The following is a 144179-nucleotide window of genomic DNA, read 5'->3' as shown; positions in this document are numbered from 1 at the left end:
ACTGTCAATTCACGGTCCACATGACCATCTCATTTTCACAACACTTCTTAGCCCGCGTTATAGTACCGCCTCAGGCTATGCATCTTGCCCGCGTAATGGTACCGCCTCAGGCTCAACATCCACCACCTACAGCACAACCCGCGTTGGAGTACACGCCTCAGGTTGGCAGTCTTCCGGTAATATCGGGCAACGTCCCGCGTAAAAGTACCACCTCAGGACGGCACAATTCCCCGCGTTAAAGTACACGCCTCACGGATTCTCGTGACCACACGCGCGACACATCACGCAATTTCTCATGCTCAATTAACACCCAAACATGGCTAATTTCCAGCCAATTCAATTCAGCCCATGCGCACATATAACGGTCCACATTTCAATCAATTAATTCACAAACCAACGAGCATACAAGGCCGCCAATGGACCCGCAATCACAGCCACGATCATGGGCATAAATTCAATATTTCCATGTCTCTATTCAAGCCACAATAGCCACACAAATCAGCCAACCCAATTAAATTCGCACGTGCACAAATAACCCGAATTTCTGCATTTTAGACCAAATTCCACCATTCACGGGTGTCGTACTCCTATCGAAAATCCCCAAACCAACACGCACTATATTTTAATCACCAATATGCACTAATTCAGCCACAGCATGAACAGTAATTCGACCACCACAGAAAATTACCATAGCGGCACATTTTGGCTCGTTTTTCGCATAATCAGCCACAATAATCACTCGGAATCATTCCGATCACATAACCAATCAATTCTAACCTCAATTCCACCTCAAAAATCATCACAATTTCACCCAAAGCACTGAGCCAAATCAGTCCAACCATTGTCCCACGATTAACCCCTAAAACTCGCTAAAACGGCCCCGAACTAACCCGAAAATACCCGTTATCCTAGGCGAGGGTTAGGATATCACTTACTTGTGATTCCTACGCAAAATTGAGGCCTCTACAGCGGCTGGACAGAGGGCAAACAGCAGCGGCAGCGGTGTCTCACGAAAAGGGATACCGGCGACTCACCGGAGTCCACGTGCGGCGGCGATCGGCGGCGATTGGCTACTGGTTTTCTTGGCTGAGCTGGGGGCTGAGATGGGGCTGGTGGTGTTTCGGTGGGGACAAAACAGGGGAGAGAGAGCGCGTGAGGCGGTGGTGGTGGCGGCGACGACGAGCGGCCATGGCGGTGGCGGTGGCGGTGGCTCCGGCTCGGCGGTGGAAGCGACGGCGATGGGACTGGCCGGCTGGCGACTTCACGGTGGGGAGGAGGAGGCTCGGCCGAGAGAGGGGTGAGGGAGAGAGATTGGCGTGAATGAGAGAGAGAATGAGGGGGAGAGAGAGAAAATGAGAGAAATAAGCTAAATTGGCCAATTATTGGTGTCTAATACACATACCAAATGACCATCCTACCCCTCTCTCTAATTTCCAATCAACGGCCAAGATTCGATCTTATCCTAAGATCGACGGTCCAGATTAATCCTTGCCAAAAGTATCTAGGGGCAAAATTGGAATTTCACAAAATTCCCAATGGCAAAATTATCCAAAAATTTATATTTCTAAAGTGGGTGTGAAATGACCAAAATGCCTATTTCACATAATACTTGGCCTTTACAAAGTCTCAGGGGTAAAACGGTCATTTTCCATTTCTCGCCAGAATTCGAATTTTCTGAAGAATCCGAACGATTCTGAGGCTAACTAAGCCAATAACAACGTCGTCCAATTATCCTGTCGTGACATTCATAATTTCCGAGGTCCAATCTTGGTCTTTAATTAATGACCAAATTTAATTAACGTAACTTGAGCATATCTCGAACTAACGAGTGGCTTTTGGGGAAATTCGCACATTTGACCCGTGGCCGATACTGAATCAAGCCACGTTCAAGTTCACTCGGATCGTGACGACCTCGGTTGTCACTTAATTGTGAGGATCGATCGCTAGTTCCGACGGGCGTGATCGTTTGGTATAGGTTTAGGGTCATTCGTCAGTTCATCTCGTGGTCAAGCGGAATCACTCGCGATCCACTAATATGACAACAGCGAATTGATCCCTAACTATCCTTGGATCGGCCTACATTGGCTTAAAATGTCACCTCGACAATTTTTATGGTCGAAAGTCGATTCACGATTGAGTTTCTTTGGTCGCGCGAATTTAAATCCCTAATTAACCTTTCCCTAACGGTTAGTATCTCAAGAGTGATCAATTCTGAGCGAGATCTAACTACAAGCACGTCCATAAATCATCCATTTCATAAATCCCAAGTGAGTCGAATTTCAGAATGTCACAACTCTTCCCCCTTTATAAAAATTTCGTCCTCAAAATTTACAATTCAACTTAGCTACTCAAACAAGTGGGGGTATTGACGTTGCATTAGCTCTTCACTTTCCCACGTCGTGTCTTCTGTTCCGTGATGTTCCCAAACAACCTTGACCATCGGGATCGTCTTGTTCCTTAAAACTCGTTCTTTCCGATCTTCGATCCTTATTGGCCTTTTGATATACGACACCCTGTCGTCCACCTTTATCTCTTCGTAGTTCAACACATGAGTTGGGTCCGGTTCATACTTTCTCAACATCGATATGTGGAAGACATTATGCACTTGCAACAAATTTGGTGGCAATGCAAGGCGATAAGCTAAATCTCCAATCCTTTCTAAAACCTCAAAAGGTCCCACGTACCTCGGACTCAACTTCCCTTTCTTACTAAATCGGGATAATCCTCTCATGGTCGATACCTTAAGGAATACGTGATCCCCTACTTGAAACTCCAAAAGTCTTCGCCTTCTATTTGCATAACTCTTTTGACGGCTTTGAACTATTTTCAGCCTTTTACGAATTACCTTAACCGCCTCAACTGACTGTTGAACTAATTCTGATCCGGTTATACTCCTTTCTCCAACTTCGTCCCAACACACGGGCGTTCTACATGCTCTGCCATATAGCGCTTTAAATGGTGCCATTCCGATACTCTGCCGGAAACTATTATTGTACGCGAATTCTGCTAAAGGCAATTGCTCTTCCCACTTGCCCTGAAAATCCAATATACATGCCCGAAGCATATCCTCTAGAGTCTGAATCATCCTCTCAGACTGGCCATCCGTTTGCGGATGGTAAGCTGTACTAAACTGCAGCTTTGATCCTAATGCCGTCTGCAGACTTTTCCAAAAATTGGTGGTAAACTTAGGATCACGATCCGAAGTGATCGTCACTGGTACCCCATGCAAACGAACTATCTGTTGTACGTACAACTCAGCATACCGATCCAATGCGAAATCCTTTCGCACAGCCAAGAAGTGCGCTGACTTCGTTAATCTATCGACAATCACCCAAATGGAATCATGGCCTCTTTGGCTCCTTGGTAATCCCATTACAAAATCCATGGTAATATGTTCCTATTTCCATTCTGGGATTTCCAAAGGTCGCAACAATCCTCCGGGCTTACAATGTTGCGCTTTCACTTGCTGGCACGTCAGGCACTTAGCCACGTGCTTAGCTATGTCTACCTTCGTACCATTCCACCAATAGTACTGTCTTAAATTCTGATACATTTTCGTACTCCAGGGATGGTTGCAATAATTACTACGATGCGCTTCCGACAAAATTTCTTCCTTAAATTCCGCATCGTCAGGCACGCACAATCGTCCACGGAACTTCAATATCCCCTTCTTTGGATATCTGGAAGTCTGGCTTTCTCTTGGTAGCATCCATTTTCAGAATCTTTTGAATTTCTTGATCCGTAGACTGTAAAGCCTTAATCTTGGTCTGGATTTCTAGTTCAATTCTTAAAGTGGCAAACAAGCTCGAGACTTGACTTACTTCGAACCTAAACTCCGAGTCTCGCACTCCTTCCAATAAAGTCCATTCCTTGACCATCATCAAGTGTGTGATGCTTGACTTTCGACTCAATGCATCGGTTACCCGATTGGCCTTCCCGGGGTGATATAAAATATCACAATCATAATCTTTCAGCAATTTCATCCAACGACGCTGCCTCATATTTAACTCCTTTTGAGAAAATAGATATTTCAGACTCTGATGGTCCGTATATATCTGAAATTTCTCTCCGCATAAATAATGTCGCCAAATCTTAAGGGCGAATATGATCGCGGCTAATTCCAAATCATGCATCGGGTAGTTCAACTCATGCGGTCTCAACTATCTTGATGCGTAGGCTACTACTTGCCCATATTGCATCAGCACACATCCTAATCCTTTCAACGGCGCATCACTATAGATTTCGAAACCTCTAGATCCTGACGGAATAGTCAACACCGGTGCCGTCGTCAATCTATGCTTTAATTCCTGGAAACTCCTTTCACACTTGTCAGTCCACTCAAACTTCATTTTTTTCTTTAACAGACGTGTTAACGGCATTGCTATAGCCGAAAATCCTTCCACAAACGTCTATAGTATCTTGCCAAACCCAAGAAGCTTCGAACCTCGATTACCGTCATCGGCCTCGGCCACTTTATCACGACTTCAATTGTTGCCGAATCTACTGAAATTCCATCCCCCGAGATCACATGTCCAAGAAAGGCTACTCGATTGAGCCAGAACTCACACTTACTAAACTTGGCATACAGTGCGTGTTCCCTTAAGGTCTGTAAAACTTTACTCAAATGGTACTCGTGCTCTTCCGAGCTCTTCGAGTATACCAATATATAGTCTTTGAAAACGATCACAAATTGATCTAAGAACTCCTTAAACACCCGATTCATTAAGTCTATAAAGGCAGCAGGGGCGTTAGTCAATCCGAACAGCATTGCCGTAAATTCGTAGTGTTCATATCTCATCCTAAATGCCGTTTTCGGTATGTCTTCCTTCCTAATCCTCAATTGATGATATCTCGTTCTCAAATCAATCTTAGAAAATACTGAAGCCCCTTGTAACTGATCAAACAAATTATCAATCCTTGGCAGGGGATATTTATTCTTAATCGTCACTTGATTTAACTACCGATAATCAATACATAATCTTAATGACCCATCATTCTTCCTCACAAACAAGACTGGCGCTCCCCATGGAGACGCACTTGGACGAATGAAACTTTTGTCCAATAATTCTTACATTTGCACATTTAACTCTTTTAACTCTGATAACGACATTCTATAAGGTGCCTTCGAGATTGGCTCAGTCCCAGGGGCCAACTCGATTACAAACTCCACTTCTCTTTCTGGTGGCAATCCCGGCAATTCCTGAGGAAAGACATTGGGATAATCGCGCACCACGGCTATGTCCTCTAGCCTCGGCTCCTCAGCCGTCGAATCAATCACAGCCGTTAGAAATCCTTAACACCCTTCATTCAACAACTTAGTCATTTCTAGCGACAAAATCCAAGGGATCGAAGTTCCTCCTCAATTTCCCACAAATTCAAATTTCGAATGTCCAATCGAATTAAATTGGATCACCCTGCTACTAAAATCCATAACAGCCCTCTACTTAGTCAATCAATCCATACCCACTATCACATCAAAGTCATACATCGCTAAAACCGCTAGATCTACCCTTTCTTCTCTATCACCAATTACGATCTTACAATCCGGGCACCCTAACAAGACTAGCACCTGATCATTCAATGGGGTGGTGACACACAACACAACATCAAGCAATTGCGGTTCTATGCCAGTCAATTTAACAAACTGCTCTGATATAAATGAGTATGACGCCCCAGGGTCAAACAAAGCATACGCAGCATGATCGCATAGAGAAATTGTACCTGTGACTACCCCTGGCGCGTTCTCAATCTCTCTTCTGGCCATGGCATACACCCATCCTTGGGCCGGTGGCCTATTCTGATTAGCCAGCAGAGTAGCTCCAATTTGGTTACCGTTCTAGGGTGGCAGCAATGTAGGCGATCCATTCTGCCTGATGTTGGGGCAAAACCTTATCTGATGATCAAACCCGCCACATCCAAAAAAGGCTCCACCCCTATTTGGACAAGGTCCACTTCAATGTCTTTCTCCACATATCCGACATGGACCATTCTGAAAACGGGTCAGTTTCGTGATATTCCTTCTAGCAGGAGGGACAAAACGTCGATTACCGTCATTAGCCTCTTCCCTAAGTGACGGTTGTCTCTACCCTGGGCAAATCTTGACCTAGAAGCGGCAGCCCTATCCGCCAAGTCACGCTCAATCGCTTGAGCCCTATCATAGATCTCATTATAATCCCTCAAATTCAACGAAATCATTTGGCTGCGAAAGTCCGGCTTCAAACCGTCTCGGAACCTCCGAGCCCTATCCAACGAGTCCTCTACTATCCTTGGGGCGAACTTAGATAATTGAGCGAATTCAGCCTCATACTGATCCACTGTCCTTTGCCCCTGACGAAGTCTCATAAACTCGACTAACTTCTGTTCCCGAGCACTCTCAGAAAAATATTTATTATTAAAGACTTCCACAAACATCGCCAAGTCTGGGCGGTACTAGCCGGGAACACCCTCCCTCTGGTGGCTTTCCACCAATCATTTGCATTTCCTTGGAGTTGGTACACCGCCAAGGTCACTTTCTCTTGCTCGGTGCATCCTAGTACATCAAAGGCCTTTTCTAACTCCTCTACCCATAGTGATGCAACCTTAAGGTCGCCCTTACCATTAAACTTATGGGGCTTTAACTTCAAAAACTGCTCAACTTGCTGATGCATTTGCCTATTCACATTCACTTGCCCTGGCCCTTGATTCCCATTGTTATTATTGGCGGCGGAGGCCACAACGGCCTCAGCAGCTTGGGCAATAGTGGCAGCTCGTTCCTGAGTCTGCCGTCCTATCACATTGCCAATTTCCTCTAGGGTCCTCATGACCGCATCCATTTTTGAATCTACTGCAGGTCGGCCTCATGAACTGGATGGACCCCCGGTTCCTCTACCTCTCGAACTCATCCTCACGATTTCTATCACCCACTTACCTGTTATAATTCCACTCATGAATTAGATACCTACGCCAACTACACCAGTCTAGTCATAGGTAGTGAATTAACATAATAATTCACTCAGCAGGTAATTATTCACAACAGCACAAGGCCACAATCAATAAGGTCTGTGCACTTACCTCAGATCGAGACGCACATGCATTCCAATCGTTATAACACTCAATTCACTTAGCAATTACAACAAACAGTCTGGAGGCACGCGTAGCTCATTCCACCCTATGGCTCACTAAAGTCTCCCTATATGACTACCCCAGGGTCTCCGCTCCTTATCACTCCAGGCTTTGACCAATTTAGATCGAGCTGTCCTTGCTCTGATACCAAATCAAACCGGGATGTCATGCCCCGATCCCCATCAAGCTCGTGGTATCCCTCTTTGGTTAAATATCGCGACGTCCCAGGAAGTCGCCGACCCCACACATCAGATATAAAGCACCAGCGAAAGCCACAAACACCCGGACAATATTAACTATGGGTAAAAGAGAGAATAAACATCCATTACTGATTCAGACTTATACAATATCCACCATATACAATCCACATAATATACATGCACACCAAACTTCTAAACTATACACCACCGATATCAAAAAGATCAGTAGCCTGGGTATACCCAACTCCAAAAATGGGACACTTCAAAATCCTTTATTCAACCCCTAAACTAGCCCCTACGCCCTCTAGATGGCGTCCACTCCGGGTCCGACTCTTCAGAACTCGAGTCTGAATCCCTCTTAGCCACCTGCTCCTCTGAGAACTCCGAATCAGCCTCGATCTCAATCGGGTACTCTACAATATTATGGTCAGCGTGCATCGGAATACCAAAACGCTAAGGCGGCGGAGGTGATAGATTCATGGCTCAGGCCGGGGTTCTGAAATTGTTTGGTTGAAACAACCATGAGACACGTCTCAGCAAGTAACACCCTAAACCCCACCTAGGCTAACACGTATCTCCAGACAAGTTGAAACACCATAACACTCAATAAGCACATCACAGGCACACAATTGCACTTACCTGGGCTTTTCATACGTGCAACCTGCACGTTAGCCACAATAACACAAATTCCAACCACATGCACATTTCAAATTAATTCTCATGCCCACAGACAAAGTTGAACATGTGTCATTTCCACACTCGGCATTTAATTTCCACATTTCACACACTCGTTCATGCCTCATCACACTATTTTCATTCCACTTGCCAGCGAACCGCGTAACAGTACCGTCTCGGGTCCACTGTCAATTCACGGTCCACATGACCATTTCATTTTCACAACACTTCTTAGCCCGCATTATGGTACCACCTCAAGCTATGTATCTTGCCCGCGTAATGGTACCACCTCGGGCTCAACATTCACCACCTACGGCACAACCCGCGTTGAAGTACACGCCTCAAATTGGCAGTCTTCTGGTAATACCGGGTATCGTCCCGCGTAAAAGTACCACCTCAGGACTGCACAATTCCCCACGTTAAAGTACACGCCTCAGAGATTCTCGTGACCACACGCACGACACATCACACAATTTCTCATGCTCAATTAACACCCAAACATGGCTGATTTCCAGCCAATTCAATTCAGCCCATGCGCACATATAACGGTCCACATTTCAATCAATTAATTCACAAACCAACGAGCATACAAGGTTGCCAATGGACCCGCAATTACAGCCACGATCATGGGCATAAATTCAATATTTCCATGTCTATTTCAAGCCACAATAGCCACACAAATCAGCCAACCCAATTAAATTCGCACGTACACAAATAACCCAAATTTCTGCATTTTAGGCCAAATTCCGCCATTCAAGGGTGTCGTACTCCTACCGACAACCCCAAACCAACACGCACTATATTTTAATCACCAATATACACTAATTCGGCCATAGCATGAACAGTAATTCGACCACCACAGAAAATCATCATAACGGCACATTTAGGCCCGTTTTTCGCGTAATAAGCCACAATAATCACTCGGAATCATTCCGATCACCTAACCAATCAATTCTAACCTCAATTCCACCTCAAAAATGATCACAATTTCACCCAAAGCACTGAGCCAAAACAGTCCAACCATTGTCCAACGATTAACCCCTAAAACTCGCTAAAACGGCCCCGAACTAACCCGAAAATACCCGTTATCCTAGGCGAGGGTTAGGATATCACTTACTTGTGATTCCTATGCAAAATTGAGGCCTCTACAGCGGCTGGACAGAGGGCAAACAGCAGCGGCAGCGGTGTCTCACGAAAAGGGATACCGGCGTCCACGTGCGGCGGCGATCGGCGGCGATTGGCTGCTGGTTTTCTTGGCTGAGCTGGGGGCTGAGATGGGGCTGGTGGTGTTTCGGTGGGCACAAAAACAGGGGAGAGAGAGGCGTGAGGCGGTGGCGGTGGCGACGGTGAGCTGCCACGGCGGCGGCGGTGAGCTGCCACGGCGGTGGCTCCGGCTCGGTGGTGGAAGCGACGGCGATGGGACTGGCCGGCTGGCCACTTCACGGTGGGGAGGAGGAGGCTCGGCCGAGAGAGGGGTGAGGGAGAGAGATTGGCGTGAATGAGAGAGAGAATGAGGGGGAGAGAGAGAAAATGAGAGAAATAAGCTAAATTGGCCAATTATTGGTGTCTAATACACATACCAAATGACCATCCTACCCCTCTCTCTAATTTCCAATCAACGACCAAGATTCGATCATATCCTAAGATCGACGGTCCAGATTAACCCTTCCAAAAATATCCAGGGGCAAAAATTTCACAAAATTCCCAAGGGCAAAATTGTCCAAAAATTTCTATTTCTAAAGTGGGTGTGAAATGACCAAAATGCCCCTCTCACATAATACTTGGCCTTCACAAAATCTCAGGGGTAAAACGGTCATTTTTCATTTCTCACCAGAATTCGAATTTTCTGAAGAATCCGGACGATTCTGAGGCTGACTAAGCCAATAACAACGTCGTCCAATTATCCTGTCGTGACATTCATAATTTCCGAGGTCCAATCTTGATCTTTAATTAATGACCAAATTTAATTAACGTAACTTGAGCATGTCTCGAACTAACATGTGGCTTTTGGGGAAATTCGCACATTTAACCCGTGGCCGATACTGAATCAAGCCACGTTCAAGTTCACTCGGGTCGTGACGACCTCGGTTGTCACTTAATTGTGAGGATCGATCGCTAGTTCCGACGGGCGCGATCGTTTGGTATAGGTTTAGGGTCATTCGTCAGTTCATCTCGTGGTCAAGGGGAATCACCCGCGATCCACTAATATGACAGTGGCGAATTGATCTCTAACTATCCTTAGATCGGCCTACATTGGCTCAAAATGTCACCTCGACAATTTTTATGGTCGAAAGTCGATTCACAATCGAATTTCTTTGATCGCGCGAATTTAAATCCCTAATTAGCCTTTCCCTAACGGTTAGTATCCCAAGAGTGATCAATTCCGGGCGAGATCTAACTACAAGCACGTCCATAAATCATCCATTTCATAAATCCCAAGTTGGTCGGATTTCAGAATGTCACACCTTTCCTTACTTCTCTTTTATGTTTTGATGGTAGGACTGGTTGTGGGAAATGACACAGAATCCCAACCTATATATAAGCAATACGAGAGCCAACATAACAGCAATCCTACATTTATGAAAATTGATGCATGAATCTCTAGAGTCCATTTTTGTATGGATATCAATCACTGTATACGAATCTCTCGATTCCATTTTTTATGGCAAAATGTATATACAATATCCTAAAAGAGAATTCTTGGAGGCCATATAATTATTTGAATAAATTGCGTCCGTTTGGCTAATTTTTTATGCCATTTGGAATGTTTTTGAAATTAATATGCGAAGATAGCATTCCTTTACTAGCCTATTCAATGTGGTCACGGAACAGAATTCGATAGGAAGACATATCTCTCAGATGACAGACTTCTCAACCTCGCTTTCCTTCATCAATAATGAAGCCTTTGACCTTTGTAGCAAACAGCGATCTACTTATTGAGATACCAAGGTTTCACCAACCAGATGGGGAATCGCCCACACAAGGACCCTAAGAGGCATTATGAACCAAGCCACGATCTCGCTGTTTGAGACAACATACAGATTTAGGAATTGAATAATGAGTTGATACAGGCTATGATTCAACAAAAGGTTACAGTCCTCAAACCATATAATTTTTATGGGATATTGCATTTTATACACATTCACAGAATCCTTCATTTTCTTGTTTGGTGAAATCCATTGATAAGATCTCGTGAGAATAAGCCTTTACCAAAGAAATAAGGGAAGCTTGTTTTGGAAATGCATCTACATTCTAAAAATATACTATTAGAACCTCCGACAAGTAAGTTTTCAAGTTTGGTTTGTTCTCAAATCGCTCGTGTTTGTGATGCCTAAGTTGAAAACAGCCTTGCTTTTGCTCCAATATATGGGTAGACTTGCAATTTGGCTTTCGGTGCGGATTACTCGTCTCATGTCGCACCATTTTGAAAAAGTTTGACTATGGTTACAAAGTATTTATCATTCAAAATGCCTGAAGCTGTATTCAATTCATGTCAGTTTCAAGTAAAAATCGTACTATATTACTCTTGGGTTCCTCTCAATAAAGTGATGTAGTGTTCGAGTCATGTTATCATGTCATGTCAAGACTTCCTATGAGTTTTGATGTGGAATAGATGAGAAATTATTATATGACTGTGGTGTACTTATGGCCTATTTGGTAATGTTTCTGTTCCCATAAATAATTTCTGTAAAAAAATAATTTTTTCTATTTCTATTCCATGGACGAGTTTCTGAGCAGAAGCACGCGTCTGGTAACTGCACAAAATTTATATTCTGGGAATAGAAAAAGAATAAAAATACGTTTGGTACAACCCTAAAATTTCTACTCCTTATTTTTTTCATTTAATTATAATAACGTCAATAGAGACTTAACAATTCATGTTTTGATAAAACTGGACTAGAAATAGAATCAAAATATATTATGATATAAAATTGGATGACCTTAATACAATCATAAAGGAACATACTTTTTATAGATAAAGCAAATACCGGGTGGTAGTCAAGAAAATTGTAGTTTAGGGTTTAGGAGTTTAGGAGTTTAAGATTTGGGGTTTGGGTTTTAAGGTTTAGGGTTTGGGTTTAGGGTTTGGGGTTTTAGGGTTTGGGTTTTGGGGTTTAAGGTTTGAGTTTTGAGTTTATGGTTTAGGATTTAAGGTTTAGGGATTTGGGTTTTGGGATTTGCGGTTTGGGGTTTAGAAATTTGGGTTTTAGGATTTAGGGTTTGGGGTTTTAGAGATTTAGGTTTTGGAGTTTGAGGTTTTAGGGTTTAGGGTTTGGGGTTTGGAGTTTAGAGTTTTAAGGTTGAGGTTTAGGGTTTTAGGGTCTGGAGTTTAGGTTAAGGGTTTTAATGCTTTAGGTTTTGGGATTTTGGGTTTAGTATGAGAATATCTTGTGAAATAGAGAGAGCTGTATTTTGTTTTTCTTTTTGTTTCCAGGAACAAGAAGTAGATTTTTTTTACTTCTTATTTCTGTTCAAAATCTATTCCCTAGCTACTTTTCTGTTCCAGGGAACAAAAAAATTAATTGACATTACCAAATGAATTTTTGTTCTTTTTCTGCTATGGGGAACAAAAGAATAAAATAATGGAGAACAAAAACATTACTAAACATGCCCTTATTAAGCTGAATCCAAACCATCAAAGATGATGGTCCTAGTGGATCCTACGAATGTTTTAAAAGCTATCCCTTAAGAGTTAAAGTTATATAATATCTGGTGTATATAATAAAATGCACACAAATTGTAAGTGTGTGCCTCAACAAACTAATACGAGCTTTTAAAGTCCATCTAGAAGACTCGAGTTCGAGTCTCATGGCTTTAACTTCACAAATCTTCTTCATACTGAGAAATAAGCTGACTTTTATATTTATGCACCAGCTCGAAACTCTGGTCCACTCAATATTTTCATATCCAATTTTAAACGAAACGGCATGACTAACTTGTATGGTTTCGGCTGATTTAACCGATTTTCACGACAATCGCCATAGGATCTGAATCGAACTACAGGACAAGCCAGTACTCGGTTGAGCCGGCCTGCCTAGTCTGATTTTTAACCCACAGTGGTGAGTGGCGGCCAAAGTGTAAGTACACTTGGATAGATCAAGTAGAAACATGAATTCTTTTCTTTCATTACGGATGGGTAGACCAAATCCATGTCCCATCAGCAGTTTAACAAAACTTGATTCATTATTATTATTTGACATCCGATCAGCTTTGGTTTTGGTTTGTACAGTAGAAAAACAAAAGCTAGACTGAGCTAGTTTTAATTGATCATGTACTCATAGGGTATTTTATCCTTAAATAATAATTGATCTATTCCAATTACTTGTGGTTCTTTCATTTGCAATCTAAGAAGGGCCTTATCAACAATTGCTCAAGCATACATATGAGGATGACTTCAAATTTTCAGAGCACTGTTGTAAAAATGGTCAGTGTAAGAAAAATTGTAATATTTTCTTAATTAATTTTCTAACAAGTAATGAAATATTCATTAACGACTTCCATATCCCCAATAGCCTTTTGGAAATGCTTTCTCGGATGGTAGCAGCGTTGGAGCTAGTTAACGCAATACATTGTGAAGGGGGAAGAGTTACAGATTTTATGCTTAAGAGTTTAGTCATAGATAAGTAGTAGAACCCATAGAAGTAGACCAAGTATTTCTTTTAGTTTTTACATATTTTTAAGAAATTTAAAAAAAAAACCGATCCAATCTAGATGGTCTAGGTGGGTGGTTTCACATATGGAACCGGGAACTGGACAAAAAATCACAAGTTCCAAAAAATTGGAACTAGAAATCGTATCGGTGCCCCTGGAAACCACCCAAAACTGGCCGGTTCAATTCGGTTCGGGCATTTCCTTTTACTCATCCCTATTTAGGTGTGGTTTTGTTTTGGACTTGTTTGCAAATCAACTACTTTTTCACTTTTTTACTATCCACGTATATTAGTTAATAAAAAATTCCCGTACAACCATATCCTCATGATCTAGTCTAAGATATTTACTACTTGATTAGATATAGTGAGAATAAGCCTTTTACAAAAGAAATCAGTAAAATTATTTGGAAATGGAATTACGTTTGAATTATATACTTTAGAAGCTCCCAGAAGTAAATTTTCAAGTTTGGTTTGTTCTCAACTCCCTAGTGCTTGTTATGCCTAAGTTGACATGAACGTTTGCTTTTGCTGTAATAAATTAGTAGGGTGTGCATGCATGGACCGTCAATTAGACTTCCCATGTTATGCTATCGTTGATTATTCATGTCATCTCGTACCATTATGAAAACGTTTCAATGTGATTACATAGTGTCGCGACCTAAAATTTCTCAGGCTAATAGATTGTTAAGACTAAGCCTAACTCGGGCCTCCCAAGCCCTACCAATTCGCAACTTAGGGTTTAAGTTTTTAACATGCAAAAGTTTTCATGCTTGGGGTCGCTACTAATCTATTTATGTTAGGTCGATTAGAAACCTAAATAAAACATAGGGAGATATGTTTTATTCCTAAGAACCAGAGATTCTAAGCTCAGGGACTTGGTTACGCTAGATCTAGTCTAACGCCCTTTCGGTACCTTGTCTTTTCAAAAAATGTTTTGGCAGACAGTTTGGATTCATTTTAACTTAGTCACTAGCATGTGAGGTGATATACGGGTGCGCAAACCACCAAAGTAACACCCAATAATCAAAACATTAAATAAATTGCAAGATTGAGAGAATTACTTACCTCGAAGCAACGTAAGCATCTGCATTGTTAGCTAGAAAATCACATCAACAATCCTAATATGATTTCTAATTAACAAGCAGTTCACTCAATATTTTTTACGATTTTCACTTATTTAAATGAAAGCTAACTTATATGTAATGACGTGCAAAAATTAACATGCGATTAATGCAGCCTAACATGCAAACTATATGCCATACGACGACGTGACCTAATTCTAATGACGGACAAATGATTTATTTTTGGTATTTTCAAATGAAATTCGGAATTAAAAATTACTCAAATTAACATGCAATCTATCCTAGAGAAAATGATTTGATCTATCCTAAAGTGATTATTTTTTTTGGGATTTTTATTAAAATTCGAAATTATTAAATATCCTAAATAATCCACTAAGATTAAAACAATCTCTAATTTAAACTAGGAAATATGCTACCCTAAATCCCAATTTAAATCAAATAATTTCTTATTCTTTTGGATATATTTAAGATTCCCTAAGCATGCAAAATTTCTAATTTAAATCCTAACTAACATATTTTTTTGATTTTCTTTATTTAAAAGGAAAACAATCAAACGAAGATAACAATCACATTCAAACAATCCACGCAATCCGCAAGATTCATCAAATTCAGATAAGGCAAAGAAATCAAACTAACGGTCATATCTATAGGGTTATAGATATCGACAGAAAGTTGATTGTTTAAATTTGGAAAGCAAATAAAATCTATTATCGTATCCAAGTGATTATGGATAAGATAAAGATTTTCCGTATAGCCGCGTATCGTACCTTAGGGATAAGGTCGGATAGTCGTCCAAATACGTTGCCAAATTAGGAATGATTCCTAATTTTGGGTATTTTCGAATATTGCGGATATAGCACACATCATCCTAAGATATCTAGCAATCCACGCACTATTTACGAAATATTCAAACACCCGAGAGATTAGGAAATTGAATATTCTGAAAATATTGGATAACATCCTTACCTAATTTCGAGATATTTCCAAATTTGGACTCGCGGATCGGGATTGCGGATCGGGACGAGCGGCGACGGGCGGATCAAGGGTCGTGATGAGCAAGCACCGTCGCTGATGCTCAGTGATAGCCACTTAGTCACGGAAGGACCAGCTGGTGTTGCTCTCGGTGGCGATTCTGCTCGTGGTGTGGGGCTGGCTTCTCGGCAAGGAAGCGTTGGCTATTTTCTTTTCTGAAATATGCACTTCGCTACAGACCCAAACTCTTCACGTTCTCCTTGCCAGGAAGCTTGCATGAAATAAACTCACAAAAGGCCACACGTTATCATCACTTCTGGACAACACCCAAAAGAAGACAAATCCACCGCTTAGAATTATTTCACTGAAATCCTGATAACTCTTTCTGACTGTGGACTTCGGGGCACTTGTGGCAGCGTAGTCGAGGAAAGTAGCAGTAGCAGGGGCAGTAGTGATCGTCGTGGGTTGGCTTCGTGGCTGGTCGTTTATGCGGCAGCTGCTCGGCAAAGACTTCTCGAATTAGGTGCAACAGCTTCGTAGGAGGGGCCCGTCCAGCAACGGCGGTGGTCAACGGGATCAGCAGAGATCGGAGCGAGGAGAGTCGTGACTCACGGCCACAGGTCTGGCCGTGAGAGAAGCAGCGACGGGCGGCGGCTCGGCAATCAGCAACGGCAACGTCATGGAACAATAGCGGCAGCAGTCCGCGCAGTGCGGATGACAGCGTCGGTGCGGATGCTAGACGGCACGGGCGCAAGGTGGCATGGGCGCGAGGTAGCACGGTGTTGGGGCAGGCACGCGCGACCAATTCTCCCTTTGTTTTCGCTCTGGCTCTCACCTTTTCACTCGCGTATCTCTCTGTATTTTTTGTGTGTGATCAGGTCCAAAAGAAAAAGCCCCCCAGCTTCTGTCCACGAACATCCTTTTATAGGTGAGGGGACGAAGGCTATCTAGGAAAGAGGCCAGATCTTATTTCCTATTGTGTGCACTTTTGGAATCTCTGTTTTATTCTTTCCTCCCTTTTCGTGCACAATCCTTTTATCCTCCTCTTCCCTGCAATATTTTATTGCTTATTTTAATGTAGATGAATATATCATTGCTTTGAATATGGCTCAAAATAAGCTTTTATCACCCCACTGCAGATATTTTCGCGATATATGGCCCCAATCACTTTGCAAAGTGTCCTGTCTTATAGAAGAGAATAGAATCAAATATATCAAATTTCCTTCTCTCCTGATCTTCTATTTGGCTGAAAATAGATGTACGAGACATTGCTTTGTGACAGAAAATCTTCGCTTGAATTATCACATGTACAAAACATGTGAATTTTGGTCATGGGCTTGGTTCAATTAATTTCATTTAAGCTCGGAACCATTCGCTCGGGTCCATTTGCCGTTAATCCGATAAATATGCAAACTATATGGGCCTAATTAACTATTATTGGAATGCTCCTAATATCTATATGCAATGCCATCTAATTATATTTTTTGTTTAGGGGTTAAAAAATCAATCCCTAATTTTCTATGCAATTGTTCCTAAATGACTAGTTAAAATTTAGGTGTCAACAGCTGCCCCTCTTTGAAGGTGAGCTCAAAGAGGTTGCATTCAAAGACTAAATGATACCTAAATTTTGACCATGCAATGAATGTTATTTTTGGTGGGAATATGAGTCCCATTTTGAAATGCAATAAGAAATGATGCGTGCGAATAAAAACGTACCTGAAGTTACTTACCTTGTAGGAGTGGTTAAGTAGATTGAAAGGTACATGACAATCCTGATGAAGCCGTCAATCATTTGGATTTTACCTCACAGACTTGATAGGATCGAAGACTTCCGATAGGACTCCGGTTACTTGGATTTCACCTCGGGAGTTCTGAAAAGGGACATTGTGAGATACCCGGATTTCGCCTCGGTTACTCGGATGAGACACCTGGATTTCTCCTCAGGCACTCGGATGAGAGATGTGGTGAGATATCTGGATTTCTCCTCGGATACTCGGATGAGATACTTGGATTTCTCCTTAGGCACTCGGGTGAAAAATATGATGAGATATCCGGAATTCTCCTCGGATACTCGAATGAGATACCTGGATTTCTCCTCAGGCACTCGGGTGAGATATCCGGATTTCGGATACTCGGATGAGACACCTGGATTTCTCCTCAGGCACTCGGATGAAAAATATGATGAGATATCCGGAATTCTCCTCGGATACTCGAATGAGATACCTGGATTTCTCCTCAGGCACTCGGGTGAGATATCCGGATTTCTCCTCGGATACTCGGATGAGATACCTAGATTTCTCCTCAGGCACTCGAATGAGATACCTGAATTTCTCCTCAAGCACTCGCGTGAGATATCCGGATTTCTCCTCGGATACTCGGATGAGACACCTGGATTTCTCCTCAGGCACTCGGATGAGAAATATGTAGACGTCTGGACGTTGTCGAAGACGCCGAGTGACTGCAACAAAACTGATTAGATATGGAGCCTGTCGATTGCTCGAACAGGTGAAGGAATACCTGGATAAGCATAGGCATCTGAAGGGGTAGAGACATACTTACTTATTGATATCTCTAACTCTTGGCAACATGTCTCCTGCTAGATGCAATTATAGGCAACATGTAATATGCATTCATAGGCAATCAAGAACACATATATTCATGCACTATAAATTCAACCGATTTTCATGCATGACAATTTTGTCAAATCAGCATCACTAAATTTCACTGGGAAAACAATGACAAGACAACCTGAACTCACAAGTGGGTGTCTTGAAAATGTTAAATGAGGGACCTCCGGTCTGAAAAGGGCTTTTACTCATTCTCATTGAAAAAGGATGATTTATGAGAATCGCTCTATCTCACCATCATCATGTCGACAAGGGTTCGAGTATTCTCGCAAACAGTACGACCTTACCAATTCGAGAGGTCTTTGCTAGGACCGTAACGTGGGCTTGGTCAATGACTTAGCAAAAGAGGACTCTTCGAGTCGAGGCTATTGAAAGAGAATACTCCGCAATCATCTCCAGGTTTACAAGTCAAGAACCCTGCAAAATGAGATAGAAATGAACTTGCTCGCACTTCTTCGAGCTAAGCTTATAAACATCCGAATCCTACGTTAGTTCAAGTGCCATAATCTGAAGAGACTTTGTAAGGGATGTAACATAGGCTGGGCTCATGAGCTGAGAAATGAATAGATCATTAGGCTCAAAATGTGTATAATTGGGGTGAATAAGTCGGTGATCATCTCAGCATTGTCATCAGTCTTCTTCTTCATCCTCAGGCATTATCATTTCAGTAAATGCTTCATTGGGCTTGAATTCATCACTTCTCTAAATTTGTAGGACTATAACTATCCCACTGGAGATGATTTTGACACACCTATTTTTTCATTGGGCATCGGCCTTGCTTTTACCAGGCACACTGCTTTTTCATGCCCACCCCTTTTTTTTTTTTGACATACACTGTTTGCAATGCATATGTTGGCCAACTATACTCCGACTGAATGACTCAACATTAGACTTTCAGGGGTAACTGCCTTCGATCGACATTTTGAATATGCTGCTCGGCGGTGACAACTTTTACCTTGCCCAAATGTGGGGGATGATCACCAACTGGGTTTAAGAAATGAATTTGCAGGCTCAATTGGGCTTAGCAAAGGATAAAGTGTGTGTAGGATAAAGAAAGAAATGATCTTCGTCATCCTAAGACACCTGAGCTTCGTAGACATTCATCTGAGAAAGCAACACTCGAAGATTGATGCAAGTGAGAGCAAGATAATCTCTATTCATTTTTCACCTTATAATGCTGACTTACCTCCAGTTAGCCCCGATGTGGGGTGGTTCTTGACAGGGATAATTTGAAAGAATTTCTCCAAGTGTTTAGGCTCAAAGTGGCAAAACAGTGGATAACCTGTAGTGTTTGGGATAGAGAAATGAACCGCCTCTCGTCATTTCAGTTGCCGTACCCTTTGCAAGATAACCCTTTACCTTGCAGACATAGAATTTTTCCACTCAATTCACTGGAGATTAGTGCATGGGACTGTGTATAGGATATGGCTTACCTTTCATCATCCCGATGTACCTCATTCAACACATTCAATTCATTCCACATGAGTTATCAGATTGTCCAAATAGATTCCCCTTTTGAAATCGATGATGCAGACTGACAAAATGATCAAGCAGAATTTAACGCCAATGCACACATTCCATCTTCAAATTGATTGAAACCATTTATTCATAAGTGAAATGTTTGTGACTCGGAGTATAAAAAACCAAACACTTGAAAATTTTTGCAGCAAAAATGTTAGATCTTATCAGGGATAATACATCTTCACAGCATCAGAATTAACAGGCTTGGAAAACTCACGACCATCCACTTCTGCGAGAACCAGGGCACCTCCAGGAAGCACCTTTTTGACCACGTATGGGCCGATGTAATTTGGGGCAAATTTACCCCCAGGAACAAGAAAGACTGACAGTACCTTCCTTAGGACTAGATCATTTACCTCGAAGTGTCTTTGACGCACTTTTTGGTTGAAAGACTTACCTACTCATGCAGCAACTGGATCGAGCGTTCCGTCTCACTCTCAGGGGGATTTGCCCCTCTCTTCACTTCTTTGGTTTCCTCCGCATCACCCAAGTTAATAATGACAGTTTGGTCTGACGTTAGGACTTTAGGTCTTTCATGACGCTCTAGATCGCGCTGAAGATCCGAGGAATCTTCGAGTTCGTCGGTGTCATCGAGATCAGGCTCGGCGGCACATAATTCATTATATTGGACCGTTCCCATACCCTCGCGTGTCACAAGATTGCCCCTGAAACATAAAGTAGGGGGTTCAGAAGGACAAACAGGGCTAAACAGTGTATTTTTATTTCTTTTGATTTGATTTTTTTTTGTGACTTTTTTTTTTCGAAATTCTTTTTAAAAAAAGTTTTAACACGATGAAACATGAAGAAGCCCAGGCCTCAGAATTCTCCTTGGACTATATTTTTCTTTTATTGGTTGGATATCATCACCGGGCTGGTTTGATGTACCTCAACATGCCCTCAAAAATGAAAATAATTTGTAATTTCATTGATTATCACCAAATGAATTACATTTATTGAATGAAAATTGCGACAATTGAGTCCTGGAAACGAAAAATCCTAAAAAGCAGTTCCCGAGACGGGGCAAGTCCTAAAAAGCAATAAAAATTCCCACACAGGGGGAGTGTATGAAAAAGTAAAGATGTCACTCTTGAGGGCCAGTGCCCATTCCCTCCAACGGTCCTTCCTCGATAGCTCCAATGAGCATGTTATTGAACAGGGCAGTGATTCCCTCCATCGCATCATCAAGATCTTCTGTCACTGGAGATGTTGGATCATCCATACCTCCCCATCCATCAGGGACAATATCACGCGGGTCAATATAGAAGCTCGGGGGAGCCGAGTATTTCACGTAGTAGCCGAACTTGCCGCTCGGTTGCCCCAGGGTGTCGATCACCTCCTTCTCTTCATGTATCATTCTTGCAGGACTCGGGGGTGTGGTCCGGATGTTTGAAACTATGAGAAGATCATCTCGGCCTTGGCAGAGCCACGAAGCACGGAATGTGAATGCCCCAGTATCTAAGAAGTCCTGAACCTTGTGCTTTAGAACATAGCAGTCATCAGTGGAGTGACCGACTTCTCCCAGGTGATAGTCACACTTTTTGGATGGGTCGTAGTTGGAGAACCGCTTAGGATTAGGCCGCTTCGGCTCAGTGGAAAGCAAGCCCTTTTCCTGAAGGATCGTCAATACATGGGATAGAGACCCGGGGAGAGAAGTGAATTGTCTTCTAGCGCCTTGTCGTCAATTAGAGAACGGGTGTCTCGGTGGGCTGTCTTGACATCTAGGGAGTAGTCGTGCTTTGCTTTGCTGGGGCCGCGATGTTGGAACGAGTGGATCCCGATCACCTTGTTCGTGCTTTACGAACTTTGGACGCAAGGTGCTCAACTCCCTAGGATCAGAGGACTCAATAGTACTGCCAGGTACGACTGCTTTGTCATTCGAGTCGGTGCTGAAGGACTTCGTTTGAATCATCACCCTTGGCCCTTGAGGAAAAGGACGGGTCATGGTGAGTTGTTTCAAGCAGTCCGACAGATGCGCTGTTTGCCTCGAGAGTTGTTGGAGGATGACAGAGGCCTGCTTCAGGTCCTTCTCGATATTAACAAGGCGGTTCAGCACTTCACTCTGATTACTTGTTTTCTCTCGTGGCCAGGCGGGAACGGCCGGTGGTCGACGATCCATGATCACTTAGCTCGAGTATCAACTTCCTTGCGGTGGTGGCTCACAGCTAGGGGCGTCTCTGCTTGGCGGCTAGCAAACGTATGAGGCTCCGAGAAACAAAGACACGGACGGCGTTTATGTAGAGAAGCCGCAGTCGCCGCGAGAACGGCAAGTGGTAGACGGAGCTGCGGTTTGCTCCGGGCAGTGAGCTCACGGTGGTGAAGGAGCAACAACGAAGGAACTCGGCAAGGTTGCCCCTTGGCGAGGCTCGAGCGACGGATCGATAACTGTGGATGATCCGTAGTCACCTAATTTAAGAGAAATGAACCAAATAAGCACATGGTCAAGACAAGGTTGGTCCATGACACGCTTTCTAGTCTTTTTCATTCTTCGTTTATTCATAAAAATACTCGTATATGAACGAGACTTTATGGAAAAGTGCTCTAAGCAAAGAAATATAAATAACACTCTAGACACAACCTAGGAAATAAACGCATCGAAATCCCTAATCATAAAACTAGGAAAACCAAAAATTAAGACTCCCTAGAAACTATGAACTAAAAACAAATTCTCTGAAGGTTTTTTTTCGCCATTTTTTGTTATAAAAACGATGACAACCTCTTGTGAAAATAATTACCTATGACACACCCAGGAAATAAATTCTCTAACAAAAAAGCTTTCTTTCTTTCTTTCTTTTTTCTTTTCAAAGGACTCAATGATTATGGCTTTCAAATTAAAACCTACCTAGACCTGTCATGGACCACCCAAAAAAATATGAGAAAATAAGTAAACTGCAAGATAAAGGTTCAGAAGAGATGCGCATGATAACCATTCTGTTCCGGAATGAGTTCCTGAACCAGAAATAGATTTTTCTATTTCTGGTTCCTGGATGAGTTTCTGAGAAAAAAAACCCGTTTGATAACGACCAACAATTTCTATTTCTAGAACAGAAACCCGTTTGATAACAGCACAAAATTTCTATTTCCTGAAATAAAAACCCGTTTGATAAACAATAGAAAATTCTATTTCCAGGAACAAAAATCAATTTTTTTAGAAATGGAATAAAAATAATAAAAAATCCGAAAAATTCATAAAAATCTTTAAAAAAATTCAGAAAATCCCAAAAAATTGAAAAATTCCAGAAAAAATCATCAAAATGTCGAGAAAATAAAAAAAATTTAGATTTCGGGAAAATAGGAAATTTGTTGAATTTTTAAAAAAAAATCAAGAAATCAAAAATTTCAAAACTTCACAGAATTGCTTAGAATACCTGTGGCCACCCACTTTTAGTGAAATTTAAATTTTTTTAGGTGCCCAAAAAAAATCAAAAAATCAAAAATTTCAAAACTTCACAGAATAGTTTAGAATACATATGGCCACCCACTTTGAGTGAAATTTAAATTTTTTAAGGTGCCTAAAAAAATTCAAAAACTCAAAAATTTCAAAACTTTACAGAACGACTTAGAATACCTGTGGCCACCCACTTTGAGTGAAATTTTAATTTTTGGAGGTGAAAAAAAAGCAAAAAATCAAAAATTTCAAAACTTCACAGAATGACTTACAATACCTCTAGCCACCCACTTTGAGTAAAATTTAATTTTTTTTAGATGCCCAAATGGTATTTTTTATTTTTTTTTATTTTTTTTGGTTCCTAAAGAAAATTAAATTTCACTCAAAGTGGATGGCCACATATATTCTAAGCCACTCTGTGAAGTTTTGAAAATTTTTCTTTTTTGCTTATTTTTATTTTTTTCGACACCTAAAAAAAATTAAATTTCACTCAAAGTGGGTGGCCACAAGTATTCTAAGCAATTATGTGAAATTTTTTATTTTTTATTTTTTTATTTTTTTCGGCACCTAAAAAAATTTAAATTTCGCTTAAAGTGGATGGCCACAGGTATTCTAAGCCATTTTGTGAAGTTTTGAAATTTTTTATTTATTTATTTATTTTTATTTTTTTTGGCAACTAAAAAAATAAAATTTCGCTCGAAGTGGGTGGCCACATGTATTTTAAGCCATTCTGTAAAGTTTTGAAATTTTTACTTTTTTGCTTATTTTTATTTTTTTGGCATATAAAAAAATTTAAATTTCACTCAAAGTGGGTGGCCACAGATATTTTAAGCTATTCTGTGAAGTTTTGAAATTTTTTATTTTTTTTATTTTTTTCGGCACCTAAAAAAATTTAAATTTCACTCAAAGTGGATGGCCACAAGTGTTCTAAAGACATTCTATGAAATTTTGAAATTTTTGATTTTTTGCTTTTTTTATTTTTTTCGGCACCTAAAAAAATAAAATTTCGCTCAAATTGGGTGGCCACATGTATTCTAAGATATTCTGTGAAGTTTTTAAATTTTAGAATTTTTTATTATTTATTATTTTGTTTTTTGGCAATTAAAAAAATTAAATTTTGCTCAAAGTGGGTGGCCATAGGTTTTCTAACCATTTTGTGAAATTTTGAAATTTTTTATTTTTATTTATTTTTATTTATTTTTTTCGGTACCTAAAAAAATTTAAATTTCACTGAAAGTGGGTAGCCACAGATTCTAAACCATTCTGTTAAGTTTTGAAATTTTTGATTTTCTGCTTTTTTTTCTCACCTCAAAGATCGTGACTTCCATATGAATATATGTGTTGAAGAAAATGAATTCCTCAGAAATGGTTCTCACTTTTGCTCCAGAAATGAAAAACCAACTTTTTTTTGGTTCTCATTTCTGGTTTTAGAATCAGTTTTGGAAGCAAACTTGTCCCGGAAATAGAAAAATGAAATTGCGTTACCAAACGGGTTTCTGGTCCAAAACTGATTCTGGGAACAAAAAACCAGTTCTGGATAGAACCAGAATGGTTTTCATGCAGCACCTTACTTCACCTGGTAGGACCATGGCAACCACATAGACATGCGCATGAAATGTGAGGTTCGATTTCTATCTAGACTCTGGCTTGCAAAGTGGAGACGCGAGGATTACCGAGCTAAACCAATCATGGTGGTGGTTAGGCTAGGATTCCCCTGACTCCAGCTTAGTCAAGGAGTCGACCCGGGTTGCAAAGGGTGCAACCGTGGTGGGAACTCAATGACACCGTGAAAGAACTTTCGGGACTGAGGAGGGCGACCCGTACCACACGGGTGTGGTCGGGGTGTCCGCTATCTCAGTACCATCCTAAACCTGTGCTGCCCAGGTCCGGCAGCGGGTAGTGTGTGCGGTGTAGTGTAAATGCAAGGCATGCACAGCAGGTTATATCATACAGCGCTTCATGCATAAAATAAACCATACATCCAAACACCTCCCTGCAAAACAAGGGTTAACAATCACGCCTCCCCTTATACCTCCCATTCTGCAAAAACATTTAACACCTAAAATGTTAGGGACGTACCTGGGATCCTCGCTGCCAAACAAAAATATTTTTTGAAAAAAAAAATTGGCCTAAGTCCAGTAAGAGTTTTAACTCAAGTCCCCAGTGGAGTCGCCAAGCTGTCGCGACCTAAAATTTCTCAAGCTAATAGATTGTTAAGACTAAGCCTAACTCGGGCCCTCCCAAGCCCTACCAATTCGCAACTTAGGGTTTAAGTTTTTAACATGCAAAAGTTTTCATGCTTGGAGTCGCTACTAATCTATTTATGGCAGGTCGATTAGAAACCTAAATAAAACATAGGAAGATATGTTTTATTCCTACGAACCAGAGATTCTAAGCTCGGGGACTTGGTTACGCTAGATCTAGTCTAACGCCCTTTCGGTACCTTTTCTTTTCAAAAAATGTTTTGGCAGACAGTTCGGATTCATTTTAACTTAGTCACTAGCATGTGAGGTAATCATACGGGTGCGCAAACCACCAAAGTAACACCCAATAATCAAAACATTAAATAAATTGCAAGATTGGGAGAATTACTTACCTCGTAGCAACGTAAGCATCTGCATTGTTAGCTAGAAAATCACATCAACAATCCTAATATGATTTCTAATTAACAAGCAGTTCACTCAATATTTTTTACGATTTTCACTTATTTAAATGAAAGCTCACCTATATGTAATGACGTGCAAAAATTAACATGCGATTAATGCAGCCTAACATGCAAACTATATGTCATACGACGACGTGACCTAATTCTAATGACGGACAAATGATTTATTTTTTGTATTTTCAAATGAAATTCGGAATTAAAAATTACTCAAATTAACATGCAATCTATCCTAGAGAAAATGATTTGATCTATCCTAAAGTGATTATTTTTTTTGGGATTTTTATTAAAATTCGAAATTATTAAATATCCTAAATAATCCACTAAGATTAAAACAATCTCTAATTTAAACTAGGAAATATGCTACCCTAAATCCCAATTTAAATCAAATAATTATCTTATTCTTTTGGATATATTTAAGATTCCCTAAGCATGCAAAATTTCTAATTTAAATCCTAACTAACATATTTTTTTGATTTTCTTTATTTAAAAGGAAAACAATCAAACGAAGATAACAATCACATTCAAACAATCCACGCAATCCGCAAGATTCTTCAAATTCAGATAAGGCAAAGAAATCAAACTAACGGTCATATCTATAGGGTTATAGATATCGACAGAAAGTTGATTGTTTAAATTTGAAAAGCAAATAAAATCTATTATCGTATCCAAGTGATTATGGATAAGATAACGATTTTCCGTATCGCCGCGTATCGTACCTTAGGGATAAGGTCGGATAGTCGTCCAGATACGTTGCCAAATTAGGAATGATTCCTAATTTTGGGTATTTTCGAATATTGCGGATATAGCACACATCATCCTAAGATATCTAGCAATCCACGCACTATTTACGAAATATTCAAACACCCGAGAGATTAGGAAATTGAATATTCTGAAAATATTGGATAACATCCTTACCTAATTTCGAGATATTTCCAAATTTGGACTCGCGGATCGGGATTGCGGATCGGGACGAGCGGCGACGGGCGGATCAAGGGTCGTGATGAGCAAGCACCGTCGCTGATGCTCAGTGATAGCCACTTAGTCACGGAAGGACCAGCTGGTGTTGTAACAGCCCGAATTTCGATGTAATTCCGGGATCAATAAAATTGACAATATTTCGCATTTCATTTTGGTAAGTCTCGCCCGGAGCTGATCACTCTTGGGATACTAACCAATGTGGTATGGCTAACTAGGAAACGGTACGTGGACCAGGGACTCGATAGTGAACGGGACACCGATCTCGAGATATGATGAGGGAATATTTTGGGCCAACGTGGGCCGATCTTAGGAAAGGTGATGGATTTGGTTTGGCCATGGCCAACGATGTGCAATCGGATCGCAGGTGATTCTGCAAGACCGAAAGTGCACGTGACCAACCAGCCCTGAACCTGAACCGAAAGATCGCGACCTCTGGAACTAGTGATGATTTCTCATTCTCTCAATGATTGGGACCGTTGTAAGTCGAATAACCCTAGGTCGATACGCGTAGATCCTAAACAGCCGCCCGTTAGTGAGAGACCCTGAAATTGAAAGTTTAGCGAGTTTTGTTCACGGAATTGGGCCCGGATTTCGATGCCGATTTTCGAAGGCTTAAGAGACTATTTTTGGGAATCTGACGTCGTATTACGCTGGCGACACACGTTTGGAGTTAGTACGAGTAAAAATTGGAATTTCGCCCCGGGACCGGAAAAATGACGGTTTTGCCCCTGGGCCGTTTTCGGGTCCGAATTTTTGGGAAATTTTTGGGGATAAGTAACTGTAGTTATCAGCTGCATTATTGGCACCAAAGACCCAATTGCCCCTCAATTATTTAAGCCTATCTCTTTAGAACCGTTAGATTAGGGGCGTTTTGGTCATTTTTCACGGATCGGCGACACGTGGCACTTTGGGCTGCTTTATTTGACCAAGTTGGACTGTTTTCTCTCTCTTTCTCTCTCTTTTTCTCTTTCCCGTCCGGCAAAAAGGGTCGCCGGAGCTTCGCCGGAGCTCGGATCGCTGTTCCGTCGCCACCCAGCCGTCCAGCCTCGCCGTACGACGCCGACCGTCACCGTCCGTACGGAGTCCGTACGATCGGTACTGTAGCGTCCATACGCCGCCGTCCGTACGGCCCGCCGTGCCGTCACCGCCACTTCGCCGGCCACCGTTTTCCGCCGTCCGTACAAGTCCTTACCGGCTGTGAACGATGCAGCAGTTGTGAACGATGCAGCGTGAAGCGGTGGCGAGTGAACGATGCGCGTGAACGGTCGCGCCCGGGAATTCCGCCGCCGGTTTCACTGTTCACCAGTGATCGGCCGCCGTTCCTCGTCGTCGTGATCTTGGATTAAGTGAGTAAAATTCCTAAACCCGGATTAGGACTGATAGTGCATTTTTCCTGGACTGGTTTAGGTATTATCGGTGCATGTTGGACTGGCTTAGGTAATATCGGTGTGTATTTCAGACTGGGTTGAGAATTGATTGGTAGAAATTATTATCGGAAAAATTTAGTGGATTAATGAGAATTATTGGAAAGGATAATGGGGTTTATTGACCAATTTAGGAGTTCGTTGGTGAAATTGCCGGGTATGCCCGGGTTGACTGATTGTTCGTCAATTGTGCTTAATTGTGGTTGATTTCGTACTGTTATGTCGTATGTGGTGTGGCTAATTTTGTGGAGTGCGATTGGCCATTGTTTGGTTTACAATGAATTGCTGATTTGTGAATCGCACATTAGGCCACACGGTATTAATTGGGCCAATTAAGCACGTGTTGTGACATTGGGTGTCTGAATTATGTTGGTGCTCGTGGTGCATTGCATTGCATAACATGGACACGCATTGCGTATGCCAAGAGTGAGGCATGTGATGAAATTGTGCGAGAATGCGTGTCTGTCACGAGCATGTGATCACCTAAAATACCCTGAAGCGTTATACGCTGGGTTCAAATAATAATGAGTTGTGTGATCACCTACGGACCTTCGGGTCGATACCGTCCTCATGCACTTTGAAGCAGGACGATGCCCGGTACGTCCGGAAGGCGACCATCCTCATGCACTTTGAAGCGAGGCTCGGTTCGCAAGGAGAACAGTGTTGCGCCTCATGCACTTTGAAGCGAGGCTAGAGACACGGGCCGGACGGTTGCTGCGCCTCATGCACTTTGAAGCGAGGCTAGACGCACGGGCCGTGAAAAATTGATGACTCGAGTCGTAATAATAATTAATTGGGCAAGTGTGCCGGTGTGGGCCGAGTGGGCCAAAGAAATGTGCATGACATGTCAATGACATTTGCATGCATAAACATGCATTGAATAGCATGCGAGTGTGTGAGACTCGGTGTATGAGCATGTGATTGGCGTACGTGTGATAATGTGTGCCACGTGTGTCTCGTGATTATTACATATTGAACTGTCTAACCTGCAGGGTCAGAGAATTGTATGATTATGGTTGTGTTATGATTTTAAATGTTTGTTTCCGGTCAGGAGATTGCATGCTAGCCTAGCCTAGGTTTAGGGGTTGAACTCATTGAGATTCGTCTCACGGTTGTGTAAACCGAAACATTTCAGACCCCCAGCAGTAGAATGTCGAGGGCATCACCTCTTTTTGGGATACCGCACAATATTCAGCGGTCGTCAAGCGTGCACCCCTGTGGTGATGGAGCAGCCTATGTGAGATATTATGCTGTTTTGTTTGTAAATGTGGGAGAGGCGCACTACCACACCTAAGAATATGTGGCTTGGTGCTATCGAGGAGCCGACGGAGCAATCGGACCCCCGCTCAGGACCTTTGATGTCCCGGTAGACGTGAATAATGTCATGATCCCACAGATGGTAAGTGGTGAGATTTCCGATCCTCCAACTACGCCTGATTGGAGCAGCCAGGGCGAGACCGTGGACGGACCTGCTGCTATGGTCGAGGAGGCTGAGGAACCTGAAGTGTTGTATGCTGATCCGGAACCCTTGGACCACCAGAATGAAGAAGAGCCGGTAGCCATGGAAGTAGATCACGAACAGGATGGAGAGGTTGAGGAACTGGGATCCGATCAAGAAATAGGAGCCGAGGACGAGCTGGGATTATACTTAGACCCTGAGTTAGAACCGGATTCGGTGGACGAGAGTGATGCAGCAGAGGACATGGATTCCGAGGAGTCCGAGTCCCAGGAGAGCTCGATAGAGGAGTCCTCAGGGTCCGACCCGGACTGGGGTCCCTAGGTTAGCAATACTCCTAAGTAAAGCGAGTACACCTTTTTGACTGAAGCCTGTCTTAGTCCCATCCAGTACCCCTAACCACTGACCCTTTTGACCTAGAGGCTGCTATTATGAGTGTTGACTGCTGTTGTTGTATAAACGAATATTGTAAAAAGGTTTTTATAGCAATGTAAGTATGTACCTATTTTCTACTGCGATCGTGTTTATTGTTTGGCTATCCTTGGCTCGTATTTTATAATTGTCAGGGTTGTTTATTTAATCGCTTCCGCTTGTGCTTGTTCTCTGTTGGGCGTTGGGTCGGCGACGCTTCCTGGGACGTCGCACTGCAATCGACCAAGGTAGGGATGTTAGCGCTTCGTAGGGTACGGGGCGTGACAGGTGTTGCTCTCGGTGGCGATTCTGCTCGTCGTGTGGGGCCGGCTTCTCGGCAAGGAAGCGTTGGCTATTTTCTTTTCTGAAATATGCACTTCGCTACAGACCCAAACTCTTCACGTTCTCCTTGCCAGGAAGCTTGCATGAAATAAACTCACAAAAGGCCACACGTTATCATCACTTCTGGACAACACCCAAAAGAAGACAAATCCACCGCTTAGAATTATTTCACTGAAATCCTAGTAACTCTTTTCGATTGTGGACTTCGGGGCACTTGTGGCGGCGTAGTCGAGGAAAGTAGCGATGCGAGGCGCGTAGTGATCGTCGTGGGTTGGCTTCGTGGCTGGTCGTTTATGCGGCTTGCTCGACAAAGACTTCTCGAATTAGGTGCAACGGCCTTCGTAGGAGGGGCCCGTCCGGAACGGCGGTGGTCAACGGGATCAGCAGAGATCGGAGCGAGGAGAGTCGTGACTCACGGCCACAGGTTTGGCCGTGAGAGAAGCAGTGACGAGCGGCGGCTCGGCAATCAGCAGTGGGACAGCGACATCATGGAACAATAGCGGCAGCAGTCCGCGCGGTGCGGATGACAGCGTCGGTGCGGATGCTAGACGGCACGGGCGCAAGGTGGCATGGGCGCGAGGCAGCACGGCGTTGGGGCAGGCACGCGCGACCAATTCTCCCTTTGTTTTCGCTCTGGCTCTCACCTTTTCACTCGCGTATCTCTCTGTGTTTTTTGTGTGTGATCAGGTCCAAAAGAAAAAGCCCCCCAGCTTCTGTCCACGAACACCCTTTTATAGGTGAGGGGACGAAGGCTATCTAGGAAAGAGGCCAGATCTTATTTCCTATTGTGTGCACTTTTGGAATCTCTGTTTTATTCTTTCCTCCCTTTTCGTGCACAATCCTTGTATCCTCCTCTTCCCTGCAATATTTTATTGCTTATTTTAATGTAGATGAATATATCATTGCTTTGAATATGGCTCAAAATAAGCTTTTATCACCCCACTGCAGATATCTTCGCGATATATGGCCCCAATCACTTTGCAAAGTGTCCTGTCTTATAGAAGAGAATAGAATCAAATATATCAAATTTCCTTCTCTCCTGATCTTCTATTTGGCTGAAAATATATGTACGAGACATTGCTTTGTGACAGAAAATCTTCGCTTGAATTATCACATGTACAAAACATGTGAATTTTGGTCATGGGCTTGGTTCAATTAATTTCATTTAAGCTCGGAACCATTCGCTCGGGTCCATTTGCCGTCGATCCAATAAATATGCAAACTATATGGGCCTAATTAACTATTAATGGAATGTTCCTAATATCTATATGCAATGCCATCTAATTATATTTTTTGTTTAGGGGTTAAAAAATTAATCCCTAATTTTCTATGTAATTGTTCCTAAATGACTAGTTAAAATTTAGGTGTCAACACATAGTATTGGCAATTCAAAATGGCTGAAGATGTATTCAATACGTTTCAAGTTAACGGGTTTTTCTTAATAAATTGATGTAGTGTTCAAGTCCCATTTTCATGTCGAGTCAGGACTTGCCATGAGTATGGATATGGAATAGATGAGAAATTATTGTATGAATGTGGCATATTTTTAAGCTGAACGCAGGCCATTGAAGTTAATGGTCCTAGTGGATCCTAGCAATGTTTTAAAAACAGTAATATGTGAGTTAAAGTTATACAATAGCCGGTATATAAAATAAGATGCACATAAATTGTAAGTGTGTGCCTCGGCAAGCTAATATGAGTGCATCAAGAAGACTCGAGTTCAAATCTCATGGCCTTTAACTTCGTAAATTTTTTCATAATAAGAAAATGGCTGACTTTCATATGTATGATTGCCCAACTGCCATCCATTCGAACACGAGCTCGAAACTTCAATCAACTCAATCTCTTCTTTATTTTACAAAGTCAGATCCACTCAATCTCGGCTAGCTCAACCGGTTTTCACCACAACAGGCGTACGATCTGAATCGAACTAAAGGACAGGCTAGTACTCGATTGAGCCGACCAGTCTGGTCTGGTTTTTAATCCATAGTGGCAAGAGACAGCTAAAGAATGTTTGAAATGACATGGCTAGACTGTGCTAGTTTTAATTGATTCAATGTATTCGTAGGGTATTTTATCCTTTAAAAAATAGTTGACTAAAGTTCCAATTATTTGTGGTTCTTTCATTTGCAGTATAAGAAGGGTCTTATCAACAATTATTCAGGCATACATATGAAGATGACTTCAAATTTCAAAACACTGTTCTACAAATTGATTAATGTAATAAAAATCATAATATTTTCTTAATTAATTTTCTTGCAAGTACTCTTGAAGTATTTATTAACGTTCCATATCCTAGTAGCCTTCTGAAAAATGCTTTCCGGAACAGTAGCCGCCATTAATATGAACCACAAGGCCCATATTGACCCAACGAATTGGCATCAAATTACGTATAGAGAAAAGAGATGATTGCAATTAAAGCGCTCTCTCTCTCATTAAAGCACCAATCAAACATTAAAAAAAAAAGGACAAAAAGAGAAGAAAAGAAAAATAAAAAATTCAAAAAATTCAAAAAAGTTTTAAAGAAATTCAAAAAGGTTTACATCAGTACTGGCCGTGTCACTTGTGACAGCCGCGCTAATTGCACCGCCATGTCATCGCTTTCCAGACAAAATTAATCAGAACTAACACAATTGAAAGGTTTGAGATTGAGTTGGTGGCGTAAGAATTAGGACATTTTGGACAATTTTCCCCGGATTTTTGTGATGTATGAATAACTAATCAATATAATTTGTTATTTTTAAATTAACAATATAGTTAGAGGTTGATTTATGAAATCTCTCATGCTTTCCATAACCAAATCTTCCCAATTAGTAGAATTTGAATTCATAATTTGAAAATAGATCAAATACTCATATCTTACTTCTCCTACTCTACGTGTTTATATATTCATTTCACTATTTTTCTCACGCCAAACACGCGAAACATTTTCCTTTTCGTCGGTGGAAGAAAAGGTTAACAACAACTGTGTAGAACCGGAAGACATCAATATGCTTGATATTTTGAAGGCGAAATAGCCCATTCCAGCGTGAAGCATGAAAGGACTTGTACTGGTTCATTGAACATCCGCTATTGCAAATAATTGTAATTCGATATCACGCTAGTGTCGAAATGGAAACAACGGATCACAATATTTACTTTTTCAAAGCTCACAAATCTTAAGAAACTCCCAATTTTGAAATTGATCTTGGAAAGATTGAACTAAAAAAGTTTGCCTCCAATGAATTTCATTTTTCTTGTGGTCAATGATGAAAATAGCCAAAAATTGTGGGAGAGAGAGCTGATAGGATCCCAAAAGTTAACTTTTACAACTATAGATCAGATATTAGCAATATCATGTACATATTTTAAACTCGTGAAGTTTGTAATTTCTACCATTCTAAAGAAGATGAAAAAAAGAAGGGATACCACGAAAATCCCTAAACTGGTACACATGTGACAATTTTATCCCAAACTAATTTTTTATTACAAAAAATCCCAAACTGGTACACCTGTGACAGATTTCCCCAAACTAATTTTTTGACCACTAAAAACCCCAAACTGGTATATTTATGACAAATTTACCCTCCATTTGTTTATGTTAAATTAGACAAATACAAAAAAAAAATCAAAAATTGGCACCCATGGCAAACGAAGGGTAAAACATAAAACTGGCAATCAATCAACTGTCACGTGTCATTTAACAAAGTAATTGACAATAAAATTTAATGGAAACAAACTGCAGGTGTACCAGTTTGGGATTTTTTTGGTTAAAAAATTAATTTGGGATAAAATTGTTACATGTGTACTAGTTTGGAGTTTTTAACCCAAAAGAGAAATCTAAACAGAGGGTGGGCTTGAGGAGGTCCAGCCGCCGGGACGCAAAACAATGTGTAGGAGGGAGCTTGAAATGGTTTTACCCTCCACTTGTCAAGGCAATGATCCCTAGAATTAAGGGTAACCTACACCCTGGAGATGAGTGAACTTGCATCAAATACCCACCATTCTTTGAGAAAAGTTGTGCGGAAGATGGAATTTTATTCATAACAATCAAAACCATGATAACAAACAGTTTGACATGGCTCAAAATTATGTAATTGCATCTAATTAAATGTGCAAAAACAATGAAAATCATTGGGTCCTTTGGCCTTGCAAGCCCCTGTCACGTGTGTACCGAATTTCATGCAAGCCTTGTTGCAGTCCGGGAAGATTGAACACGAACCTATGTCCAATCGAACAGATAAATGCATCCTTTCGAACTTTCGAGTCGGATATGGGTCTCAAGTGTGGTCTAAACCGAAACAGAAACGAACTCAATAGAGATTAAACGAAAGCTAACAACACCTGCGAAGCAAAGAGAGATGAGGCAAAGAAGGCCGATGAACAAACGCACTCTTCCTGGAGCCATTTTGATGACCTTCTTTCCTCACTTCTCTTTAGGTTTTGATGGTATGATTGGTTGTGGAAAATTACACAGAATCCCCATCTACATATAAGCAATTCGAGCGCCATTGTAACAGCAACCCTACATATATGGAAATTGATGCGTGAATCTCTAGGAGTCCATTTTATGGCAAAACGTATCTACATTAAAAGCCAGACGGAAAATTTTTTTGGGGCAATAGAATTATCTCCATATAAATTGCGTCCGTTTGGATAAGTTTTAAATGTCATACATTGCATTTTGTACACATTCCCAGAATTCTTCATTTCTTGTATGGTAATAAACTAATTTCACTTTTTTATTGTGATCAAAAGCAGGCTATCCACATTTGATTTGTAACTAAGGAATTCGCCTAACAACCATATCCTTGCGATCTAGTCTAAGAGATTCACAGTCCATTGATAAGATCTCGTGAGGATAAGCCTTTTGCAAACGAGATAATGAAAGACTGTTCTGAAAATGCATCTACATTCTAAAGATATACTATTGGAAGCTCCGAGAAGTAAGTTTTCAAGTTTGGTTTGTTCTCAAGTCGCTCATGTTTATTATGCCTAATATGCCAAGCAGTTTTGCTTCTGCTCCAATATATTTGTAGGGCGTATATGGGTGGATTGACAATTTGGCTTTCCCTGTGGATTACTTAGTGTCATGTCACACCATTTTGAAAATGTTTCAATGTAATTACAAAGTATTTATCATTCAAAATGGCTGAAGCCCAGTTCAATTCATGTTGGTTTCAAGTCAAAGTTGGGTCGTGTTGATTGCGGGTTTCTCTCAATAAATTTATTAAGTGTTCGAGTGCTGTTCTCATGTCATGTCAGGACTTGCCATGAGTTTTAATGTGTCATAGAGGAGATAGTACATGAGTTTTGTATACTTATTAAGCTGAATCCGAACCACTGAAGATGATGGTCCTAGTGGATCCTACCAATGTTTTAAAAGCCATATCATGAGAGTTAAAGTTATATAATATTTGGTATACAAAATATGATGCACATAAATTGTAAGTGTGTGCCTCAGCAAGCTAATATGAACTTTTAAAGTGCATCGAGAAGACTCGAGTTCGAGTCTATTGGCTTTAACTTTGTTATTCATAATGAAAAATAAGCCAAAGTTTATCTGTATAATTGCCCAACCTTCCATCCGTGCACTAGCTCAAAACTCTGGTCCACTCAATATCTTCATATCCAATTTTAAAGGGAAAATTTCAATTAAGGGTCCCAAGTGGGGTCAAATTCTCAAAAGAGGGCCCAAAGTGAACATAATGTTAAATAAGGGTCTGAAGTGCCCAATCAGTCTCAAATAAGGACCCGAAGTGCCCAAAAAGTCTCAAATAAGGGCTTGGGTCGCCGGCCGGCCAAAATGCCCACCGGCCGGCGAGAATGTTACTGTTCCGGCACCGGAACAGTAACTTTTTAATTTTTTTATTATTTTTTCCTTTCTGTTTTTTTTCTTTTCCTTTTCCTTTTCTTTTTTTTTTCTTCTCTTCCTCCGCCGGCCATAGCCGGGGCCGGCGGAGGTCGCCGGCGTCGGGCGAGGGCCGCCCTCACCTGGGCTGGGCAAGGTCGGCCTCTCCAGTTGCCGGCGAGGTCGAGCCTCGCCAAATCTGGCGAGGGCTCGGCCCCGCCGGCCGCCGGGCGAGGCTCGACCTCGCCGGCATCGGGGCGAGGCCGGTCTCGCACGCAACGGCAAGGCCGGCCTCGCCCAATGCGGCGAGGTCGAGCCCTCGCTAGATCCGGCGAGTCTCGACCTCGCCGGCCGCTGGCGAGGCCCAACCTCGCCGGCATCGAGCGAGGCCGGTCTCGCCTCGCAACGGCAAGGCCGTCCTCGCCCGACGCCGGCGAGGTCGAGCCCTCGCCATCGGCGAGGCCCGACCTCACCGACGTCGGCGAGGCTGGTCTCGCCTGCAAGGGCAAGGCCGGCCTCGCCCGCGCCGCGAGGTCGAGCCCTCGCGGCAACCGGCGAGGCCGACCTCGCCCGACCCGAGGCGAGGCGGCCCTCGCCCGACGCCGGCGACCTCCGCCGGCCCCGGCTATGGCCGGCGGAGGAAGAGAAGAAAAGAAAAAAGAAAAGGAAAAGGAAAAGAAAAAAAAAACATAAAGGAAAAAATAATAAAAAAATTAAAAAGTTACTGTTCCGGTGCCGGAACAGTAACTTTCTTGCCGACCGGCAGGCATTTTGGCCGGCCAGCCACCCAGGCCCTTATTTGAGACTTTTTGGGCACTTCGGGTCTTTATTTGAGACTAATTGGGCACTTCAGGCTCTTATTTGACACTATGTTCACTTTGGGCCCTCTTTTGAGAATTTGACCCCACTTGGGGTCCTTAATTGAAATTTTCCCAATTTTAAATGAAACAGCACGACTGACCCGTGTGGTTTCGGCTGGCTTAACCGGCTTTCACCACAACCGACAGAGGATCTGAATTGAACCAAAGGGCAAGCCGATACTTGGTTGAGTCGGCCGATCTAGTCTGATTTTTAACACATAGTGGTAAGAGGCAGCTAAAGCGCAAGTACACTTGAAAAGACAAAAGCTTGGCTGAGCTAGTTTTAATTGATCATGTACTTATAGGGCATTCTATCCTTATAAAATAATTGACCTATTCCAATTACTTGTGGTTCTTTCATTTGCAATATAAGAAGGGCCATTTTAACAATTGCTCAAGCATACATATGAGGATGACTTCAAATTTTCAAAACACTATTGACAGAAATGGTTAGTGTAAGAAAAATTATGATATTTTCTTAGTCAATTTTCTAACAAGAACGCTTGAAATATTTATTAACGACTTCCATATCCCAATAGCCTTTTGGAAAATGTTTTCCGGGATGGCAGCAGCCTTGGAGCTGCTATCATTATGAACCACAAGGCCCATATTGGTCCAACACAATGGCATTAAACCATGTATAGGAACATTTATGGAGATAGGTGAACAAACGTGGGATTGTTAAGGCTTGGATGGGTCAAGAATCCAGAAGGTGAATTGTCATTCCAACATGAAGCATGGAAAGATTGGAGGGACCACATGCAAAAGCAGCTCCTATTATTATAAATCGATTAGCCTAAACAATATTAGGCTTTCTGATTCATCAAACTTTCAATTTCAACTTGAGCTACTTCACCACCACATTAACAGTTACAAACAATGGTAATTTGATGTCATGCTGGCGTCAAAATAGACAACAACTTAACATTCTATAGTTCAAATTTTGAAATTGATCATCGAAAGATCGAACTAAAAACTTTGCCTTAGATAAATTTCATTTTTTTCGAAGTCAATCAAGAGAATATTCAAGTATTGTGGGAAGGAGAGCTTAAAGGATCCCAAAAGTTAACTTTTACGGCTATAGATCACATATTAGCAAATTCAGATGCACATCTTATGCTTGCTAAGTATGTAATGTCCATCAATCTATTGAAGGGAAAAAAAAGAGATACGAATAGAGGAGGATAGATTTGAGAGGCGATGAGTGAACTTGCACCAACTACCCATCATTCATTGAGAAAAGTTGTACAGAAGATGAAAGTTTATTCATAATAATCAATACCATGATAACAAACACTTTGACATGGCTCAAAGTCATGTACTTTTATCTAAACTACACAATAACAACGCTTGAGTCCGGCTGCATTTATCTGGCAAAACCCTTTCGTGCTAAGCCCCAACTGTTCGATGCAAGCCTTGTTGCAGTCCGGGAACTTTGAACACGGCCCTATGTCCAGAAACCTGACTCCATCATCGTCGATCTCTCTCGCAACTGATGTTTCTGGGATGCACGAGAGTTCAAGAAATTTCATCAATCAACGTACGTAAGACATAATATAAATTATATGGACATCATGTTTCCTCAAATTGACCGAAACAGATAAATGCGTCCTTCCAGCTTTCCAGTCTCAAGCATGGTCTAAACCGAAACAGAAATGAACTCGATAGAGAGGAAACAGGAGCTAAACAATACCTGCGAAGCAAAGAGAGATGAGGCAAAGAACGCTGATGAACAAACAAACTCTTCCCGAAGCCATTTTGATGACCTTCTTTTCTCACTTCTCCTTAGGCTTTGAAGGTATGATTGGTTGAAAATTACACAGAATTTCAACCTATATATAAGCAATTCGAGCGCCACTATCACAGCAATCTTACATATCTGAAAATTGATGCATGAATCTCTAGGAGTCCATTTTTGTATGGATATCAATCACATATATGAATCTCTAGAGTCCATAAATATACCTACAATATAAGCCTGACAGAGAATTCTTTTTGGGGAATATGATTATTTCCATATAAATTGTGTCCGTTCGGACCAGTTTTCATGTCATTTGGATAGTTTTTGAATTAAATTCTAACGAATATGTATTTTATGGGGAAAATTGTGCAAAAAATCTTACACTTATTACACTATTGCCAATAAACCTTTGACAATTTGCTAATTGAGTCCATCCGGCTAATGCTAGCTAGAAATCACTGACGTAAACACTGGTTTTCCTACGTGGCACCGCCAGTGCTGACATAGACAATTTTTGTAATTTAACAAAATATATTTTTTCCTAATTTTTTTAAAAAAATTTCATTTTTCTTTTTCTTTTCCTTTTTTTCTTTGCCATTTTTTGATGTTCCGGCGAGGGACGCCTCGACCTCTGTCGGCATTTCTGAGAAAGCCCTATGCGAGGCCTTCGCGGCCTTGCCAGCTGCTAGTGAGGCCTTCGCAACCGGCAAGGGTTGCCAGTGACCCTCGCCGGCATAGAAAAAACAAGAAAAGAAATTTAAAATTTGAAAAGAATCAAAAACAGTTACAAAAATGGCCCACATCAACGCCAGTTGTCCACGAAGGACAATCGACATCCACGTTAGCGATTTCCGGCTTTGATGGAATATTGCATTTTGTACACATTCCTAGAAATTCTTAATTTTTATTTTGGGCTTTAGGTGTAGCTTTTTTTTTGGACTTGTTTGGAAATCAACTAATTTCATTTTTATGTTCTGATCAGAGGCAGGTTATCCAGCTTTATTAGTTACCGAGGAATTTGCTTAATGACCCGTAATAATCGACTGCTTAAGAACCATACTTGGCACCGAAAGATTGGAATCACACCTCTCGAGATCGCACCACTTGACGCGACCACACAAAATCCTAGAAAAACCACACCGGTCACGCCCCTCGTCCTGCTCGGCTTTTCCAAGCAAGAGTGGCCGCAGTGCTACGCACTTACTCTGTCTTCCTTCTCTAGCTTTTATACCTCGAGGAACTTATAGCCAAAAATCCCCCGTCCTACTCTCTCGATCACTTTTGGAAGAAAACTCGAGCCTGTTGTGTCCGAAAATCTGCTACATATGTGTTGAGTTTGCAGCGGGGTTGATGATTCGAGTTCCCAGTAATGTTAGTCATACTAATTGAACCGTTGCCTAAATTTCGTGCATAAATGATCCAACTGATTCGCCCACCACTTATTTGATGAAACGCATGAACTGAATCCGTGCCGATTCATCTCCCGGTTGTTGATTATCTTGAGCGCGTTTTACTCGATAGGCACCATTTTGGTGGTTCTTGAGGGGAATGATCTCTGCTATATCTCATCGATGTTGAGAGCATTGCTGTCTCCATCTTTCCTCTGTTTTGCATTGTGCGTTTCATGTAATGATGGCCTTCCGGTGAGGAAAAATGACCTAGAGATCATCCTCAGTGAAGTTCGTGTCATTCCCTCCGTTTACCATCCTATTTTCCTGCCCGCATGTTTCATTTTCTTGCGAATCGATGAGCGTAAGAATCGGACGATCGATTGATAGTTGGTGGCCAGCCGGGGAAATAGTCAAGTGATGAATGAGGATGGGCAATGGTGACATGGAGTATATTCAGCATAATATCCGGCGGTTTCTGTTCATTGAAATAGTCCCCAGATGTTTAAAGCTTGTCGATGAGGAGCAGAGGTTGGAGCTCTGAGAATAGGAAGCGTTGCAAGCCTTGAAATTGACATTGAAGTGGCAGTTACAAGGGCACGAGACTTGCAGCAAACGACCCGCCGACTTCTAAACCTCCGGGTCGCTGGAGGGCACGAAACAGTCAGGACTCGAACCGAAAATTTCCTGACGGATGTGATGTGAATGAACATTCAAAGTATTATCCTGCTAAGAAAGATGGTATGTACAAGAAGGAATGTTCTTGCACGTTCCAATATATACGACGTCTGGTCCCTATTCTAGCTGGCCAATAAAATAGCTGCGTCCACACCCAACTTACGCGAGAAAGGAATGAGATTTTCTAAGGTCCAATCGGGTTTTAGACTAATCTCATTCTTGTTTATCCTCAAACAGACAAGGGAGAGCTTGTTGTCTCCGGTCACTCGGTGCTTAATGCAATTTTTTGCCAATATAAACTATTGCTATTGACAATGAAATTAATCTCATGACCCAAACTTTTTATCTCATTTAAATACAATCTCCCATCGAATTGGGAGATTTATAGCTTCTTCTTTTTTATAATCTCGCCAACCTGACTTAGGTTTTGTATGATGGACTTTGGGCTTGATGAGCTTAGGTTTAATTTTGCTTGATAAACTTGAACTCGTCTTGGTTATTAGGTTTGTTTTGGGCTCTACTTGCTGTAATTATTAGGCTTGGGCTAAATCTGGTCTATTAAGGTTGGGTTTGATTTTATTTTATTTTTTGTCATAAGGTTGGGTTTGATTTACTTCTAGAGATTGGTCTTAATTCTATGAGTTGAACTCAATTCGTGTCTCTAATTGAAACATCCTAATAATATGGAGAGCCCAATAGTCTTTGTGTTCTTGGCCCAGACCCATATTTGGACTGGGCCCAAGGGCCCAGCCCGAGTCCCATTTAGGAATAAAAAAAATATTATTAATAAAAAAAATATAATAGTAAAAAAAATTAAAATAAAAAATGGTTAGAATTAAAGACTTTGATTGGGTTGTTAAGTTTTAGAGTTAGAATTAGCCTGCTTCAGTTGGATAATGTCCTTTTAGTTTAGGGGTCTTGGTGAGCCCCTTTTATAAGTTTAGTCTTAGCAAATTCATCTTTTAGGTATAAAATTGAACTTAGATTCGAATTTAGCTCGTGGGGATCATGTCCCAGTGCTTAACATAGTCATGTATTTTCTGTACCCGACGAGTATCCGGTTTTCATTTCCACACTTTTATTTAGAAGCTTTCATATACTTGGGTATGTAGCTTTTCACACTTGTAATACATTGGTTGTTCTTTTCCTTTCTAGAGTGATTAGGACTAGCTTAGGATCATAATGAACCCCTCAAGAACATTTGCATGATCACTTAGCAATGTTAATACTTTTAGGATCATAATTGGTAAAAACAATGCATGACAAATTTAGATGGCAACTTTCCAAATTAGAGGTACCGAAAGGGCGTTAATAAAAATATTAGTGTAATGAAGTCTCCAGATATAGAATCTCTAGTTGCATAGAAAATGAGACAAACCTCCCGTGTCTCATTTGGTTTCTAGCTAGCCCCAAATGATTAGTGGCAACTCCTTGAAAATACTTAGGTTGTTAAGAAAAATGAAATCCAACATCGCCCGAGATGTGGGTTTAGAAGAGCCTGCACCTAATCGAGAGCCGTTGGCTCATCAGTAGGCAATACCCCTAAACTCGTGTATTTTCCTCTTTCGGGCAGAAAAGAGAGGTCGCAACATCGTGCTCTCTCAATAAATTGATGTGTGTTTGAGTCGAGTTCCCATATCACGTCAGGGCTTGCCTCGAGTATGGGTGTGGAATAGAGGAGAAATCAGTATATTAGTGTGGCACAATTATTAAAATGAATCCAAAGCACTGAAGATGACGATCCCATGTGAATTCTACTGATGTTCTAAAATTTGTACGAGAGGCAAAATCGGAGAGCCGACTAGTCTAAATAGAGGTGAGTTAAAGTTATGTAATAGCGAATATACAATTTGCAAGTAAATTGTATTTATGCGGCTCAGCACAGCTAATATGAGCTTTTAATGTGTATCGAGAAGACTCGAGTTTGAGTCTCATGGCCTTTTAACTTCGAAAATCTTTTTCAAAATGAGACATAAACTGACTTTATGCGTGCATGATTGCCAAATTGCCTTCCATCCGTGCACGAGCTCGAAACTTCAATCCGCTCAATCTCTTCTTGGTTTTTCAAATCAAGGACCCGGTTTTAAACAAAACGGCACCATCGGCCCGATTGGTTTCGGCTGGTTTCACCGGCTTTCATTACAGCCGACATAGTATCTGAATTGAGCCAGCCGGTCTGATTCGATTTTGAAAATTTTGGACCTTACATGGATCTGACCATATCTGATGGTCTAGATCAAATTTAGTGTATGTACCGGGTTCACAGAATACCATCTTTGAAACCGAGAGTGAGCGCGTTTTATGATGTTTTATCTTCATACTGCGTTTAGTTCCAAGGAGAATGGTATGAGAGGCAGGTGTAAATGCTTTCATCAGTCAAACCTAGTTCAAACTATTATTGGTTTGCAAATTTTTGATTATCGATCAGATTGTCTAGGGGATAAATGACACAAACAGTATCCGAATTTTGGCCAAATATGTAATGTGGTCCATGAACTTTTAATTTGTTTAATGTAATCCATGAACTTTAGCCTAATGTTCAATGTGGTCCCTAGACTTTTAGTACATATTCAATATAGTCTCAGAACTATATAAAAATATTTAATGTTGTCCTTACCTATATAAAAATGTTAAATGTAGTCCTTCCATTAATTCAAGTTTAGGAAGTACATTGAACAAATTAAAAGTTAAGGGACCCTAATACATATTGACCCAAAATTCAGGACCATTTGTGTTATTTTCCCATTGTCTAGCTATGTCGCATAAGCAAAGGTGGGGAGAGGCAGTTCAACAGAAGTTGTTTGCATTCGAGGATGCCCTGAAAATACGCGGATGAGAAACACTTTATAATAAGGGGAAAAAACCAAAACGAGCATGAAAATTGCGACCAAACTTTAATATTTAAAAATCCTGGTTTCACATGATCTAGTTTCTCTTTCGCCCCCCGACATTCCAATAATTATTTCACAATCCGTCAGCTCTTGTCTTGATTAATGCAGGAGAAAGAACAAAGTACGTTTGGAATGACGTGGCTATACTGAGCTAGTTGATTTCACTTGATTACAGGGGATTTTATCTTTATAAAATAATTAACGCCAAGGGTACATTTGTTTCGCAAAAAATTTTATGATAAAAAAAATATGTTCCGTAAAAATTACTTTTCAAATAAAATGGTTAGTTTTTATTTTTTTGGAAATGTGATGAAAAGCACATAAAAACTCTATTTTAAGATAGAAGATACAGAAACTACCGAGTATTTATGATAAGAGACTTATTATGCTTCCTCCATTCATAGTCAGTCTCTCTTTTCCCCCACCCTCCCTCCCTTTCACCTCAGTAGAGCCACCTCTCTCTCTCTCTCTTCCTCTCCACCGCCTCACAGCCGATGCCCTAATCCATGAGCCCCGTCATCGTCGATAAACCCTCTCTCTCTCTCTCTCTAAAGCTCGTGGCTCATGGCCATGTGACTAGATTACAGTTCAAAAGACATTGTCCAATAGTGCTTCTAACCATATTGGCTACATTCCTCCATCCTTAAATTACTCACCAATTATAGCTTGAGGAAGAACTCATTTTTGCCAAGAAAGGTATGTTGCTCCAAGAGCACTGAGTGATGTGCATACCGTCTCGGGTCATGCGCTCATGTCAACACCAGAACGAAAGGTGATAGTCCTCGACACTCAGATTATTGACCTGGTTGCGTTTCCAACGACCTGTGCACCACATCACTCTCTCCTCCACACGATCCACAAAGTGTCGAATGCTCGTGAAGATTTCCTTTGTTCCTTTAAAGGAAGATGAGGACATCGCCAAAAGGGTCAGGAGGAAAAGAAAAGGTTGAAAAAGAGAGAAGATGCCAAATCATGACTTGGGAAAAAGATGGTGCCAAGATTAAAAAGATGGTGTCAAGATCAAAGAGAAGGGATGTCCCCGGATGTTGCCCCAAGGCCCGGCCGCACTGACCCTACTTTTGACTGCATCAACCTTCTCAAATCATGGATAATATGCAACTGAGCCTGTCCTCCCACATTCGTCTAGACAAAATTTTGGACTTTCACACGTTTAGTTTGCTGAAAACGATCGGTTAATGGAAAATCATTTACGGTTAAAGAAAATATGTATGTTTAAAGTTCGGAAAATGAATTCCCTAACCTGAAAAGGAGAAAACATATTCATGGAAAATAATTTCCCAGAAAGCATTTTCCTTTGTCATAAAATTTTCCGCGAACAAACACACTCTTAAATATGAAATTTTCAATCTAACTATCTTTATAGTATGAAAAAAAAATTGAAAGAGAATTTTAATCTCGAATTTTCTTTCAAAAGATTTCATTATAATCCATATATATTTGTCAGATTATTCTTTATGATTTACGCCCAACTAATCAGTAAAATCGTCGCTTCAAAGTTAATAAAATAGTTAGAAGCTGATGTACAAAACGTCTCATGCTTTTTATAACCTAATCTTCCCAATTTTATGGAATTTGAGTTCATAATTTTCGAATAGATCAATCATTAATATTTTTAAAATTAGCAATAACATATGTGGTTTACTAGGTGGGTACCTTACAATTATATTCCCAATGACCTCCTTTTGCGGATTAGATGAAGGAACCAATTCCCCAAATACTAGAATGTCGTTGACCAAGTTGGTGTGGACTTTAGGTAACAACCGATCCTACTTCTAGATGTCTGATGATGTTGTCATCGTTCTTCTCTTATATCGATTTCTAGAAATAATCACTTGATGTTATTAGGTGACGCTCGACCATGGCGATGACGCATTATGCAGGGATGATATGATTCATGAATTATAAAGTACCAACCAATGGTCAAGCAAGCTGGCTCATCAGTTCCATGTCAATTGTCAAAAATTAAGAAATTTATTTTCTTTTTTACAACTCGTGCACCAAATAAAAGTCCTTTCAAATCATAAAATAAAATAAAATAAAAAGAGTGGGATTCGGTGATAATCTGTGGTCCTTCACAGAAGGGACAAGTAGGTTTTGACATTATTAAAGGTAATGTTGATGCATGTATGCCTACAATCTGGTTGGCTGTTCAATGATTCTTTTGCCCTCACATAACTTTATACCGGAAAATGCGAACATAAGTTTTGAAAGCAAACACACAGAAAATCCAGGACGAGCTTATAAGTTTAATAGGAACTTTACCCAATTATAGAGAACTTAATATTCGATTTGATTTGGACCTACTGCTTCTACCCACTGAGCATTCAAGATCAAGAGGTCCTCCTCATTTTCTTTCCCAACTTAGTGTAATAAATTAATCCTATATTTCGATTATGGTGGGGTTAGAGGACAATTAGGAGGTGCGCATCTTGAATACATGCGTATAGCACCTTGTATTTCCATTAGGATGACTATGTTGACCCTACTATATTTTGCCGAACCATCAAGAACTACATAATGATAAGAGATAAGTGTACTGGAAGTCCTAAAACTTGTCACGAAAGTGTAATCAAATCCTAAAACTTATCACGAAAGTGCAATCGAGTCTTAAAACTTTAAAAAAGTGCAATCGAATGAAGGACCTGATTAGATCAATTTGACAAGTATTAGTACTTGATTGCACTTTTGTGACAAGTTTTAAGACTTGATTACACTTTTTGAAAGTTTTAGGACTTAATTGCACTTTCATGACAGGTTTTAGGACTTCCAATGCATTTATCCCAAATATAAATAAAACCCAGTTTATGAGAAAAATAAAAGTGCACTGCTAATTTTTCGTTGGACATGGATCCTCACAATTTAGAATTACAAATCAATTGTGTTTACCTTACCTCAAGAACGACGAATATCGTTATTTGTCAGTATAGTAACATGATTTAATGCTAGGGAATATAAAGTTTATAAAGATAGATATTAGAAAAAACTTATGCGACCTACATCATTTGCATGTCATGATTCATGCTAAAACAACAAATTATGTATCATGACATAGAACCTTGTATGCCAATCTTGTTCAGTCTTTTTAACCTACCATTACTCTTCCCTTGAAAAATTCAAAAGTCATCAGCCGCTGGATCAAAAGAAAAAGTAAAATACTATGACGTCTGGTGGGTCAGATATCAATTGCTGTCATCATACCCTTGTCCCTTTGTTCACGAAGAACAATACTCTTTGGCGACGACCGTCGTTTAAAAAGGAAGACCAAGTAATATAAATAGACCACAAGATAACGACTATGTGAGAAAATAATCTTTTTATAAGTATATGCTTAACAGTATAATAATAATAATAATAATCCTTTTGTCATCTGTGTTGCCCTGCTTTGATGAAATGAAAATGCGCAACTTACCTATAAAAAAAAGTCGGGCTAATTCCAAAAGAAGGTACCAATTCTTCCTTAAGTGACAATTCTGGCCCGAAATTTTTTTTTTGTCTCGATAAAAATCACTAACTTTTACTCGAATTCCAAATCTGATTCCCGTGATGTGAAATTTTCAAACTTTTTAGGCTGGATTTGAGATTTAAGTGAAAGTTTGTGATTTTTTATAAGATAAAAAATAGTTTGGGCTAGAATTGTCATTCAAGGTAAATTTGGTGCTTTATTTTTTGTTTAAAATTAGCCTAAAAAAGTACAATAATAGAAAAAAAAAATAAATAGGAAATTCCATCCAAAATGCCTGTTCTTTCTCATTTGTCCGATCGTCCCTTGAAATGTCAACCGGGTTCAGCGTTTCAGCTCCTGGTTATATAAATTCCACCCCCAGTTGTACTCAGGAAAAGACCGCCATCTTTTCAAGACCATTACAAGAAGATATAGACCAAAAGAAGGCAACAACAGGCAGACATTCTTGAACTCAAATCCGTTTTGTTTCGATCCGTCAGCGATGTCGGAAGATTTCGAGATGGGGATACCCGGCGAGAACTGGTGGAATCCGCCAAGAGATTATGTGCTCCTCTCATCGTCCCCGTGTTCAACGAGAGGGCCAAATGGTATCAAGGGCAGAAGTTTCAGGGATTGTTCAGCGGATATGGGGGAGATCATCAAGATCGGAAGGTCTAGCAAGGAAGTGAATGATGATGATGATGATGATGAAAGATCCATAGCTTTCCAAGATGATTTCATGCAAAGAGCTCATCAAATAGATTGTATGATGGACTCCACAAGCTTGCATATGATGGGGTTTGATCTTTTCTCTGCATCGTCTGATTGGAACCTTGCTGTACTGTGAGTATGAACTTCCTGATACTTCTAGCTTTATCACTTATTTTTAATTTTCTTTTACGGAGGAACCGAACTTTACAACCTGTAGAGTTCTCGAAAAAGATTGGATCACAACTAGGTTGATCTCGTAAACACCTGCTCGTGGGGACAACTATAGACATCGATTCACGCCAACTATTGAAAAGTTATAGCTAAGTGATGTTTATCCACAAAATTAAGAAGACACTTGTTTAAATGGAAAGTTTTTTTATGAGTTCAAGGTACTCCTTTCCTCATGACATTTAAAGCGCGAAAAAGAATAAAGGGAGAAAAAGGGGCCATATATAGATGCTGAATTTCGGGAATTATGAATAATTATCAAGCATGTTACAACTGAACTTATATTATATATTTTGATGCTTGTGCAGGCAATCCAGTGGATTTGATGAAAGCAGTTGCACTAATTCCAAGCTGCAAGAAGAAGACATGGCGAGTTCAAAACTCAACTATTACAACAATCAAGAAAAGGAGGTGATGATTGATGATTCTTCACGTCAAATTCAGACTGATTACTGGAGGAGTCATTCTGCACCAACTTGTCATGGTATGTCTACCAATGGGTCATGCGCTTCTTATGTTTACCCTTCAAATTCAATCCAGAGTTCTTTAGAACCAGAACATCACCAGCATCAACCATCACCTTTCAACAACCAGGTAATTGTTATTTTCTCACCAACTTCAGCAGATTAACTAGGCAAAACTATTACCATGATGATGGAATGCTGCTCACTTATAATTCCTTTTTAGCAGCAATTTAGTGGCTTGCACGTCAACAACTTTCACAGGAATGAATCTAGCTTCATCAATGCATCATCGCGTGCACAATTTGTCCAATCTACACTGGAAGAGAAACAGCCCAGTTGCCCAAAGGTGAGATGAACTCTTTGTGATTGGTGAAATTGGGGGGTATTAGCTAGGGTTTTGAGACTGAATATGTAGCTGCTTTTCTTTTGGGAAGTGTAGACCAGCTGTGAAGATGTTGGAGACTTGGGTTCCATGGCGAAGAATATTGGCATTGAACCTGCGTTTAAAAGGCCTCGATTCGAAACACCATCACAGTTACCGACATTCAAGGTAAGTACATTGTGTAAATAGTTTGATAAAGATCAATGCAACATCAAACCGGTTAAAATCTATGTCACTTTAAGATATCAAGAGCTTGAATTTTAAACACAAGAATCTGTTAACAGATGCGAAAAGAGAAGCTAGGGGACCGAGTGACCGCGCTCCAGCAACTAGTTTCGCCTTTTGGAAAGGTTCGCTTAAGCATTATTCACTTCTCCTTTTTGATATAGGACTACAAAAAGGGACATACTTTACTTTATGGAGATGAATAATTCTAAGCTCCAGCCACTTTATTTACCTCAAATTGATTTGCTTCTATCGCTTTATTCTCTTCTCCAGACCGACACGGCATCGGTTCTCCATGAAGCCGTCGAGTATATCAAATTTTTACACGATCAAGTCAATGTACGTTTTGTTATTCATTTTGTTAAATCCATGCTGTTATGAAGAAAATATTTGTTTTCCCTAGCTAACAGCAAATGCTGGAGCATGTCCAGCACTTGCATCATTCTGATGATGTGTTTTATGTTCACAAATTTCAGGTTTTGTGTTCTCCATACATGGGAAATGAAACGCCAGTTAAGGTACAATGTTCTACTTATAAATTATTTCGCATAACATCTTTGCAACACTAAAAATTAGTGCGGTGTGCATTACATATTACCATCTAATAATGTATTCATGTGCTTCATATAACAGGTTAATGACTATATGGTACTCTAAGTAGAGAATGTAATGTCGTGTTATTGCCAAGCAGATATTCAATACGGTTGGTTACCTCAAACATGTCGCAAGATATAAGTATAGCATAAAATACTTTTTTCATTCAATAGGCTTCTGCAATCATTTCATAAATTAACCTACTTGCCTATATGGTCTGGATACTTACATCGAGTATATATGTTCATCTAAACCCGGTTAGGTATTTAGATATCTTCTAACAATTTCAATCGATGAATTGCAAAACTTAAAATTTTGGAGGATCTAAAGTTTGCAAAAAAAAGAGATATTTGTACTGTGATTAGTGATTTCCGTCACGTATCAGTAGTAAAATGATCCAAACTATTATTTATGTTTTTTTGGCAGGCTCCAGGAAAACGAAAAGATGATCAGCAAGGGCTTTCTAAACTAGACCTAAGAAGCAGAGGCCTATGTCTGATGCCGATTTCCAGCACATTCCCAGTCGCAAACAGCACAACGCCGCAGTTTTGGGAGCCGACTCTCGAACAGGATTTCACTTAGAGAAGGATGACTCAGCCAGGAAAAATGAAGTTAGCGCAACATTAAGACAATTAACTACAACAGCCGATCACTTCTTCAACAGGTATTACTTTGGAGACACATTGACTTCAGTTCAGTTCAATTCAGAAAGGAGAGAAGGAAGACACAAAAGCTGAGAGACCCTCTAGCTTGGCTGTCGTGAGGGGGAAAGGGAAAGCAAAGCAAAAGGAGCAGGAGAGAGAGAAAAGATGGAGACAAGTAAAGGGCCAAGTACAGAGAAGATGATAGTGATTAGGTTAGGAAAAATACTTTTTAGTAACTGCTGATCAAGGTGTACGCAGGCGGTCAACCGGAAGCATTCCTCTAGTTTGTATGTGGAAGTGGGTTTGGAACGAGGAATACAAGGTGCTTTTTCTGGTGGAATTGTTAGCATTAGTTTCATGATTTGTGAAATTTATATATATATATATATATATATATATATATATATATATAGATGCATGCTCATTTTATGAAGATGTGTATAAGGTGCTATACATTAGGAACTGGGATTAAATAAAGGTGCTATACATTCGTGACGTATTTGAATTTAAATTGTTAGTCCGTTGCAAGATATTGAACACGCTCATTCTATTATCGATTAATTAATGCGGTAGCTGAAAATAACCACATGTGTTTGTTATCTTTTTCGTTATTTTCTTTTCGGGTATGATGTGATTAATCCGGTCTGAAACAAGCTCCCAGTCTAAAACAAGCTCCCGCAAATTTCTCGTCACCCATATATATCGCTAATCAAGATATGGTCCTCCTATGCGCAATTAAAATCTAATCATTTCAATACCGGCATATGTTGTCAAATCTTAACACTGCCTTCGAAATAAGATTCTTCCCTTATGTTCAATTTTTGTAATTCAGGAGCACGAACATAGAGATTCAGCGGTGATGTTTATAATTAATCCAATAAAAAGTCACGTGGTGCCGAATAAGTTTGGGAAAGAAATTAATCCTTAACTGAAGGACATCGACAACTATTAATTTGTGCACTCTCAATTGATTATTGCCCACCAGTTGGCATGGCATTGGCTAGGAATTGACAGTTAATAGGTTGATGGGGGCATAAATAAATTACCAGAAATGATAACAAACATGGTCGAACTTTCAACATCTTAATGAAAAACAGCTATTGATAATCACACTTTAGAAGGAGAAGGCTTTAGTTATGCTCTTGCTTTGCCAAAGCAATGGCCACACCTTCATTTGGGCCCTCCAAGAATACATGTGGTGCTACCGGACCAATATAAAAGAAATCAGAAGACAGTAAGGAAATAATATTTTAAAAAAAACGAATATTCAAATGTTTTTTTTTTTTGTGTCAAAGTAAATTTAATTTTTATAAAGTGCTCTGATTTTTGTTAAATATTTTCTAAAGGGTAAAAAAATAAGAAATTCAGCGCTTGACTTATAAGTTTCTAGCTACCTCATAGAGCACCCGTGCTTTGATTTTTGTTCTCTGTTCTATGTTAACATCTATATTACCCTTACCACATAAAAAATCGAGATTTGTAGTACAGGTTCAGGGATATCGTCACGTGCTTATTCTTCACCGAGCGAAGTAATTGGACAAATACTATGTAACTTGTAACTTGTAAAACGCGAATGGAATTAGCATTTTTTTTGTTTAAAAATTCTATTAGAAGGAAGAAATTGACAAAAGGACTCCGATTATTTTATGCTTATTGCGAAAATGAGAGCTTAATTGAAAAATTGTGTGCAAAATAAGGAAGCCACTTTTTCCCTTCACAAAATTGCCACCGAATGTAGGAAAGGAGGGAGAACAAGGTCCAATGAAATAGACGGTAAAAATAGGATATGAAATAAACTATAGGCCAAAAAATGCAATACTCAAAATATTTCATTATCTCAAAAACTCTTATTACAATGTGAAAGTTGCAAGCTAAGGCAATTTGAAGAGAAGAGTTTCACTGAGTTTCATATCATCAGAGCAGAAATTCAAGCAGAGCCCTTGAGCTTCTTTGCGACGTCGGCGAAGTACTTGCCCTGGTGGAATGCGAGCCCGAGCTCGAGCTCCGAAGGAAGCCTGGAGCCGTCGCCGGCATAAGTTCCCGCGCCGTACGGGCTCCCTCCCTTCACCTGCTCCATCTCGAACATGCCGGCCCCAAAAGTGTACCCGACGGGGACGAAGATCATGCCATGGTGGGTCAGCTGAGTGATTGCGGTCAATCTGATCGAACCAAGAAAGATTAATGATGTGCAAGTGCGCAAAATAGACATTGCAAGGAATTTTAAGTCACTTCGAAATTGAATGATGTTCGCGAACTCGATCGGCGAATCTGCAACTTACGGGGTGGTCTCCTGTCCACCTCCTTGAGAACCGGTGCTGTAGAAGATCCCCGCAGGCTTGCCCGCCAGCTTCTGTGAGCCCCAGAGGCCGCCGGTCGCGTCCATGAAGGCCTTGAATTGCGCAGCCATCATCCCGAACCGGGTCGGGAAGCCGAAGATGATGCCATCGGCCTCCACGAGCTCATTCGGAGTGATTATCGGCACATCGCTCTTAGGCGGGGCACCCATCTTACCCAGAACCTCCTCAGGCAATGTCTCTGGAACCTGCACATTTTCGCCAACGCCATTCAATCAGGCAAAAACGGCAGTTGAAAGTGCTTTTTTAAGATCACAGAAAAGTTGTGCACATGGTCAAACTCAGGACACTGTTCATATTCCAATCAATCGCACGCAGGGTCAAACACTAGAAGTTGGAAGGCATTGTTCTATTACAGATTTACACACCTTGAAGGTGCTAATTGTAGTACTTCAATCGCATTAGACTACAATAACTACAGTAAAAGATGTGAACTTAACATGGAATTCAAACCTGCCATAATTTTGCTTCTACTCCTTCCACTGAATCGGCGCCTTTCTTGATTTCTTCGGCGAGCTTCTCGACATGACCGTACATCGAATAGTAACTGCATCAGGAGGCCGAAATCCGGCAGATATCATTAAACAAAATTAAAGAAACTCAATGGAAACTAGAACTTGGTCACTACTAGTCACATTCAAATCATGGCTTAAGAATACCATATCCTTTGCAATGCGACATTTTCTTGAGAAAAACAAAATCCAGATCCACTATTTTTGGCCAGACTAAGATTGGTGATCAATATACGTTAAATCAGCCATCTGAACACATCATTCTGTGCATACAGTGAGCATAGAAGAGACAGAGAAAAGTTGCAGAAACTGTTGAAAACGAAAAGAAAGAAAAGCAATTGCTGAAATTAGTGCCACATTACAATATTGCAGTGCAAGCTAATCAAGAGAATGATGAATTGCAGGGGACCACGCGGGCTCAAAGGGCAAAAGGGAAAGCACGGGCAGGGTCTTGCATTTTCTTCCTCCAATCATGATTCAAAAGTTTGGTCAGACTTCACTATCACTTTTCAGTTTGGCTTCTTGCAAATTAAAAAATTTGATTCCCACAACGATTCGAATATCGCTCTATAGTGATCCAGGAGAGATCACGAACTTGCAGCCTTCAAAGAGAAGAAATCTTGCTCTAGTTCATCTCCAATTTAATGCCGTTAGTCAGTGCTCCATCAGAAGTAAAGAAGGCTTTTCCATATCCTCCAAAAGAACAGAAAACAGAGTGAACCAGAAACACATCAAGGACCAGAAACCCAGAAATAGTTCATCTCCAATTTAATACCGTTAGTCAGTGCTTCATTAGAAGTAAAGAAGATCCTCCAAAAGAACAGTAAAACAGAGAGTGAACCAGAACCCAGAATTTTCTTGAGATTTACAAGAGAAAATTGTCAAAACAACTCCCATCAACGAACAATGGGCTGAAACTACATACACAACCCGACCACCAAGAAACAAGAACGAGCAAGAGAGAGAGCTACACAAAGAAATTCACAGCTAAACAGAGCAAAACCAGAGCATGCGAAAACAGAGCAGCGCAAACAACAAAACCCAACCCCCCACGAAAGCCACAAAGCAGTGACAAAGGAGGCAATTCGCCAGAAACGGTACTCACACAATGTAGACTTTGGTGGCCATTGATGAGAGAGCTTCTTGTTTCGCGTCCCTTCTGAAAGCGCAACGAGAAGAAGGAAGATGGGTGCGACTCGATCTGTGCAATGGACTTGCCAAGGGGATTTGACGGAGGGAGAAAGAAAGTGGTGCTCCCTATTTATAGTGCCGTCCAAGCAAAGGGGTTAAACTCATTACGTTAAACTGCTCGAATCTTGTCGTCATTAAAGCGTTGATTTCCATCATGGGTGAGCTGTGTTCTCGTCCTCTGTCCATTTGTGTTCACGTCGTTTGATGTCATCCCAACATCACGTTCTATGTAATAAGAATCCCTTTTTTTTGGTCCTGAGGAATAGTCATCGTTGCCTTGCAAATTTCATATTTTTTGGGGTCGATTTTATTTTCCTTTTTATGTAATTTTCACTTGTTATCTTCCTCTTGGAAAAGATAATTCTTTTCTTGGTGGCCGGGTTTAACTATCCTCCGCTTACCCATTTATGAATTTTATTTATGGAAAAATGTATCGGCGTTGTTCGACCATGACTTTTTTCGGCATAATCCCGTTGAGTACCTAGGAATTTTCTTTCCGAGCCCGTTGCCTTATGGTATGTTTGTTTCATGGGAAATTCAAGATTTGGAAAACATTTTTTTCCAAAAAATGATTGGTTATATCGCTAATTAGTCGACGGAAAATGTTTTCATTATCGATAAATATTTTTGCCTAACTATTTTCGTGAGTGATGAAAATATTTTGCATTCATTTGGTTCTTTTTTTAAGCGATATAAGCGAACAATTTTTGGAAAATGTTTCTAAATCTTAATCTTTCCGTGAAACAAACGCACTTCGTTATATTTGTTTTGTAATGTTAATATTCCTACCATTTTGTTCGTCACATAGATGTTTTTCCGGGGACATATTTTTTAAAGAAATAATCCTGCATTGAAATACTTGTATTTCTAGACAATATCAATTGATTTTTTTAATTATTGACATGTTCAACCTCTTCCCCCCCAAACGATAGGTACGTATGTAGACATTGCCGATGTCATCCCAGCGTCATTTTTACGTAATAATTCCTAATAATCTGTGCATTATGACATCATTATTTCTTCATGAGTTCATTTTGTATTTCTCTTCTTGCTTGCATTGAATTTGATTATTTTACCATATTTGTAGACGTTTCGGATGTCAACGGTCACATTCTCACTCTTCTTTTATTATTACCTTATCTATATGTATACGCATAATACGCTCATGGCGTCATGCCTGCGTCATACTTTAGTCCCATTTTCCTTTAAACAAACCAAAGAAAAGGTATATTAGCCATGGTTAGTAGTAGTCTCGTTTAAGGTCCTTCACCTAATATCATACTATTTTTATGATGACCCGATTCGATGAGAGCAGAGAGTGGTCATCGGGGCCAAAGGGCCAGAACAAGGAGCAACTCCTAACAGACTTATAGGATGGCGAAAAAGGCATGACCGAACTGAATTGTGCACTAAACAGAGAGAGAGCGATTATGGGATATATATATATATATATTTGTGTGTGTGTGTGTGTGGAAACTGGAATTAACTACGAATGCGTTTTTTGACGTAACAACAATGCTTTGTTTTAGAATTCTAAAGTCAAGTATGCTCAGGTGGGAGCACTCTTAGAATGGCTGACTTCATAGGAAAATGCTCACATGTATGCCAAAGAACAAAACCGTGAGGTTTAGTATGGGGACGAGTCAAAACGAACAATACCTTGGTGAGTTAATCAAAGACGTCACCATATGGTATCTTAGCGGGACCCCTCTAGTAGGTGTGTGGTTCGGGAACGAACCATGCAGAAGCTGGTGAGTCTGTAACAACTCGGTCCGACAAGGGCAGGGAGTGGTTGCCAGGGCTAGAAGGCCTGGACAATGAGCAGCTCCTAGCATGTTTCTAAGATGACAAATGGAGCAGGAATGAACTGAACTTTGCATTGAACATGGGAGATCGATTTTGGGATATATATATATATATATATATATATATATATATATATATATATATATATATATATATGTGTGTGTGTGTGTGTGTGAAAACTGGAATTCACTCACGGAGACGCATTTTGACATAAAGGTCATGCTTAGCTTAAGCGTGCTTAGGTGGTCGTGCTTAACTATCTTCCACTTACCCATTTATGAATTTTATTTATGGAAAAATGTATTAGCGTTATTCGACCATGACTGTTTTCGACATAATCCCATTGAGTACCCAAGAATTTTCCTTTTGAGCCCCGTTGTCATGTGGTACGTTTGTTTCACGGAAAACTCAGGATTTGAAAAACGTTTTCCAAAAAATGATTAGTTATATCGCTTAGAAAAATTAATCGATAACAATTTGTGCCTAACTATTTTCATGACTATTTTCATGAGTGAGGAAAATATTTTGTATTTATTTGTTTTTTTAAGCGATACAAACGACCATTTTTTGGAAAATGTTTCTAAATCGTAAGCTTTCCGTGAAACAAACGCACTTCATTATATTTGTATTTGTAATGTTAATATTCCTACATTTTATTCATCACATCGATGTTTTTTCGGGGCCATATGTTTTAAAGAAATAATCCTTGCATTAAAATACTTGTATTTCTAGACAATGCCTATTGATTTTTATAATTATTGACATGTTCAACCTCTTCCCCACCCGCCCCCCAACGATAGATACGTATGTAGACATTGCCGATGTCATCCCATCGTCATTTTTACGTAATAATTCCTAATAATTTGTGCATTATGATATCATTATTTTTTGATGAGTTCATTTTGTATTTCTCTTCTTGCTTGCATTGAATTTGATTATTTTACCATATTTGTAGACGTTTCGGATGTCAACAGTCACATTCTCACTCTTCTTTTATTATTACCTTATCTATATGTATACGCATAATACGCTCATGGCGTCATGCCTGCGTCATACTTTAGTCCCATTTTCCTTTAAACAAACCAAAGAAAAGGCATATTAGCGATGGTTATTTGTAGTCTCGTTTAAGGTCCTTCACCTAATATTATACTATTGTTATAATGACCCGGTCCGACGAAGGCTGAGAGTGGTCGTCGGGGGCCAGAGGGCCTGAACAAAAAACTGCTCCTGGCAGACTTTTAGGATAATGAAAGGGATAGAAATGAACCGAACTGTACACCGAACATGGAGAGAGCCATTTTATGATGTATATGTGAAAACTTAAATTAACTCGAGGAGGCGCATTTTTATGTAATGGTCATGCTTAGCTTTGGAACTCCAAAATTAAGCGTGCTCAGGTGGGAGTACTCTTAAGATAGATGACCTCTTGGGAAGGTGCTCAAGACCAAAAATATAATCTAGGACGAGCCAAGAGACTTGATATGGGACGAGCCAAAGCAAACAGTGGCTCGGTAAGTTAATCTAGGACGTCACAATTGTTATCCACAATCTTTCCTTGTGAGTTGTAGCTATAATGAGACAATATTTTGTTAATAATATTAATGTTAATTACAGTTGGCATTGTATGTACTAGTAATAGTGCACATACGTTGCGCGTATGTAAAAAATTGACATTTAAAACATTTTGCGAAATTGCCATTTACAAAATATTCACATTTTTAATTAATAAAAAGAGATTATTTATAAAATATGAAGAAATTGCATACATATGAAAAGAGAAAAATATTTTAAGATTCGAACTTTTTCTTTAAAAATGTCTGTAAAATTGAAAAGATTCAAATTTTAGATTTTAAACAAATGGCAAATAAAAATGGAATTATTAATTTATGGACTTTCGTGTTTCTTTTTCATCAAAAAAAGATAATTCTTTCTTGGGTGACCAGGTTTAATTATCTTCCACTTACCTATGAATTTTATTTATGAAAAAAATATAATTGCTCTTTTTGACCGTAACTTTTTCATCATGATTCCGTCGATCATCCGAGAATTTTCCTTTTGAGCCCCTTTGCCCTAGATTTGTCATATTTGTATTTTGTAATGTTAATATTTGTACACGTTATTCATCAAATCGACATTTTTCCTATTTTTTAAAGAAATAATCCTTGCTTTTGAAGTACATGTATTTCTGACAATTTCGGTTGATTTTTATAAAGATTGACATGTTCAACCTCTTTCCCACCAACGATACATAAGCATGCAGACGTTGCCGATGTCACCCCAGCGTCATTTTTGCGTAATAATTCCTAATATCATGATTTCTTGATAAGTTCATTTTGTATTTCCTTCTTTACTTGCATTGAATTTCATTCTTTTACCATATGAGCAGACTTTTCGGAGGTCAAAAATCACTCTCTCGCACTTCATTGCCTTACCTATATTTAGACATAAACCCTATCGACGTCATGCCTGCATCGTTCTTTAGTCACATTTCAATCTCTGTCATATATCTCTAAACTTCTCTCTTTGACCCACCAAAAGAAAGGCATATCGGCCATGGTTATTAATCTCATTTTAAGGTTCATTGAATGTGTGTGTGTGTGTGTGTGAACATTGACACTTATAACCTTATGGCTAGAATTCTTTCATTACAAAACATTTAAAGTATCAATTCACGATATAAAAAAAATTGAACACATACATCGAAAGAGAAAAATACTTATAAGATGCCTCTTACCTGTTTCCAATCCGGTTACCGATTTATAGGATTATCGAGAAGAGAAGGAAGTCAGGACCGGCTGAAAGAAGGACAGCAGGGAAAGTTTTCTAACTTAAGGTAAAAAACCTTCAAATCCATCTTTTTTGGAAGGAAAGGGTGAATAGAACTGGCGCGAAAACTAAACCGCCACAGTCGAGGGAAGATTTCCAATCTTTGGAAAATAGTTTCGTTTTTTGCGTCTCCTGAGAAATTAGGAATTTGAATTGTCCATCAATAGAATACTCTTTATGAGATAACTACAGAGCGATATTTGGGAAAAGAAAATAAGAATTGCGATCCCCGTCGGAGGTCATCTTTGCTCTATAGAATAAAACAGATATATCTATGTAATATAGGGGTAAGAAAAGAATATTCAACATCAAATTCCAAATTCGGCGGGCAACCCAATAATTTTCTCATGCCCTACATCTTTGCATATTTGGATAAATTTTCTATTTTCATAGTGGTCCAACCTTACATGGGAATAGAAAAAAGCAACCTTTAGTGTATACCAAACGGTAGAATCTACAATAGGTAAAATTTGCAGTCCCTAGTCACTGGCCAAAAATAACAAATTCGTTCCATACGTCACTGTTGCATCTTTCTATCGTCACCTAAATCTTTCCCCCGGTTGCCGTATACATTGGGATTGCGATGGCAGACTTAACATTCAATCCCAATCAATGGCGACTTGAATTCAGAAATCCGAGATGAACTTTCAAATGGGGTGTCCAAAAACCACCCCAGTTAAGTAAGCCGGATTCAAAATACACTTACAAACGCACTATCGAGTCGGGTTACATAATGACTTAATGATGTTCGAGTGATATCGAGTTGGGTTGCATAACGAGTCACTCCCGGTTTCCAACCCTATATTTATTTCCAACACTCCTCCCAAAAAAAAAAACTATGTCTACTGTAACACATTTACCTTTAATTTTTTTTTACATCAAAAACCTCAAAACCATGCCCATTGTGATATATTTACCATAAACTTTTTTCTTGTGACATGAAAAACCTCAAACTTGTTCTTATGTGACAAATTTACCCTTTGTCAAAGTTCCGTTAAATGATTTTTTAACTAAAACAACGTCGTTTTTTTTATTTTACTCAAGCCATGTGAGCGTTGTGCCAACACTATATATTTTATGGCGTTCATTTATGCAAGAATTTTAATGGTTATTGACAAAACTTTGATTGAGGATAAATTTGCTACATAGGTATGAGTTTGGTGGCGTCACAGGAAAAAAATTCATGATAAGTATGTCACAGTGGGTATAATTTAGGATTTTTTATGGCCTTTGTCCTTTTTACGAATCACACCCAGCTTAAATCGATCTTGAAACTCGTTTAACACCATGTAATTGTGGTGTTTGGGACCCGGTCCAACACTTCAAGGCTAACCTAATCCATCCCACCATTAAATTTGTGCATATTTCAAATTCAGCTCATATTTAAAATTTCATGAAAGCCTCTACATGACGTGGGTATCCACGCCTCATGCGTGACCAATCCACAATATATGATATCTAATTTCATTTGAAATCAAACTAAAGCCACGGGAATTGAAATTAGTTGGTATGTCAGCACGCGAGCCGGCTCTTTTGAATTTTGTTTTAATTTATATCGTAACATTTGTAATAATTCATTAATTTGTCATATCAAGGTCCGATGCTTGTGGACGGGGCCATCGTCTCGATACTACAAACCACATGTTTTGTTCAGGCGTCGAGATCATTGACTTCCACAAAATAGTGGGAGAGTCGTGGGGAAGCAACTTAATTAAAAATAATAATATATATTAATAGAATGAATAATAATTCCAAAAGCTACGTCTTCTGAATGGCTCGCCGTCTACAGGTCACCAAGCTCACGTGACACATACAAATCGATTCCAAACTATCAAATAATCAAGAAGACCACTGTCCAAATTCGCACTCGGTTTTGCTTTTTCCTTCTCCTAATAAATGAATTTCATGTCTAATTATTTTTTTTTTATTTTTTTTTTGGTGACCCAGGGAACCCCCGCACGGCCGACAGCCGGGAGGTAAACCCTGGGGGCGACACGTGCTAGCCACCACACACGTGCACCGGTTAAGTCACCCTGCGGCACCCGAAATTATTTTATTTCCGGTATTACAAAAAAAAAATTTATGTGCACGGGCCTGAAAATGTCGTATGAACTTGCAACGTGCCAACTAATATTATCAAATCAGGCATGACTTGTCACGACAAAACTTTAGCAGGGTCAAGGGAAAAAAAAAGGCATTGATTCCAAATATTCCGAGTTCACAGTCATTCAAGACTTCAGCTGTGGCTGAGTCCACCACAACCAACTATCAACATATTGGGCATTTTGGGCGTGTCTCGATTGAGTTTTACTTCTTATTTTTTAATGCGATTCGAATTTCTATAGCCCGCCCGAAAAATTCTCAAAGTTTAGATGTTGGTACATTGATTTACATGTAATTTTTTCATAAAATAATATCTTAAAATTTGGGCGAGAATTTTCTACTCTCACTTAATCATAAATAAGCAGGCCTTTAATTCATGTCATTTGAAGCTGTTGGAGTATCGAAATATTAAAATCACGCCTTCATTTATAGCTTTTTTGGAGTGTTTAAATAACATATCAAGGTTTCTTCTAATAGTTTAATAATTTTTTAGAACAGTTAACGAGAAAAGTTTAGAAAAGTTGTATTATATATTATTATTGTTTGTTGTTTGCATTAACTTCTGTTGTCAGTGTATTAGGGCTTGTTTTTTACACTTGAAAATAGGCCAAAGGTATGTTTTGATTTCTTTCACGGTCAAAATGTTATACATTATCAAATATTGAAAAATATGAAAAAAATTATATGTAAATCTTAGTATCATCATTCGAGATTTATGAAAGTTTCAGACTTTAGAAAAGTCAAAGTACATGGGTTATGTAAGGTTCAAACTAAGCAAAAAGAAAAAAAAAGTAAAGATCAATGTCCAAACATGTATTTAGACTTCTGTATGATATTTAACATATTAAATTCTTGAAAGAAATCTATGAAATAATTAGCACTTGTCCCTGTTTATAAAGGATAAAGATAAAATTTCTAACATAATATCAAAGTCAATATTTTCCGTTTTGCGTATGTCTGTTCATTTCTCACTAGTCAAATTCCACATGCCTCTTCTAATTCGGCTTGAACATGATAGGAAGTGTTAAAATATTATCCGACATCGCATGACAACAGGTCATATATATTATTTCTATTCATGTGGTCTTATTTTAACCATAAGTTTAGATTTTTTGGTTGTACTTTCTAACATAAAAATATTGTCACTAAACTTTAGGAATATTTTCATTCTTCAATCAAATTCGTAACCGACTAGTTATTGGTCTACCTATCTGACAAATTGATTATATTTGTTTACACATGCGGAGCTGATGAACCATCCCAAACGTGCTAAAAAGAAAGGATGTCACATCATCCCCAAACTCAGAAGAGACAAAACGAACATAGTAGTGAGGGACGTAGACCTTTCCAGAGTAGGGGTTGTGCATTGTCCAAGCTTTTATGAGATAACTTTGGCAACCCTAATCGGTCATTTGTTGTGTGTCCATTCGAAAGAAAATTCTTAGCAATTAACACGTCGTTATTGACTTTGATGTCCAGAAATATCGTAGCCCGAAAGAATCTTGCGGTCGCTCGGCATTTGTAATCAGGTATAATAAAGCTCCATTGGTATTCCTTTTTGTCCTTCTTGAGGTTGCGGTTCGCCGAGCCACCCATAGCACGGCCTCGCCCAATAGGCACAAGATTGACCGGCCTAGGCACTACCCAATTGGTAGCTTATCAATGGCTAAGTTCGAGTTTAATTCTAGCCGAAAATTATAATGTCAATGGAGACATTAAGAATCGAAGGTGAAGCCCAAGTCAAAGATGATGAGTGATTCACAATAGAAAAGAAAAGTATATGGATACGATAGGAGCTGGCATGTAGATGACAAAAGCGATAACACGGGCATGATCACGAATCGACACGATCTATTAATGCTTGGGCTACATGCCATGACACAGACCAGCGAGGCATGACTCTCCACATAACCGGGTCGGTCCAAGCACAACACTACAGTAGGTTAGACCGATATCTAACAAAGTTTAATCTCCTTTGAAAAAAGTGAACTGCAGGTCGAACAAGAGCTATAACTACACTTCCGGGGAGGAACAATGATCGACCCAATCTCGACAAGTGTAGCATTCAAGAAAGGTCTTGGGGTCGACCCCTCCTACCCAAGATCCAACTCGGGCACCATACGCAGGAGCTACCTAGGTACAACAAGCATGGTCATGACTTGTTAGGTCCAAAGAGCAGACTGTACCCCAGTTATGGTGGGTCACCGATTGACTCCACCGCTCGTAGTCATTATAGCCTAAACGGTTCGTTAGATTCTATGAACTACTCATGCATAATTACGATTCCCATTTCTTTTACCATCTTCCGCCTGCATAATCATGCTTTGAGTTGGCTTTTTGGAGGTTCATGCTGGCTTTTTCGGGAGGATACAATCATGAAAAAGGCTCGTGTTCCTGCGTGCGTGGTAACATCACATGATTCATCTCAACCCACATCACTTTCCTGCTCTCTTTTCTCTTTGTTTTGAGGGAAAAAATGGGAAAACCGAAGTTGGCCGACCGCTAACGCACGAGTTCCTCCACAGTCAAAGGTTCAATGTCGGGATCCACCACTTCGTCTCGACAGGTCGGAGTCCGATTGCAAGATTCTCCATATGGGTTTTTTTCCAGGCGAGTTGAGGAGGGTTGTGCATTTTGAGAGCTTGCTAAGGATTTGCCCATTTTGGACACGACACATGAGCTCGATTCGAACACGATACGCTTGATAAGATCAGCCGGCAATTCTAACGGGGTCTTTACGTGATGTAATTGGAAATGAACCTGTGTCATCAACTTAACTAACGACGCATGCTAAATGTAGGAATGTTACGTGGTATATGCAATTCGCTACTTTTTGAACAAGATCTTTGGAAATTAGTTCGCCATCAAATGTAAAAATTCAGCAAAATGATCGCTAGAGGGGAAAAGAAAAAGGAGTAAGAGTTGACTCCTTTCTGGAAATTTATATTTTTGTCTCGAATATAATCTCTAGCACGCGCAGGAGCTCAGTGGAGGTAGGGTTTGTCAAAGAGTTTTGAATGTATCATTTTTTTAAATTTCAATGTATTTGAACTAATGTTTATTCATAGCAGCAAGCGTTATCATCCCTAAAATGTTGAAACTTGTTAATTTCCTGAGGTTGCCAAACCACCCGAATGAATATATGGATGAATGGAAAAGCTAGGTGGATCAGAATTCTGAAAAGTAGGAAGTCCTCTTCACATTGTATACTTTGATAGATACTTCTATGGTGGATTGTGCTCGGAATTACAATGATCCACTTCACCTATATATCGAGCCGTTCATATCCTTACCACGTCCGTACTACCGATTAGCAAGCTGGTTATGTTATGTTAGAGGCGAAGGTCTGGCATGCATGATTAATTGAATGATATACTTATAATAAAGTTGAATGGCCTTGTCGGGATCGAGTTATCTAACATTATGCTCCAAATTGACACGACACGAACACGATCCGCGACTACAATAGTGTTGCTGGGAAGAAGCAATCTTGACCATTTGCTAGGCTCAATTGGGCTTCTCGGCAAATTGCAATTCACCTTCGACAATTGAAAGGTAAATTGGGCCGGCCCAAATGCTGGGATGGCAGGCCAGCATGTAAGCCTATCGTCACAATTGATTAACGAAATTGCTGCTTTTTTCCATCTTTCTTTTGCATAATTGATTGGGGCGTCAGAGATTTCATCATTCAAATACTACCATCACGTGAAAAATCTCTAATTTAGAGCGACATGCAACATGTAAAAAGGCTTAAAATTAATCGATTTATGAGGCTTGTAAAGTGTTCCTTGATCCTCCTATCCAGATAGGCTAATCTCTATGCATGCACCTCTGCGTCCTGAAGAAATAAATAACAATGTTCGCTTTTTATCATTTGACCTGATGTGCAATGTTTTAATGGAAAACTGAAGGCATAAATATATTGGCTTGCAATGGCACGATTGGCAAGACTAGCAAAGAATCACTTCTTCGTAAATGGCCTCAAGAGCTTACCATAGGTCGAGTGAAAATCACGCCTAAAACTTCATGCTACGAGAAGTCCCATTTTTTTTTATCAACCAGCTATTTAACCTATTTGAATTATCATTCGCTAACAGCCCATTTGGTTGCAGTAATGAGATAAGTACGTGAATTACGCCGTAATGTAATAGAGTTGTAATACCTATTGAACTCTTTTCTTTAAGTATTGTAATACTTTCACTGTTTAGTTTTATGATTGACATACGCAAAAGCGAGATTAGCATGAGAATTCTCAAAATTCCCCTGAAATCAAGATTGATATGGTTCGCGAGTCTAATGGCTCGCATGTATTATTAGATGCAAAATTTATTTTATCAAATATTTACTTATATCTATCGCCCAAGAGTTGTCGTTATTAGTTGGGGCGTTGCATGATTTGCAAATTGGGAAGGGAAGTCACCCGTTCGAATTCTAACAATTGTGTGCAAACTATCAAATCGGGGCCACATTTATAGGCCAAAGCCCTAGATTTTACCAATTCATGGGACTTTGCAAGGCGTTTCGTGGGCCTTCACATAGCTGCGCCTCTGTGCCTGGGTCCTTGGATAATTAATCTTTTAGTATTTCAATAAATTATGAATAGAATTAAAATTTAAGCACATAATATGAGTATATAAAAATAAAAATTATATACAATAATTATCATTTTAATAGCTAATCATGGGTTTAATATCCTATATATAAAAAGTATTGCATTTTGATATATAACTTTTTATTTGATTTTTGATAATTCATTTATAATTATCATAAAATTTTAGTTATATTATGGGATTATGTTAAAACACATATTAGTTATTATAACGAGTAGTATGATGGAATTTGAAATAAAATCATGCAACAATTTGAATATCAATTAATGCATTTAGTAATATATAATCATTATTACGGATACGTTCAAATATAACAAATAGCTATATATTATAAAAAGACAGCACAATTAATCATCAATATTTTACGTGTTTGCCATTATATTCAAGGTTAATATCACGAAAAACCCCAAACCGCTACACCTATGACAAATTACCTCAAAATAATATTTTGACCACCAAAAACCCCACACTCGTACACTTGTAACAAATTTATTCTCTGTTAGTTTCTGTTAAATTTTACAATTAAATTACTTTTTTAAATAACACGTGGTAGTTGACGGATGTACAAGTTTTGGGTTTTACCCTCAATATGTCACAGGTGTACCAGTTTATGAATTTTTTTTGTATTAATCCAATTTAACGGAAACGAACGGAGGGTAAATTTGTCACAAATTTACCAGTTTGGGGTTTTTTGTGGTCAAAAAATTAGTTTTGAGTAAATTTGTCACAAGTGTATCAGTTTGGGATTTTTTATAGTCAAAAAATTAGTTTGGGGTAAATTAATAAGCTCAGTAATAATTAATGTAGCTCGTAATTATAATTAATAATCTAACATTGATAGAGTAAGTGTGAGAAAAGAGAGAAATAGCCATTACAGTCAATCTACAATAAGCTATTACACGGGGTCGTGTAATAGCTGTTGTAATTTTTATTGAAATAGAGATTATGCTGTTATTGCTATAATTGCAAGTATGCAAATAATTTATAATAGACCTGTAACGTAATAGTCATTATTGCAATCCACGTTACTGTAAATTTTAATGCCAAGTTGCGGACTAATTACTATCCCAAGACCGTAAACTTCTGAATTGGAAAGGTCTAGAAAAGAAAAGGAGGGAAAATATAATCTATATGACAGAACCTTATTATTCTCAAGTCAAGCAAAAAAAAGTGATTTTTTTTTATCAATTCACAAAGGCTAGATAGGTGACATAACATAATTCGAAATTGAGGTCAAATTTGGACCAATTGGAAAGTAGGACTATAGAGCCTTACACATAAGATAGACATATCTTCAAATTGACTTTTCTGATTTCAAATGGTGAATAATCTAATCATACTTCCTTAAAGAAATGCCTCAATTAGTCAATTGTGATTAATCTAATGCATAGGATTACGACATTTACTACCAGCATCTCATATATAGCTGCTCCGATTAGGTAACCGCTAATTTGTCAACTTGAATTCCACCCTGATTGAATTTCACAACTTACCTTTAGGAAATTCAATGTATCTACCTTTCAAAGATGAGTTAGGTCCATCCCAAAATAACATTTTGTCAACTTATGGGATTAATCCTCCTTATTCATAAAGTGGTTAGGTATTCTTGAACATATCCAAAATTCGATTGGAGTTTCAGGAGGGCCATGACGCCCGTAATTTGGTTATGACCAGGATGGACCTGACAAGATATTCGTCCATGGATCACCTAAAACTTTGTTGTATCATGTGGAATTCATCCTGAGCCCAACACATCTAAGGATCTTTGCCTACGGAAACATGCATATATGTCACGGGCTGATGCTTGGGATCGAGACCGTGCGGTGACTTAGACTCCTTTGGATCAATGAATCACCTAACTCAAGACTTTCCTAGGGATCGATCGCTTGCTAACCAACCCAGATCGTAGAGAGAAAGAGTTAGAGAGAGAAGCTCTAGAAGAGAATATTTCTATCGCTCAAGCGTTTGGTGATTACAAATGAAGAGAAGAGCACCCCTATTTATATAAGAAGTCATCTCATTACAGTCGTCGATCAACTCTAGATCTAATGGTGGAGATTGCATCTCCCTATCCCGTCTACCAACTACCGGCATTTATGCCGAGCATGCTCTAGAACTCGATACATTTATTATATCGTTTGTCCTCGAGAATATTCTAGAGAACTTCGGAAATCCTAGGAGACGGCCCGGTCTTCTTGAATCGTGCACGGCCCTTTGTGTATCTGAAACCTTGGGATCATGACACATAAGACATAAGGATGAATATTCACATACGACACTTTTCAAGAACTTATATAACCTTCTCTCAATAATCTATTAAATCTTGGGTGTTTTATTGAAAAAAGGGAAATTACCAAAAAAAATACACCATCTCTCGTCCAATGATTACTTACATAGTTACATATCTCTACTGGTGAAAATACCAAGAACACACGTTTTACCTTTGGAGACCTGTTTGCATATTTATATTGATTATCCTTATGTCCATATTTATGAAAATATCATTTTCTCCCAAAGATGCTCGTTCCTAGATCCTAAATTCTCACACCCACACGAAACATTCAAAACCACTTAAATCCCAACCAAGACACTGCAATGAGCTTGCAAGAAAAAGGGTATTTGGTCTTTTTCGATATCGGCTTTTCTTTAGAAGGTTACGAGCGTCAACCTTACCCACATCTAATTCTAGTTAAATTTGGACGTGGGTGATATTCGTAATGTGTAACATGCAAATTAGAAGCATGGTTGAAGGGAGTTTCTTTCGATAAGGATCAGAGGAATACATCGGCCCCTACGGAAATATGCGTCCTTTCCCACGGAAACTCCATGGAAAAGAAAAGAACACAATGGAAAAAGAAAAAGGCTTCCCTTAGTTGCTGCCTCTTTATTGACGTGAAAACCCTAAGACGTGAGCTCTTTCGTAAGGTACTTAAATTGCAATTTATTATAAACAAGCAAAACCAACTTTGCATTCACATTCCAGAATATTACCACTTATAATTGCATCCAAAGCACAAGACAGTCTAGGCCGGTTCAACCCTTTCCACAAAGCATGCCAAACCTTTCATTATCCAACAATGGTGGCTTGTAGCCAAACCTTTTTCTCTTGTTAGCCACGTCTCTCTCATCCGCCGGCAACCACCGCCGAGCGCAACGCATACATGAATCAATAATCAATGTGAACATGTTGCAGAGAAAGAGGAGACCGGATCAGGTCAACAGAGTGCAAACTCGTGCACATCTCTAGTCGCTTTTCAAGCAACAAACGCAAGCCTTTTTTAATGCTCTCTTCAAGTTCGGCAGTTGTAGTGTGAAGATAACAACAGAAGATGAGAGAGACCCACCAAACCCGGATTGACCAGGGAGAGAGAGAGTTTCAAGTCAGGTGTACCAAGATTTGCCTAAAGTGACCAACCCACTGCAACTCCTATTCGCACCGCAATGAAGTCGAGCAAAATGAAACTCGTAAAGGGAAGCAGAAGAACCCACTTGGGAAGGGTCGAAAGAGGCAGACCAGTTAAGGTCTCCGGCGCATTACTCACACTCCGGGAAGCTAGTCGACTGAGAACTTGCCAAGGAAACTCTCGATATTGCAGCAATTGACATTTATTTGCAATTGGCTCGATGACCAGCAATAAACAGGGTGGGCAGAGGGGGAGAGAGAGAAAGAACAGTCCTTCTCACTATATCCCTTTGCCACTATAGTGTGCATAAACTATTTCTACATCAGGATCGGCCTTAATTTTCCATACGCCAACAGGGTAAATGTCGAACATCTAAAAGTATCGCAAGGCAAATACAAGTGATAAATGTTAAAACGAGGACAGTGGATCTAAGTGAAAGAAAATTCTCGCCAAATTTCCTTCGCAATGATACAGAACATATGGAATGAGTGAGACCTTAAAGTTGCTAACTTAGGGTAGCGAGGCATATTCACGTGGAAGATCTACAGACCCCCATGAAGTGGATAATCTAAAGGCCATACAAAAGAAGCTAATCAATCATGGCCAGACCAGATTAAAACCTCATGAGATAATATAGAGAGTATCAGAAATCGAACAGGCGAACATTTTCGCACAGTTTGAACACATCAGATCGGACAATTGGAATGAAACTCATTTCAGACTCTCAATGCTACCATCAGAGAAACAACTAATTTGACAGAACGGGTAACACCCCTAGTACAGAAAAATGCCTCCAGTTTCCTCTTCTTCCAGTCACTAGCTTCAAATGGAAAAGCAAAACTCACTCTATAGAACTAGCTTTCCTCCATTACTAGTATTACCAAACAACCCAAAGAAGAATCTATTACACTATTCAAATAGATTTCTTGAAGTCATTTAATAACAAATTGGAGAAGAATGAACTTTCTTAACACCAGAAAATACGGAAGAATCAAGTAAAACTTGAGCAACAGCTCATGCTTGTTATCTTTATTCAGATATACAAGATACAGAAAACATGTCCTTCAATAAAATCTAACTCTTTTGTTTTTCTTAACTCTGTACAGAAATCTATCCAACAAAAGGTAAGAAAGACACAAGAACAACAAACCCGACTCGCCTATGCATCATTCAAAAAACCGAACCTTGACCACAAAACATGCGTCCAATTTCATGTCAACCTCTTCAAAATCATCCGCAAATTTAACCCCTCGAATGATCATCTCACAGAACAATCGGAATCAACCTGAAGAAGCTGAGCCAAGTTGGTGGCGTTTCTCCTAATCTTCTCATTATCATTCACCAGCAACCTAATGCACATCTCCAAAACCCCCTGCCTTCTCACTTCCACACAAATTCTCTCACTGTAACAACAGAGCGAATACAGAGTCAGCAATGCACATTGAACTCCCTTACAACCCCCATTCCTCAACATCTTCACCAAAACTCTCACGCACCCATCGCACCTCCCCATCACTTCCCTCCCTTCCCTGCACTTGGCCAACATCGCCAGCACCTCGACCGCTCTCTCAAGCCCCGAATCCGCGGCCCTAATCAGAACCGGCACCGACCCGTTCGCAGCCGCCCGCTTCCGGTTCTCCGGGAACGAGCATATGGCGAAGAGCGCCGTCGCGGCCTCCTTCTTCTCCCTGTCATTCCCATCCCTCAGAAGCGAAATCAGAGCACCAATCGCAAAAGGGTACTCACCGATCGTGGCCTTATTGACTTCCACGACCGCCAAGCTGGTGATTATCGTGGCGGCGAGCGCCCTGCAGTTGGCCGAATCCGCCCTCAACGCGCCGACTATCTTCGAAATCGCCCCTTCCGCCACCAACCCCACCTTGTTATCGTCGTCCAAGCTGAGATTCAGCAGCAAGCTCAGCGCCCTCTCGCGCAACGACCCATCATCCGAGTCAACGCAGCTGAGGACCACCGACACGGTGCCGGACTCGGTGAGCCGCCGGCGGAAACCCGGGTCGCGATTGGAGAGCTTGGTCAAGAGGGTCAGAGCCTCGAGCTTCGACTCGAGCGGGGACGCCCGGGAGGTGAGGGCGGCCACGAGGGCCCCGGGCTCGGGATTCGGACCCGGGTCGGCCCGGGAGCCTCCGCCGCAGCCGCCGCCGCCGCCGGAGGCGAAGTTGGAGATGAGACTGCGGAGGGCGTAGTTGGGGATGAGGGAGGGGCGGTCGGGGAGGGGGAGCTTGGTGATGGGGCAGGTGCGGTGGCCGGAGTCGAGCCACCGCTGGATGGATGCGCGGTCGAACGTGTGGCCGGAGGACAGGATCACCGGGTCGGACATTATCTCCAGCGAGATCGGGCACCGGAAGTCGTCCGGCAACTGGGTCGTCATCTTCTCGCCCCCTCTCCCTCTCCCCTCTCCCTACCCTCTAGCGCTCCCCCTCGGCCTTCACCCAGCAAAGATATTCGACCTCCCCCGACAATGGCGTTCTCGCTCTGCCGTTGCAGGGTTTATGAGGAGGCTTTCGGCGCAGAATGAGAGACAGAGAACGGCTTCGTGGGTTCGAATTGGAAGACTCCTCCCATGGAACGAAAGATAAAAGCAGCAGAAGCCAAGCGAGGTTGACAAAACGAGCGAACGTTCGGACAATGCCCCCGAATTCGCACTTCGTAGCGTTAGATTTCGTCAAAGGCCGTGCGTGCGTGCGTGCAAGAGAGCAGTCTTGGAGCACGCTACGCTAGGTCGGAACCGCTGCGATGGTATGTGCCGTGACACGCGTGTGCATTTTGGGGCACGAGTTTGGCCGCACGATAGATAGCTGCCGCGACGTGTTGAAAGCTTTTGGTGGGACGAGGGTCAGCATTCAATTTCCCTTCCGCAGTTGCGCAATTGCTGAAGATTCCATATGCTCGTTTTGAGAGTAGGGTTTTAGTTTTGGTGGTTCGCGGCGGGAGCGATCTGTGCGGAGTGATGCGTGGTAGCTGCTCGCCCTCTCAAGTCCCCGTGGATCCGAACCAATTTGTGTGAAAAAAAGATCGACTTCCATAGTGTGAAGTCTATCTCGAGATATGATAGTCTCCTTACTCGATCGAACGATTGGAACTGCCGACAGATGCGTGAACGGGATAATAGTACACATCGGAACGTAACATGTCAGTAAGCTCAAATTCATCTTTCAAGACTACATGACCTAGTAGCCAAGGGCAGTCGGTCCATGACCCAGTAGCCAAGGGCGGTCGGTCCAAGAGCCCCCCCCCCACTTCATCACATCTCTCGGTGTTCTAAGTCACGACACCTGCGAGATATCCCGAGAGCAACAACATTGATCGCTTATCCTCAGCATTCATTCTGTGGACACAGTCCTTCATAGCGGATCCGGCGGACCGCCCACGAGACGATCTCTAAGGGGGGGTCTCATCTCAACCTTCGGGGAAACCAAAAACAAGAGAAGAAAACACTAGCAAACCCCACCCCTCGCTCCCCAGGGAAAAGTACACGCTCTTTGTTCCTTGGCATGGCCTCCCCTCATCATTCATTCTAGTTAAGGAACAACGCAAGCGAAAGGACAACCTCTGTGGTACATCATACATACACATGGATGGGTGAAATCCCACGAGTCAATCAGCAATTGGTTCTTGTCGGGCTACTTTCCCGGATACAAAAGGGAATGGGAGTGGGAAGGAAGAAACGAAAAACAAGGGAAAATGATACGAACAATCCTTGAGTTTTGAAACGATGGGTAATGTAATTTCTGAACTTTTTATTTGTTCAATACGATCTTTGAACTTTAACCCAACGTGCAATGCGGTCGAACTTTTGGTACATATTTAATATAGTCATTGAACTATATAAAAATATTTAATGTAGTCACTAAATTTGAATTAGTGAAATGACTACTTGAACATTTTCATATAGTTCGGGGATTATATTGAACACGTATCAAAAGTCCAAGGATCACATTGAACAAATTAAAAGTTTATGAGCCGCATTACACGTTAAGGCAAAGTTCGGAGACTGTTAATGTCATTTTCTCAAGGAAAAAAAAAAGGAAAAGCCCTGTTTTTTAGCAGAAGATGTGGGGGAAGTGGGGACAAAAGGGTCATTTCGGCGTGCGCTTTTGGGTCCAACGGTCCGTTTAATTTAATGCCATTATGGGGGGGGAAAACGAAAAAGGAGGGGGGGAGGAAAAGTCTTTTTGGTAACGAAAGCGAAGGGGGCGTGGGGCCCGCGGCTGTTCACGGGGAAAAGTATACAGTCACTTGCCGGTCGCGGTGTTGGGGTTGGGGTTGGGGGGTTTCCCCGTGAATGACGAGGAGTTTTTTCTCCCCTTCTTGTTTTTTTTTTTTTTATAGGTGGTCCACAGGTAAAGTGTCGTTTGAAATTTCATGAATCGCTTTATATCACACATATTCCCCCCTCCCCTAAAAAAAAAATACATTTTATTGAAAAAAAATTAACACTTATATTATGTCGACCGTATATATAACAAGGGCAAGGGACACAAACGATTCTTGAACTTTGACCCGATGTGTAATATGGTCCCTGAACTTTAAATTTGTTCAATGTGATCCCCGAACTATAGCTCATCGTACAACTTTTAATCTGTTCAATCTGGTTCTTGGACTTTTGGTATATGTTCAATTTAATCCATAACCTGTACGAAAATGTTTAATGTTATCATTCCGTCAATTCAAGTTCATACGGTCCAAAAGGTCAATTGAATGTGTATCAAAAGTCCATGGATCACATTGAACAAATTTAAAATTCAGGAACCACATTGTATATCGGGTAAAGTTTAGAGCCCACGTTGCATATTGGGCCAAAACTCATGGACCATTTTTATGTCATTATCCCTTATAATAACGAGATTCTATTGGACGAAAGACCAAGTTTTCTAAAAATTGAGCTGTCAAACGAAGACGTGATTTAATATTCAAATGACTGACCCTTGTACATGAAATACGTATAACGAATTCCATGATCGAGAAACCGATATTCGAAAAAAAAAATGCAAAAAAAGCAAAATCGATAATAAAAAAAAGGGGGGGGGGGGAAATTAATTTATCAATGGTAATGTTGAATTAATGTTGTATGATATATTATCTTTCCTTGTCTATAAAAGGAATGTCCATAACAATCGAATATCTTTGGTGATCGGAAGTGCCAGATTCAATTGCCACGTGTCGGTCGAGGGGGGCGATGCCGTTTGGAATAATTTTAGAGTGGTAATCCCGTGATGAATGGGGTGGTGGTGGGGTCAACTCCAGATCCGTGGCTCTTTCTTCGTGCCTTTATCTCAAGCTACGCGTTTCTTCTCTTGTTAATTAATTTCCTCCTTTACGCAAATTTTTTTTTTTTTATTAATTTCCTCCTTCCCCCCCTCTTCCTTTTTTGTTTTTGGTCGAATTGGCTACTTTGTGGCTTGAAAGAAATGAGCAAACGAAAATGACATTTGAAAGGAAACAAAAGAAAAGGAAATTATTTGAGATTGTGGGGTCAATTTGCTATCTCGAGAAAAAAAAATTATTTATGATTGCGGGGTCAGTCAGCTAATGAGAAATGTTTTTTCATTTTTTGCAACATTTTATGTCTAAATATTGTCGTGGACCGATGAGAATACCTTTTGTTCATTCAACTTTATATGCAATACAAGCGATCATTTTTAAGAAAATATTTTTCAGAATTATTCATTTTCAGCGAAACAAATGGAGTTTAAAAATGAATGATTTAGAAAGTAGTTTCCTGAAAATGATCGTTTGTATCTCTTGAAATAATCAGTCGATGAAAAAATTCCATTACCGACCATAATTTATGTCTAGACATTTTCGTTAACGATGAAAATATTTTTCGTTCATTTAATTTTTCTAAGCGATTATTTTTATGAAAGTATCTTCAAATCATTCTCCATACAATGCTAACGTACATGATCGGTGATCTAATGCTCGTGAGCTTGCAAAAAACATGGGGAAATTGTCCAATCAGTCCAAAACATATTGTACAGATATCAATTCAGTCACAAACTTTAAGCGAAATTTTAATATAATCCTTCTACATAAAGAAATGCTTATGTGGTTGTCGTTAATCTACTATGAGAAAAATAACTTGTTTTGGGCCATAAAAAAATAATTAGAAATTATTGCGAGTTGTACTCTTTCGAGAATTTGTGGCTCATAATATACTGTTATTTTAATAGTAGCGCAAAAATTATTGTGCTATAAGAGCCCTACCAAATAATTATCGTTGAAAATAACTAACGTGATAGTATATTATGCAAGACGGTCGGCGTCATAGGAAGAATTATAGTGGAATTTTGGAAGATAGATATCTATACGATGAGTTTGGGACCGATCGGTTTTCTCGAAAACACGCGATGTTGGGGTCGTGTCACGGTGTCCTAAAAGAAAGGTCAACGATGAGGATGCTCATGGAAGTGGAGACCTTTTCCACGTGTCTGTCCTAGTGCAACCTCGTGCACGGCACATATTGTGAATAGTGAATTGCAATTACAGGATTTGATTTGACCACACACGAAGAAAAAAAAGAAAAAGGAACAAAAGGATTGCAATTAGAGCCACGCAATCGTGTCTCCTCTGCTCATTCGAAGTTGACCCAGGTCACATCTAGCGATACAAAAACCTTTGCATGGAATTGAGATTTCCATCACAGCATAATTCTTTAGATCTTGGTCCTCCAAAAATAAAAAGAACGATCGGTATCGGCGCGTTTTTCCCGCGAAAAATAAATAATTCGAAACATAATTTTCTAAAGTTACCCGATTGTGTCATTTCAAAAAATAAATGAGCAGGAAATAATTTTATCGTTCATGAAAATATTTAAATATAAATTATTATCGTTAATGAAAAATAATTATTATTTCAAGATATATAAATTATTATTTTTAGTTAAACGTTATCTGAATCAGTCATTTTCTACAAAATAAACGAAAATGAAGAGGTGGTCACTATTGTACTAGGAAAAGGTCCTCTCAATGCTCTAATGTCTCAAGCGAAAATGAGCAAGTCTATGTCTTTGTGGCAAAGTGAAAGTGGTGACAGATAGAAGGTCTTGGACGTGATCATCACACTATGTGACAATGACATAGAGAAATGCTAGGCAATAATTAAAGAAGCCGACATTGAAAATTCAAAAGCAAAAAATTGGTTGAGATGCATATAATACGGATGCCCAAGGTACTCTTCATGGAGATGGGGCTCGAGGATAGAAACGTGCATTGAAATGGGGCATACGAATGTTTCATGTAATTGGTCAATTGCGTTGTATTATCAGTATGATCGATATGTAGAATGCTTTTGTTCGTCCATGGGGATCTTTAAGTTTCAAGTCGACAACATTTCTCTTTTTCTTCTTTTCTTTAATCCCAAAAACTTCTCAAATTTTCCACATTGCATAATTAATTTGGTATCATTCCGTGTGTATAAAAACACTCGATTGAATGCCATATTCACGACATAATCAGAGGAGTGAGCGCTCTGGCTACCGGCAAACACTTCAAAAATCAACCCTCTCAAGTCTCCAGCTCTCTTTTTAGAATGAAGTAGCCTTCCATCTACACTTCCCGACGCCTTCTTCTCCAAAAATGCGTATGTACCGATGGAGCGTACCTGACTCTCTCATCCACCTCCATTTCCCAAGAGATGGTCACCTACATTTGCTACCTTACTTAATCATCGACCGACCAGTCCTGCCCACCTATTTCCATGTTCAACCCAACGAACGTCATCTATCTCGCTTTAAGCTCTTCAGAGTCAAACCCGCATGATAACCAACACCAATCTCTCAATCAATCACCCCACATTCTTCCCTTTGCATAATCATCCCTATTAGGCGATCAGGCGCTTTCTTCCAATGTACGATCAATCCGCTTCACGCACCACATCCGAGCCCTTACCACGGGATATAATAATATTTTCCACCACCTAATAGATTAATTTCTTTTTTTTTTTTTCAATAAACTGGTATCTCCATCTTATCTGCATGACTATTTCTCTTTTGCAAATATAATATATATACGCTATATCTTGCCTTTTGGGGTACGCACCCAAATAAAAATGACCTTTGTGGGGTTTGGCGACCTTCCTTCCTTCCTTCCCCGTTAGCACAGATTCACGTTGCCAGCTGTCAAGAAAGTGATGGCTCGAGGCGGCCGACATGGACCGGTTCGACCATCTCGGCCTCACGTTAAGATTTACCCAAGCGAGGTAAAAAAAAAAAAAAAGCACACAACGAAGGGGGCCGGCTGGCGTGGCAAGACATATAAAAAAATTTAAAAAAATAAAAAAAATAAAAGTTTGGAACGTGATCCACGAGAATTGAAAATTCTAGTGGTATGGTAGCTGGGCCGTTGATAATAGATTAAATTGATTTCTTTTTCGCATTTTCTTTATTAATTAATTTTTGATTAATTTTTGGGGGGTTTGGTTTAACTTTATTGTCGTGCACGCAAATGACTTTGCCTTAGGTCAATTTCAGCCTTTTATTTTTCCCGGTTTTGCATGCTTAATAATGAACCTTTTTTGCGCTTTCTAATCTCTAGAAGATTTGCGCCTGCCCCTTTTTAGTTAAGCCGTGTCGGAAAAAAGCCACTTGGCTTGTTTCCCTTTCTTTCTTAATTTTAATTTTTGATTTTTTTTAATTTTGGGTTGGTGAGGAATGTTATTGAATTTAAGAACAAAAAGCAAGAGGATAAGCATTGGTACCACCCCCATCTTTCATGATTAAGCATCCAACAACACCTCAATGGTCCATGTTAATATGTAATCGGTATGTGTCGTGGATCTTTCTGTAATTATGTTTGTATCTGTACCCTGATTCTAGTTAATTACCGTAACAAATACATATTGGGCAATCTCAATTAGGGTCAAGCCACCTTGTCCTTTTTCTTTATATGACTCTAAGGCTCCGTTTATATTACGGAAAATGAATGATTTGGAGAACATTTTTCTAAAAATAATCGCTTGTATTACTCGAAATGATTAGTCAATGGGATGTCGACAACAATTTAAGTCTAAACATTTTTATGGATGATTGAAAATATTTTTCGTTCATTCATTTTTTGTAAGCAATACAATCGATTACTTTTAGGAAAATTTTTTTCAAATCATTTATTTTCCGTGAAACAAATAGAGCTCATAAGAGGAGGTCCGAGTTAAAATCTTTCGAGGCTCCTATTTGCCTCAATTATTATGAATTTTCCAAGGTTACTCTCATGCCAAATTTCAGCCTACGTTTGAGGGGGGGAGTGTCAGAATATTTAAAGTGGTCTCGCAAAATTTTTCATGGATTTACTTCTCTTAGTACTACTGTGCATATATTAGATCACGAGAGTAACCTAAATCGAACCGCAACCTTAGGATCTCTAAGCGAAGTATCAAAGCTAAACTGAAAAACAAGCATCATGCAATTTGCGGATTCCTAAACATACCAAACATTATGAACATAAGCATTCCACATCGGTTTGACAGCCGAGGCATGCAGATGTCTCTCTTTCGGACTTCAGCGGGTTCAATACACCTTGGAGTTCCAGTACGCAATCCTTCCATAAACTACTAGGATTTTAGAGTGAATTTGTGTTATATTATAACTAATCCAGGGCAATAGAAGGGCGAAACTAGCGGCCTTCGACCATCGAAACCGTTACGTCGTTCGCAGAAGCGGTTCTGTCGCTTGCGGGCAGACTCGCGCCATGGTACTTGCTCTTGAAAACGTATGCAGGTCGTTTCGGGGATGCGAGAACCACGTCTTTGTTAGCCAACGTGAACACGACGGCGGACATGTTCGGCCTATCCTCCGCGAATTCTTGCACGCACAAAAGACCGATCTGGATGCACCTCAAGGCCTCCTCCCTGGAGCATGAATCACCCATCGACTCGTCGATAACGTCCTCGCAGTTTCCTTCTTTCCATAGCTCCCACGCCTGCGATTGTGTTGTGAACAAGCGAGTATTTCAGGCTATGTATCATGTGTGAGTCCAGTCCTGTCTCTTGTACTTATTAAGAGTTCCAATACTTACATGGCATACCAAATTGGAAGATGGATTTTCATGGTAATATGCACTGTTCCTTTTGCCACTGATGATCTCCAACAGCAAAACTCCGAAGCTATAGACGTCAGATTTTATCGAAAATATACCTTCCATTGCGTACTCTGGCGACATGTACCCGCTGCCGCAGCAAAAATGAAGGAATAAGAAAAGGGGTTTTGACTAATTAGTTGAGTTGAGGTTCTTGGACTCAATAAGCACGTAAAGCATTTCGATGGCGAAAATACTTACTATGTTCCAACAACTCGATTTGTGTTTCCTTGGATTTGGTCCCCGCCGCATATCCTAGCCATGCCAAAATCCGATATCTTCGGATTCATCGCAGCGTCGAGTAGGACGTTGCTGGCCTTTAAGTCTCGGTGGATGATCCTGAGCCTTGAATCTTGGTGCAAGTACAAGAGTCCTCGAGCCACCCCGCATGCGATTTCGAACCGTTTTCTCCAATCCAGCAACGATCTTTTCGTTTCGTCTGGACCAAGATCAAGATATCAACAAACCATTGTTTGTCGTCATGGGTGGATCTTTGAAATCAGAGTATTCTAGCTAGTGGGAGAGCAGAGGATGTACCGAAAAGGAAGGCATCCAAGCTTTTGTTCGGCAAATACTCGTAAATTAGCATTTTCTCGTCTTCTTCGACACAGCAGCCTAGTATTCTCACCAGGTTCCGGTGTTGGAGCTTCGCAATCAACCGGACTTCGTTCTTAAATTCTTCCACTCCTTGTCCCGAATGTTGCGATAGTCTTTTGACTGCTATTTCCGTTCCATTGTCCATAACGCCCTGTCAATAATTTTCCAATTTGCAAATCTGTTTCAATTTTTCTAAGTAGCTTGTTTGTGTAATGGAAGTTTACCTTGTACACTGATCCAAAACCGCCTTGACCGAGCTTACTGAGGACGGAGAAATTGTTTGTTGCCGAAGCTATGGTGCTCAGATCAAAGAGCGGCACATCTCTGTTTCTTCTGGTTTCATCATCGCGGTCTTTTACACTCCGAGAGCCCTCGAAATATGTTGAATTCGACATATCAATTATCGGTGGATTGTGGCTTCTGCGATCTGTTTCCAAGACAACCACATAAATGCCATGACAACCTTGGAGAAATTTGTGAAATTCTTCATTCAGGAATTCATTTTGTTACACCAAATGAAATTTACAAGCTTAATAAGATCTTTCGCAAACATTTTTATATCTGTTTTCCTATGTAAATATATTGATGTACTGTATGATTTCATCTCTTGTATCCTGATACTGGCCTTGTGCTGGTTTAGTTTCATTGTTGAAATGCTGCATTAAGATCTGAACTGGCATCATCATGCTTTCTTTGGTTCGAGGTTCTTAGATTCGGAATTGATCAAATTAAAATATGGAATTTACTCTGGAACTGACTTCCTCTAGCTAAGAGTAGTTCCAAGAGTGAACCAAGTAGTATCCTTTATTAATTGGTGAACAATAAGAGGTGATCAATTTTAGCAGACGAATTAACTGGAAAATATATTAAAAAGCGTACTGATGTTGAGGACTAAGTGACGCACCATTTCTCTTCTTAATCACCAAGCGGTACGAGAAGGAGCCGGCGAGCAGTAGAGCTGTCAAAATCGAAACCAGAATTATCGCAACCTTCGCCTTTTGGCTGAGGGATCTTGTTTTCCTATAACGAGCTGAAAGGAAAGTACAACACAGTGTTTCAGATTCATGAACTCGAATGTGCTTGTGCCAAGTATAGAATGAAAGATTCTCTCAACCTCAACTTGAAATCAGATATCACCAAGCAGATCTCAAACGATACACAGTCTATGCGATGCAAAAGCTCAAACTTGGTTCCTAGAATCATGGATGTGAATTCTTATGCTCATGAATTTAATCTGTTTTGAAGTTCGATTCGTCATTTTCTTGACAATGCTAATTTAATGAAACAAATTATGTTGCGGGAGATACATCACATTAACAAAAGTGGTACTAGTAACATAGAGTAGCAGAAGCAGGAGTACCTAACTCGATGGCATCCACCCGTACATATAAATCTTGACCTGAATCGCCAAATGCTCTTGTATCGACTAAATCGCCATGCCATATGAGGCAACCGGAAGCTCCCCGGCTCTCATTGGCACTAGCATAAGCTGTGCAAGAGCAATCCCTCAGGCATTCCTCCTCGCACTCCTTCAAGCTCGAGCTCATATTGGCATGTGCTTTTGAAGTGTCCGGCACCTTCACACGTGCCACCTTCACGAATCCTTCCCCACTTCGACACACTGACACCCCTCCCCTCCTTACGCACCCCGCCGATCCATCTCTTAGGTACCAATCGCCCGGGGACTTGGGCTCGTGCCCTGGCAGGCATGTGCACTCCAACTGGCCCGCGTAATACGGATTGCAGTTGCTGTTGGGCCCGCACTTGCCGTAATAATCGCACTCGTCCTTCGGAGCGAAATAGTATTCTATCCACTGCCGATCTTGGTCTTGCCATATGTATCGTTGGAGCGACCCCGATTCGTTCACCACCATTCTTGTGATGATTGATGCGTTAATGACGATATCCATTATAGAAACCTCGTCTGGGTCATTTACAAAGCTTATGTTGAAGACGGAATGTCGAGTCATTTCGGGTACGCCGCTCCACCGATCTCCAGTCCATGATCCGGCACGCCAGTACGGATTCCCATCCTTGTACAGAAAAAATTGAGGATACCCTGTCGGGTCAATCCCACCGGAGTAATTGCCGGGTGTCGGATCCTCCGGGGACTTCCATGATGTTAGGAACCGGTTCAAACCGGTTTTGCGGTTCAACCCGACTTTCATGAAAGGAAGCATGGTGTCTGTTGGATAATCAAAGCTTTGCCATATCACCCTTTCGCTAGAATCTTGAACCAGGACTAGATTGCCTGAATCCATAAGCCGGGCTGTAGTAGAATAATTGGATAATGCAGAAGAAACATTTGTGGACCAAACAGGAAAGCTTCCATTTGTCTCATGGAGCACCAAATTTCCATCAGAATCAATTGAAAGAGCTCCCGAAGTGCCACTGATTGGTCTCTCTCGATTAGCAACCCAAACAACGGTTTGCTCGGAAACTTGGTAAAACCAAATTCCAACATAACGGCGGCTAGAATTACCCGGGCTGAAGAAACCGAGAGCGAACGTTTTGCCACTGGAGACCAAGAGATTGCCATCTTTGATAGTATTGTTTTGGTTTAGGATGTCCAAGCAAGTACTTATCTGAAGTAGAAAAAGAAGAAGCAGGGCATATACTAACCCCTTTTCTGTGCTCATGTTTTCTTTTTATTGAGGATACTATGGTATGATGTCTGAGGCAACAAAAGTGAGTGAGTGAATGATACCTCAAATACCACAGAGCGTAGTCGAGCCAAGCATTCGGCCGACGCTGACGTAGATAATTTTTAATAATATTTTATCTTTTTCGAATTATTTATTTATTTATTTTCCTTTTTCCTTTTCTTCCTTCTTTCTTCTTTTCCCCCCACATTGTTGGCGAGGCTCGCTGGCCACTAGGCAAGGGCTGTGAAGCCCTTGTTGGCCGTCGGCGAGGGTCACGACCCTTGCTTGGCCTCGCCCAGGTCCGGTCGAGGCCAGCCTCGTTGGCCACGGGCGAAGTCGGCCTTGCTCGTGGCTGGCCTCGCCACGGCCACTCCTCACAATCCAGGCGCAAGGTGGCCTCGCCAATCGGGGGCAAACTCGGTCTCGCCCGCGATGAGTGAGGCCATGGCCGCCTTCGCCCATGGCCACCGAGGCCTTGGCGACGTGAGCGAAGGCGGCCATGGCCTCGCCGAGATCTGGTAATTTTCCATGTTAGCATCTGTTGGATGGACTGAATTGGCATAAATGCAAAAGATTTAGAATTGAATTGGCAAAAAAAGGTTTATGACTAAATTGGCACAATCGTAATATGTTTATGACTTTGTTTTTTTGGTAATTTTTCCAATTTCAAGCCAATATTATTCACCCGAAAAAGCACATTTTCGGTCTATACTTAAATTGGGGAATAATTGTTCTAGCAAAAAAGAATATAGGGAAGAAATTGAAAATTTGACCAAAAAGAGAAGAAGAAAAAGCCGATTTTCCTTTGCTTTTTTCTTGCCTTCATCCCACGCTTTTTGGACTGGTGTAGATTAGTGACGTCGATATGACATGGAGAGCACATCGGAGTCCGCATGGTAGTGTAAAGAGGTTCTCTCCTACCATATATTATGACTTTGATTTGATGTGAATTAATTAGATAAAAGAGACAAACGAAATCCACAATCAGTTTTTCTATGATGCCAACAATTTTTTTTTTACGTAATAAAAATATCTACAAGTTAAACTTTTTCAAGGGCTTGAGTTACGACGGTCAATGATGAAATGTTTATTCTTATGGAGATTGATTATGTTTGTGAATGAGATATGCTCGGACGGAGTTTGGTAATGTCCCTGGTTGGGATATACTCAGACATGTATTGAACATAAATACTCTATACAGTGTCACTACCCTCGCAGATTTTCTCTATATCTCTCTCTGAGATCTACTACAAATATCTAGGAATTGGTATCACCTCTTGGTGGTGGCTGTATACCTCAAGGGACAAATCAGGAGGGGGTCACTGTCTTGCGTAGAAATGACCGCGTTCATGCCATCGTGGTCAAGCGGAAGCGGTCGTAGGGAGAAGGTATTTTAGGTGATAACCACATCATGGGACCATGACATATAGAAACGCCGGGCACTAATTAAGAAGCGGACATTCATAATTCAAAAGCGAAAAATTGGTTGGGATGCATATCACACGGCAACTCGAAGTTACTGGTCAAGGAGGCGGAGCCGAGGGACAAAAATGTGCGGTCACATGGGGCGTCAAAAAGTTTCACGTGATTGAACATATAGCAATAATTTTGAGATTACATTAAACAAACTAAAGATTCACGGATGGCATTACAGAGTATAGAGACTCGGTTTAGTCCGTACGAAATCATGTTGCCATCTATCAAGAAAGTGATGGCTAAAGGTGAGGACAATGATAGAAAATAAAAATTCACGCCTCAGTCTTTCACAATGTCAAGAAAAATAATAAAAAAATAAAAGATAAAGTTTAGAAGGTGATCCACGAGAATTGAAAAATTATAGTACTACGGTAGTTGGGCCGTCGATATAGATCAAATCGATTTATTTTAATTTTTTTTTGGGTTAGTTTAAATTTGTTGTCTTGCACGCAAATGACTTTGTTTAAGTCAATTTCAGCCTTTTTTTTTCCATTTTTTAATAATAAACCTTTTTTTGCTTTCTAATCTTTGGAAGATTTGCGCCTGCCTATTACCTAAGCGACGTCGGAAAAGCCACCTGTCAAATTAGCAGATTGTGACTATGGCTTGTTCCCTCTTTTTTTCTCCTTTTTAAATTTAGGGTTAGTGTGGATATCATTGAAAATAAAAGGATTAATACCACGAAAAACTCCAAACTGATACACCTGTAACAAATTTACTCTCAACATATATTTTGATCACCAAAAACACCAAACTGGAATACTTGTGACAATTTTACCCTTCGTTAGTTTCCATTAAATTTTATCATTAAATTTCTGAGTTGAATGACACGTACCAGTTGAAGGGTATTTCGGTTTGGGGTTTTACCCTCCGTTTGTCATAGGTGTAATAGTTTGTGGTTTTTTGTTATATTAATTCAATTTAACATAGGGTAAATCTATCACAAATATACCGGTTTAGGGTTTTTGGTGGTCAAAAAATTAGTTCAGGGTAAATTTGTCACAGATGTACTAGTTTGGGATTTTTCGTGGTCAAAAAATTAGTACCAATTTAAGATTTTTCGTGGTATTAACCCAAAATAAAATGAAAACGAAAGAGGGTTAGCAGCGCTACAACCTTATCTTTCACTATAGAGCATCCAACATCAACAATACATCAAGGGTCACCAAACATTTTGATTACAGGTTCTAACAAATTAGGATTGCAGATCGATGCCGAGTTCGGCAATATCTCGAGAGCTATTGCGATAGACTTTCAAGTGAATTCTTGTCCAAAGACTAATCCAGGGCAAGAGAACGGCAAAGCTAGCGGCCTTCAACCATCGAAATGGTTACGAGGTTCGCAGAAGTGGTTCCGCTGCTCGTAGATAGATTCCCGCCATGTTGCTTGCTTTTGAAAACGTATGCAGGTCGTTTCGGGGATGCGAGAACCACATCGCTATTTGCCAACATGAACACAACAGCGGACATGTTCGGCCTATCGTCCGTGAATTCTTGCACGCACAAAAGACCGATCTGGATGCACCTCAAGGCCTCCTCCTTGGAGCATGTATCACCCATCGACTCGTCGACAATGTCGTCGCAGCTTCCTTCCTTCCATAGCTCCCATACCTGCGATCGGGTTGTGAACAAGTAACATATGACTAAGTATTTCCGGCTATGTATTATGTCTGAGTCTGGTGCTTTTCTTGTACTTATTAAGAGTTCCAATACTTACATGGCCTACCAAATTGGAAGATGGATTTTCATGGTAATATGCACTGTTCCTTTTGCCACTGATGATCTCCAATAGCAGAACTCCGAAGCTATAGACATCAGATTTTATCGAAAATATACCTTCCATTGCGTACTCTGGCGACATGTACCCGCTGCCACAGCCAAAATGAAGATAAAAAGGGGTTTTGATTGATTAGTTGAGTTGAGGTTCTTGGACTCAATGAGCACGTAAAGCAATGCGAAGGCCAAAATTCTTACTATGTTCCGACTACTCGATTTGTGTTTCCCTGGATTTGGTCCCCGCCGCATATCCTAGCCATACCGAAGTCTGATATCTTCGGATTCATTGCAGCATCGAGTAGGACGTTGCTGGCCTTTAAGTCTCGGTGGATGATCCTGAGCCTTGAATCTTGGTGCAAGTACAAGAGTCCTCGAGCCACCCCGGATGCGATTTCGAACCGTTTTCTCCAATCTAGCAACGATCTTTTCGTTTCGTCTGGACCAAGATCAAGATGTCAACAAACCATTGTTGGTCGTCGTGTGTTGATCTAGGAAATCGGAGTATTCTATCTAGCGGGAGAGAAGAGGATGTACCGAAAAGGAAGCAATCCAAGCTTTTGTTCGGCAAATACTCGTAAATTAGCATTTTCTCATCTTCTTCGACACAGCAGCCTAGTATTCTCACCAGGTTGCGGTGTTGGAGCTTTGCAATCAACTGGACTTCGTTCTTAAATTCTTGAACTCCTTGTCCCGAATGTTTCGATAGTCTTTTGACCGCTATTTCCGTTCCATTGTCCATAACGCCCTGTCAAATTAATTTCCAATTTGCAAGTCTCTATCAATTTTTCGAAGTAGCTTTTTTGTGCAATGGAAGTTTACCTTGTACACTGATCCAAAACCGCCTTGTCCGAGCTTATTGAGGAAGGAGAAATTGTTTGTTGCCAAAGCTATTGTGCTCAGATCAAAGAGCGGCACATCTCTGTTTCCTCTAGGTTCATCATCGCAGTCTTTTACACTCGGAGAGCCCTCGAAATATGTTGAATTGGTCGTATCTCTCACAAGTGGATTTTGGCTTCTGCGATCTATTTCCAAGACAACTGCATAAATGCTCAATACAACCTTGGAAGTTGTTAGATTCTTCATTCAGGAATTCATTTCGTTAAACCAAATGAAAGTTGTAAGCTTGAAAAGATCTTCGCAACATTTTTTTATCTGTTTTACTGGTAAATATACTGATGTACTGTATGATTTCTTCGTCTCTTGTACCCTGAAACTTCTGGTTTAGTTTCACTGTTGGAATGCATGCTGCATGAAGAACTGAACTGGCATCATCATGCTTTCTTTGGTTCAAGGTTCTTAAATTCGGAATCGCTCAAATAAAAGCACAAAAATTACTCTCTTAACTTCCTATAGCTAAGAATAGTCCCAAGACTGAACCAACTAAAATTTGTTTGCTTAATTAATTGGTGAACAATAAGAGGTGATTAATTTTAGTAGACGAATTTTCCGGAAAGAAATATACAAAGCTTACTCTTGTTGAGGACTAACCAACGCACCGTTTCTCTTCTTGATCACCAAGCAGTAGGAGAAGAAGCTGGTGAGCAGTAGCGCTGTCAAAACTGAAACCAAAATTATTGCAACCCTCGCCTTTTTACTGAGGAAACTTGTTTTTTTCCTATAACGAGCTGAAAGGAAAGTACAACACCGCATTTCAGATTCAATGACATCGAATGTGCTTGAGCAAAGTATAGAATGAAAAATTCTCTCAACGTCAATTTGAAACCAGAAATCACCAAATGAATCTCCAATGATACACAATTTATACCGTGCAAAAGCTCAAACTTGGTTTCTAAAATCATGGATGTGATTCCTTATGATCAAGAATTTAACCTGTTCTCAAGTTTGATTCATGATTTGCTTGACAATGCTAATGGAATAAAGAAATGGCAATGCGGGAGGTACATTACATTAGCAAAAGTACAACTAGTAACAGCTGAAGCAGGAGTACCTAACTCAATTGCATCGACCCGTACATATAAATCTTGACCTGAATCAGTGAATGTTCTCGTATCGACTAGATCACCATGCCATATGAGGCACCCGAAACCTCCCAGGCTCTCATTGGCACTAGCATAAGCTGTGCAAGAGCAATTCCTCAGGCATTCCTTCTCACACTCCTTCAAGCTAAAGCTCATGTTGGTGTGTGCTTTTGAAGTGTCCGGCACCTTCACAAGCGGCACCTTCACGAATCCTTCCCCATTTCGACATGCCGATGCCCCCGGCATCCTTATGCACCCGGCCAATCCATCCCTTAGGTACCAATCGCCCGGGGACTTGGGCTCGAACCCTGGCAGGCATGTGCACTCGAACTGTCCTGCTTTATACGGATTGCAGTTGCTGTTGGGCCCGCACTTGCCGTAATAATCACACTGGTCCTTCGGATCATACCAGAATCCTATCCACCGCTGGTCCTGGCCATGCCATGTGAATCGTTGAACCAACCCCGATTCGTTCACCACCATTCTTGAGATGATTGACGTGTTGATGATGCCATACATTACAGAAACCTCATCTGGGTTATTTACAAAGCTTACGTTGAAGATGAAATTGCGAGTCATTTCGGGTATGCCACTCCACCGATCTCCGACCCATGATCCGGAACGCCAGTACGGATCCCCGTCCTTGTACAGGAACAATTGAGCGTAGCCCGTTGGATCAATCCTATAGGAGTAATTGCCCGGTGCCGGATCTTCCGGGGACTTCCATGATGTTAGGAACCGGTTCAAACCGGTTTTGAGGTCCAGCCCGAGTTTCATGAAAGGAAGCATAGTGTCTGTAGGATAATCAAAGCTTTGCCATATCACCCTTTTGCTAAAATCTTGAACTCGAACTACATGACCTGAATCCATAAGCCGAGCTGGAGAAGAATAATTTGATAATGCAGAAGAAACATTTGTCGACCCAACAGGAAAGCTTCCATTTTTCTCATGGAGCACCGAATTTCCATCAGAATCAATTGAAAGAACTCCAGAAGTGCCACTGATTGGTCTCTCCCGATTAGCAACCCAAACAACGGTTTGCTCAGAAACTCGATAATACCAAATTCCAACATAACGGCGGCTAGAATTTCCCGGGCTGAAGAAACCGAGAGCGAATGTTTTGCCACTGGAGACCAAGAGATTGCCATCTTTGATAGTGTTGTTTTGGTTTAGGACGTCCAAGCAAGTACTTAACTGAAGCAGAAAAGGAAGAAACAGGGCATATACCAACACCCTTTCCGTGTTCATGTTGTCTTTTCATTTGAGGATGCTATGGTATGATTTCTGAGGCAATAAAAGTGACTGAGTGAATGATACCTCGAGCACTGTGGAGTGTAGTTGAGGTCTTTATTAGTGAGGATCCACCTCTCTCATTAATTTATGCAAGTGGTTGTCATTTTTGGTCCGCCATGTAAATGTGATGCAAGTTGTGACAGTGACGTTGCCCTTTCTAAGCTTGATATTTTTGGTCGACATTTCTCGATCATCAAACCAGAAAATAATTCCTACTTCATGTAAATTCAAGTAATGGTCACGTTCTTCAGCGATTCGCCTCGCCTTTCCCTTCCCAGCAGCCTAATCCCTTTAATCAATGTGGTCGAACGAAGTCGCTCGAGGTGTACTTGCTATCACTTTGAATTGGTTTAAGGTGAAAGAACAGGGTTCTGGGTGGATCTCACGCCGCTGATCACACTGTGAGGAAAGAGAACTTGACATTAGAAAGAGGAAGGGCAATGTGCAGCTTCTTTCATAGTGCTTTCGTATGATGGTGAGCAGCAAGTTGTTGGTTTCAAGCTGTTGTGATGGAGATGGATACCATGTCGATTTCCATTGACTATGATTTCGATATAGAAACAGTTAGTCGAGCCTGAAAGTTCGCCTCCTGAATCTTCTGCTCATAAGCTCATTGTAGAATCTGAGAGAAAAAAAGAAGGCTCGCCTCTTTTAACTCATTAACTACACTAAGTTGCCAAGAAAGAGTGAAAGGTGCATTGTATTGTCCATGCTAACTATCAAGTAATTATTAGTGTGAAAAGAAGTAGCAGAGAAATCTAATGGAAGTGGTAATTGGCTACTCTAAATTGCTCTAACATCCACAATTTCAGGTAACATTTGTGGCTCAGAATGAAGTTGAAAGGCCTAGTTGCTACCACCAAAAAGTACATTTCTTAGGTCCTTTTCAAGACTAGAGTCAAAGAGTTCCAATGCCATTTAATTTCCTACAACCCTTTTAAGATTAGCCCCTTATGCTTGGCTATAATTCTTGTTTGCATATGACAGAACTTAGCTACCATATTAAAATGATTCTTTTGATTTGATCACAATTGCTGCAATATATGGAATCTCTTCACTGTTTGTGCTTCTAATTTGCAGATGCAGAGAGGTTTGGTTCACTGGTCAATGTCAACAGGTTCTGTAAATTTTCCGAAATCTGGAGTGAATGCCTTCCATTAAGGTGTATAACTGACCAACAAGCGAGACAAGATGATCGATGGTTACTCTTGTCAATGTGAGGAGGGGCAAGAAGAAGGCCACCGCACGGAACAGAAATGTCCACAATCTATCAACGGTTGCTATTTATGTAATTGTATATTTATTCTTTCATTTGCTTATTATCATTTTGCATATGTCATTAGCGCAAGTGTGTATCATATAGTCATGAAGGGCTGATAAAAAGGTAACGTGGAGAAACTCTAACCAGGGCTTCTCACGAAAAATGGTGGAAACAGAAGACAGATCATTCATTTCTTATTGAACCTCTTTTCGTGACCCCATCAATATCTACTCTCTTAAATGTGTTCTTATCTAAAGCTTCCTTGCCCTCCATGGAAGCCTCTTTTGGTCCAAATAAGGAACTACGACTTTGATTAGAGTTACCTGAATCCACTAGCTGAGCAGTAGTAGAGTTATTTAAAGCCATGGACGAAACATTGGTCGACCAAATCGGAAAGTTCCCATTCTTTTCGTGGATCACTAAGTTTCCATAACGATCAAATGCAAGAGCTCCTGAAGTATTATCACTCACGAGATTTTCTCCGTTAGCAACCCAAACGACAGTTCGGTCCAGTTGTCCACAGTACCGGATCCCCAGGTAATGCAAGCTTGAATTACAGGGGCTGAAGAAACTGAGAGCGAATTTTCTTTCTTCGGAGATTAAGACATGAAAAAACAAGATGTGTAATGACCCTCTTCGAGGGTTCATGTTGTACTCATGTTATCAGGCAAGAAAGCAGAGATATGGCTTTTGTTTGACCACCAATAAAACAGAAACTTCTCAATGTAGCTGAGGTTTTAAATGATGAGAGGAACCACCATACATAACCGAGAAAATATTGGGTACCCCAAGTGGTGCCATGTCAGCAAAATAATAGTCCATTCAGTGATGGACACGTGTCGCCGGACCCACCTGTGTCAGTCAAACTTTCGGGAAAATATTGGGTACCCCGAGTGGTGCCATGCCAGCAAAATAATAGTCCATTCAGTGATGGACACGTGTCGCCGGACCCACCTGTGTCAGTCAAATTTTCAGCCCACCTCTATTCTCTCGGTCTCTCTCGTTCCCCTTCTCTCTCTCTCCTCCGCTTCACTCCTTTTCCCTTGTCTGACCTCGAGCCCTAGCCACCGCCATTGTCGGCCACGGCGAAGAGGACCCTCGGAGTCTCCGGCAACGGGCTCACCGCCGATGGATACTTGTCCCTTCGTGTGCCTCACGGTCGGGAACCTCGCGCTGAAAATCCCCGTCGCCGCCAAGCCCGCCCGCGACCATGGTTACTCGAGGTCAAGCTCCGTGGCCATGGCGGCCGCGAGCCTCGGGCTCGCGCTCCGGTGCCGGGGATGGAGAAGACGTCGGTGACGCCGATTTGGACGAGCTGTTAAGAGGCACACCGTCGTCGTCCGCTTTTGGTTTCCATGGCGAAGATGAGGAATTGCAGAGGGAGCGGCAGAGAGAAAGCGAAGAGGGAGTCCCGTGAGGTCAGGAGGGGAGAGAGAGAAAGTGGGCCCCCACACAGGAGAAAATATCCCTGACAGTAGGCTCGGGCAACACGTGTCCATAGCTGAATGGACTATTATTTTGCTGACATGGCACGGTACCCAATATTTTCTCTACATAACCACCATTGTGAATTCAATTCGCTATCAAAATTGGACCCCAGTTGAAAATGTACCATCAATTCACTGTCCGGTCAACATCCGTCCCCTTTTCCTTTTGAAATACCCCGATAAGTCTATTTTAATGGGATATCATCGCTCATTGTTATTTGCTATTGAGTACATTTAATTAGGGATAATGGCACAATTAATTCTTGAACTTTCACTTAATATTAAATTTGGTCCCTAAACGTCATTCTCGTTCAATTCAATCCATGAACTATTTTATTTTGCTCAATATGGTTCTTTAATTTATAGATTCTCCCCAACCATTATCTACATTTTATCTATTTAAAAAATTTAATTAAGAAAACATGAAACACAAAAACTTGAAAATGTTATCTATCTAAAAAATCAAAAACAAGATTTAGATTAGTATAAGTACAAGTATCTACATGTATCATTTCTAGATATCTTATTAAAACACTTAGACTTAAAATAGCAGGAATATCAACCTCGTACAACTCTAAATGAAGTTTTACATTTCTAACATAGAGATAATTAACCTAAAGATATGCCTATCCTTATATAAAGACCAAAAAGTAAAAAGTCAATAAACATATTTTTTTATTGATTTAGGAAATGTTTAGAAAGGAAAAGATATACTAAAATCTAGGCAATAGTATTATTATGAAAACTTCGAATAGTAGTACCAAATGACTGATTTGACTTTGTTATGGAAAGTTGAGGGACTAGATTGACCAAATCAAAAGCTTACGGAATAATTGCAAATCTAGTCATAGTTTTGAACTTATGGTGATTTTATCCCTTCAAATAAGTATTCCCTTCCTCCAGCTGCATCTGAAAATGATGAACCATATGGTTCTTCATTGTAGAATGAATATAGTCATGCTCAAGAAATGATAGGAAGATAAAAAAATTCATACCTTATAAGGACCAACTGAGGGGTATCCCGTAGGGTTCATCGGATATGAGCAATTGATGCGTGCCAGATCCTTGTCGGATTTCCAAGATGTTAGAAACCGGTTCAAACCGATTTTTAGGTCCAACCCGAGCTTCATGAAAGGAAGAAGGGTATCTGTAGGATGATCAAAGCTTTGCCAAACTACCCTTTCAATCAAATCATGGATGTTAACAAATTACCTAAATCCAGAAGGTGAGCTGTAGTTGAATAATTCGAAATCATAGAGGAAACATTCTTCGACCAAATAGGAAAGCAATCGGATTGGTCATGGAGCACTAAATTTACACTAGGATCAAGTGAAAGAATTACAGAAGTATTATATATAGGTTTATCTCTGATAGCAACCCAAACAACGGTTTTCTCAGACAGTGCCTATAGTAAATCTCGGGGGCTGGAAAAACCAAGAGCGAGTGTTATCCGTAGGAGACCAAGAGTTCACCATCTTTAAGGGTTTGCGATAACAATTCTGCTAATCATGTTGTCTTGTGGTTCAATGAAGATCAAGTGTCAATCATGCCTGAGACAAGAAAGGTGATTGCTGACTGAAAGCTGAAAAACGTTGGAATGGCGTTGAGGCTTTCATTGATGAGGGAAAGATCCAATGTCTTCATGAATTCAGGAAGTGGCCTTGGTTCCCCCGCAGAAATATATCACCAGCTGTGACTTTGACAGAACCTATATTAATTGTTAAGCGGAAATTTGCATTATTAGTGCGCAACGTTCTAGTCAAAGCGGTAAAAGTAATTTCATTTACCGATGCAATGAATTTGAATGTTTCACAAGTTCTTAAAAAGCAGAAGAATCGGGTCAAAGCTAATAAAGTTAAAAGTCGGTTCTCAAAGAAGCATCCCTACGGCGTCATTGCAAATTTAGAGTCAACTAATTTACATAGCATAATTCCTATATAGAGCATTCATTCTATCAAAACCGTTCGCACTGAATTTGTCATGCCTACACAGTACAGCATCAGAAGTACAGTACCCAAAGCTCCAACTATCGACGGATATTTCTAGCCAAGACTGAGAAAGACAGACTACTACTCGTCTCAAGCGGTCGTTTGTTTCTCATTGTCTGCATTTTTTAGATTGACAGTCAATCCAAAGAAAAAATAGAGATGCCTTGAGGAGAAGGTAACCGCGAATACCAAGAACTTGATCGGTCGGTCCCTTTTCTTTTTCCCTCTGAAAACTACTGAAAGGTATTTTACCAAATAATTTTAGTTCAAATGGTAGTGACTAGGAGGTATATTCTGCCTCAAGGAAGATTGTTGTGACATGGAAAACCGGGGCTTATCATGTAAGTATGCTCGAAGTAATTGAAATCTCCCAAATAAGAGGCTTAAAGAAGGAGATTATCGTTTTGTTATGATTAATCCTAGATAGGATGTCACCAAGCATTGGTATAACAGATTCGCCAAAAATAGTAGACTAATATTAATTTTTTTGAGGGTTAATACAACGAAAAACTCCAAACTGATATACTTGTGATAAATTTACCACAAAATAATTTTTTTATCACCAAAAACCTTGAACTGGTACACATGTGATAAATTTACCTTCCGTTAATTTTCGTTAAATTTTACTATCAAATTGTTTAGTTGAATGACATGTGGCAGTTGGCGGATATGCTAGTTTAAGGTAAATTTATCGCATGTATACTGGTTTGACGTTTTTTGTGATCAAAAAATTAGTTTTGGGTAAATTTGTCACGAGTGTACCGATTTGGGATTTTTTGTTGTATTAACCCTTTTTTTTATGATTCACCAGTTAGACGAAGCTCAATAGGTTCAAATAAGATAAGGTTGACCTACTAAATTGTCGATTATGAATATGACTAATTCACTTATTTTTGTTATGGTGACAATAAGAATTGTCAGTCAAAGGGAAGATGACACAAATAATACCCAGAACTTTGGCCCAATATGCAATATTGTCTCTAAATTTTTAATTTGTTTAATGTGGTTTATTGTTAAACATTCAATGAAGTCCTTCCATTTGTTTAGACAAATCATACGTGATTTGATGATGTGGATTATTATATGTGAAGTTGGACTTTTAAATATGATGAGTCAACTTGTCCATCTTTTAATCCGTCTACTTTAGAAAAGGAAAAAATTATTAGAGCGTTAACAAGTCAAACATATGTCTAGACTTTTAATTTGTTTAATATGATTTATTGCTAAATATTCAATGAAGTCCTTCCATTTGTTTTGACAAATTATACGTGATTTGATGATATGGATTATTATATGTTAAGTTGGACTTTTAAATATGATGAGTCAACATGTCCATCTTTTTATCCGTCTACTTTAGAAAAGGAAAAAATTATTAGAGCATTAACATGTCTATCATTATTTATGATGTGGATTATTATATCTAGATTTGAGATGAATATCTTCCTAGGATAATCCACGTGTGACTTTTTTTTTTTTTGCACTAATGAAAGGATGCCATTGAACATTTTTATATAACCTAGGGACTAGATTGAACATTTACTAATAGTTCCGGAATTATATTGAATAAATTAAAAGTCCAGGAATGAAATTGCACATTGTACCAGAGTTCAGAGATCACTTATGTCATTTTCTCTTAAGACCAAAGAAGTGTGTGAAAAGAGCTAAATTGTGTTAAACTTGAAGACCCTTTGCCTAGAGTAAGTTTCAGTGTCACCCTTTGATCTTAATTCATGTATTTCCATGTTTGAGTGCGTGAAGTAAGGATCCCTGTCTTCTCGAGAGCAAGGTCTCTAGTATGAATTTGTAAGGCAAAAATAAGGTAAATAAAGAAAAGTAAAGCGTCTTCTTTTTCATGTCAAGATGCAATTCGATAAATTCATGCCATTACCAAAATGAGACGGGCGAAAAATTGGTTGATTGAGGGAGAAAGAGAATGCTGCAGCATCTGGTTCAGATACAGAATGAGCTCAATCAATAAATCAAGGAAATTCTTAACAGAAGTCAATCAATGTATGAACTTTTCTCGTAAGCACAAAAACTACAAGTTAGCTCGTATACGACAAGATTAGCCTTTACGTCTCATCTATCTACTGATACAGGGATTATCTCAATTTCTCGACTTTAGTGGATTACGCAGTTTAGTTGTGATGGCATGTGACTAGCGAGCTTCAACAACAGAAATTGTAACTCTGTTAACAGAACATGTTCTGTTACTTGCTGGCTGAATATCTCCATTGTAGTCACTCTCGTCGATGAACGCGGGCTGTTTCGGGAATGGAAGTACCACATCAGCGTTCCCCAACATGAAAACCGCTTTGGACATAGTTGGTCTGTCTGATGCATATCTTTGCACGCACAAAAGACCGATTTGAATGCACCTCACTACCATTTCCTCAGAATATGTTTTGTCCATTGATTTGTCGACAATGTCCATGCATCTTCCTTCTTTCCAAAGTTCCCATACCTGGAAGAAGACATACCAAACACATTGGATTGTGATAATGCGAATGTAGAGGCTGGTCAAATTGTGCATTGCGTTGAATTATATAAGAGTTTCTTACTTACATGGCCAATTAAATTGCAAAAGGGGTTCATCTGATAACACCCACTATTTCTTTGGCTTGTAATGATCTCTAACGACAAAACTCCATAACCGTACACATCTGACTTTATTGAAAACCGGCCTTGCAGAGCATACTCTGGGGCTATGTACCCACTACAAAAGTCAAAAAATGAGATAAGTAATCAACATCTCATTCATTGTATAAACTTCTATCGCAGCCCCGATTACTGAATGTATGAAGAAAGGAAAATTTCTATGGAGAGAGGAAGCAGAGAATAGTTTTTCTATTCTGAAGGAAAAGTTATGTATTGCACTTGTTCTTGCCTTACCTGATTTTGATAAACTATTTGAAGTGGACTGTGATGTCAGTGGAGTGGGTATAGGAGTTATTTTGTCTCAAGAGCGTAGACCAATTTGCTATTTCAGTGAGAAGCTTAGCGAGGCGAGGCAGAAGTGGAGCACTTATGACAAAGAATTATATTCTGTCGTAAGGGTTTTGAAGACCTGGGAGCATTATCTGATTGGGAAAGAATTCGTCTTTTATTCTGATCATGAAGCTTTGAAGTATCTAAATAGTCAGAAGATGATTAGCAAAGATGTGCATGCGCGATGGTGTCAATTTTTGCAAAAATTTCCTTTCAGATTACAGCACAAGTTAGGTGTGCATAATGTCGTAGCAGATGCATTGAGTAGGAGAGCTAGATTGTTGATTACATTAAGCTAAGACATCTTGGGGTTCGAGCAGCTGAAAGACTGTTATGCAGATGATGACGACTTTGGGCAAATTTGGAAGTCATGTGCTGTTGGTCAACCTATGCAAGAATTTTATGTGCAAGATGGCTATTTAATGCGTAGCAACCAGCTTTGCCTTCCTCGAACATCATTACGAGAGAAGGTAATTCGTGATTTACATGATGGTGGATTAGCTGCACACCTAGGTCGTGATAAAACTATTGCTGCAGTCCGGGAGTGATTTTACTGGCCCCAGTTGCGTAGAGATGTCAGCAGATACGTATAAAAGTGTTATGTTTGCCAGATAGTTAAGGGGAAATCTAAGAATACTGGTCTGTATATGCCATTACATGTTCCTGACAATATATGGGAAGATCTGTCCATGGATTTTGTGCTTGGTTTGCCACGAACACAAAGAGGTGTGGATTCTGTTTTTGTTGTAGTTGACAGATTTTCCAATATGGCGCACTTCATTTCTTGTAGAAAGACTTCTGATGCAGTAAGTGTGGCCATGTTATTCTTTAAGGAGGTGGTTCGTTTGCATGGTGTCCCTAAGTCTATTACTTCTGATAGGGACATCAAATTTCTAGGGCATTTTTGGTGGACTTTGTGGAAACTGTTTGATTCATCTTTGAATTTCAGTAGCACAGCTCACCTGCAGACTGATGGGCAAACAGATGTGGTTAATAGAACTCTGGGAAACTTAATTCGAAGCATTTGTGGAGATAAGCCGAAGTAGTGGGATGTTGCTTTATCACAGGCAGAATTTGCTTATAATAATGCAGTTCATAGTTCTATTGGCAGGTCGCCTTTTTCTGTTGTTTATACAAAGGCGTCTCAGCATACTTTGGATTTAGTACGGTTGCCTAAGTAAGCGGATAAGAGTATAGCATCGGATCATATGGCTAAACAGATTGTGGAAGTGCATTATGAAGTCCAATGGAAGCTAGAGGAAGCTAATCAGAAGTATAAAGCTGCAGCAGATAAGCACAGGCGGAAGCAAGTGTTTGCGGTAGGTGATCAGGTCATGATTTTTCTTCGTAAAGAGCGATTACCAGTTGGATCTTATAGCAAATTGCAGCAAAAGAAGTATGGGCCTTACACTGTCAGCAAGAAGATCAACGATAATGCTTATGTTATAGACCTTCCATATAGTATGGACATATCTAACACTTTCAATGTTGCTGATTTATCACCGTTTCATGAGTCCACAAAGCCGTTATATCCAAATCCTGATTTTAACTCGAGGACGAGTTCTTTTCAAGTGGAGGAGAATGATGCATAATCTATTAGTGGTGCGTTTCTGGACCGGTTGGACAAGCAAAAGTCTAAACGGAAGGCGAAACGGTGATGCGACTAGAACCGGCGGACCCGGTTGACGACATCGGATCGGGCTCAAATTCGGTCGTTTGAAACGAAACGTCGATCTGAACATAACTCATGACCTTTGGCCATGATGGACGATGGATTTTAGCGATTCAAGATCGTTTACATGGGTTATACTATTATTTTAATATTTTTATGGGTTTTAATTTTAAGGGCAGTTTTATAATTTTGATATTTTATACGTTATAGTCCTAGTAGGGTTTGGTTTAGGGATATATAAGCTTGTTTTAGGGTTCTTTTTTAAAGACAGAACATTTGCATTAATATTGAATTTCGGGATTTCTCTCTCTAAGCAAGGTTTTGCTTGAATTACTCGCTAAACGCTGCGTCAGCCACTCAAGTGATTAGAAAAAAAAAGTTATAGCACTCAAATGAGCGTCATACATAAATTATGGCGCCATACGAAAGATATGGTACTACTTGTGTCCTTTTCCAAACCCAAAAGTCCAAGTCAAGTGAATGTTATAGCTCATTGGAGATGGCACCACTGGAATGCCCTTGCAACTCCCCTCCAATCCGGCAATTTACACCAATGGACTGACTATGGAAGGTGATTGAAGCGTATTTGACGTTGTGTTTACTTTTCAACTTCACTAATATGGACAAAAGATGGGCACAACATCACCAAGTAAATGAAGAAGCTGTAAACCGCGATAGATTAAACCTGCCATCTTTGGGATCATCTTTCAATCACACTTGTTCTTTACATGTATACTTTTTCCACATCTAGAAATGAAAAATCAATATATGTTTCTCCATTCTTTTTGTTCTAAGTTCCCTTCAGCTTATATTTTTTGTGGCTCTGTTTTATTTTATCAAGTGACTAACTAGTCACTTTTTTTACAGTTTCTATTTTGCATCGTTTTATCAAATAATTAATCCCGAAAATTCTTTTGTCATTAGTTTGTACTTTTCTCTAATGAACTGTTGATATACTACGTGAATCCATTTCAAATGGTAGGTAAGTGGAACGATCATGCATTTGATATAATTAACTATTCGCTTGTCCCACATCTACAAATGAGAAAATGAATATATGTTCCTCCTTCTTTTAGTTTATATTTACATTTTTTGTTTCTACGTTTTTTTTTTCATATAAAATATATCTGTACTTTATTTTGTGGGTTAATACCATGAAAAATTTCAAACTGGTACAGTTACGACAAATTTACCTCAAACTAATTTTTTGACCATCAAAAACCTTAAACTGGTACACATGTCATAAATTTACCAAAAAACTAATTTTTTTACCATAAAAAACCCCAAACCGGTTCACTGCATACCCTCCATTAAATTGGATTAATACCACGAAAAATCACAAACTGGTAAACATGTGACAAAAAGAGAGGTAAAACCCTAAACTGGTACACCCATCAACTATCACGTGTCATTTAACTCAGCAATTTGATGGTAAAATTTAACGGAAACTAACGAAGGGTAAATTTGTTACAGGCATACCAGTTTGGAGTTTTTTGTGCTTAAAAAATTAATTTGGGGTAAATTTATAACAAGTGTACTAGTTTGGGGTTTTTTTCCTTTTCTCGGGATTTAGGAAATGAATTTGATCAATGCACTTATAGTGAGATCTCACCCGAAATGCGCATTCACGGGATGCTAACCTTAGGGGTAGGGCTATTACGGGATTGACTTCAGCACGACCAAAGAACTCGACCAGAGTTCGATCTTCGACCATATGGATTGACGAGGGAATGTTTTGAGCCAACCGAGACCGGTCTACTTGATTGATCGTGTCCGAAGGGAACTAGCGAGCACTGCAATTATATGACAACCGAGGTCGTCCCGGTGGAGTAAACTTAAACGTGATTTGACTTAGTGTCGGTCACGGGTCGAGAGCGCGTAATTCCGAGAGCCACCGTTAGCCGAGATAAGCTAAAGTTGCGATTGCTCGATTTTAGTCATTTCTTGGAATTCGGCCCGGGAATCGAGAATTTTGAAAGTGACAATTTTGGACGGCCGATGACGTTTTGGCTTGGCCAACCATTTCGCAAAAAATGGATTTCGGTTCTGGGACCGGAAAATTACGATTTTGCCCTGTGGGCACCGAGGTTGGATTCGGAGGCCGTTTGAGGTTATTTTTCGAGGCTAGTGTCATTTTGGGGTGGCCACGCACATTCGAGTTGTTTCGGTCAAAAATTGGAATTTTGGCTCGGAAGTGAAAAATAATATTATTTTATTCCCTAACTTCGCAATCGATTTTCGAGGACTTAGAAAGTGAATTTCGCGATTCCGACGCCGTATTATGTTGGCCACGCACATATGGAACACGTATGTGCGAAAATTGGAATTTCGCCCGGACCGGAAAATTACGATTTTGCCCCAGGCTTATTTTGAGTATTCCGAATTTTGGGATTTTGGAAATTGAATTTGGGGATTAAGTGTGGATAAATATCAGCCCCAAAATATTGGACAAAAACGCCCTTAGATATTTTGGTTTGGAAGAATGTGGACCAAGTGTTTTAGGGGCAAAATTGGAATTAAGAAAAAATTGGTCAAACCTTGGACCAAATATTTAATTGTTTCTTCCTCTCTCTCTCTCCCTCATTCCCTCTCTTCTCTCGGCAGCCCCTCCCCCAACAGAGAACTCTCTCCCTCTCTCCCTCACCAAAAATCCTCTCATCTCTCTCTCGGCCTTGGACCGCCGATCATTGCCGGAGCATCGCCGGAGCAAGCCGCCACCGCCGATCGCCGCCGGCCAGCCGTTCCCCCTTGCCGCTCTAGCCGAGTTAGTCTAGAGTTCGGGTAAGTCGCGATCTAATTCCTATTTAGGACGTCGGGTATTTTCGGACTCGTTCGGGTATGGTTTAGAGGATTTAGAGGGCGATTAAGGTGTCGATAATGGTTTTTGGTGACTGATCGTGGTTGTTGATGGCTGATGGTGACTGTTAGCGGGTGCTGCGGGTTGGATTAGACGTCGGGAAATGAGTTTAGGTGGTTGGAATTCGGTAGGAATCGGTTCGGGTTTGAATCCGTGAGGTTCGGGGTGAATCGCGGATTCGCGGTTACTGTACCTTCCCGGTTTGCTATTTTTGTAGAGACTTTTGGGGGCCGAATTTGAGGAAATTTTCTTCATAAAAGTTTCTCCCAACATCTTTAAGTATAACATAATTTAATTTGGGAATTTTTGGAAATCATTTGAGACCATTCGGAAGTCCATCTTTGGACCGAAATAAAACTGCCCGATTTACTGTTCACCCGACCTTCGGGTCTGTTCGAATTTTTATAAATTTTTCCAGACCTATTTTCAAAATTCTTCCTTCACAAAAGTTGTTGGGGACATTCGTGGATATAACATATAAAAATTTCAAAGCTTTTCAAGGTGATTTGGGTGTTGAAATAAATGTATTTTGAGGACAAAATATTCTGTTGGAGCAAACTGATTTTGGTCTGATTTCGAGGGACAAAAAGGCATGGTTGCAGTTTGAACCGGATTTTGTGTTCTTCATAAGAAATGATTATCGAGATGTGTTTTGTGACATATCCAAAATTGAGAATTTTTAGAGTTCTTTTACTATTTATTTTGATGAGATTTCGGTCACTGTATAAACTGCCCAATTTTACCCCGATTCTTTGGATGTTCGTTTTTATGAGCGGAATGGTGGGGGTGTCGAGGTTGAATGGTTGCTGCCCTTGTGGCGGGAATTGAGCCTGAATGTGTGTTTGAATGTGGATTGATGATATGCCGTGTGTGTTTGGCCGTGAGATGTGGTGGTGTGATAGTGCATTCGCGTATTGTATTCGCGTGCCAAGAATGTGCGATTGGGTGGCGTGTTCGTGTGACGGGAATTGAGCCTGAATGTGTGTTTAAATGTCATATGCTCTGTCTGTCATAATCATTTTTCTCCTCTTGGGAACCCAATTTAACAAACTTATTTCTTCAAGAAGTACTTGATGATTAATTTTTGAGCTTCGTCCACGTTCAGTATCAGAGTGTGAGTCCGAGCATAATTTATTTGGAATTTTTGGGATTAATAGCTTACACTTTACTTGTTCAGTTTCATTGACAAAGAGAGTAATTAGAAATTCATCATCAGAAGGGAAAAGAGAGATGATACTTACCTGAAGAGCATGGAATGTCTACACATATAATCATAAGTGGGTTTGAATTGTTTAAATACTGCATTTAGCTCGTATCCATATATAATCATAATTTTAAACATGAATTGGCACAATAGCCCTTGGTTTTTTTTTTTTTTTGGTTGACTGAATCAATGAGAAACTTTCATTTTTATTGTTGCATTCATTTTCGTTTTGCTTAACTAAAAATGAAACCAAAAAAAAAAAAAACCTGTTAGATCCTGGAACTGACCCTAAAACTTGTGACAGGGTCGGTTCCAGGTTCTAAGTTCCGACGAGTGGGTTCCAGATTTCAAAAAATGAGAAAGGGTAGGTTCCAAAAAAATGAGGAACCTGTAAATGGAATCTGGAACCGCTCACTTCTAGCTTTAGATCCTCTTTTGAGAAAATGAAGATACTTCAAGCACTTATTTGAAATTTTTTCCTTTTTTTATTGATCGGTTATATGACAAAACTCTGTAGGGTTCAAAATAGTGAGGTACACCTGCTAAATTGCCAATTAGGAACATGATTAATTCATTTATATTTGTTATGGTGACATTAAGTGTAATAATAGGCCCAGCCCAGCCATGTCTCTTGCAGCCCAAATCCCAAGCCCTTAGCCCGCCTTCATTTTCCTTCACAGATTATTCAAGGTGAAGTTAATGAGGCCAGCGGACAAAACAAGGAAAACACAAGAAGAAGCTCGTTCGTGAAAAGAGGAAAAGTAGAAAAGAGAGGAAAGAAGGAAAAATCTTTGCGTGTAGCTGATCTGAATACCCCGACAAGCCGAATCAACTCCGTTTTGCAATGCCTGGTAAGTATTCAAGCCATTTATTCGTCTATTTGGAATAATTTTTGAAGTTAGGTCATAAATTTGGAGTTACGTGAATTTCGAGCTACGAAGTCCGATTTTGGAGTTACTAAGCTGTAGATTTATATGGAAAAGATAATTTAGGGTGTTGTGGAACCATAGGGTTGTACGAAAATCAATTCTGAAATACGATTTGATTGGAACGAATTTCTGAAGTTTCGCGTGCGAGTTATACATAACGGGCAAAGATGAACGTTCGTTGTAAACAAGTTTTTTCGTTAGCGTGTACAAGTCGTTTTTTCAACGAATAAGCATAGTTTAATCGAGTTGTTCATTAGAATAGTGTATTACTCGGTTTTTGATACTGTTTCTCGATTAATTGATAGGAATGCGAGTGCTTCGGCTTGAGTAACTTTCATAGGTTGGTTTCAGCTTTCCCAAGTGAGAGTACTATCTCTTCTATAAATTTAGAAACTCATATCTTGAAAGTGGTAGAGATTTAATATAGTATGAGCTAGGAAAGAGCATATTTTTTGCAAAAATTGGATCGAACTTTTACTACATTTTTAGTTGGTTGAAAAGGCATTAGAAAGCCTTAGTTGAACCACTTTAAAATGATCATTCATAAAGGTCTTGATTAAATGCTTTGTGAAAGGAATTGCCAAATGCGATATGTATTGATTTGTGAAATGCTTTATGAAATGCATTATATTTGATAAATGGAATTGAGAAAGATTATATGATTTGGTTTGTGAAATCAGTTTATGAGATAAATTATGGATTTGTTTTGTGGGTTATCTGAGAATGATATTAGTGGTTTATGCTCATGTCGTCATGATTAGAACCCAATGAGGGGTTAAGTATGCTTACTGTATTAGGACGTCCTTCTGGGCCGAACCACCCGCTAATACAGGTGGAGACCTAGCTAATGGGGTAAACTTAGTCGCCTTTATCACGGGCGTCAAGCGTGATCATAGTTAGATGTTGAGGATTATATTAGTCGATAGAATGGATCATTAACATTTGGCTTGATTGAGAACGATCAATGTAATGGACCATTGATGGTTGATTTGTTATAGTTGAGTTGATATTGTTGATTGATCTTATTGGCAAAAAGCATTGTTGGAAAGATATTATCCACTTTTGATATTTTACATATATTGTATTCTAGATTTGAAATCGATGAGTTATGATATCAGTTTATAAAGATGCATAGTGAATGTTCGATCCGCTTAAAAGTGATGTATTACTCACTAGGCTATGGTTACTCATTCCATTTGTCATAGTTGCGTTTCAGGTTCTTCAACGAATCATAAGTGGAACAAGAGCATTATCATTATAAGGAGGACATTTTGATCGTGGGGACTTTTGGCTATGAGTTGTATAGGGGTATGATGAACTTCTGAGTTAGCTGTTTGTTGGAGATGTATTTATATCTTTTTGATAAATTATAGAAACTCTGATATTGTAACCAGATGACTCTTTTATCGAATATATATATGGATGTATATATATTGATAACACATTGATGATGATTATGTTTAAGGTTGTGTCTTTCGGATGGAAGGACAGCCGTGTCATTGCCTTTGTAGTTGTAGAGTTGGGGGTGTGACATTAAGAACTATTAACCAAAGAAGTGAGTGAAAAGAGGTAAAACGTATGATTCTAGAAGACCCATTGCCTAGAGTCAGTTTCAGTGTCGCCCTTCGCTCTTAATTCATTAATTTTCCACGTTCAAGTCTGCGGGTGAAGTAATGATCCCTGTCTTCTTGAGAGCAAGGTCTCTATTATGAACTTTTATTGCTAAAAAAACGTGAAAAAGGAAAAGATAAAAGGGCTTCTTTTTCATCTCTACATGCAATTTGATAACTTCCTGCAACATAAAATGAGATAGGACAACAATTAGATGATTGCGAAAGAAAGAGAATGCTGCGGCAACAGCAATTTACATGTACAAATCTCGGTTTAAGAGACAGATTGAGCTCAATCAATAGATCAAGGAAATTTTAAAGAGTAGTATATTGTATCCAATCTACATATCGACTTATCTCATAAGCACAAGAGCTACAAGTTAGCTCATATACGACACGATTAGGCTTTAGGTTCCATCTATCTAGCGATACAGGGAGTATCTCAATTTCTCAAGCTGAGTAGATTACGCAGTTCACTTGTGGTGGCATGTGACTAGCGAGCTTCAACAGCAGTAATTGTAACTCCATTAACAGAGCATGTTCTGTTACATCTTGTCTGAATATCTCCGTTGTGGGCACTCTCGTCGATGAACGCAGGCTGTTTCGGGAATGGAAGTACCGCATCAGCATTCCCCAACATGAAAACCACTGTGGACATAGTTGGTCTATCCGATGCATATCTTTGCACGCACAAAAGACCGATTTGAATGCACCTCGATACTTTTTCCTCATAATATGTCTTGTCAATTGATTTGTCGACAATGTCCATGCATTTTCCTCCTTTCCACAGCTCCCATACCTGGAAATAACACATACCAAACACCTCGGACTGTGACAATGCGACTGGTCTAATTGTGCATAGCGTTGAATTATGTAAGAGTTTCATACTTACATGGCCAATTAAATTGCAAAAGGGGTTGATATGATAGCACCCACTATTCCTTTGGCCTGTGACAATCTCTAACAACAAAATTCCATAACTGTACACATCTGATTTTATAGAAAACCGGCCTTGCATAGCATACTCTGGTGCCATGTAGCCACTACAGAAGCCAAAAAGGAGAGAAGTAATCAACATCTCATTCACTGCATAAAGTTCTCTGTTGTTGAATTTTCGGTGACATAACTTAAGTTTGAAAGTTTAGTATGAAAGACAGAGAATGGTTGGTCCGAGTTCTTTTTCTTTGTTCTAATTTCTCATTGTTTAATCAGGTGAAGCAGAATTTAATGCTCAAGAAAAAACACTTACTATGTCCCGACCACACGCCTCGTTTTTCCTTCAATTTGGTCTCCTCCACATATCCTCGCTAACCCAAAATCTGAAATCTTGGGGTTCAATGCAACATCCAGTAAGACATTGCTAACTTTCAAATCTCTGTGGATTATCCTCAAGGTCGAATCCTGATGTAAATACATGAGTCCCCGAGCTACCCCATATGCGATTTCATACCTTTTTACCCAATCCAGAAGTGATCTCTTTGTTTCATCTGGACCAAATATGGGGATTACCACAAGTTATTATCTATAATACTAGCTGTAGAACCGAAATTCTCGCCACTGGAAGAGAGGACTTACCGAAAAGTAATAAATCCAAGCTTTTATTGGGTAAATACTCATAAATTAACAGTTTTTCGTCTTCCTGAATGCAGCAACCTAAGATTTTCACCAGATTCCGGTGTTGGAGTTTGGCAATCAATCTGACTTCGTTCTTGAACTCTTCATTTCCTTGTCCAGAATGTTTCGAGAGTCTTTTAACCGCTATTTCTGTTCCGTTATTCATCACACCCTGTGAAATGAACTCATCACAAGAATTATTATTTAGACCTGTCAGATGAAGTTGGTGGCTCAAAAGCTGTTATGAGTAAATTTTAAGATATACTAGGTAGTTAAACTTTCCGGGAGGATGTGTTGGTAACACTCATTACATGCTGTATAACCTAGAAAACTAAAGAAGCAACATGACTTGTGCTGTTCTCTACTTCTTCTCCTTCGTCATTTGTCAGTCACTTCCTGGATTTGTGATGACGGGTAGAACAGAGTCGCCACAGGACACACCTCCATGTATACAGTGGAAGGAACCAGATTGCAATACCTTCCAAGAATTTCAAAATAGAAAAAGGTCCTCTACAATAAAACTGGCTCGCTTTCGAGCATTTTATTCGAGGACATCAATCGCCATAAGCGACAGACATATGAAGTTGGTAGAAGACGCATATTTAATGTCTAATAACCATTTTAGATTCACTTGAATAGGGAGATTAATTACCTTATATACAGATCCAAAACCGCCTTGGCCGAGCTCATTGACAGAGGAAAAATTGCTTGTGGCTGCAGCTACAATTCCAAAATCAAAGACTGGTATATCTGTTTTTCGTCTCCCTTTGCCGTCGAGGTCTTTCAGACCTGGAAGTGCGTCCAAATATGTTGAGCTTGGGGTAACACTAACAAGATGATTACGCCCTCTTCTATCTGCTGTCAGAAAGTCGAATAAGAAAGAAAATGAAAGCAATTCTGTAATGCTTCTTTGCTTGCCATTCGTCCAATTTGGGGAACTTTTTGTCTAGGAAGGAACCATATAAATTTTCCCTTCAACCATGACCTTATCACTCGTTCGTGAAGATGAACTCACATATGCTCGATTTCAAGTTCAATCACAATACTGCATTATCTAACTGGCGAGCATTGTCTGTGCAGCTTTGTTGACCAAGGTTTTCAGTATAGAAATCATCCACCCATTAGCCTAACATCATTAGCTTTAGTTTAGATTTAATTGATATCTTAGACCTGAACATTGAAATAAAAACCTACTTGTAAAACAGACTTAGTTATGTATATGGCAGAAAAAGCTTCTATCAAGGCTAGATCACCAGACCTCTTTTCCTCTTCAACAGAAGGCAGTACGTAAGGCAGCCCAAGAGCAGCAACACTAGTGCAGATACCAATATCATTGCCACCATCGCCTTCTTGACAAGAATACTCCTTTTCCTATGGCGAGCTGTAAAAGAAGGCACAAGAAGTGTGCCAATGACATGGAACGCACAAATGTTACGGAAATGAATGCAACAAGTGCTGTTTATAAAATGAACTATCAGAAGCAAACAGTTTTGTCAAGACAAGAGATCGGGACAAACTGGGACAATAATTACGACCCACAACAGCAGCAAAAGTAGTTGGACTAATATTAGCATAGAGTACCTAATTCAATTGCATCGACCCGCACATATAAATCTTCACCAAAGTTTGAAAATGCTCTTGTATCCACTAAATGTCCATACCATTTGAGACATCCATATTCCCCCATACTTTTATTTGCACTTGAATAAGCTGTGCAATTGCAATCCCTCAAGCATTCCTGCTCACACTCCTTCAAGCTCAGGCTCATGTCGACATGTGCTGTTGAAGTGTCCGGCAACTTCACCTGATGCACCTTCACGAAACCTTCCCCACTTCGACACACTGATGCACCTTGCCTCCTCTTGCACCCACCTGATGCGTCCTTTAGGCGCCATTCGCCCGGAGACGTGGGCTCAAAGCCGGGCAGGCATGTGCAGTCTAATTGGTCAGCGGTGTTTGCACCACAGTTGCCATTAGGCCCACAGTTCCTGTAGTAGTCACACTGCTCCTTTGGATGATAAGAAAACTCGCTCCACCGCTGCTCTTCATCATGCCATACGAAGTATTTAAGTGACCCTGACTCCTGCACCACATACCTAGAGATAATTGATGTGCCATACATCATAGAAACCTCCGTCCTGTTCCTCACAATTGTGATGGTATAGTTGAAATCTTTAGGCTTCGCGCGATCGGCACCATGAGGATTCTCAATTATTGGTCCGCCCCGCCAATATGGAGTTCGATCCTTGTAAAGGAACGCCTGTGGGTACCCTGTTGGTTCAAACTTGTATGAATAACTGCCCGGGGCTGGATCATCTTCGGACTTCCAAGATGTCACGAACCAGTTCAAACCGGTTCTCCTGTCCAACCCAAGCTTCATGGATGGAAGATAGGTATCTGTGGGATAATCAAAGCTCTGCCAAACAACCACTTTGCTCAAATCATGTTTCAAAACCAGATTACCTGAATCCAAAAGCTGAGCAGTAGTAGAATCATTTAAATTAGTGGAGGAAACATTGGTTGACCAAATGGGCAAGCTCCCATTGTTTTCACGGATCACTAAGTTTCCATGACGATCAAATGCAAGAACTCCTGAAGTATCGTTCACGGGATTTTCTCTGTTAGCAACCCAAACGATGGTTTGCACCGGTTGTCCATAGTACCAAATCCCCATGTAACGCAAGCTTGAATTACCTGGGCTGAAGAAACCGAGAGCGAATTTTCTTGCTTGGGAGATCAAGACATCACCATCTTTCATGGTATCGTTTGGGGCAAGGGTGTCCAAAGAATTAATCAAATGCAGCAGAAGAAATAAAAACAGGACGTGTAATGACACTGTTGGAGTGTTCATGTTGTACTTAGATGGGGATGCAGGGTGCTTATGTTTCAGGCAAGAAAGCAGAGATATATGGCTTTTGCTTAAAACCAAAAAAACAGAAACTTCGATGTAGTTGTGGTTTCAATTGATGAGAGGAACCAACCCATTTTTGACCATCCTTATCAATTGAAAATTCAATATTCAAACTGTACCGTGAAGCGGCGACTTTGACATCACTTGTCCATGCTTGACTCTTCTTCTTCCCTCTCTGGGTGCTCCTTTATTCATTATTTATTTATTTCTTTTTGCCTGCCGATGATTGAGGTGCTTCATTCCTGGACAGACACAAATTCACACAGGTTGGGTAGAGTCTGCATTTACTTGGCCAGTCACATCCTCTACCTTCTCCTTTTTAAAAACCCGCCTCAAAGTCAGGATAACAACACCACAAATACGTTAACTTCTAAGAAATATTCACTTAAGTGCCATAACTTTCGATTGATCACTTAAATGCCAAAACTTTTTAAAAACGTTCACTCAAGTGCTAGAAATCTGACTTGGTATAGCACTTGTGGTGAATGTTTTTAAAAAGTTATGACATTTCAAGTAATTGATTGAAAAGTTATATGGCACTCAAGTAATCAGAAAAAAAAACTTATGACTCTCAAATAAGTGTCATACATAAGTTATGACGTTGTACGAAAGATATGACACATGCTGTATGCTTTTCCAAACCCAAAAGTCCAAGTCAATCGAACATTATTGCTCATGGAGTTGGCACCACTGGAATGCCCTTACAACTCCCCTTCAATTCGGCAATTTACACTATTGGACCGACTATGGAAGGTGATTGAAGCGTCTTTAATGTTGTGTTTACTTGAACTTCACCAATATGGAAGGAAAGATGGGCACAGCATCACCAACGAAGAAGCCGTAAACCACCACAGACTAAACCTGCCATCTTTGGGATCATCTTTCAATCACTTGTGTTCTTTACATGTATACTTTTTCCACATCTAGAAATGAAAAATCAATATATGTTTCTCCATCCTTTATGTTCTTAGTTCCCATCAGCTTATATTTTTTGTGGGTCTGTTTTATTTTATCAAATCACTAACTAGTCACTTTTTTTAACAGTTTCTATTTTGCACCATTTTATTGAATAAGTAATCTCGAAATTTTTTTTGTCATTAGTTTGTACTTTTCTCTAATGAACTGTTGACATACTAAGTGAATCCGTTTTAAATTGTAGATAAGTGGAATGATTATTCATTTTGTAGTAATTAACTATTTGCTTTTCCCACGTCTAAAAATGAGAAAACTTACATTTTTTGTTTCTACTTTTTTTAATAGAAATTATACTGTGTAAATATTTTGTTGACTAATCACTTTTTTTAATGAGTTTATAAAGTCAGCATTATGTTCTTAAGTGAAAAAGGGAATAAGTGTTGAGTAAATTTATAAATTCAGCATTATTGATTAAGTTTATAAATTCCGCATTATTGAATAAGTGTTCAGGCAAGCTTATTTTGTCATCACCTTTGTAGTTTTACCAAGTGACCACTTTCTATATAACACTAATCCATTTAAAATAATTAAATGACTAACTGATCACTTTTTTACGCTTTCCATTGAATGGATTAATAACATAATTTTTTCATTAGTCACTAACATTTTTTGTTTCTATGTTAAAAAAAATTTATATTGTCCGTATGTTCTAGTTCCTTAATTGGCGAACTAATGAATCTTCTGCGGATTTTATTCATTATTCCTTTGAATAGTTATTTACCTAAAGATGTATTTCCCACGGTGAAAAGGAATATATGTTTTCTTTATTATCAAAGATATATGTTCCTCCATCTTTCATTAAAATGCGACCGCTTTATTTTATTCATTAATCACTTTGTTGACACCTAAAGCCTCGCTCATAACCCACTCATGAATTTGTTTTAAAAAATTAGGGGTCAAATTGACGGCATAATTTGACCCTATCTGTCAACTTCATGTTAGGAAATTTGTTACCACAGCAGGCTGCTGAAATTTGCACCAGTTCTTCAGACCTTGCAGCAGGCAAGTGTCACACTCTGTTGTCAATGACATCAGCATCTTTTGCTTCAAAAGGAAGTCCAACATCGTACATAATTCTGTAAGAAAAGTATTCACAAGAGGTCCTAAAGGATGCAATGGTTCCAGCCATAAAAATTCTGTAAGAAAAGTATTCACAAGAGGTCCTAAAGGATGCAATGGATCCAGCCATAAAAATGTCTTCTGTCCATCACCAAAGGCATACTGTATTACAGTATGCAGATAAGTCTTACCAAAAGGACGGTTTTTGGGACATGGAAAACTGGGGCTTATCATGAAAGTATGCTGGAAGAAATTGGAAAAAGAAAAGAAAAAGAATAGCATTCTGCTAAGTAAGAGGCTTAAAGAAAGTGATTGTCGTTTTTGTTATCATCAATCCTTGTTAGGATATCAGCACGAATCGACATAACAGATTCGCCTGGAAATTAGTAGACTAACGATAAATTTTCTTTTATGATTAATCAGTTAGATGAAGGAACACTCTACGGTCCAGACAGAATAAGGTCAACCAACTATAGTGTCATTTAGGAACACGATTGATTTACTTATATTTGTTATGGTGACATTAAGAGCTGTTAACCAAAGAAGTGAATGAAAGAGCTAAAATATATCATACTAGAAGACCCTTTGCCTAGAGTCAGTTTCAGTGTCACCCTTCGCTCTTAATTCATTCATTTCCATGTTCAAGTTTGTGTGTGAACTGAAGGATTCCTGTCTAGAAAGGTCTCTATTGTGAACTTGTAATGCAAAAATAAGGTAAATAAATAAAAGGTAGATGATATTTTTTATATCTCAAGATGCAATCCGATAACTTCATGCCAAAATAAAATGAGATCGGCAAAAATTAGTTGATTGTGGGAGAAAGAAAATGCTGCAGCAACATGTAGAAGTCGCTGTTTATGAGACAAAGAATGTGCCCAATTATTAAATCAAGGAAAATTTCAGCAGAAGTCTATTGTATTTAATCTGCTTATAAACTTTTCTCATAAGCACAAGAACAAGAAGTTAGCTCACATATGACATGATTAGCCTTTAGGTGTCATCTTTCTACCGATACAGCATCTCATTTCTCAACTTCAGTAGATTACGCAGTTCCCTTGCGAGGGCATGCGACTAGCGAGCTTCAACAACAGTAGTTGTAACTCCGTTCACAGAATATGTTCTGTTACATGTCGACTGATTATCTCCATTGTAGGCACTGTCGTCGATGAATGCTGGCTGTTTCGGGGATGGAAGTAATACATCAGCGTTCCCCAACATGAAAACCACCGTGGACATAGTTGGTCTATCCGATGCATATCTTTGCACACACAAAAGGCCGATTTGAATGCACCTCAATACCATTTCCTCATAATATGTCTTGTCCATTGATTTGTCAACAATGTCCATGCATTTTCCTTCTTTCCACAGCTCCCATACCTGGGAAGAACACATACCAAGCACCTTGGATTGTCATAATGTGAATGTAGAGGCTGGTCAAATTGTGCATTGCATTGAATAATATGACACTTTCATACTTACATGGCCAATTACATTGCAAAAGGGATTATTATGATAGCACCCATTATTTTTTTGGCCTGTAATGATCTCTAGCAATAAAACTCCATAACTGTAGACATCTGATTTTATGGAAAACCGGCCTTGGAGAGCATACTCTGGTGCCATGTACCCACTACAGAAGCCAAAAAGGATAGAAGTAATCAATATCTTATTCACTATATAAACTTCCTTGTCGAATTTTAGGGGAGATAACTAAATGTTGAAACGTTAGTACGAAAGAAAATAGTTCGAACCGAGTTCATTTTCTTTGTTCTAATTTCTCGCTGTCTAATCAAGTGAAGCAGAATTTAATGCTCAAGAAAAACACTTACTATGTCCCGATCACACGCTTCGTTTTTCCTTCAATTTGGTCTCCTCCACAAATCCTAGCCATCCCAAAATCTGATATCTTGGGGTTCAATGCAACATCCAGTAAGACATTGCTAGCTTTCAAATCTCTGTGGATTATCCTCACTGTCGAATCCTGGTGTAAATACATGAGTCCTCGAGCTACCCCATACGCGATTTCAAACCTTTTTCCCCAATCCAGAAGTGAGCTCTTTGTATCATCTGGATCCAATTTGGGGATTTCCTCAAGTTATTATCCTTAATACTCTCTCTAGAACTGAAATTCTGACCATTAGAAGAGAGCACTTACCAAAGAGGAATGAGTCCAAGCTTTTATTGGGCAAATACTCATAGATTAACAGTTTCTCGTCTTCTTGAATGCAGCAACCCAAGATTTTCACCAGATTCCGGTGTTGGAGTTTGGCAATCAATCTGACTTCATTCTTGAACTCTTCATTTCCTTGTCCAGAATATTTTGAGAGTCTTTTAACTGCTATTTCTATTCCGTGATTCATCACACCCTGTGAAAATGAACACGTCACAAGAATAAGTATTGAAACCTGAGAGAGATGAAGCCGGTCGCTAGAAAGCTATTATGAGTAGATTTTAAGATTTATTAGGTAGTTAAACTAGCCAGGATGATGTGTCGATTACACTCATTACAAGTTGTATGATCTAGAAAATTAGAGAAGCGACATAGACTTGTGCTGTTCTCTACTTATCCCTCATCTTTTGTCAGTCACTTCCTGGTTTTGTGATGACTGGAAGATCAGAATCGCTACAGAGACACCTCCATGGATTTAGTTTTCAACAATTTCAAAGTAGAAAAAGGTCCTTTACGATAAAAATGGCTCATTTCTGACAATTTTATTCGAGGACATCAATCCCCATAACCAACAGACGAATGAATTTGGTAGACTAAATATAGTTAATATTCAATAACCATTTAGATTCAGTCGCGTCGGGAGATTAATTACCTTATATACAGATCCAAAACCACCTTGGCCGAGCTCATTGACTGAGGAAAAATTGCTTGTGGCTGCAGCTACAGTTTCAAAATCAAATAGTGGTAGATCTTTTTTTCGTCCTCCTTCGCTGTTGAGGTCTTTGAGACCTGGAAGATCGTTGAAATATGCTGAGCTTGTTGTACCACTAACAAGAGGATTGCGCCCTCTTCCATCTGCTGTCATACAGTGGAATAAAATGGTTAAGAAAGACAATGAAAGCAATTGTGTAATGCTTCTTTTTTTGCTGTTCTGGCCAATTTGGGAAATTTCTGTACAGGAAGGAACAATACAAATTGTTCCTCCAACAATGACCTTATCGCTTGTTCCATAAGATCGATTCACATAGGCTCAATTTCAAGATGAATCGCCATACAGCATTCTCCATCTCTCTGCGTCTGTGCAGCTTTATTGGTCGAGGTTTGCGGTATTGAAATCAACCACCCTTTAGCCTAAAATCCTGGCTAGATTAGCTCCAGTTTAAATTTAATCGATTTCTTAACCCTGAAGATCGAAATAGATGCCTACTTGTAAAACAGACAGTAATAAACATGGCAGAAAAAGCTTCTATCAAGGCTGATCACCCACCTCTTTTCCTCTTCGACATAAGGCAGTATATAAGGGAGCCCAAGAGCAGCAACACTAGTGCAGTTACCGATATTATTACCACCATTACCTTCTTGACAAGAGGACTCCTTTTCCTATAGCGAACTGTAAAAATAAGGCATGAGAAGTGTGCCAATGACATTGAACAAGCAGATATTATGGATATTAATGCAACAAGTGCAGTTTATAAGATAAACTATCAGAAGCAAACAGTATCGTTAAGACGAGAAGTAGAGATTGGGACAACAATTACAACCCCAGAGCAGCAGCAAAAGTATTTGAAGTAGATATCAGCAATGAGTACCTAAGTCCGTTGCATCCACCCGCACATATAAGTCTTGACCGATGTCTGAAAATTCTCTTGTATCCACTAAATCTCCATACCATTTGAGGCATCCAAATTCCCCCATAGTTTCATTCGCACTCGAATAAGCTGTGCAACTGCAATCCCTCAAGCATTCCTGTTCACACTCCTTCAAGGTCAGGCTCATGTCGACATGTGCTGTTGAAGTGTCCGGCAACTTCACCCGTTTGACCTTCACGAAACCTTCCCCACTTCGACACAGTAATACATTTTGCCTCCTCTTGCACCCGCCTGATCCATCCCTTAGGTACCAATCGCCCGGAGACTTGGGCTCAAAGCCGGGCAGGCATGTGCAGTCGAACTGGTCTGCATTGTTTGCACCACAGTTGCCATTAGGCCCACACTTGCTGAAGTAGTCACACTGCTCCTTTGGATGGGAAGAAAACTCAGTCCACCGCTGCTCTTCATCGTGCCACATGAAGTGTTTAACTAACCCTGACTCATGCACCACATATCTGGAGAGAACCGATGCATTGATGACGGCATACATCAGAGAAACCTCGATCGCGTTATTGACAATTGTGACATTATAGATAAAATCGTTAGCCATCTTGGCAAGGCTACCCTGCCCTTTCTCAATTATTGGTCCGGCTCGCCAATAAGGAGCTCGATCCTTGTAAAGGACCAACTGTGGGTACCCTGTTGGTTCAAAATAGTATGAACAACTGCCCGGTGCTGGATCATCTTCAGATTTCCAAGATGTCATGAACCTGTTCAAACCAGTTCTCCGGTCCAACCCAAGCTTCATGGATGGAAGAAAGGTATCTGTGGGATAATCAAAGCTCTGCCAAATAACCACTTTGCTCAAATCATGTTTCAAAACCAGATTACCTGAATCCAAAAGCTGAGCAGTGGTAGAATTATTTAAAGTCATGGACGAAACATTGGTTGACGAAATGGGGAAGCTCCCATTGTTTTCATTGATCACTAAGTTTCCATAATGATCAAATGCAAGAACCCCTGAAGTGCTATTCACTGGATTCTCTCTGTTAGCAACCCAAACGACGGTTCGCTCCGGTTGTCCATAGTACCAAATCCCCACGTAACGCAAGCTTGAATTACCTGGGCTGAAGAAACCGAGAGCAAATTTTCTTCCTTGGGAGATTAAGACATCGCCATCTTTCACGGTATCGTTTGGGGCGAGGGTGTCCAAAGAATCAATCAAATGAAGCAGAAGAAATAAAACCAGGGTGTGCAATGACACCGTTTGTGTGCTCATGTTGTACCTACATGGGGGATGCAGCGTGCTTATGTTTCAGGCAAGAAAGCAGAGATATGGCTTTTGCTTCATAACCATCAAAGCAGAAACTTCTCAATGTGGTCGAGGTTTCAATTGATAAGAGGAACCGCCATTGCTGACCATCCTTCTGTCAATACTGTGGCCCATTGGAAAACGTGCCATGAAGCGGCCACATCAACGTCAACGTCACCCGTCCAAGATTGACTCTTCTTCATTCCTCTCGGGTTGCTCCTTTTATATATCCAATATAGTTTGCTTGCATTACTTGAATACCAGCGCATCTCTAGTCTTTTTATGCGGGCCGTTGATCGAGATGCATCATCACACAGATAGGTACTTCCATAGTATGTATTTTCTAGAGTTAGAAGTCAATGGAACATGCTTTGAAAAGAAGGGAACCAAGGGGGAACGCCATCTAATGAGCCAGTCAACATCCTTTTCATTTCACTTTTGAAAGACCCCCCAAAGGTCTAAGTTAATAGAATTGAATATTTCTCACTGTTATTGGCTGTTGAGTATGTATAATTAAGTTCGTGAAGGATTATGAAACAGGAAACGCCGTTGCTATGTCGATGCTGGAAGATGAGCAAGGCAAAAAAGAAATGAAATTGTTGTGAAGGGAGGTTCAAAGAAACAGAGACTATATATATGAATATATGATGATGAATGCAGGGGAGATCTTCAGAATATAGAAATGGAAGAAAAAGCAAATCAAATAACTAATTATTCGCTTTTTTGATTTTAACCCTTTTATTTTGTTTTAGAAAAGTCAAACCCAAAAAGTTAATAGGTGGGATATTTCAACGTTCCCCCTCACGTGGAAGTCGGATTGGGTGAACGAACACGTAAAATAAACTAAGGCACAATTTAGCTTTAATATTATAATATAATGTTCAATTCAAAAGTTTAAGTTAATAAATTGAGACAACACATATTTATAAAGAGTATATAAACCTCATAGTCAGCGATGGGTCGAGGGCTGAGTTGGGCCTTTGGGCTTTCTCTTTAATTTAATTATTTTAAGCCCAATCCTTACAATAACACGATGTCGAGGGGTACGATAAATTCGAGTGATTAACTTAGGTTATCAGTTTAAGGGAGCGCTGGATTCTATCATGCGACATGGGAAAATTGGATCGCGTTGCAGGTCTTGTTTTCTGTTTTGGCTCACGCTTCGCCAGTAGTCATGTTATACGTATAGTAGACTTGATCATTGCTCTGAGTCGGTACTGTCAGGCCTCGCTATTTCCATATGGTGAAGTAAAAGGATTTAATACCAAATCAAGTTTCAGAGCTCCTGGTTGCTGATCTTTTGAGTCATTGCTGAAGGAATGAGGCAGGCAAAGCTGTTAGCTTACCCAGAAGTAGTGACACTTCGCATGAACATCCAAATCTTATGCATCAAATTATAACAAAAAAAGAAAAAAATATGAAGTATCTGTACACATCTGCGCCCTACATTCTTTTCGTGGATAAACGTATTTATCAATTGTAACTCTTCTCATCACTCGAGTATTCTTCTCATCTACTCTCCGGAGCTGTGATGGTTATATCATTGGAAAAGTGAAGTCTTTGGACACTTGAGGATGAGTCGGTGCTCATAGCGAAGCTCTCAGCACTGAATCCCAGTTCCTTAGGTTGAGGAATGTCAGAAGTCTCGCTGCCCAACATAAGCACGACCGATGACATTGTCGGCCGGTCTTCGGGTCGCTGCTGCACGCACAAGAGTCCTACCTGGATGCACCTCATCACTTCCTTGAAGGGAAATTCTTCCCCCATCAGGGCATCTACTAGTCCAAGTGCATTCCCCTCGGTCCACAGTTTCCATGCCTGGATATACGTGAAAACCAAGTTAATACATATCATACAGCAATAGAAAAAGTGAAGACAGCATCCAATCCGAGCTAAAGCATAAGCAGGGAAATACTTACATGTCCCACGAGATTTGAAGTAGATATTAGCAATGAGTACCTAAGTCAATTTCATCCACCCGCAGATATAAATCTTGACCCGAGTCTGAAAATGCTCTTGTATCCGCCAAATCTCCGTACCATTTGAGACATCCATTTTCCCCTATACTTTCATTTGCACTTGAATAAGCTGTGCAAATGCAATTCCTCAAGCATTCCTGCTCACACTCCTTCAAGCTCAGGCTCATGTCGACAGCTGCTGTTGAAGTGTCCGGCAGCTTCAGCTGTTTCACTTTCACAAAACCTTCCCCGCGTTGACACATTGACACACCTTGCCTCCTCTTGCAGCCGCCTGTTCCGTCCCTTAGGTACCAATGGCCTGGAGACTTTGGCTCTAAGCCGGGCAGGCATGTGCGGTCAAACTGGTCTGCATTGTTTGCACCACAGATGCCATTAGGCCCACACTTGCTGAAGTAGTCACACTGCTCCTTTGGATGGGAAAAAACCTCAGTCCACTGCTGCTGTTCACCGTGCCAAACGAAGTGTTTAAGTGACCCTGACTCCTGCACCACATACCTAGAGATAATCGATATGCCATACATCAGAGAAACCTCCATTGTGTTCCTCACAATTGTGGTAGTATTAGGCATCGAGGGATTGCCACCTTGCAATTTCTCAATTATTGGTCCGCTCCGCCAATACGAAGCTCGATCCTGGTAAAGGAACAACTGCGGGTACCCTATTGGTTCAAACCTGCATGAATAACTGCCTGGTGCTGGATCATCTTCGGATTTCCAAGATGTCAGGAACCAGTTCAAACCGGTTCTCCGGTCCAACCCAAGCTTCATGGACGGAAGAAAGGTATCCGTGGGATAATCAAAGCTCTGCCAAATAACCACTTTGCTCAAATCATGAATTAAAACCAGATTACCTGAATCCAAAAGCTGAGCACTTGTAGAATTATTTAAAGTCATGGAGGAAACATTGACTGACAAAATGGGAAAGCTCCTATTGTTTTCACGGATCACTAAGTTTCCATAATGATCAAATGCAACAACTCCTGAAGTATCATTCACGGGATTTTCTCTGTTAGCAACCCAAACGACGGTTTGCTCTGGTAGTCCATAGTACCAAATCCCCACGTAACGCAAGCTTGAATTACCAGGTCCGAAGAAACCGAGAGCAAATTTTCTTCCTTGGGAGATTAAGACATCACCATATTTCATGGTATCATTTGGGCCAAGGGTGTCCAAAGAATCGATCAAATGTAGTAAAGGAAATAAAAACAGGATGTGTAATGACACTTTTCGAGTGTTCATTGTACTTACATGGGAATGCAGCACGCGTATGTTTCAGGCAAGAAAGCAGAGATATGCTGGAAGATGAGCAAGGCAAAAAAGAAATGAAATTGTTGTGAAGGGAGGTTCAAAGAAACAGAGACCATATATATGCATATATGATGATGATTGCAGGGGAGATCTTCAGAATATAGAAATGGAGGAAAAAAGCAAATCAAATAATTAATTATTCGCTTTTTTGATTTTAACCCTTTTATTTTGTTTTAGAAAAGTCAAACCCAAAAGGTTAATAGGTGGGATATTTCAACATTCCCTCTCACGTGGAAGTCGGATTGGGTGAACGGACATGTAAAATAAACTAAGGCATAATCTAGCTCTAATATCATAATAGGATATTAAATCCAAAAGTTTAAGTTAATAGATTGAGACAACACATGTCTATAAAAAGTATATAAACCTCATAGTCAGCGATGGGTCGAGGGCTGAGTTGGGCCTTTGGGCTTTCTCTTTTATTTAATTATTTTAAGCCCAACCCTTACAATAACACGTTGTCGAGAGGGGAACGATAAATTCAAGTGATTAACTTAGGTTATCAGTTTAAGGGAGCGCTGGATTCTATCATGCGACGTGGGGAAATCGGATCGCGTTGCAGGTCTTGTTTTCTGTTTTGGCTCACGCTTCGCCAATAGTCATGTTATACGTATAGTAGACTTGATCATTGCTCTGAGTGGGTACTGTCAGGCCTCGCTATTTCCATATGGTGAAGTAAAGGATTTAATACCAAATCAAGTTTCAGAACTCCTCCTTGTTGCTGATCTTTTGAGTCATTGCTGAAGGAATGAGGCAGGCAAAGCTGTTAGCTTACCCAGAAGTAGTGACACTTCGCATGAACATCCAAATCTTATGCATCAAATTATAACAAAAAAAGAAAAAAATATGAAGTATCTGTACACATCTGCGCCCTACATTCTTTTCGTGGATAAACGTATTTATCAATTGTAACTCTTCTCATCACTCGAGTATTCTTCTCATCTACTCTCCGGAGCTGTGATGGTTATATCATTGGAAAAGTGAAGTCTTTGGACACTTGAGGATTAGTCGGTGCTCATAGCGAAGCTCTCAGCACTGAATCCCGGTTCCTTAGGTTGAGGAATGTCAGAAGTCTCGCTGCCCAACATAAGCACGACCGATGACATTGTCGGCCGGTCTTCGGGTCGCTGCTGCACGCACAAGAGTCCTACCTGGATGCACCTCATCACTTCCTTGAAGGGAAATGCTTCCCCCATCAGGGCATCTACTAGTCCAAGTGCATTCCCCTCGGTCCACAGTTTCCATGCCTGGATATACGTGAAAACCAAGTTAATACATATCATACAGCAATAGAAAAAGTGAAGACAGCATCCAATCCGAGCTAAAGCATAAGCAGGGAAATACTTACATGTCCCACGAGATTTGAAGTAGATATTAGCAATGAGTACCTAAGTCAATTTCATCCACCCGCAGATATAAATCTTGACCCGAGTCTGAAAATGCTCTTGTATCCACCAAATCTCCGTACCATTTGAGACATCCATTTTCCCCTATACTTTCATTTGCACTTGAATAAGCTGTGCAAATGCAATTCCTCAAGCATTCCTGCTCACACTCCTTCAAGCTCAGGCTCATGTCGACAGCTGCTGTTGAAGTGTCCGGCAGCTTCAGCTGTTTCACTTTCACAAAACCTTCCCCACGTTGACACATTGACACACCTTGCCTCCTCTTGCAGCCGCCTGTTCCGTCCCTTAGGTACCAATGGCCTGGAGACTTTGGCTCTAAGCCGGGCAGGCATGTGCGGTCAAACTGGTCTGCATTGTTTGCACCACAGATGCCATTAGGCCCACACTTGCTGAAGTAGTCACACTGCTCCTTTGGATGGGAAAAAACCTCAGTCCACTGCTGCTGTTCACCGTGCCAAACGAAGTGTTTAAGTGACCCTGACTCCTGCACCACATACCTAGAGATAATCGATATGCCATACATCAGAGAAACCTCCATTGTGTTCCTCACAATTGTGGTAGTATTAGGCATTGAGGGATTGCCACCTTGCAATTTCTCAATTATTGGTCCGCTCCGCCAATACGAAGCTCGATCCTGGTAAAGGAACAACTGCGGGTACCCTATTGGTTCAAACCTGCATGAATAACTGCCTGGTGCTGGATCATCTTCGGACTTCCAAGATGTCAGGATCCAGTTCAAACCAGTTCTCCGGTCCAACCCAAGCTTCATGGACGGAAGAAAGGTATCTGTGGGATAATCAAAGCTCTGCCAAATAACCACTTTGCTCAAACCATGATTCAAAACCAGATTACCTGAATCCAAAAGCTGAGCAGTAGTAGAATTATTTAAAGTCATGGAGGAAACATTGACTGACAAAATGGGAAAGCTCCTATTGTTTTCACGGATCACTAAGTTTCCATAATGATCAAATGCAACAACTCCTGAAGTATCATTCACGGGATTTTCTCTGTTAGCAACCCAAACGACGGTTTGCTCTGGTTGTCCTAGTGCCAACCACCCCCCAAAAAAAAAAAAATTAAAAACCAGGAGGAAAAAAAAGAAAAAAATTTTTTTTTTTTGGGAAAAAAAAAAAAAAAATTTTTTTATGGTTTTTTTTGGGCAAAGGGGTTTAAAAAAAAAAATAAAAAAAAAAAAAAAAAAAAAAAAGGGGTGTAATATAATTTTTTGGGGTGTTTTTTTTTTTAAAAGGGAAGGCAGCACGGGTTTTTTTCAGGCAAGAAAGCAGAGATATGGCTTTCGCCTTGTAACCAGTAAAACAGAAACTTCTTAATGTAGTTGAGGTTTTAATTGATGAGAGGAGCCACCATTTGTGACCATCCTTATTAATTACCCTCACTATCAAAACTGTACCCCAGTGGAAAATGTACCCACGAAGTGGCGACTTTAGCATAACCTCTACTATCTTGTTGGAAATTGTGATCCATTTTCCATATTCTCTAGATTTCTCTAGAATGGTTAACAAACTTAATCTGAAGAAAACAAGAAGTGTCCAAGTTGAAGAGGAAAACTTGAAGTCAAAAACTAGGGCTGCTTAATCATGAAGAAAGAAGTATCATGAAAATGGACTACTAGAACCAAGCAACGTACAGCTTGTGAAACAAAGAGAAGAATAAGAACAGTTGAAGAAGCTTTCTTAGTCAAAACAAGCAGCAACAAAACAAATCTCTAAAATAAAAGATGAAAAATCCAAGTCAAAGTTGAAGACTCTCACCTGAAGAAGATGAAGGAACTTGGCAACAACAAAAATAGCCAACAAGTGTGAACAAGGAAAGTCAGTCAACGGAAATAGCTTCAGAATATGATTCTTGTAAAACAAGTATGCTTAGTGGTAAGAATATGAGGTGGCTTCCTTAGTCAACATGGGAGAGTAGGTAGATGATGTCTATGAAAAGGCCATAGCTCATTCATGTAAAAACAGTGTGGGGAGATGAGCTTAAAACTCCATATCATGATGCTCCCCCACCACATCTCCTCCTGACTTTTTTGTTACACTAGCTAAACTATCCTTGTCCCATAAACCTTGCCTTGCCTATATTCCTCAAAGTATCCTACCCTTGTCCATTCCTCTACATCAACTAGATCATACACACATACACTTGCACACATCAAAACACAAATTATTATTGATGTCAAAACCATGCTTCCGCACAGTCAAATTTTTAACCAGACTTTTCTTCTTTCCTCTTCGGGTACATTTTCTAGAGTTAAGGGTCAATGGGATATGTTTTAGGAAGTCGGGAACCGAGGGGAACCATTCAGTTAGCCAGTCAACATCCTTTTTCTTTCCCCTTTTGACAAACCCCATATGTTAATTGAGTATTATTGCTCATTGGTATTGGCTGTCGAGACGCAAGTAGGAAAGATGAAATTATTGTGATGGAATGTTGAAAGAAAGAGAAACTGACGTTTCAATCGACCTTAACACATAGCAGTGAAGAGTCCGCTTAGTCTTCTCTCTGTTGCATTCTGTACGCATACTGCTCCTCCACTGTCACCGAGTTCTGCTTGCCAAGGAAACTAAAACATCTTCAACACAGCCTTCATTTCCCTTATTGCAGCATCGCCAATATGGACGTATCCTTGTCTTCTTCCCTCCAATACGGCAATTACGCCACTGAACAAACTATGGAACGTAGTTCACACATCTTTGCTCTTGTGTTTATTGCACTAAGCTGAAGGAAAACCGAAAGTATTTGCAGTTGAAAGAAGAATGCAACCTAAAAATACCTTTTAAAAATCCAAGTAAGTGAAGAAGATGGAAACCAAGATAGACTAACTTGCCATCTTTGGGATCATCTCTCCATCAATTATGAGAGTGTAAATAGGATTTGTAAAGGCTTCTTTTTTCCCTTTGAAGAGACCTTCCAAACCTACAAATCCAATTAGGAAAGTTACTTTGCGGCTTATGGCTTCTTAAGACACACGTGTTTAGCTATTCACTTCTTAGGTTTTAACTCTTTTATTGTAATTGAAATCTTACCAAAAACTAGACCTGTCAAATGGGTCTAAAATCCATTTATGAGCCCCACATTTATTTAAATGAATCGTTAATGGGTTTTTTAAACATAAGAAGGCCAAAATATATGAGTCTTAAATGGGTATATTTTGAATACATTTACGACCCATTTAACAACCCATTATGAACAGCCCGGCCTCAGGATCTCACTCTCACCTCACGACCTTCTCTCCCCCGACATGTGCTCACGAAGTCCGCTCCCGCGATGACGGTCGAATACTTGGTCTTCGTCTCGTTTGCCTCGACGAATCAAGTCTCATAGCTCGAAGGGAGGCCGATCAGAGCGTACGAGCTGAGCTTCTTGTACTCGGTGGGGTTCGAAGGGACCGGCGTTTTTGCCTCCGGGTATTGGGTTTTCTCTATTTGCTTACGTTTTTGTTGAGTTTTGCCTACAATTTTGTTTTCGAGGGTGTTTGGGTTCGTGCTGCTGAATTGGCGATGTTTTGCTGACTAATCTTTTTCTCTCTTTATGTGTGGGGGTTGCTGGGTTTCTAGGTTCATCGATTGGGGGTCAATAGAGATCCCATGTTCACCAATTTCGTCGAGGTGAGAATGTTTGATCTTTTTTCCTACGGTTGCTTTCTTTTGTTTCGCCGATCCTTGAATTCTGTCAGCTCTTTCGTGCGAATGCGCCGTGAGCTCGGTGTTATGTGGGTCATTCCAATTGGTTGTTGTGGTCACAGCGATTTGACTGAAAAAGATAATTCAGGAGTTTGGGAACACGAAAGGAGGATCATAGGGAAGAAGAAAAGAAACAGAGGGAGAGGAGAAATAAAAGAAGCCCAGAGAAAGATGAGTACTGAACTTCTAGTGACTCGGGTTTTCTCCACTAGTCAGTGAATTTTACTTGTGCAACTGAAACAATCGTAGTCAATGAGGGGTCCTTATAGATTGAGCATGCCCGATCACTGATTGGTTTATGAAAATGCGACCAAAGTGATCCATCACATGAAAGAGTGGTTCGCAAACAAGAGTGCTTCTTCGCTCAGCCGCTCTAGTTCTAATCATCCCTGCTTGTCTATTCTTTCTTAAGGCATCAGAAATATTGTCTCTTTTTTCTGGTTGCATCTCTTCTATGTGTGAGTTTCTTTATGGCATTGTTGAATCAATAACAAATCCAGATGGGACAGGTTCACTTTGGATTATCCTCGGAGAGGTTTGTGGTACGTGTTTCTGTGCAGAAAGCTTTAGGAAATACCTCTATTCTGTTTAAGGATGTACGAGGAGGAATTCGTTCACCATTTGATAGCCAAATATCCAACCATTATTGTACAGTGAACTATGTTTCTATTTCCATTATCTTGATTTTACAGTATCACTTTTAAGTGTCTTTTTGGGTGCTCAAAAGTTTCATGTTTGCTAGCTGCACATGAAGGTCTAATTGAGTTTCAGACACACAAGGTTATTTACGGGCGATATTCTGGACTTTTTTTCTCGCTCTGTGTTGACATAACAGATAACGAGCTTGCATACTTGGAGTGCATTCACTTATTTGTAGAGATTTTGGATCACTTCTTTAGCAATGTCTGTGAACTAGACTTGGCATTCAATTTGCATAAGGTTTGTCCATAACCATCAGCTCTACTTATGTCTGAACGTGGTTTTTATCACATCTTACAATTGTATGCTACGTTATTGTACGAAATTAGTTGTTAGATCTTGTTTGCCTGTCTGTTTCTATTGGTGATGCTGTCTGAATATGTGAGTAGAGCTGGACCTTAGAAATATGCTCCTTGTATAATTTTTATGTATATCTTTCTTCTCCGATTGTTGGTAGACTGGGTTTCTGGATTTTCTGGAAAACCTCCATTAGATAAGCTATTTTTCTTAGTTTTCTTTAGTTTTAAATGTTCCTCTCATATTTGACTTTACACCGTAAGTCTCATTTGTTGTTGCATCCACTCACTGGCTTAATGCTGTATTTGGTTGTTTGAATTGACTAATTTTTCTCATTTCATCTGGATATGAGCCATGAAATGGTATTTGCTATGTATTTCAAGCTACTTTAGGGTGCGGGCTGACAGAATCAGTGCTTGTTGCTTTCTTGTTAGTTTGAATGGGTTCTATCTTGTAGCTTGAGAAGCTTCATTCCATTGAGGGTAAAATCTATCCCATTGCGCAGGCATGTTTATTCTCTGATCTTATGTGTTTTGAGAAAGCACGCATTTGGTTATGTGGCTTTTCAATTTTATTATCGTCTAATTACTCTATTTTTCTATATCCGTGCATCAAACTTGTGCTCTCGCTTGCTCTGTTTATGTATGTGTGTGAAATAGTTAGAACATGTTCTCTTTGGTTTGTTTGAGACAAGCGAGGAATAATGAGTATGTTAATTGTGATGTTGCTATGATACACCTGTTTGATATCTGGATGATTCCGTCACCACAAGGTTGCTGTTTGTTTGGAGTTTTTTGCATACTCTTGTATGATGGGCAGTTGGATGCTGCAATTTTTTTATGGACAGTGGAGACTTGGGTTTTGGGGTTTAAAATTCCAAGTGATCCCATTATTAATTTGATTAACATTTCCATGTATGAATTCAGTCTTTACCCCTTATGTTGAACAGAGTAATAACTTAGGTTTTTTTACATGTATACTTTTTCCACATCTAGAAATGAAAAATCAATATATGTTTCTCCATCCTTCATCTTCTAAGTTCCCATCAGCTTATATTTTTTGTGGGTCTGTTTTATTTTTTTAAATTACTAAGTAGTCACTTTTTTATGGTCCCTATTTTGCATCATTTTATTGAAAAATCGATCACATGAACTTCTTTGTCATTAGTTTGTACTTTTCCCTAAGGGATAAGTGCATTAGAAATGCTAAACAAAAATACAATTATGTCATAAAATTTTCGAAAGGCGCAATTAAGTCCTAAAATTTATCAAATTGGTACAATCAAGTTTTTCCGCTAACTTCATCTAATTTGGCTAACGAAAAATACCAGTGTGTTTTTTATTTTATTTTCTCAAGACTCGTGGCTCTGATGTGACATTGAAGGAAGAGGTATTTACGTGGCATCTTCTCATCCTTGGTCCAACGTCTTCTTCTTTCTTTGAGTTCTTCCATGGCCGTGCATTACATAGTGGCTGTGAACTTCAAGCTTCGAAGCTCAAACAGCCACGGTTGCGAGCTTCGAGCTCAAGGGGATGACTCCTCTATAATTCCGAGTTAAGTTTTATGCCATTACTTTGGTGAATGAATTATTTGACAGATCCAAACAAAAGACGAACTTTAGGTCAACTATCCAACCAGGAATTGTTTAACTTAATCAGTTCCACAAAAGATCCATCAACTACAACTTTGGGCATATGACGAGAAAATGGATTTGAAATGGCCAAGAAGCGGTTGAAATTCACAAAACTTAACACCGCGACCTTATTCTCCAAAATCTTGAGCATGAGCTTGACACCCCGACCATGGAATATACTTGAGCGCTTAACACCCCGACCATATTTTGGCGAATATTCCTGAGCTTTCAATCTCAGAAAAGCTCGAGTTCTTCCATGGCCCCGACAGAGTTAATGGAGAAACTTGATTGTATTTTTTGGGTAAGTTTTAGAATTTAATTGGGCTTTTGAAAGGTTTAAGACTCAATTACACTTTTGGGACAAGTTTTAGGATTTCTGGAGCACCGTTCTCTTTCCGGGATACATGAAAAGCAGTTTTGAACAATGTTACAAAAGAACAAACCAACAATCAAGATCCCCGGGACACAAATTTCCAGGATCACGCCACAACAATATAACCTCTAGGATCTGCAAAATCTCTGTTTTGAGACTGAGGAAGAGAACTAAAAGTAAGCTTGCTGCCCATTCTGTACAAAACATCCCCTTGGACTCTGGAGAAAACAGCAGCACTAGTAAAATCAAAGTCAAGCGCATGCTGCATCTTATTCCCCGGGAGCCATATATGGTAGATAGTTGCACACCAAGCAGCTTTAGAATTGACACATTTGATAGCTTTTCCTATCCAGTTAGCACAGTTCCATTTCAGCTCAGCATCCCAACTCATCAATAATTAACTGTAGCTCCTCATCTCCTACAAACTTGTGATCACACATCCTTCGAAATTTCACAATCAAGAAAAAGGTAATCTCTTCACTCATAAAAAGAGCCACAAAAGAGACAAACATCATTCAACGCAGGATTCTATTTCTTCATTCTCCTCCTGAAAGGCAACTTATTCATAAAAGAACCACACCATTTTGCCAAGGCACTTTCGTAAAGAAGCTCAGATCTGTTAGCCGGCCCGTATAGCTCGGCTGAGCGCCTTAGGATCACCATAGCGAGATATTAACGGTACGGTAAAAGGATGGATAAAATTTGTGCACCTGATTTGGATTCCATCTGCCTAGATGCGGAAATGACGATGAACCTGTGCCATAGGTCTTCTCCCCTGTCGCCCCCAAAGTCCCGGCGCTATGAGACCGCCTCAGACCGCCTCAGCCAACTCATGGAAGCTTTAAGTGAGTTTGAGAGCGTTTGAGAGAGATTGGAGAGAGTTAGGCGCAGAGGAGGGACCTGCAGCTCTATTTATAGAGTTTCTAGCCAGGCCCTCTCATAACGGGCCTAGTCGAACTCGGCCCACACAAGCCGGACCCATATCCGACTAATTAAGAAACCTTATATCCAAACTTATTATACCAAATCCGCAAGCGGGTAATAACAATCTCAATTAATGTAACCCACATTTGAAAAACGTTACATTCTCCTACTTGGGCTATATTAATTGAAATCGTACCTTATGTGCACCTTTATTTGGTCTATGGATAATTCTTAATAGTCAATTCGATCCCATAAAATTTCAAACACCGAATCATGGCGGTAACTGCATGTAATCACGCAGAGCCTTCTATGGTCACAAGTGTCTTAGACTTTACTGATATGGATTCGATATGGTTGTGTGGCAAATGGATGACACCTCATAAAGAATTATACCTCATGTGTCATCTCCGTTGTTAGTCCTCATTCTCTTTCCTTAAGTGTCACAAAAACCTGATGTGTCATTAGAGAATATCTTTATGATTCCAATAAACCTACATATGTCTTATCCTTATTGTTAACATTATTTTATGTGTAATAGGACATATCTTTAAGGCTAATAATTGAATGCCCATAGCCTTTACTCAAGGTTTACACAGTACCTTTAAGATTTTCACCTTATATGTGTATTTAACATAACAACAATGCATTCAGAAACACCTTATTGAATGCAAATGAGTTGATACACATCCAAAATGTTACAAAGAGTAACAGAACACAGATGTAAACTTTATTAGAGCACAAATTAAAAATAGCTCCCACTAAACAACAGTATTCCATGATACTCCTAAGCCCATGCTAATAACATGTCGTTAAGAAATACAAGGGCGAAGGCCTTTAGTTAGTAGATCTACTATCATATCATCTGTGGAAATGTGCTCTTCTGTAATGTCACCATCCCTGACTTTTTCCTTTATGGTCAAGTACTTGACCTCTATATGCTTAGACCCCTTGAGACCTCTGTTGTTGTTAACAAACAACACTGCAGAGTTATTATCACAATACAACTGTATGGGCCGATCCACAAAATCAAATACGGTCAACTCCCTAATGAGGTTTCAGAGCCAAATTGCCTGAGTAGCGACCGAAAAGCATGCTACAAACTCCGCTTGTATGGTAGAGGATGTCATTGATTTCTGTTTCTCACTTTTCCATGATATTGCACCTCCTGCTAACTTAAAGATGTAACCCGTTGTCGACTTCCTTTCATCCTGACAGCCAGCAAAGTCTGAATCCGAATACCCTACCAGCTGTAGGTTCTGAACATGTCTGTAGATCAGCATATAGTCTTTTGTCCTCTTCAGATACCTCATCACCTTCTTGGCAGCAACCCAGTGATCGTGTCCTGGATTTGACTGATATCTGCCTAGAAGTCCTGTTGCAAAAGCAATGTCTGGCCTAGTGCAAACTTGAGCATACATGATACTTCCAAGTGCACTAGCATAAGGTACATCCTTCATTTGGGTTTTCTCAATATCCGTATGAGAACACTGTGACAGACTCAGTTTATCACCCTTTATGACAGGAGCAATTCCTAGCTTGCAGTTCTGCATACTGAATCTTTCCAGAATACGATTAACATATGTTCTCTGAGACAAACCCAATACTCGATGAAAACGATCCCTATGGATCTCAATGCCTAGGACAAAAGACGCCTTATCAAGGTCCTTCATGTCAAAATCCTTCGACAACATTCGCTTTGTCTCATGTAGTAATCCAATATCACTACTCGCAAGCAAGATGTCATCTACATAGAGTATGAGAAAAATAAATTTCCTTCCACTGACCTTGCTGTATATACACTGATCCAACTTGTTCTCAACAAAACCTAATGAAGTGACAACACTATGAAACTTCAAATACCATTGTCTAGAAGCTTGCTTAAGGCCATAAATAGATTTCTTCAATCTACACACAAGCTCACTTGAATCATCAGCTGCAAAACCTTCGGGTTGCACCATATAGACTTCCTCATCAAGGTCTCCATTTAGAAAGGCAGTCTTAACATCCATCTGGTATAATTCCATATCAAAATGAGCTACCAATGCCATGATCACTCTAAAAGAATCCTTAGAAGATACTGGTGAAAAAGTCGCCTCATAATCTACTCCTTCTCTTTGAGTGAAACTCTTGGCTACCAGTCTGGCTTTGAATTTCTCAATCTTTCTTTTGGAGTCTCTTTTAGTCTTGTATACCCATTTGCAACCAATGGGCTTGTAACCTTTAGACAATTCAACAAGCTCCCAAACACCATTATATTTCATAAACTGAATCTCGTCTTTCATTACATTCACCCACATATCTGATTGAGGACAAGAAATTACATCTGAATAAGTTACTGGATCAACCACGCAGCCTATATCGTAGTCATGCTCTCCTAGATAGACCATATAATCCGGTGGTATAGCCGATCGTCTCTGCCTGATAGATCTCCTGAGTGGAGCTACTGCTTTCCTGCACCTGAGGGGTTTGAAGTACTTCATCAGAAGCTGTTTCAATAACAGGATCCTGGACCACAACAGGCTCAGTCTGTGGTGTAGGGGTCTCCATAATTGTCTATACAGGTAGAGAAATCGACATTGTAGTACCTACCATATTATTATCTTCAATGGTCTGTGAGCAACTACCATTCTCGGCTACATCAAATTCCAGAAATTTCGCTGTCTGTGATTTGACAATTCTTGTGCCTCCATAGGGACTGTAAAATCGATACCCCTTCGAATGATCTGGGTAAGATACGAAGTAACATTGAGTGGTTCTGGATTTCAACTTGCTCAATGTTGGATTGTATAACCTTACTTCTGCAGGACACCCCCAAACTTTAAGATGATTTAGGCTAGGTTTACGTCCAGTCCATAATTCAAAAGGAGTCTTTGGAACAGCCTTGGTAGGAACATGATTTAGAATGTAGAGAGCTGTTCTCAAAGCTTCACCCCACAGAAAATTAGGTAAGTTCGTCCTGCTAATTATACTCCTCATCATGTCCATAAGGGTGCGATTCCGCCTTTCGGCCACACCGTTTTGTTCAGGACTCCCGGGCATAGTAAATTGAGCCGCTATTCCAGAATCTTCCAAATATTTGGCAAATGGCCCTTTCAGCTGTCCATCATCGCCATGCCTGCCATAATACTCACCACCTTGGTCAGACCTGACAACCTTTACGACTTTTCCCAGTTGTTTGTCGACTTCAGTCCAAAAAATCTTGGACTTGTCAAGAGACTTAGACTTCTCCTTAATCAAGAATAGATAATCATATCGAGAATAATCGTCTGTAAATATGATGAAATAGAAATTTCTATACAATGTTGCCGTATAGGGTCCACTGATGTCAGTGTAAATGACCTCCAACAGGTCAGAGCTACAGACTGCGGTTTTCTTCTTTATCTTAGTCATCTTACCCCTACAATAGTCTGCGCAAGTATCTAGGTCACTTTCAAGAGTAGGCAGGATGTTTGTCTTTATCAGCCTTTCCACTCTTTCCTTAGAAATGTGACCAAGTCGTTTATGCCACAATGCATAAGACTGTTCCTTAGGTAGAGGTCTTTTGGAAACAACCATTTAGCTGTATAAGCGACGTATATATCATTGGGAGATAAATACAATCTATACAATCCATTCGATATGTTGCAGCACCCAACCTTATTTGAATCAAAGAACATAGAAACCACATTGTTCTTTATTTCAAAAGAGTAGCCACAAACATCCAAACTTGATACGGAAACTAAGTTCCGTCTGAAGGAAGGTACATAAAATGTGTTTCTTAACATCATATTAAAACCAGAATCCAAAATTAATATGACATCTCCCACGAACTCGACGTCGACTCTCTTGCTGTTTCCTATAGTGAGCTTTAATTCATCCTGATTTGGCTTCCTTATGTTTGTAAATCCCTATATGGTATAAGCAACATGATTAGTTGCACTGCTATCTAGCCACCAAGAACTGGATGGAGCTTCTGATAGGTTGGATTCACAAACAAGTGCCAAAGAGTCAATACTTGACTGCTGACGCTTGGACAACTAAGTTTTATATTTATTGCAGTCTTTCTTCATATGACCCTTCCTCCTACAAAAGTAGCAATGAACACCATTCTTCTTCAAGGGTGTTTTCTCAAGACCTAGATGGTTCAAATAACCGGTGGTTTCAGGAGTTCCTTTCTGAGTACGATTCTTGAACTTATTACTATTCCTGCTACTGGAACTAGAGGCATAAAAAGCAAGATTCCCTTTATCTTTCTTCAGTTTCTCTTCCTCTGCCACAACTCTAACTATCAGGTCATTGACCGACCACTTTTCATCTTGAGAATTATAGTTGGTCTTTATAATTCCAAACTCAGTAGGAAGGGTGTTCAGGGCTTGATGCACAATGTAAGCATAAGAAAGGATAATCTCATGAACCTTTAGTTTCGTCTGGAGGTCTACCATCCTAAGGACGTAATCCCTAACCCCACTTGAACCATCATACCTCATATTATTAAGTAACTGCATATATGTCCCAGTCTCAGCATTAGACGAGTCACGGTTCCTTGCTTGCAAGGTTTCCATTTCTTTAGCAGTGCAGTCAGCTGGCAAACTACTCTTCAAGTGATCCTTAATGGATCGCTTCATCAGTAACAAGCAAATCCTATTGCTCTTTGCCCAGGCGGCACTCAGTGCCTTTTCCATGTCCGTACTTTCAGCAGTGACATCTACTGGCTTATTGTCGCATCCCAATTTTTGGGCCTGAGAAGCCGTAGGGAAATTGTAATATCCTCAATTTTAGTCCCTGGGAGTTGGCTATGGTTTAAGTTTGGTGGTTTTCCAATCGGAACTAAATTGTTTACTCTTGTTTTGGAAAACCCAGTTCAGATCCTTTGTACCCCTTTGTTTTGTTATTTTTGGGGAGACTTTTGTGATCCGAATTTCAGAACACTTCCTTCTTGAATTTGTTCCAAAAATCTTGAAGTTTTACATACTTTAATTTCAGAATTTTTGGAGTTGATATGAGTGGTACGATGGCCTGATTTTCGGACCGTGTGAAACTGCCCAGAATAGGTATTTCGGTGATGTTCACCCATTCTTTATTTTCTACAAGCTTTTTTGGGCCTATTTTGGAAAATTTTCCTTCACAAAAGTTGTTGAGAACTTCCTTTTCTATAACGTATATACATTTGGGAATTTTTCGAGATGATTTGGATTCTGGACAGAGCTTACTTTTAGAAACAAAATGTTGTTCCAGCGAACTGTTTTTAGTCTGTCTTTGAGCTACTAAAAATGGTATTTACAGAGATATTCAGATTTTGTGTTCTTCATGAAAAATGTTTGTTAAGGCCTCTTTTATGACATATTCAAATTTGAGAATTTTCGGAGTCCATTTACTATGTTTTCAAGTCCGATTTCGTGAACAGTGCAAAGCTATCCGGTTTTGTCAAATTTCAAAGATTTAGCATTTTCTATATGAGGACATTGGAATTTCAACTAGATGTCTTCTGGTGATTTAAATTACACGTTATGATCTTTCAAATGAGATATGTTACACTTTTATTGGAGGTCGGCCTAGGGGGAAACCGAGAGAGAGAAGCAAGCTTGGAATTGGATGATTCTAGAGAAATCAAAACTTGAAGCCCAAGTTGGAGATGAATGGCCAAGAATGAAGCTTGTTCAAGAAGCCTAATTAATGACCTTGACTTAGAAGCCCTATTTCATGATAACAAGTGAAGCCCAAGTTGGAGATGAATGGCCAAGAATGAAGCTTGTTCAAGAAGCCTAATTAATGACCTTGACTTAGAAGCCCTATTTCATGATAACAAGCATTAATGACCTTAGACTTTGGAGGCCCTATCATTATGGGGCACAAGGCAAGGCCATTCGGCCAAGCCAAGGGGGAGCCGTGAGAAGAGGGCCATTCGGCCAAAGAGAGAAAGAGAGGATCATTAATGGCTTGTATTAATTAAGTTAGACTTTGGTGGCCCTTCATGATGGGTTGCATTAATGAATCAAGACTTTAGGGCCCCTCCATGATGACATGCATTGATTGGCTTGAGTAGTGACCAAGAAAAGCCTTCTATTAATAGGGAGAGAGAGAGAGAGAGAGAGAGAGAGAGAGAGAGAGAGAGAGAGAGAGAGAGAGAGAGAGAGAGGGAGAGCCTCACGTGAAGCCCCCCCTTCCTCTCCCTCACGCTATTTCCACGCCCCGAGAGCTCCGGCCAACCTTCTTTCTTATTTCTTGCTTTGTATTCATGACCGAGAAAGAGAGAAAAAGAAAGAAAGAAAGAGAGAAAAAGCTTACCGCCTAGCCCATGTCTCTCTCTTGTGGTTTGATCGAGTGAGGAAGCCTTATGCAAGGCCCGAGTGTTCGTGTTTAAGCCCGAGAACCACCAAGAATCGCCCGAGAATTGCCGAGACTCACGTGTCCTTCACACGCCTCGTTTTCTCTAGTTCTTGTTTAATTGTTGTGTAAGTGAATTCCCTAATATCGGGAAAGGATGTTGAGATGCGTTGTGACGTGGTTTGCTTGGACCGTTTCTCGGTTGTTTGGTTGGTTGTAGTTGGTTCATTTCTTGATTTGATCATGTTTCATGTTTGATGTTGTTTTGAGATAGAACCGAGCCTTGGTTTGTAAAGTGTGCATGATGTGGCCATGCGTGATGTTCTCTTGTTTGAACTTTGCTATTGATCTGCCATCGATGCGGGTACGGTAAGGGTCGACTTATGTTAACGGCGATTGATATATCATCGCTTGATATTAGTGTTTTCACTTGCTGAGTCTCCCCGACTCATCCCTCGTTTTTCCCCTTAGGTTCATAGGATGGTCGAACGGACAGCGGTGAAAGGGGGAGTTTGAGCCATGTTGGAGTTCGGGGAAAGCTCGGAGCTGTGAACCCGAAGTAGTGGGCTTAGGACACCCAAGCCAGAACGTTTGTTGTATAAATGGCAAAAATCGGCTAAGTTGGCCTGTAAAATATGTTTGCGTGTCCTATAAATACAAGGTTTGCTCATGATGCTGTTTGTCTGAATCCCGCTATTTGTTTTCAATGTGATTGTCTCGTGATATGCTTCCGCTTGTATTTAAAGAAAGATAATAATGAACGAGACGTCACGTTTATAACCCCGAGGTCGGGGCGTCACACTTATCCTCAGTAAGAGCAACATGAATATCTGCCAGCTCCATACCAAATAGAAAATCCTCTTTCCATTTCTTAAAGTTTGAACCAGTAAGAACCTCAATACTTATGGAGTTGCCGTTCAGGGAGAATGTGACTATTAAAAAACAAGCAATATCTATAATCAGCATCATGTGAGTACTTTCCTGAGAGTTACACACATCATCATATAATCAGCTTTGGGCAGAATACATGATATGCAATTATATACCCTCTACATTACAACGGCCATGAGAATATATTCCAATCTTTTATGAATTCACCACCTTTGGGTGTATGAACCACTAGGATCAGTCATTCCTCACGCATCCTGTATATGCATCCCTCCATGAACCAATACATAATCACATCCTTTGGGAGTATAATAACACATTAGAACAGGAGACATCCTAACAATACGAGACTGATATTTCTCAAACTCAATCAAGTGTGCCACTTCGGCGGTCACTACCAAATTGAATCATTGAAACTCTCTCATACTAAGGATATAAACTTTATGTCTCACTTATTCTATATATATGTAATTATAGACCGGAAGACATGGGCAATGTCTCTAAAATTACATACTATGCTAATTACATTGCTTTATACATTGATATATGTTGAACCTTATACATACTATCAATGAAACAGGATCTACATTTCCATATGTTATCATATACATCTAAGATTTAATCTGTATCTCTTAAACCATAGAGAAATACATGAAAATACGAAAATATACCCTAAAAATACGTGTATATAGGGTTCCGTATGTATTTTCACATCCTCAAAAGTATCAAACATGTAAAATAAATATATCACAGTGTAGAGAATCTTAATACGAGCACGCAGGTACCTTGCACGCTCCAATCGGAGGCCGGACGCGCCCTCACACGCCTCCTGAAGGTGCAGCGAGTGGGCTTCACGCGCCGGCGCCTAAGCCGGCCAAAAAGGCCGGCCCGACCGGTCTGACCGCTGATCAGTCCGACCGGTTGACCGGTTCGGTCAACGGGTCGGGTCCGGGTCGAGTCAACGGGTCGAACCCTGGGTCGGGTCCGGAGTCGGGTCGGGTCAGCCGGATCGACCCGGCACGCGGAAACCTTAGCGCGTGCGCTGCACGCGCCTGGAAACACCCGCGCATGTCCCGCCGGGGCTCTCCCACGCCCCGGCGCGTGGCGGCGCGTGCGGCCGTTTCCGGCGACCACTCATTTTTCTCGTCTCGCGACGATCTATCCATCAATGTGATTTATTCTAACATTCAACGGATGAAAAAATCACAACCACATACGAACAGTACTGGCTCGTTTCTCGACTATGGCGGCTCTGATACCACATGTTAGCCGGCCCGTATGACTCGGCCGAGCGCCCTAGGATCACCATAGCGAGATATTAACGGTACGGTAAAAGGATGGATAGAATTTGTGCACTTGATTTGGATTCCATCGGCCTGGATGCGGAAATGACGATGAACCGGTGCCGTAGGTCTTCTCCCCTGTCGCTCCCGAAGTCCCCGCGCTATGAGACCGCCTCAGCCAACTCACGGAAGCTTTAGGTGAGTTTGAGAGCGTTTGAGAGAGATTGGAGAGAGTTAGGCACAGAGGAGGGACATGCAGCTCTATTTATAGAGTTTCCAGCCAGGCCCTCTCATAACGGGCCGAGCCGAACTCGGCCCACACAAGCCGGGCCCATATCCGACTAATTAAGAAACCTTATATCCAAACTTATTAGACCAAACCCGCAAGCGGGTAATAACAATCTCAATTAATGTAACCCACATTAGGAAAACGTTACAAGATCTTGCTCCAAGAACTATTTATAGTTAATTGCCCTGAAAAATAAGTTTTCCAATGACCCTATCAGTCAAGTTCATATTACGAGAAATATTACCACAGCAGATTGCTTGAATTTGCACCAGTTCTTCAGACCTTGCAGCAGGCCAGTGCCACATTCCATTGTCAATGACATCAGCACCTTTTGCTTCAAAAGGAAGTCCAACATCACACACAATTCTCTAAGAAAAAAAATACCCACAAGAGGTCCTAAAGGATGCAATGGATCAGGCCATAAAGGTGTCCTCTTTCCATCGCCAATGACGTATAAGTTTTACCAAAACGATGGTTCTTGTGACATCGAAAACTGGGGCTTACCATGAAAGTATGCTGGAAGAAATTAGAAAAAGGAAAAGAAAAAGGACTAGCATTCTACGAAATAAGAGGCTTAAAGACAGAGATTGCCTTTTTGTTATCATCAGTCCTTGTTGGGATATCAGCATGCATCGACATAACAGATTCGCCTGAGTAGACTAATTATAATTTTTTTCTATGATTAATCATTCGTATGACGAAACTCTTTAGGGTTCAAACAAAGTAAGGTTGACCTACGAAATTGTCAATTAGGAACATGATTAATTCACCATATTTGTTATGGTGACATTAAGACCTGTTAACCAAAAAAGTGAGTGGAAAGAGCTAAGATGTATGATACTTGAAGACCCTTTGCCTAGTGTCAGTTTCAGCGTCACCCTTTGCTGTTAATTCATTCACTTTCACGTTCAAGTTTGTAGGTGAAGTAAGGCCCCCGTCTTCTTGAGAGCAAAGAATCTATTATGAACTTGTAATGCAAAAATAAGACAATTAAAAAAAAGGAAAAGGATCTTCTGGTTTATCTCATGATACAATTTGACAACTTCCTGCCAACATAAAATGAGATAGGCGACAAATTAGTTGATCGTGGGATAATGAGAATGTTGCAGAAACAGTAATCTACAAGTACATGTCTCAGGTTAAGAGACGGAGAGTGAGCTCAATCAATAAACCAAGGAAATTTTGTTTTATTGTATCTAATCTATATATAAACATTTCTCATACGCACAAGAACTACAAGGTAGCTCATATAAGACACCATTAGCCGTTAGGTGTCATTTATCTACGGATACAGGAAGTGCCTCAATTTCTCAAGTTTAGTAGAATACGCAGTTCACTTGTGATGGCTATGACTACCGAGCTTCAACAACAGTAATTGTAACTCCATTAACAGAACATGTTCTGTTGCATGCTGACTGAAAATCTCCATTGTAGTCACTCTCTTCGATGAACGTGGGCTGTTTCGGGGATGGAAGTACCACATCAGCGTTCCCCAACATGAAAACCACTGTGGACATAGTTGGTCTGTCCGATGCATATCTTTGCACCACAAAAGACCAATCTGAATGCACCACGATACCATTTTCTCAGAGTATGTCTTGTCCATTGATTTGTCGACAATGTCCATGCATTGTCCTTTCCACAGCTCCCATACCTGGGAAGAACATGATAATGTGAATGTAGAGGTTGGTCAAATTGTGCATAGCATTGAATTATGTAAGAGTTTCAGACTTACATGACCAATTAAATTGCAAAAGGGCTTCATATGATAGCACCCACTATTTCTTTGACCCGTAATGATCTCCAACAACAAAACTCCATAACTGTACACATCTTATTTTATTGAAAACCGGCCTTGCATAGCATACTCTGGTGCCATATACCCACTACATAAGCTAGAAGGGAGAGTAGTAATCAACATCTCATTCACCGTATAAACTTCCCCATTGAACTTTCGAGGAAATAACTATAAATTTAAACTTTCATATGGAAGACAGAAAATGGTTGGTCCGAGTTCTATTTCTTTGTTCTAATTTCTCATTTCCTAATCAGGTAAAGCAGAATCCAATGCTCAAGAAAAACACTTACTATGTCCCGATCACGCGCTTCATTTTTCCTTCAATTGGTCTCCTCTACATATCGTCACTATCCCAAAATCTGAAATCTTGGGGTTCAATGTATCATCCAGTAAGACAGTGCTAGCTTTCAAATCTCTGTGGATTATCCTCAACGTTGAATCCTGGTGTAAACACATGAGTCCTCAAGCCACCGCATATGCAATTTCGGACCTTTTTCCCCAATCCAGAAGTAATCTCTTTGTTTCATCTGGACCAAAATTGGGAATTTCCTTGTCATTATCCACAACAAGGAATGAAATTCTTCCACTGAAAGAGAGGACTTACCAAAAAGGAATGAGTCCAAGCTTTTATTGGGAAAATACTCATAAATTAACAGTTTCTCATCCTTTGAATGCAGCAACCTAAGATTTTCACTAGATTCCGATGTTGGAGCTTGGCAATCAACCGAACTTTATTCTTAAACTCTTCAACTCCTTGTCCAGAATATTTAGAGAGTCTTTTAACCACTATTTCTCTTCCGTTATTCATCATACCCTGTGAAAATGAACTCATCATAAGAATAAACATTAAGACCTGTCAGATAAAGCCAGTCACTCGAAAGCCGTCATGAGTAGATTTTAGGATTTATTAGGTAGTTAAACTTTCCGGGCAGGTTACACTCATTGCATGTTGTATGACCTAGAAAAATAAAGAAGCGACATGGCTTGTGCTGTTCTCTGCTTCTTCTCCCTTGTCTTTCGCTAATCACTTCCTGGGTTCGTGATGACTGGAAGGTATGACTCACTACATGAGACGCCTCCATAGATACAGTGGAAGTAACCAGATCTCAATACCTTTTGAGAATTTACAAAGAGAAAAAGGTCCTATGAAAAAAAAACTAGCTCGTTTCCGAGCATGTTCTTCAAGGACATCAATCCACATAAGAGACAGACACGTGAAGTCGGTAGACTACACATTTCATATACAATAACCATCCGCATTCAGTGGAATAGAGAGATTAATTACCTTATAGACAGATCCAAAATCTCCTTGGCCGAGCTCATTGACAGAGGAAAAGTTGCTTGTGGCTGCAGCTACAGCGCCAAAATCAAAGAATGGTAGATCTGTTTTTGGTCTACCTTCCCTGTCGAGGTCTTTCAGACCTGGAAGTTCTTCAAAATATGTTGAACTTGTGGTAACCCTAACAAGATGATTACGCCTGCTTCTATCTGCTGTCACACAGATGAATAAATTGCTTAAGAAAGACAATGAAAGCAATTATGTAATGCTTCTTTTTTTGCCTTCAACAATGAATAAAATTATATGTAGAGGACGGAACAATACAAATTTTCCCTTCAACAATGACCTTCTCGCTTAAGATCAATTCACGTAGGCTCAATTTCAAGATGAATCACAATACAGCATTCTCTAATTATCTAGCAATGTCTGTGCAGCTTCACTGATCAAGGTTTCAAGTATTGAAATCAATCACCGTTTAACCTAAAATCATGGCTCAATTAGCTCCATCTAAAATTTAATCTGTTTCTTAACCCTAAACATTGAAATAATTACCCACTCGTAAAACAGACTGAGCAATATATATGGAAGAAAAAGCTTCTATCAAGCTAGATCACCGCACCTCTTTTCCTCTTCAACAGAAGGCAGTACATAAGGGAGCCTAAGAGTAGCAACACCAGTGCAGATACCAATATCGTTGCCACCACCATTGCCTTCTTGACAGGAGTACTCTTTTCCTATAGCGAGCTGTAAAGGAAGGCACAAGAAGTGTGCCAATGACATTGAACGTGCAAATGTTACGGAAATTATGCAACAAGTGCAGTTAATAATATCAACTATCAGAACCAAACAGTTTCATCAAGAAAAGAGATCAGGAGAAATTGGGACAACAATTACAGCCGCACAACTGCTGCAAAACTATTTGAAGTAAAGATTAGCAATGAGTACCTCAGGCAATTGCATTGACCCGCACATATAAATCTTGACCCAAGTTTGAAAATCCTCTTGTATCCACTAAATCTCCATACCATTTGAGGCACCCATATTCCCCAAAACTTTCATTTGCACTCGAATAAGCTGTGCAATTGCAATCCCTCAAGCATTCCTGCTCACACTCCTTCAAGCTCAGGCCCATGTCAACATGTGCTGTTGAAGTGTCTGGCAACTTCAGCCGTTTCACCTTCACAAAACCTTCCCCGCTTTGACACATTGACACGCCTTGCCTCCTCTTGCAGCTGCCTGTTCCGTCCCTTAGGTACCAATCGCCCGGAAACTTGGGCTCGAAGCTGGGCAGGCATGTGCAGGCGAAGTGGTCTGCATTGTTTGCACCACAGATGCCATTAGGCCCACACTTGCCATAGTAGTCACACAGTTCCTTTGGATGGTAATTAAACTCGGTCCACCGCTGCTCTTCATTGTGCCATATGAAGTGTTTAACTAACCCTGACTCGTGCACCACATATCTGGAGAGAACCGATACATTGATGACGGCATACATCAGAGAAACCTCCATCGCGTTATTCACAATTGTGATGTTATAGATAAAATTGTTGGCCATCCTGGCAAGGCTACCCTGCCGCTTCTCAATTATTGGTCCGGGCCACCAGTACGGCACTTGATCCTTGTAAAGGAACCGCTGTGGGTACCCTGTTGGTTCAAACTTGAATGAACAACTGCCCGGTGCTGGATCATCTTCAGGTTTCCAAGATGTCATGAACCAGTTCAAACCGGTTCTCCGGTCCAACCCAAGCTTCATGGACGGAAGAAAGGTATCTGTGGGATAATCATAGCTCTGCCAAATAACCACTTTGCTTAAATCGTGAATCAAAACCAGATTACCTGAATCCAATAGCTGAGCAGTAGTAGAATTATTTAAAGCCATGGACGAAACATTGATCGACCAAATCGGAAAGCTCCCATTCTTTTCGTGGATCACTAAGTTTCCATAATGATCAAATGCAAGAACTCCTGAAGTATCACTCACGGGAGTTTCTCTGTTAGCAACCCAAACGACGGTTTGCTCAGGTTGTCCATAGTACCAGATTCCCACGTAACACAAGCTTGAATTGCCGGGGCTGAAGAAACCAAGAGCGAATTTCCTTTCTTTGGAGATTAAGACATCACCATCTTTCATGGCGTTGTTTGGGGCAAGGTTATCCGAAGAATCAATCAAATGAAGAAGAAGACATGAAAATAGGATGTGTAATGACATTCTTCGAGGGTTCATGTTGCACTTATGTTTCAGGCAAGAAAGCAGAGAGATATGGCTTTTGTTTCGCAACCAATAAAACAGAAACTTCTCAGTGTAGCCGAGGTTTTAATTGATGAGAGGAACCACCATTTATGACCATCATTATGAATTCGATTTGCTATCAAAATCGTACCCCAGTGGAAAATGTACCATCAAGCGGCGATGATGCCGAAGCGCGATAGAAATTAGGCTAAACAGAAGAATCGAAACGATAACGAGGAACAAACTGTTCTCCCAATCGATTAACAATCGATAAGTTTTCAAAACATCCAAAAACTACTGCCTCTCAAAACCCTAAAAACGAGTTTATAAAGGGTGTTAACCCTAATGACAAAAAAACGCAAAAAATACAAAAATACCCTTAATTCGAAAATTACTAAAATAATTAAAAAAAAACTATCTAAACGACCCCGAATCGCGAAAATCCATTGTTAATCATAGCCTAAGGCTATGTGTATTGATCAGCACGCCGTTTCGCTTCAGCCGACCAAATTTGAGCTCAATCCGACATCATTGACTTCAAGCCCGCCGGTTCGTCCAGTCGCATAACTGGTCTGCCGGTCCCCTAGGTGCATCAGGCGACTTTAACATGATCTGTCCAGGCTTGACTTGTCTTCTTTCCTCTCTGGGTACTCGCAGAGTATGTGTTTTCTAGACTAGGAAGTCAGCGGAAGACGTTTTAAGAGGGGAACCGAGGAGAACCATTCGATTAGCCCAGTCAACATCCTTTTCCTATTATCTAACATTATGGAATGGCCCAAAAATAAATTATTTTTATTAACTGCAGAGCTTTCTTCAACCTTTTGCCCGGGAGACCCCGGGAACTATTGCAAGTATGATTGACTTAGAAAAGAACTTATCTTAGACGAAAAGTTTGGACCGATACTTTGAACGTATTTGA

At 40.2% G+C, this 144179-nt stretch overlaps 9 protein-coding genes and 1 long non-coding RNA gene across 13 annotated transcripts; 1 reads left to right on the top strand and 9 right to left on the bottom strand.

The window, feature by feature from the left end:
* Positions 1 to 38431: 38431 nt before the first annotated feature.
* LOC130135213 (uncharacterized) lies at positions 38432 to 38982 on the bottom strand. Its single transcript, XR_008814666.1, has 2 exons — positions 38874 to 38982; positions 38432 to 38681 (listed from the first exon to the last, which is right to left on the bottom strand). It is a non-coding gene; the product is annotated as an uncharacterized LOC130135213 (long non-coding RNA).
* Positions 38983 to 47678: 8696 nt separating this feature from the next.
* LOC115677948 (transcription factor bHLH112-like) lies at positions 47679 to 50929 on the top strand. 2 transcript variants are annotated; one of them, XM_056303869.1, is made up of 8 exons: positions 47679 to 48184; positions 48589 to 48874; positions 48971 to 49090; positions 49184 to 49294; positions 49411 to 49476; positions 49625 to 49684; positions 49828 to 49869; positions 50372 to 50929. In XM_056303869.1, exons 1-8 carry the CDS (start codon positions 47844 to 47846, stop codon positions 50525 to 50527), a joined length of 1182 nt encoding a protein of 393 aa, XP_056159844.1. In that variant the 5' UTR covers positions 47679 to 47843; the 3' UTR covers positions 50528 to 50929. The 2 variants fall into 2 exon arrangements, with proteins under 2 accessions (XP_056159844.1, XP_030457050.1); XM_030601190.2 differs by having other exon boundaries at positions 49625 to 49690.
* A 1471-nt stretch (positions 50930 to 52400) lies between these two features.
* LOC115677949 (probable NAD(P)H dehydrogenase (quinone) FQR1-like 1) lies at positions 52401 to 54720 on the bottom strand. Its single transcript, XM_030601192.2, has 4 exons — positions 54561 to 54720; positions 53397 to 53490; positions 52869 to 53131; positions 52401 to 52748 (listed from the first exon to the last, which is right to left on the bottom strand). Exons 1-4 carry the CDS (start codon positions 54581 to 54583, stop codon positions 52517 to 52519), a joined length of 612 nt encoding a protein of 203 aa, XP_030457052.1. The 5' UTR covers positions 54584 to 54720; the 3' UTR covers positions 52401 to 52516.
* Positions 54721 to 69581: 14861 nt separating this feature from the next.
* LOC115677935 (U-box domain-containing protein 8) lies at positions 69582 to 72299 on the bottom strand. Its single transcript, XM_056303873.1, has 2 exons — positions 70546 to 72299; positions 69582 to 69963 (listed from the first exon to the last, which is right to left on the bottom strand). The coding sequence occupies exon 1, from the start codon at positions 71782 to 71784 to the stop codon at positions 70654 to 70656; it is 1131 nt and encodes a 376-aa protein (XP_056159848.1). The 5' UTR covers positions 71785 to 72299; the 3' UTR covers positions 69582 to 69963; positions 70546 to 70653.
* A 6523-nt stretch (positions 72300 to 78822) lies between these two features.
* On the bottom strand, positions 78823 to 89293 carry LOC115677862 (uncharacterized). Its single transcript, XM_056303739.1, has 14 exons — positions 87925 to 89293; positions 87473 to 87601; positions 86796 to 87013; positions 86511 to 86721; positions 86175 to 86412; positions 85918 to 86068; positions 85514 to 85811; positions 81441 to 82724; positions 80985 to 81110; positions 80305 to 80507; positions 80021 to 80231; positions 79685 to 79922; positions 79424 to 79574; positions 78823 to 79327 (listed from the first exon to the last, which is right to left on the bottom strand). Exons 1-14 carry the CDS (start codon positions 89201 to 89203, stop codon positions 79022 to 79024), a joined length of 5043 nt encoding a protein of 1680 aa, XP_056159714.1. The 5' UTR covers positions 89204 to 89293; the 3' UTR covers positions 78823 to 79021.
* Positions 89294 to 96142: 6849 nt separating this feature from the next.
* Positions 96143 to 97626, bottom strand: LOC115677865 (receptor-like serine/threonine-protein kinase SD1-7). Its single transcript, XM_030601104.2, has 3 exons — positions 97610 to 97626; positions 96550 to 96700; positions 96143 to 96448 (listed from the first exon to the last, which is right to left on the bottom strand). The coding sequence occupies exons 1-3, from the start codon at positions 97624 to 97626 to the stop codon at positions 96143 to 96145; spliced, it is 474 nt and encodes a 157-aa protein (XP_030456964.2).
* A 7822-nt stretch (positions 97627 to 105448) lies between these two features.
* LOC115662090 (uncharacterized) lies at positions 105449 to 117322 on the bottom strand. Its single transcript, XM_056303738.1, has 14 exons — positions 115563 to 117322; positions 115241 to 115363; positions 114626 to 114831; positions 113959 to 114169; positions 113633 to 113870; positions 113283 to 113433; positions 112876 to 113180; positions 108440 to 109809; positions 108117 to 108239; positions 107511 to 107713; positions 106820 to 107030; positions 106494 to 106731; positions 106137 to 106287; positions 105449 to 106043 (listed from the first exon to the last, which is right to left on the bottom strand). The coding sequence occupies exons 1-14, from the start codon at positions 116839 to 116841 to the stop codon at positions 105738 to 105740; spliced, it is 5115 nt and encodes a 1704-aa protein (XP_056159713.1). The 5' UTR covers positions 116842 to 117322; the 3' UTR covers positions 105449 to 105737.
* A 1497-nt stretch (positions 117323 to 118819) lies between these two features.
* On the bottom strand, positions 118820 to 120091 carry LOC115667215 (G-type lectin S-receptor-like serine/threonine-protein kinase RKS1). The gene has a single exon (XM_030588827.2). It carries the CDS (start codon positions 120089 to 120091, stop codon positions 118820 to 118822), a length of 1272 nt encoding a protein of 423 aa, XP_030444687.2.
* A 1443-nt stretch (positions 120092 to 121534) lies between these two features.
* On the bottom strand, positions 121535 to 123051 carry LOC130135192 (G-type lectin S-receptor-like serine/threonine-protein kinase RKS1). The gene is made up of 2 exons (XM_056303737.1): positions 122958 to 123051; positions 121535 to 122610 (listed from the first exon to the last, which is right to left on the bottom strand). Exons 1-2 carry the CDS (start codon positions 123049 to 123051, stop codon positions 121535 to 121537), a joined length of 1170 nt encoding a protein of 389 aa, XP_056159712.1.
* A 16671-nt stretch (positions 123052 to 139722) lies between these two features.
* Positions 139723 to 143254, bottom strand: LOC115677864 (G-type lectin S-receptor-like serine/threonine-protein kinase RKS1). 3 transcript variants are annotated; one of them, XM_056303887.1, is made up of 4 exons: positions 141976 to 143254; positions 141650 to 141774; positions 140710 to 141239; positions 139723 to 140565 (listed from the first exon to the last, which is right to left on the bottom strand). In XM_056303887.1, the coding sequence occupies exon 1, from the start codon at positions 143252 to 143254 to the stop codon at positions 141977 to 141979; it is 1278 nt and encodes a 425-aa protein (XP_056159862.1). In that variant the 3' UTR covers positions 139723 to 140565; positions 140710 to 141239; positions 141650 to 141774; position 141976. The 3 variants fall into 3 exon arrangements, with proteins under 3 accessions (XP_056159862.1, XP_056159863.1, XP_056159861.1); XM_056303888.1 differs by having other exon boundaries at positions 141037 to 141239; XM_056303886.1 differs by having other exon boundaries at positions 139723 to 141239.
* Between the last annotated feature and the right edge of the window lie 925 nt (positions 143255 to 144179).

The sequence above is a fragment of the Syzygium oleosum genome, unplaced genomic scaffold (genome assembly GCF_021117445.2).
Source record: "Syzygium oleosum isolate NSW1041296 unplaced genomic scaffold, Sole_v2.1 Sole_v2.29, whole genome shotgun sequence".
NCBI classification, from domain to species: Eukaryota; Viridiplantae; Streptophyta; class Magnoliopsida; order Myrtales; family Myrtaceae; genus Syzygium; species Syzygium oleosum.
The sequence above is the reverse complement of the archived record's forward strand: the minus strand, read 5'-3'. Positions and strand labels throughout refer to the sequence as shown.

What these genes read in the sequence shown, in the direction of transcription:
- LOC115677948 (XM_030601190.2), top strand. Translation starts at nt 47,844, where the DNA reads ATGTCGGAAGATTTCGAGATGGGGATACCCGGCGAGAACTGGTGGAAT. An exon ending in AACAGCCCAGTTGCCCAAAG is followed by an intron (nt 49,091 to 49,183) that starts GTGAGATGAACT and finishes TGGGAAGTGTAG; the next exon opens with ACCAGCTGTGAAGATGTTGG. An exon ending in TAGTTTCGCCTTTTGGAAAG is followed by an intron (nt 49,477 to 49,624) that starts GTTCGCTTAAGC and finishes TCTCTTCTCCAG; the next exon opens with ACCGACACGGCATCGGTTCT.
- LOC115677949 (XM_030601192.2), bottom strand. Translation starts at nt 54,583, where the DNA reads ATGGCCACCAAAGTCTACATTGT. An exon ending in TAGAAGCAAAATTATGGCAG is followed by an intron (nt 53,132 to 53,396) that starts GTTTGAATTCCA and finishes GAAAATGTGCAG; the next exon opens with GTTCCAGAGACATTGCCTGA. An exon ending in GGTGGACAGGAGACCACCCC is followed by an intron (nt 52,749 to 52,868) that starts GTAAGTTGCAGA and finishes TGGTTCGATCAG; the next exon opens with ATTGACCGCAATCACTCAGC.
- LOC115677935 (XM_056303873.1), bottom strand. Translation starts at nt 71,784, where the DNA reads ATGACGACCCAGTTGCCGGACGACTTCCGGTGCCCGATCTCGCTGGAG.
- LOC115677862 (XM_056303739.1), bottom strand. Translation starts at nt 89,203, where the DNA reads ATGAACACGGAAAGGGTGTTGGTATATGCCCTGTTTCTTCCTTTTCTG. An exon ending in AATCGAGTAGTCGGAACATA is followed by an intron (nt 86,069 to 86,174) that starts GTAAGAATTTTG and finishes TGGCTGTGGCAG; the next exon opens with CGGGTACATGTCGCCAGAGT. An exon ending in AATCGAGTTGTTGGAACATA is followed by an intron (nt 79,575 to 79,684) that starts GTAAGTATTTTC and finishes TTGCTGCGGCAG; the next exon opens with CGGGTACATGTCGCCAGAGT.
- LOC115677865 (XM_030601104.2), bottom strand. An exon ending in TTTGCAATTTAATTGGCCAT is followed by an intron (nt 96,449 to 96,549) that starts GTAAGTAAGAAA and finishes GTCTTCTTCCAG; the next exon opens with GTATGGGAACTTTGGAAAGA.
- LOC115662090 (XM_056303738.1), bottom strand. Translation starts at nt 116,841, where the DNA reads ATGAGCACACAAACGGTGTCATTGCACACCCTGGTTTTATTTCTTCTG. An exon ending in TCTGTTGAAGAGGAAAAGAG is followed by an intron (nt 107,714 to 108,116) that starts GTCTGGTGATCT and finishes TTCTGACAGCAG; the next exon opens with ATAGAAGAGGGCGTAATCAT. An exon ending in GTTTTGGATCTGTATATAAG is followed by an intron (nt 107,031 to 107,510) that starts GTAATTAATCTC and finishes TTCATTTCACAG; the next exon opens with GGTGTGATGAATAACGGAAC.
- LOC115667215 (XM_030588827.2), bottom strand. Translation starts at nt 120,091, where the DNA reads ATGAACACTCGAAAAGTGTCATTACACATCCTGTTTTTATTTCCTTTA.
- LOC130135192 (XM_056303737.1), bottom strand. Translation starts at nt 123,051, where the DNA reads ATGGATCACAATTTCCAACAAGATAGTAGAGGTTATGCTAAAGTCGCC. An exon ending in GTACAGTTTTGATAGTGAGG is followed by an intron (nt 122,611 to 122,957) that starts GTAATTAATAAG and finishes GGTTGGCACTAG; the next exon opens with GACAACCAGAGCAAACCGTC.
- LOC115677864 (XM_056303886.1), bottom strand. Translation starts at nt 143,254, where the DNA reads ATGAACCCTCGAAGAATGTCATTACACATCCTATTTTCATGTCTTCTT.